Here is a 110,262-nt window from a genome sequence, read left to right as displayed (position 1 = left end):
AATAGTAAGCAGTCTTTATGCTGTTAATTCGTACTTATGTTGAAAAATGTCAAATAATAATTCCGCCATGAATTTCGGTGCGTCTCGCTTTAGCGCACGCTGTATGCTTAAAGTATCGTTAATTTTAAAAATGTAACCCAGCGATTGCATTAAGAACTAATTTGTCTTTCAATTGCTGTCCAACCTGTATTTTTTAGTCAAGTTTTGGAATAGTTACTGATTAGAATAGGTGCCTCTTCAAAGATTTCTCCTGCCATTTTCTGGGCAGCTTTGCTACTTTTCTCATTGTATAACCACGATTTGTGCCGCTAAATATGCACATTTTCGAACAAACTCTATATGCATTGTGTAATATGATGTTATAGGACTGTCATCTGAAGAATTCTGAGAAGGTTAGTGAAAAAATTAATATCTTTTGGTGGTTTATACGTAATCGCTATGTTTGGCTTGAATCAATGCTGTTGTAATGTTTGCTATTGTGGTATGCTAATATAACGCTATATTGTGTTTTCGCTGTAAAACACTTAGAAAATCTGAAATATTGTCTGGATTCACAAGATCTGTGTCTTTCAATTGCTGTACGCTGTGTATTTTTAAGAAATGTTTTATGATGAGTAATTAGGTAATACACGTTGCTCTCTGTAGTTATTCTAGTCGCTTTGGTGAGAGTTGTGATGGTGGCTGCAATGGTAAACTATGATTTATACCTGAAATATGCACATTTTTCTAACAAAACATATGCTATACAATAAATATGTTATCAGACTGTCATCTGATGAAGTTGTTTCTTGGTTAGTGGCTATTTATATCTTTATTTTGTCGAATTTGTGATAGCTACTGATGGAGTAAAAAACTGGTGGAGTAAAAAAAGTGGTGTCTTTTGCTAACGTGGTTAGCTAATAGATTTACATATTGTGTCTTCCCTGTAAAACATAAATCAGAAATGATGGCTGGATTCACAAGATGTGTATCTTTCATCTGGTGTCTTGGACTTGTGATTTAATGATATTTAGATGCTAGTATTTACTTGTGACGCTATACTAGGCTATGCTAGTAGCTTTTCTACTGATGGGGGTGCTCCCGGATCCGGGTTTGGGAGGTGTTAGAGGTTAAGGTCTTGTACCTGTTACTCACAACTGACCTAACCTTACTCAACACTGACCTAACCTTACTCTACACTGACCTAACCTTACTCTACACTGAGCTGACTGTAACTGGGTTGGCAATGGCCAGATGATGGAGTTGTTTCACCTTGTCCATATCCCTAGCATTAAGCTTGTATCTGGTCAAACACATTTTTCAAAAAGTTTACTAAGGGTTGGCAACAGGCTGATTGGTCGGCTATTTGTAAAAATGGTGCCGGAGCAGAAGGCAGACATTTTATGTGCCCCCAACCGATTGTGTTTTGTGTTTGTTTATCTGCGTTGTTTGAAACTTATTTTTTAAACTATTTTTGTACATAATGTTGCCACTACCGTGTCTTATGACCGAAAATAACTGCTAGACATCAGGACCGCGATTACTCACCACTGACTAGCAGAATCCTTTTTCCCAGTGATCTGCATGAAGAGGAGGTGGAGAAAGAGAGGCAGGAGGGCGGGCTGCCTTCTGAGGAGTAGGAGGTGATCGAATAAACCCCCACTCCCATCAATTCTGCTAGCACACATGCAATCTTTGGACAATCAAATCAAATCAAATTGATTTATATAGCCCTTCGTACAGAAACCCAGCCTAAAACCCCAAACAGCAAGCAATGCAGGTGTAGAAGCACGGTGGCTAGGAAAAACTCCCTAGAAAGGCCAAAACCTAGGAAGAAACCTAGAGAGGAACCAGGCTATGAGGGGTGGCCAGTCCTCTTCTGGCTGTGCCGGTGGAGATTATAACAGAACATGGCCAAGATGTTCAAATGTTCATAGATGACCAGCATGGTCAAATAATAATAATCACAGTAGTTGTCGAGGGTGCAGCAAGTCAGCACCTCAGGAGTAAATGTCAGTTGGCTTTTCATAGCCGATCATTAAGAGTATCTCTACCGCTCCTGCGGTCTCTAGAGAGTTGACAATAAAATGGACGAGTTATTGGGAAGATTAAACTACCAACGGGGCATTTAAAACTGTAACATCTTATACTCACGGAGTCGTGGCTGAACGACGACTATATCAACATACAGCTGTCTGGTTACATGCTGTACTGGCAGGATAGAACAGCGGCGTCTGGTAAGACAAGGGGCGGCGGACTATGTATTTTTGTAAACAACAGCTGGTGCACGATATCTAAGGAAGTCTCGAGCCATTGCTCACCTGAGGTAGAGTATCAGTATCTCATGATAAGCTGCAGACCACACTATCTACCTAGAGAGTTGTCGTAGCATTGAATGGGCTGTATTCCGTCATAAGCATACAAAAAAACGCTCATCCAGAGGCAGCTCTCCTGGTAGCCGGGGACTTTAATGCAAGGAAACTTAAATCAGTTTTACCTAATTTCTATCAACATGTTAAATGTGCAACCAGAGGGAAAATAACTCTGGACCACCTATACTGCACACACAGAGATGCATACAAAGCCCTCCCTCACCCTCCATTTTGCAAATCTGACCATAATTCTATCCTCCTGATTCCTGCTTACAAGCAGGAAGCACCAGTGACTAGATCAATAAAAAAGTGGTCAGAAGATTGCAGATGCTAAGCTACAGGACTGTTTTGCTAGCACAGATTGGAATATGTTCCGGGTTTCCTCCAATGGCATTGAGGAGTACACCACATCAGTCATTGGCTTCATCAATAAGTGAATCGATGACGTCATCCCCACAGTGACCGTACATAAATACCCCAACCAGAAGCCATGGATTACAGGCAACCTCCGCACTGAGCTAAAGAGTAGAGCTGCCGCTTTCAAGGAGCGGGACTCTAACACGGAAGCTTATAAGAAACCCTGATATGCCCGACGACGAACCGCGTGTGTGTGTGTGTGTGTGTGTTTTATAATAATACCCCCCCTGTAAAGTACACAGCTAAGATAAGCTGCCAACTACACACATGATTTACATTACTGAGAGGACCTTGCCTTCAGACACACACACACACACACACACACCACAGGACGGGCTCGTGGTAATGGCTGGGGTGGAATTGGTGGAATGGTATCAAATGCCCTCCGACGAACCATCAAACAGACAAAGCATCAATACAGGACTAAGATCGAGTCGTACTACACCGGCTCTGACGCTTATCGGATGTGGCAGGGCCTGCAAATCATTACAGACAAAGGGAAGCACAGCCGAGAGCTGCCCAGTGACACGATCCTACCGGATGAGCTAAACTACTTCTATGCTCTAACCCTAACCCTAACCCAGAAGACTGTGTGATCAGGCTCTCCGCAGCCGATGTGACCTTTAGACAGGTCAACATTACGGATTACCAGGACGTGTACTGCGAGCAACTAGCAAGTGTCTTCACTGACATTTTCAACCTCCAACTGTCTGAGTCTGTAATACCAACATGTTTTAAACAGACCCCCATAGTGCCTGTGCCCAAGAACACTAAGGTAACCTGCCTAAATGACTACCAGCCCATGGCACTCACGACTGTAGCCATGAAGGGCTTTGAAAGGCTGGTCATGGCTCACATCAACACGATCATCCCAGAAACCCTAGACCCACTCCAATTTGCATACCGCCCAAACAGATCCACAGATGATGCCATCTCAATCGCACTCCACACTGCCCTTTCCCACCTGGACAAAAGGAACACCTATGTGAGAATGCTATTCATTGACTACAGCTCAGCGTTCAACACCATAGTGCCCTCAAAGCTCATCAATAAGCTAAGGACCCTGGAACTAAACACCTCCCTCTGCACCTGGATCCTGGACTTCTTGACGGGCCGCCCCCAGGTGGTAAGGGTAGGTAACAACACATCCGCCACACTGATCCTCAACACAGGGGCTCCTCAGGGGTGCGTGCTCAGCCCCCTCCTGTTCACTCATGACTGCACGGTCAGGCACGACTCCAACACCATCATTAAATTTGCCAGTGACACAATAGTGGAAGGCCTGATCACCGACAGCAACGAGACAGTTTATAGGAAGGAGGTCAGAGACCTGGCTGTGTGGTGCCAGAACAACAACCTCTCCCTCAACGTGATCAAGACAAAGGAGATGATTGTGGACTACAGGAAAAAGAGCACTGAGCACGTCCCCATTCTCATCGACAGGGCTGCAGTGGAGCAGGTTGAGACCTTCAAGTTCCTTGGTGTCCACATCACCAACAAACTATCATGGTCCAAACACACTCAGACAGTAGTGAAGAGGGCTCGACAAAACCTATTCCCCCTCAAGAGACTGAAAAGATTTGGCATGGGTCCTCAGATCCTCAAAAGGTTTGACAGCTGCACCATCAAGAGCATTCTGACTGGTTGCATCACCGCCTGGTATGGCAACTGCTCGGCCTCCGACCGCAAGCACTACAGAAGGTAGTCCGATATAGAGCATATCGGACTGTTAGCTGAAGAGGACCATCAGCCAATTTCTTGGGCTACAATACCTACAAAACCCTTTTACTGCCTACACAGAGCCCTGCCGATCCAACACGACTGGTCTGCCGATGTAACCGTCTGAGGGGGCTACAACAGACTCTTCCGTCGCAACGTCCCCCTAAGGCCCTTCTGCTAGCCCGCTAGCCCCGGCCTGCTAGCTGTCTGAATCGCCGTGTCTCCAGCCTGGCCAGCTACTCATTGGACCCTATGATTACTCGGCTATGCATGCCTCTCACTAATGTCAATATGCCTTGTCCATTGCTGTTCTGGTTAGTGATTATTGTCTTATTTCACTGTAGAGCCTCCATCCCTGCTCAATATACCGTAGCTAACCCTTTTGTTTCACCTCCCACACATGCGTGATCTCACCTGGTCTAAATGATGTCTCTAGAGGCAAAACACTCTCATCGTCACTGAATACCTAGGTTTACCTCCACTGTATTCACATTCTACCATTATCACTCAATACCTAGGTTTACCTCCACTGTATTCACATCCTACCATACCCTTGTCTATACATTTTGCCTTGAATCTATTCTTCCGCGCCCAGAAACCTGCTCCTTTTACTCTCTGTTCCGAATGCAGTACGACCATTTCTTATAGCATTTAGTCGTATCCTTATCCTCCTCTGTTCCTCTGGTGATGTAGAGGTGAATCCAGGTTCTGCAGTGCCTAGTGCCACTCCTATTCCCCAGGCGCTCTCTTTTGATGACTTCTGTAACCGTTATAGCCTTGGTTTCATGCATGTTAACATTAGAGCCTCCTCCCGAAGTTTGTTTTATTCACTGCTTTCAGCACACTCTGCCAACCCGGATGTCCTAGCCAAGTCTGAATCCTGGCTTAGGAAGTCCACCAAAAATCCAGAAATGTCCATCCATAACTATAACATTCTCCGACACGATGGAACTGCCAAAGGGGACGGAGTTGCAATCTACTGCAGAGATAGCCTGCAGAGTTCTGTCCTACTATCCAGGTCTGTACCCAAACAATTTGAGCTTCTACTTTTAAAAATCCACCTTTCCAGAAACAAGTCTCTTACCGTTGCCGCTTGTTATAGACCTCCCTCAGCCCCCAGCTGTGCCCTGGACACCATATGTGAACTGATTGTCCCCCATCTATCTTCAGAGCTCGTGCTACTAGGTGACCTAAACTGGGACATGCTTAACACCCCGGCCATCCTACAATCTAAGCTAGATACATCTCCTCCCTGGAACAAGACAGGGCAGTCATTTGTTTCCATTGCTCTCCCCATCCAGCATCCCTTAGTTGTTAGTCATCCTGGATATTTTCAACTTAGAAATATTCACTGGAGCCTCTCTAATCTCTTTCTAAAGTGAAGCCATACAGAATGACTCGTTTGTTAACCATCCATCCAACTATCAGACAAATCTTCAAATGGGTTTATTGACAACATACGTGAAGGAATGAATCAACCCTACTGTTTTACTAATGGTAACAGTTTTTTGGTATGGAATATTGAATAACCTGTAAAACACATGAATCTAAACAGGATGTGGAATACTGAATAACCTGTAAAACACATGAATCTAAACAGGATGTGGAATACTGAATAACCTGTAAAACACATGAATCTAAACAGGATGTGGAATACTGAATAACCTGTAAAACAGATGAATCTAACAGGATGTGGAATACTGAATAACCTGTAAAACACATGAATCTAAACAGGATGTGGAATACTGAATAACCTGTAAAACAGATGAATCTAAACAGGATGTGGAATACTGAATAACCTGTAAAACAGATGAATCTAACAGGATGTGGAATACTGAATAACCTGTAAAACAGATTAATCTAACAGGATGTGGAATACTGAATAACCTGTAAAACAGATGAATCTAACAGGATGTGGTATGAATCTAACAGGATGTGGTATGAATCTAACAGGATGTGGAATGAATCTAACAGGATGTGGTATGAATCTAACAGGATGTGGTATGGAATACTGAACAAACTATATGGTGGTCTCTTCCCTCTGACATTTTTTTCAAAGAAAACAAAGTACATATATAATTTTATAAATGTTAATTTAGTAAAATGTTTTAAAATAAAAGGTAAAAAAAAAGCAGACATCTATATTGTCAAATACATGAATGACCACTTAATATTTGTTGATATCTTTGGCATAATCGTTCAGTAAAAAGGTGAGCATAGAATTACTTTTTACATGGTGAATATCTATATCTATGATACAAATCATTATTCTGAACAACTGCAGGGTTGCAGGTGATTGGATTTCTGGTGTCTGTTTAAATGTATTCCTGCTTTCTGATTGGTTGTGGAATGTACATGACCAAGTCTTTGCTGTGTGATTGGTTGGCCCAGTGGTACCTATCTGGTGATTGGCTGCGGGGCATAGAGGAAAATGGCGCTGAATGTTGATAGGATGTCTCTGGACTCTGTGGTGGCCAGCTGTCCTGCGGTCCGGACCAGAGCTACGTGGTCCCCTTGCCTCAGAGACAGGATCAGGCTGAACGAGACAGAGCCTCCACAGGGACAACTGTCCTGGGCCACTGTCCCTGCTCCAGACGCGGAGCTCATCAGCCTATGGACACTACGGTTGGAGACAGACAAAACAGCCTCCAGTCCCTGCCGAGCCATCAGAACTCCTGAGATCAGGTAACGCCCTTCCATCGGTATCGTGAAGATACCTGGAGAGAGGGAGGGAAAATATTATATTTGTGTGTGTCTGTGTGTGTGTTTTGAAAACCACCCCTAGGTAACCCTAGTAACATAACCCAAATCCAGGTCAACACTGAACCCTGCCTCACTTACAGTCGTGGCCAAAAGTTTTGAGAATGACACAAATATTAATTTTCAAAGTCTGCTGCCTCAGTTTGTATGATGGCAAAATGCATTTACTCCAGACTGTTATGAAGAGTGATCAGATGAATTGCAATTAATTGCAAAGTCCCTCTTTGCCATGAAAATTAACTGAATCCCCCAAAAACATTTCCACTGCATTTCAGCCCTGCCACAAAAGGACCAGCTGACATCATGTCAGTGATTCTCTCGTTAACACAGGTGTGATTGTTGACGAGGACAAGGCTGGAGATCACTCTGTCATGCTGATTGAGTTCGAATAACAGACTGGAAGCTTCAAAAGGAGGGTGATGCTTGGGATCATTGTTCTTCCTCTGTCAACCATGGTTACCTGAAAGGAAACACGTGTTGTCATCATTGCTTTGCATAAAACGGGCTTCACAGGCAACGATTGCACCTAAATCAACCATTTATCGGATCGTCAAGAACTTCAAGGAAAGCGGTTCAATTGTTGTGAAGAAGGCTTCAGGGCGCCCAAGAAAAGTCCAGTAAGCGCCAGGACCGTTTCCTAAAGTTGATTCAGCTGCGGGATCTGGACACCACCAGTACAGAGCTTGCTCAGGAATGGCAGCAGGCAGGTGTGAGTATCTGCACACACAGTGAGGCGAAGACTTTTGGAGGATGGCCTGGTGTCAAGAAGGGCAGCAAAGAAACCACTTCTCTCCAGGAAAACATCAGGGACAGACTGATATTCTGCAAAAGGTACAGGGATTGGACTGCTGAGGACTGGGGTAAAGTCATTTTCTCTGATGAATCCCCTTTCCGATTGTTTGGGGCATCCGGAAAAAAGCTTGTCCGGAGAAGACAAGGTGAGCGCTACCATCAGTCCTGTGTCATGCCAACAGTAAAGCATCCTGAGACCATTCATGTGTGGGTATGCTTCTCAGTCAAGGGAGTGGGCTCACTCACAATTTTGCTTAAGAACACAGCCATGAATAAAGAATGGTACCAATACATCCTCCGAGAGCAACTTCTCCCAACCATCCAGGAACAGTTTGGTGACGATATATATTTTGGGTCCATGGCCAGGAAACTCCCCAGACCTTAATCCCATTGAGAACTTGTGGTCAATCCTCAAGAGGCGGGTGGACAAACAAAAACCTACAAATTCTGACAAACTCCAAGCATTGATTATGCAAGAATGGGCTGCCATCAGTCAGGATGTGGCCCAGAAGTTCATTGACAGCATGCCAGGGCGGATTGCAGAGGTCTTGAAAAAGAAGGGTCAACTTTGCAAATATTGACTCTTTGCATCAACTTCATGTAATTGTCAATAAAAGCCTTTGACACTTATGAAATGCTTGTAATTATACTTCAGTATTACATAGTAACATCTGACAAAAATATCTAAAGACACTGAAGAAGCAGACTTTGTGAAAATGCATATTTGTGTCATTCTTTTGGCCACGACTGTATACCACTCCTGAGACCTGACACCACCCAACATACACACTGACAAATGTCTGTCTGTCTGTCTGTCTGTCTGTCTGTCTGTCTGTCTGTCTGTCTGTCTGTCTGTCTGTCTGTCTGTCTGTGTGTGTGTGTGTGTGTGTGTGTGTGTGTGTGTGTGTTTAGCTATTCCAGAAGTCCCTACAGGAATAGTAAACAACCAAAAATTTGACCAACTGGGAACATTGTGTTAGTCCCCACAAGTTCAAATACTATTTCTAGGGGGTTAAGGTTAGAATTAGGGTTAGAATAAGGAACTAGGGTTAGTGTTAGGGTTAGGAATTAGGTTTAGGGTAAGAGTATGGGTTAGGGTTAGGGTTAGGGGTTAGGGGTTAGGGTTAGGGGTAGGGGTTAGGGTTAGAGTATGGGTTAGGGGTAGGGTTAGGGGTTGGGGTTAGGGGTTAGGGTTAGGGTTAGAGTATGGGTTAGGGTTAGGGGTAGGGTTAGGGTTAGGGGTTAGGGTTAGGGTTAGAGTATGGGTTAGGGGTTAGGGTTAGGGGTTAGGGTTAGAGTATGGGTTAGGGTTAGGGAAAATAGGATTTTGAATGGGACTGTACCCACAAGGTTAGCTGTACAATACTGTGTGTGGGTGTCTCTGTGTGGCTCTGTGTGTGTGGGTGTCTCTGTGTGTCTCTGTGTGTGTGTGTGTGTGTGTGTGTGTGTTTTACCTGTGTGAGAGTTGTAGTGTCCTCCATCGTTGACCAGCACCTTGTTGAAGACGATGATTCCAAACTCCCCAGAGAACTGAGCGGTCAGGCCAGCAGAGAAGGAGAAGGGGTCTGCCAGGAAACTACTGTCTGAAGACACTGCCACACAAAGACAGACAGGTTAGAGGACAGACAGGTTAGAGGACAGACAGGTTAGAGGACAGACAGGTTAGAGGACAGACAGGTTAGAGGACAGACAGGTTAGAGGACAGACAGGTTAGAGGACAGACAGGTTAGAGGACAGACAGGTTAGAGGACAGACAGGTTAGAGGACAGACAGGTTAGAGGACAGACAGATGTTATTAAATCAAAGTGCTTATGGGGAGTTAAATGTACACCTAATGCAATTAGTGAAACATTGCTGTTCTGCGTACTTGTGTAGCAAAAATACACAAACGTGTACAGCACTTCAATTTGACGCAGAGGGTCTAATGGTGCCGGACGGAATGGTGGCCATTTTATAGGCTCCTGACCTTTCAGTACTTTTTTCAGATGATCATAATGTTTCCGCCATTGTTTCCTGTGACCGAAAAGAGCTTCTGTACATCAGAGCAGCTATCACTAACCTCCATTTGGACGAGGACTTCTACTTCAATGAGTCGTAAGCGAAAAGACATATTGAACATCGCGGACCAGGCCCAACTCCCTGACACTCGAAGGAGGAGGAATTGGCGCTCTAGAGGCCGGCATGCGGGATACTTGACGAGACTACGCCGGAGAGTGGATAAATCTCTGTTCTATTGGCGAACATGCAATCACTGGAGAATAAACTGGATGACCTCTGTTCAAGATGATCAACGTGATCTGAGGAACTGCAGTGCATTCTGAAAGTATTCAGACCCCTTGACTTTTTCCTCACTTTGTTATCACAGCATTATTCTGAAATGGATGAAATCGTTTTTTCCCCGTCGTCAAGCTACACACAATACCCCATAATGACAAAGCAAAAAACAGGTTTTTAGAAATGTTTGAAAATGTATTAAAAATAAAACACTGAAATATTACATTTACATAAGGATTCAGACCCTTTGTCCTGTTGGAAGGTGAACCTTTGACTCAGTCTGAGGTCCTGAGTGCTCCGGTGCAGGTTTTCATCAAAGATCTCTATGTACTTTGCTCTGTTCATCTTTCCCTCGATCCAGACTAGTCTCCCAGTCCCTGACGCTGAAAAACATCCTCACAACATGATGCTTCACTGTAGGGATGGTGCCAGGTTTCCTCTAAACTTGACACTTGACATTCAGGCCAAATAGTTAAATCTTGGTTTCATCAGACCAGAGAATCTTGTTTCTCATGGTCTGACAGTCCTTTAGGGTGTCAGACTTTCGGCAAACGCCAAGCGGGCTGTAATGTGCCTTTTACTGAGGAGTGGCTTCCGTCTGGCCACTCTACCATAAAGGCCTGATTGGTGGAGTGCTACAGAGATGGTTGTCCTTCTGGAAGGTTCTCCCATCTCCTCAGAGGAACCCTGGACCTCTGTCAGATTGACCATTGGGTTCTTGGTCACCTCCCTGACCAAGGCCCTTCTCCCTCGATTGCTCAGTTTGGCCGGGCGGCCTGCTCTAGGAACAGTCTTGATGGTTCCAAACTTCTTCCATTTAAGAATGATGAGGCCACTTGGGGACCTTCAATGCTGCAGATATTTTTGTTACCCCTCACCCAGATCTGTGCCTTGACACAATCTTGAATCGGAGCTCTACGGACAATTCCTTCGACCTCATGGCTTGGTTTTTGCTCTGACATGCACTGTCAACTATTTAAACAGGTGTGTGCCTTTCTAAATCATGTCCAATCAATTTAATTTACAACAGGTGAACTCCAATCAAGTTGTAGAAACATCTCAAGGGTGATCAATGGAAACAGGATGCACCTGAGCTAAATTTCAAGAATTTCGCTACACCCGCAAAAACCTCTGCTAAACACGTTTATGTGACCAATAAAATTAAATTTGATTCGAGTCTTATAGCATAGGATCTGAATAATTATGTAAATAAGGTATTTCTGTTTTATTTATTTTTCAAAAAAACTGTTTTCGCTTTGTAATTATGGGGGTATTGTGTCATCATTGGGTATTGAGTCATTATGGGGTATTGTGTCATTGTGGGGTATTGTGTCATTATGGGGTATTGTGTCATTATGGGGTAGTGTGTCATTATGGGGTAGTGTGTCATTATGGGGTATTGAGTCATTATGGGGTAGTGTGTCATTATGGGGTATTGAGTCATTATGGGGTATTGTGTCATTATGGGGTATTGAGTCATTATTACATTTACATTTACGTCATTTAGCAGACGCTCTTATCCAGAGCGACTTACAAATTATGGGGTAGTGTGTCATTATGGGGTATTGTGTCATTATGGGGTAGTGTGTCATTATGGGGTATTGAGTCATTATGGGGTATTGTGTCATTATGGGGTATTGTGTCATTATGGGGTATTGAGTCATTATGGGGTATTGAGCCATTGTGGGGTAGTGTGTCATTATGGGGTAGTGTGTCATTATGGGGTATTGAGTCATTATGGGGTAGTGTGTCATTATGGGTATTGTGTCATTATGGGGTATTGAGTCATTATGGGGTATTGAGTCATTATGGGGTAGTGTTTCATTATGGGGTATTGAGTCATTATGGGGTATTGTGTCATTGTGGGGTATTGTGTCATTATGGGGTAGTGTGTCATTATGGGGTATTGAGTCATTGTGGGGTATTGTGTCATTATGTGGTATTGTGTCATTATGGGGTATTGTGTCATTATGGGGTATTGAGTCATTGTGGGGTATTGAGTCATTGTGGGGTAGTGAGTCATTATGGGGTATTGAGTCATTATGGGGTATTGAGTCATTGTGGGGTATTGAGTCATTATGGGGTAGTGTGTCATTATGGGGTATTGAGTCATTATGGGGTATTGAGTCATTATGGGGTAGTGTGTCATTATGGGGTATTGAGTCATTATGGGGTATTGTGTCATTATGGGGTATTGAGTCATTATGGGGTATTGAGTCAGTATGGGGTAGTGAGTCATTATGGGGTAGTGAGTCATTATGGGGTAGTATGTCATTATGGGGTATTGAGTCATTATGGGGTAGTGTGTCATTATGGGGTAGTGTGTCATTATGGGGTATTGAGTCATTATGGGGTAGTGTGTCATTATGGGGTATTGAGTCATTGTGGGGTATTGAGTCATTATGGGGTATTGAGTCATTATGGGGTATTGAGTCATTATGGGGTAGTGTGTCATTATGGGGTAGTGTGTCATTATGGGGTAGTGTGTCATTATGGGGTATTGAGTCATTATGGGTAGTGTGTCATTATGGGGTATTGAGTCATTGTGGGGTATTGAGTCATTGTGGGGTATTGTGTCATTATGGGGTATTGAGTCATTATGGGGTATTGAGTCATTATGGGGTATTGTGTCATTGTGGGGTATTGTGTCATTATGGGGTATTGAGTCATTATGGGTAGTGTGTCATTATGGGGTATTGTGTCATTATGGGGTATTGAGTCATTATGGGTAGTGTGTCATTATGGGGTAGTGTGTCATTATGGGTAGTGTGTTATTATGGGGTATTGTGTTATTATGGGGTATTGAGTCATTATGGGGTAGTGTGTCATTATGGGGTAGTGTGTCATTATGGGGTATTGAGTCATTATGGGGTAGTGTGTCATTATGAGGTAGTGTGTTATTATTGGGTAGTGTGTTATTATGGGGTATTGAGTCATTATGGGGTATTGAGTCATTATGGGGTAGTGTGTTATTATGGGGTATTGAGTCATTATGGGGTATTGAGTCATTATGGGGTAGTGTGTTATTATGGGGTAGTGAGTCATTATGGGGTATTGTGTCATTATGGGGTATTGAGTCATTATGGGTAGTGTGTTATTATGGGGTATTGAGTCATTATGGGGTAGTGTGTCATTATGAGGTATTGAGTCATTATGGGGTATTGTGTCATTATGGGGTATTGAGTCATTATGGGGTATTGAGTCATTATGGGGTAGTGTGTCATTATGGGGTATTGAGTCATTATGGGGTAGTGTGTTATTATTGGGTAGTGTGTTATTATGGGGTATTGAGTCATTATGGGGTATTGAGTCATTATGGGGTAGTGTGTTATTATGGGGTATTGAGTCATTATGGGGTAGTGAGTCATTATGGGGTATTGTGTCATTATGGGGTATTGTGTCATTATGGGGTATTGAGTCATTATGGGGTATTGAGTCATTATGGGGTAGTGTGTTATTATGGGGTAGTGTGTTATTATGGGGTAGTGAGTCATTATGGGGTATTGAGTCATTATGGGGTAGTGTGTTATTATGGGGTATTGAGTCATTATGGGGTATTGAGTCATTATGGGGTATTGAGTCATTATGGGGTATTGAGTCATTATGGGGTATTGAGTCATTATGGGTAGTGTGTTATTATGGGATATTGAGTCATTATGGGGTATTGAGTCATTATGGGGTATTGAGTCATTATGGGGTATTGAGTCATTATGGGGTAGTGTGTTATTATTGGGTAGTGTGTTATTATGGGGTATTGAGTCATTATGGGGTATTGAGTCATTATGGGGTATTGAGTCATTATGGGGTAGTGTGTCATTATGGGGTAGTGAGTCATTATGGGGTAGTGTGTCATTATGGGGTAGTGTGTCATTGTGGGGTAGTGTGTCACTATGGGGTAGTGAGTCATTATGGGGTAGTGAGTCATTATGGGGTAGTGTGTCATTATGGGGTAGTGTGTCATTGTGGGGTAGTGTGTCACTATGGGGTAGTGAGTCATTATGGGGTAGTGTGTCATTATGGGGTAGTGTGTCATTATGGGGTAGTGTGTCATTATGGGGTAGTGTGTGTAGATAATTTAATTAATTTTAGATTAAGGCTGTAACGTAACAACATCTAAAAAGGGGTCTGAATATGTTCTGCATGAACGGTACTTACAGTCCATGCAATTTCTGTGACTTGTTAAGCAAAGTTTTACTCCTGAACTTATTTAGGCTTGAATACTTACTGACTGAAGACATTTCAGCTTTTCAGTTCTTATTCATTTGTAAACATTTCAAAAAACATCATTCCACTTTGATACTATGAGGTGTTGTGGCCAGTGACAAAAAAAAAATATTAATTTTTGGCAAAAAATACGAGGCTGTGAATATTTTCTGAAGGCACTGTATCTCAATGAACTCGTACCCCCCGACTCATTACTGGTACCCTGTGTATATAGGTACCCCTACCCCCCGACTCATTACTGGTACCCTGTGTATATAGGTACCCCTACCCCCCGACTCATTACTGGTACCCTGTGTATATAGGTACCCCTACCCCCCGACTCATTACTGGTACCCTGTGTATATAGGTACCCCTACCCCCCGACTCATTACTGGTACCCTGTGTATATAGGTACCCCTACCCCCCGACTCATTACTGGTACCCTGTGTATATAGGTACCCCTACCCCCCGACTCATTACTGGTACCCTGCGTATATAGTTACCCCTACCCCCCGACTCATTACTGGTACCCTGTGTATATAGGTACCCCTACCCACCGACTCATTACTGGTACCCTGTGTATATAGGTACCCCTACCCCCCGACTCATTACTGGTACCCTGTGTATATAGGTATCATCACACACCGACTCATTACTGGTACCCTGTGTATATAGGTACCCCTACCCCCCGACTCATTACTGGAACCCTGTGTATATAGGTACCCCTACCCCCCGACTCATTACTGGTACCCTGTGTATATAATTACCCCTACCCCCCGACTCATTACTGGTACCCTGTGTATATAGGTACCCCTACCCCCCGACTCATTACTGGTACCCTGTGTATATAGTTACCCCTACCCACCGACTCAATACTGGTACCCTGTGTATATAGGTACCCCTACCCCCCGACTCATTACTGGTACCCTGTGTATATAGGTACCCCTACCCCCCGACTCATTACTGGTACCCTGTGTATATAGGTACCCCTACCCACCGACTCATTACTGGTACCCTGTGTATATAGTTACCCCTACCCCCCGACTCATTACTGGTACCCTGTGTATATAGTTACCCCTACCCCCCGACTCATTACTGGTACCCTGTGTATATAGGTACCCCTACCCACCGACTCATTACTGGTACCCTGTGTATATAGGTACCCCTACCCCCCGACTCATTACTGGTACCCTGTGTATATAGGTACCCCTACCCCCCGACTCATTACTGGTACCCTGTGTATATAGTTACCCCTACCCCCCGACTCATTACTGGTACCCTGTGTATATAGGTATCATCACCCCCCGACTCATTACTGGTACCCTGTGTATATAGGTACCCCTACCCCCCGACTCATTACTGGTACCCTGTGTATATAGGTACCCCTACCCCCCGACTCATTACTGGTACCCTGTGTATATAGGTATCATCACCCCCCGACTCATTACTGGTACCCTGTGTATATAGGTACCCCTACCCCCCGACTCATTACTGGTACCCTGTGTATATAGGTATCATCACCCCCAGACTCATTACTGGTACCCTGTGTATATAGGTATCATCACCCCCCGACTCATTACTGGTACCCTGTGTATATAGGTACCCCTACCCCCCGACTCATTACTGGTACCCTGTGTATATAGGTACCCCTACCCCCCGACTCATTACTGGTACCCTGTGTATATAGGTACCCCTACCCACCGACTCATTACTGGTACCCTGTGTATATAGGTACCCCTACCCCCCGACTCATTACTGGTACCCTGTGTATATAGGTACCCCTACCCCCCGACTCATTACTGGTACCCTGTGTATATAGGTACCCCTACCCACCGACTCATTACTGGTACCCTGTGTATATAGGTACCCCTACCCCCCGACTCATTACTGGTACCCTGTGTATATAGGTACCCCTACCCCCCGACTCATTACTGGTACCCTGTGTATATAGGTACCCCTACCCACCGACTCATTACTGGTACCCTGTGTATATAGGTACCCCTACCCCCCGACTCATTACTGGTACCCTGTGTATATAGGTACCCCTACCCCCCGACTCATTACTGGTACCCTGTGTATATAGGTACCCCTACCCCCCGACTCATTACTGGTACCCTGTGTATATAGGTACCCCTACCCACCGACTCATTACTGGTACCCTGTGTATATAGTTATCATCACACACCGACTCATTACTGGTACCCTGTGTATATAGTTATCATCACACACCGACTCATTACTGGTACCCTGTGTATATAGTTACCCCTACCCCCCGACTCATTACTGGTACCCTGTGTATATAGGTACCCCTACCCCCCGACTCATTACTGGTACCCTGTGTATATAGGTACCCCTACCCCCCGACTCATTACTGGTACCCTGTGTATATAGGTACCCCTACCCACCGACTCATTACTGGTACCCTGTGTATATAGGTACCCCTACCCACCGACTCATTACTGGTACCCTGTGTATATAGTTACCCCTACCCACCGACTCATTACTGGTACCCTGTGTATATAGTTACCCCTACCCACCGACTCATTACTGTTACCCTGTGTATATAGGTACCCCTACCCACCGACTCATTACTGGTACCCTGTGTATATAGTTACCCCTACCCACCGACTCATTACTGGTACCCTGTGTATATAGTTATCATCACACACCGACTCATTACTGGTACCCTGTGTATATAGGTACCCTTACCCCCCGACTCATTACTGGTACCCTGTGTATATAGTTATCATCACACACCGACTCATTACTGGTACCCTGTGTATATAGGTACCCCTACACACCGACTCATTACTGGTACCCTGTGTATATAGTTACCCCTACCCCCCGACTCATTACTGGTACCCTGTGTATATAGGTACCCCTACCCCCCGACTCATTACTGGTACCCTGTGTATATAGGTACCCCTACCCCCCGACTCATTACTGGTACCCTGTGTATATAGTTATCATCACACACCGACTCATTACTGGTACCCTGTGTATATAGTTATCATCACACACCGACTCATTACTGGTACCCTGTGTATATAGGTACCCCTACACCCCGACTCATTACTGGTACCCTGTGTATATAGGTACCCCTACCCCCCGACTCATTACTGGTACCCTGTGTATATAGTTATCATCACACACCGACTCATTACTGGTACCCTGTGTATATAGTTATCATCACACACCGACTCATTACTGGTACCCTGTGTATATAGTTACCCCTACCCCCCGACTCATTACTGGTACCCTGTGTATATAGTTACCCCTACCCACCGACTCATTACTGGTACCCTGTGTATATAGGTACCCCTACCCCCCGACTCATTACTGGTACCCTGTGTATATAGTTACCCCTACCCCCCGACTCATTACTGGTACCCTGTGTATATAGTTATCATCACACACCGACTCATTACTGGTACCCTGTGTATATAGGTACCCCTACCCCCCGACTCATTACTGGTACCCTGTGTATATAGGTACCCCTACCCCCCGACTCATTACTGGTACCCTGTGTATATAGGTACCCCTACCCACCGACTCATTACTGGTACCCTGTGTATATAGGTACCCCTACCCCCCGACTCATTACTGGTACCCTGTGTATATAGGTACCCCTACCCACCGACTCATTACTGGTACCCTGTGTATATAGTTACCCCTACCCCCCGACTCATTACTGGTACCCTGTGTATATAGGTACCCCTACCCACCGACTCATTACTGGTACCCTGTGTATATAGGTACCCCTACCCCCCGACTCATTACTGGTACCCTGTGTATATAGGTACCCCTACCCCCCGACTCATTACTGGTACCCTGTGTATATAGGTACCCCTACCCCCCGACTCATTACTGGTACCCTGTGTATATAGTTACCCCTACCCCCCAACTCATTACTGGTACCCTGTGTATATAGGTACCCCTACCCCCCGACTCATTACTGGTACCCTGTGTATATAGGTACCCCTACCCCCCGACTCATTACTGGTACCCTGTGTATATAGTTACCCCTACCCCCCGACTCATTACTGGTACCCTGTGTATATAGGTACCCCTACCCCCCGACTCATTACTGGTACCCTGTGTATATAGGTACCCCTACCCCCCGACTCATTACTGGTACCCTGTGTATATAGGTACCCCTACCCACCGACTCATTACTGGTACCCTGTGTATATAGGTACCCCTACCCCCCGACTCATTACTGGTACCCTGTGTATATAGGTACCCCTACCCACCGACTCATTACTGGTACCCTGTGTATATAGGTACCCCTACCCCCCGACTCATTACTGGTACCCTGTGTATATAGGTACCCCTACCCCCCGACTCATTACTGGTACCCCTACCCACCGACTCATTACTGGTACCCTGTGTATATAGTTATCATCACACACCGACTCATTACTGGTACCCTGTGTATATAGGTACCCCTACCCACCGACTCATTACTGGTACCCTGTGTATATAGGTACCCCTACCCACCGACTCATTACTGGTACCCTGTGTATATAGGTACCCCTACCCCCCGACTCATTACTGGTACCCTGTGTATATAGGTACCCCTACCCCCCGACTCATTACTGGTACCCTGTGTATATAGGTACCCCTACCCACCGACTCATTACTGGTACCCTGTGTATATAGTTACCCCTAAACCCCGACTCATTACTGGTACCCTGTGTATATAGGTACCCCTACCCACCGACTCATTACTGGTACCCTGTGTATATAGGTACCCCTACCCACCGACTCATTACTGGTACCCTGTGTATATAGGTACCCCTACCCCCCGACTCATTACTGGTACCCTGTGTATATAGTTATCATCACACACCGACTCATTACTGGTACCCTGTGTATATAGGTACCCCTACTAACCGACTCATTACTGGTACCCTGTGTATATAGTTATCATCACACACCGACTCATTACTGGTACCCTGTGTATATAGTTATCATCACACACCGACTCATTACTGGTACCCTGTGTATATAGTTATCATCACACACCGACTCATTACTGGTACCCTGTGTATATAGTTATCATCACACACCGACTCATTACTGGTACCCTGTGTATATAGGTACCCCTACCCCCCGACTCATTACTGGTACCCTGTGTATATAGGTACCCCTACACACCGACTCATTACTGGTACCCTGTGTATATAGCTACCCCTACCGCCCGACTCATTACTGGTACCCTGTGTATATAGTTACCCCTACCCCCCGACTCATTACTGGTACCCTGTGTATATAGGTACCCCTACCCACCGACTCATTACTGGTACCCTGTTTATATAGTTACCCCTACCCACCGACTCATTACTGGTACCCTGTGTATATAGGTACCCCTACCCACCGACTCATTACTGGTACCCTGTGTATATAGTTACCCCTACCCCCCGACTCATTACTGGTACCCTGTGTATATAGGTACCCCTACCCACCGACTCATTACTGGTACCCTGTGTATATAGTTATCATCACACACCGACTCATTACTGGTACCCTGTGTATATAGTTATCATCACACACCGACTCATTACTGGTACCCTGTGTATATAGTTACCATCACACACCGACTCATTACTGGTACCCTGTGTATATAGTTATCATCACACACCGACTCATTACTGGTACCCTGTGTATATAGGTACCCCTACCCACCGACTCATTACTGGTACCCTGTGTATATAGGTACCCCTACCCCCCGACTCATTACTGGTACCCTGTGTATATAGTTACCCCTACCCACCGACTCATTACTGGTACCCTGTGTATATAGGTACCCCTACCCCCCGACTCATTACTGGTACCCTGTGTATATAGTTACCCCTACCCACCGACTCATTACTGGTACCCTGTGTATATAGGTACCCCTACCCCCCGACTCATTACTGGTACCCTGTGTATATAGTTACCCCTACCCACCGACTCATTACTGGTACCCTGTGTATATAGGTACCCCTACCCCCCGACTCATTACTGGTACCCTGTGTATATAGTTATCATCACACACCGACTCATTACTGGTACCCTGTGTATATAGTTATCATCACACACCGACTCATTACTGGTACCCTGTGTATATAGTTATCATCACACACCGACTCATTACTGGTACCCTGTGTATATAGTTACCCCTACCCCCCGACTCATTACTGGTACCCTGTGTATATAGGTACCCCTACCCACCGACTCATTACTGGTACCCTGTGTATATAGGTACCCCTACCCACCGACTCATTACTGGTACCCTGTGTATATAGGTACCCCTACCCCCCGACTCATTACTGGTACCCTGTGTATATAGGTACCCCTACCCACCGACTCATTACTGGTACCCTGTGTATATAGGTACCCCTACCCACCGACTCATTACTGGTACCCTGTGTATATAGGTACCCCTACCCACCGACTCATTACTGGTACCCTGTGTATATAGGTACCCCTACCCACCGACTCATTACTGGTACCCTGTGTATATAGGTACCCCTACCCACCGACTCATTACTGGTACCCTGTGTATATAGGTACCCCTACCCCCCGACTCATTACTGGTACCCTGTGTATATAGTTACCCCTACCCCCCGACTCATTACTGGTACCCTGTGTATATAGTTATCATCACACACCGACTCATTACTGGTACCCTGTGTATATAGTTATCATCACACACCGACTCATTACTGGTACCCTGTGTATATAGTTATCATCACACACCGACTCATTACTGGTACCCTGTGTATATAGTTATCATCACACACCGACTCATTACTGGTACCCTGTGTATATAGTTATCATCACACACCGACTCATTACTGGTACCCTGTGTATATAGTTATCATCACACACCGACTCATTACTGGTACCCTGTGTATATAGTTATCATCACACAACGACTCATTACTGGTACCCTGTGTATATAGTTATCATCACACACCGACTCATTACTGGTACCCTGTGTATATAGTTATCATCACACAACGACTCATTACTGGTACCCTGTGTATATAGTTATCATCACACACCGACTCATTACTGGTACCCTGTGTATATAGTTACCATCACACACCGACTCATTACTGGTACCCTGTGTATATAGTTATCATCACACACCGACTCATTACTGGTACCCTGTGTATATAGTTATCATCACACACCGACTCATTACTGGTACCCTGTGTATATAGTTATCATCACACACCGACTCATTACTGGTACCCTGTGTATATAGTTATCATCACACACCGACTCATTACTGGTACCCTGTGTATATAGGTACCCCTACCCCCCGACTCATTACTGGTACCCTGTGTATATAGGTACCCCTACACACCGACTCATTACTGGTACCCTGTGTATATAGCTACCCCTACCGCCCGACTCATTACTGGTACCCTGTGTATATAGTTACCCCTACCCCCCGACTCATTACTGGTACCCTGCGTATATAGGTACCCCTACCCACCGACTCATTACTGGTACCCTGTGTATATAGTTACCCCTACCCACCGACTCATTACTGGTACCCTGTGTATATAGGTACCCCTACCCACCGAATCATTACTGGTACCCTGTGTATATAGTTACCCCTACCCCCCGACTCATTACTGGTACCCTGTGTATATAGGTACCCCTACCCACCGACTCATTACTGGTACCCTGTGTATATAGTTATCATCACACACCGACTCATTACTGGTACCCTGTGTATATAGTTATCATCACACACCGACTCATTACTGGTACCCTGTGTATATAGTTACCATCACACACCGACTCATTACTGGTACCCTGTGTATATAGTTATCATCACACACCGACTCATTACTGGTACCCTGTGTATATAGGTACCCCTACCCACCGACTCATTACTGGTACCCTGTGTATATAGGTACCCCTACCCCCCGACTCATTACTGGTACCCTGTGTATATAGTTACCCCTACCCACCGACTCATTACTGGTACCCTGTGTATATAGGTACCCCTACCCCCCGACTCATTACTGGTACCCTGTGTATATAGTTACCCCTACCCACCGACTCATTACTGGTACCCTGTGTATATAGGTACCCCTACCCCCCGACTCATTACTGGTACCCTGTGTATATAGTTACCCCTACCCACCGACTCATTACTGGTACCCTGTGTATATAGGTACCCCTACCCCCCGACTCATTACTGGTACCCTGTGTATATAGTTATCATCACACACCGACTCATTACTGGTACCCTGTGTATATAGTTATCATCACACACCGACTCATTACTGGTACCCTGTGTATATAGTTATCATCACACACCGACTCATTACTGGTACCCTGTGTATATAGTTACCCCTACCCCCTGACTCATTACTGGTACCCTGTGTATATAGGTACCCCTACCCACCGACTCATTACTGGTACCCTGTGTATATAGGTACCCCTACCCACCGACTCATTACTGTTACCCTGTGTATATAGGTACCCCTACCCCCCGACTCATTACTGGTACCCTGTGTATATAGGTACCCCTACCCACCGACTCATTACTGGTACCCTGTGTATATAGGTACCCCTACCCACCGACTCATTACTGGTACCCTGTGTATATAGGTACCCCTACCCACCGACTCATTACTGGTACCCTGTGTATATAGGTACCCCTACCCACCGACTCATTACTGGTACCCTGTGTATATAGGTACCCCTACCCACCGACTCATTACTGGTACCCTGTGTATATAGGTACCCCTACCCCCCGACTCATTACTGGTACCCTGTGTATATAGTTATCATCACACACCGACTCATTACTGGTACCCTGTGTATATAGTTATCATCACACACCGACTCATTACTGGTACCCTGTGTATATAGTTATCATCACACACCGACTCATTACTGGTACCCTGTGTATATAGTTATCATCACACACCGACTCATTACTGGTACCCTGTGTATATAGTTATCATCACACACCGACTCATTACTGGTACCCTGTGTATATAGTTATCATCACACACCGACTCATTACTGGTACCCTGTGTATATAGGTACCCCTACCCACCGACTCATTACTGGTACCCTGTGTATATAGGTACCCCTACCCACCGACTCATTACTGGTACCCTGTGTATATAGTTACCCCTACCCACCGACTCATTACTGGTACCCTGTGTATATAGGTACCCCTACCCCCCGACTCATTACTGGTACCCTGTGTATATAGTTACCCCTACCCACCGACTCATTACTGGTACCCTGTGTATATAGTTATCATCACACACCGACTCATTACTGGTACCCTGTGTATATAGGTACCCCTACCCCCCGACTCATTACTGGTACCCTGTGTATATAGTTATCATCACCCCCCGACTCATTACTGGTACCCTGTGTATATAGTTATCATCACACACCGACTCATTACTGGTACCCTGTGTATATAGTTATCATCACACACCGACTCATTACTGGTACCCTGTGTATATAGTTATCATCACACACCGACTCATTACTGGTACCCTGTGTATATAGTTATCATCACACACCGACTCATTACTGGTACCCTGTGTATATAGTTATCATCACACATTGTGTATTTATTCCTTGTTATTATTCAGCTACTTATGTTATGAATGTTCCATTAATCTACTATTTCTAATGTTTTTCTCTCTCAGGAAGCATTTCACTGTTACACCTGTTGTTTACTCTCTCTGCTTTGTCAGGAAGCATTTCACTGTTACACCTGTTGTTTACTCTCTCTCTGCTTTGTCAGGAAGCATTTCACTGTTACACCTGTTGTTTACTCTCTCTCTGCATTGTCAGGAAGCATTTCACTGTTACACCTGTTTACTCTCTCTCTGCATTGTTGGGAAGCATTTCACTGTTACACCTGTTTACTCTCTCTCTGCATTGTTGGGAAGCATTTCACTGTTACACCTGTTTACTCTCTCTCTGCATTGTCAGGAAGCATTTCACTGTGACACCTGTTGTTTACTCTCTCTCTGCATTGTCAGGAAGCATTTCACTGTGACACCTGTTGTTTAATCTCTCTCTGCATTGTCAGGAAGCATTTCACTGTTACACCTGTTGTTTAATCTCTCTCTGCTTTGTCAGGAAGCATTTCACTGTTACACCTGTTGTTTAATCTCTCTCTGCTTTGTCAGGAAGCATTTCACTGTTACACCTGTTTACTCTCTCTCTGCATTGTCAGGAAGCATTTCACTGTTACACCTGTTGTTTACTCTCACTCTGCATTGTTGGGAAGCATTTCACTGTTACACCTGTTTACTCTCTCTCTGCATTGTTGGGAAGCATTTCACTGTTACACCTGTTTACTCTCTCTCTGCATTGTTGGGAAGCATTTCACTGTTACACCTGTTTACTCTCTCTCTGCATTGTTGGGAAGCATTTCACTGTTACACCTGTTTACTCTCTCTCTGCATTGTTGGGAAGGGTCCGTCAGGAAGCATTTCACTGTTACACCTGTTTACTCTCTCTCTGCATTGTTGGGAAGCATTTCACTGTTACACCTGTTTACACTCTCTCTGCATTGTTGGGAAGCATTTCACTGTTACACCTGTTTACTCTCTCTCTGCATTGTCGGGAAGCATTTCACTGTGACACCTGTTGTTTACTCTCTCTCTGCATTGTCAGGAAGCATTTCACTGTGACACCTGTTGTTTAATCTCTCTCTGCATTGTCAGGAAGCATTTCACTGTTACACCTGTTGTTTAATCTCTCTCTGCTTTGTCAGGAAGCATTTCACTGTTACACCTGTTTACTCTCTCTCTGCATTGTTGGGAAGCATTTCACTGTTACACCTGTTTACTCTCTCTCTGCATTGTTGGGAAGCATTTCACTGTTACACCTGTTTACTCTCTCTCTGCATTGTTGGGAAGCATTTCACTGTTACACCTGTTTACTCTCTCTCTGCATTGTTGGGAAGCATTTCACTGTTACACCTGTTTACACTCTCTCTGCATTGTTGGGAAGCATTTCACTGTTACACCTGTTTACTCTCTCTCTGCATTGTCAGGAAGCATTTCACTGTGACACCTGTTGTTTACTCTCTCTCTGCATTGTCAGGAAGCATTTCACTGTGACACCTGTTGTTTAATCTCTCTCTGCATTGTCAGGAAGCATTTCACTGTTACACCTGTTGTTTAATCTCTCTCTGCTTTGTCAGGAAGCATTTCACTGTTACACCTGTTGTTTAATCTCTCTCTGCTTTGTCAGGAAGCATTTCACTGTTACACCTGTTTACTCTCTCTCTGCATTGTCAGGAAGCATTTCACTGTTACACCTGTTGTTTACTCTCACTCTGCATTGTTGGGAAGCATTTCACTGTTACACCTGTTTACTCTCTCTCTGCATTGTTGGGAAGCATTTCACTGTTACACCTGTTTACTCTCTCTCTGCATTGTTGGGAAGCATTTCACTGTTACACCTGTTTACTCTCTCTCTGCATTGTTGGGAAGGGTCCGTCAGGAAGCATTTCACTGTTACACCTGTTTACTCTCTCTCTGCATTGTTGGGAAGCATTTCACTGTTACACCTGTTTACACTCTCTCTGCATTGTTGGGAAGCATTTCACTGTTACACCTGTTTACTCTCTCTCTGCATTGTCGGGAAGCATTTCACTGTGACACCTGTTGTTTACTCTCTCTCTGCATTGTCAGGAAGCATTTCACTGTGACACCTGTTGTTTAATCTCTCTCTGCATTGTCAGGAAGCATTTCACTGTTACACCTGTTGTTTAATCTCTCTCTGCTTTGTCAGGAAGCATTTCACTGTTACACCTGTTGTTTACTCTCACTCTGCATTGTCAGGAAGCATTTCACTGTTACACCTGTTGTTTACTCTCACTCTGCATTGTCAGGAAGCATTTCACTGTTACACCTGTTGTTTAATCTCTCTCTGCTTTGTCAGGAAGCATTTCACTGTTACACCTGTTGTTTACTCTCACTCTGCATTGTCAGGAAGCATTTCACTGTTACACCTGTTTTTTACACTCTCTCTGCATTGTTGGGAAGCATTTCACTGTTACACCTGTTGTTTACTCTCACTCTGCTTTGTCAGGAAGCATTTCACTGTTACACCTGTTGTTTACTCTCACTCTGCATTGTCAGGAAGCATTTCACTGTTACACCTGTTGTTTACTCTCACTCTGCATTGTTGGGAAGCATTTCACTGTTACACCTGTTTACTCTCTCTCTGCATTGTTGGGAAGCATTTCACTGTTACACCTGTTTACTCTCTCTCTGCATTGTTGGGAAGCATTTCACTGTTACACCTGTTTACTCTCTCTCTGCATTGTTGGGAAGCATTTCACTGTTACACCTGTTTACTCTCTCTCTGCATTGTTGGGAAGCATTTCACTGTTACACCTGTTTACTCTCTCTCTGCATTGTTGGGAAGGGTCCTTCAGGAAGCATTTCACTGTTACACCTGTTTACTCTCTCTCTGCATTGTTGGGAAGCATTTCACTGTTACACCTGTTTACTCTCTCTCTGCATTGTTGGGAAGCATTTCACTGTTACACCTGTTTACTCTCTCTCTGCATTGTTGGGAAGCATTTCACTGTTACACCTGTTTACACTCTCTCTGCATTGTTGGGAAGCATTTCACTGTTACACCTGTTTACTCTCTCTCTGCATTGTCAGGAAGCATTTCACTGTGACACCTGTTGTTTACTCTCTCTCTGCATTGTCAGGAAGCATTTCACTGTTACACCTGTTTACTCTCTCTCTGCATTGTCAGGAAGCATTTCACTGTTACACCTGTTTACTCTCTCTCTGCATTGTTGGGAAGCATTTCACTGTTACACCTGTTTACTCTATCTCTGCATTGTTGGGAAGCATTTCACTGTTACACCTGTTTACTCTCTCTCTGCATTGTTGGGAAGGGTCCGTCAGGAAGCATTTCACTGTTACACCTGTTTACTCTCTCTCTGCATTGTTGGGAAGCATTTCACTGTTACACCTGTTGTTTACTCTCACTCTGCTTTGTCAGGAAGCATTTCACTGTTACACCTGTTGTTTACTCTCACTCTGCATTGTCAGGAAGCATTTCACTGTTACACCTGTTGTTTACTCTCACTCTGCATTGTTGGGAAGCATTTCACTGTTACACCTGTTTACTCTCTCTCTGCATTGTTGGGAAGCATTTCACTGTTACACCTGTTTACTCTCTCTCTGCATTGTTGGGAAGCATTTCACTGTTACACCTGTTTACTCTCTCTCTGCATTGTTGGGAAGCATTTCACTGTTACACCTGTTTACTCTCTCTCTGCATTGTTGGGAAGCATTTCACTGTTACACCTGTTTACTCTCTCTCTGCATTGTTGGGAAGCATTTCACTGTTACACCTGTTTACTCTCTCTCTGCATTGTTGGGAAGCATTTCACTGTTAGACCTGTTTACTCTCTCTCTGCATTGTTGGGAAGCATTTCACTGTTACACCTGTTTTTTACACTCTCTCTGCATTGTCAGGAAGCATTTCACTGTTACACCTGTTGTTTACTCTCTCTCTGCATTGTTGGGAAGCATTTCACTGTTACACCTGTTTACTCTCTCTCTGCATTGTTGGGAAGCATTTCACTGTTACACCTGTTTACTCTCTCTCTGCATTGTCAGGAAGCATTTCACTGTTACACCTGTTTACTCTCTCTCTGCATTGTTGGGAAGCATTTCACTGTTACACCTGTTTACTCTCTCTCTGCATTGTTGGGAAGTATTTCACTGTTACACCTGTTTACTCTCTCTCTGCATTGTTGGGAAGCATTTCACTGTTACACCTGTTTACTCTCTCTCTGCATTGTTGGGAAGCATTTCACTGTTACACCTGTTTACTCTCTCTCTGCATTGTTGGGAAGCATTTCACTGTTACACCTGTTTACTCTCTCTCTGCATTGTTGGGAAGCATTTCACTGTTACACCTGTTTACTCTCTCTCTGCATTGTTGGGAAGCATTTCACTGTTACACCTGTTTTTTACACTCTCTCTGCATTGTCAGGAAGCATTTCACTGTTACACCTGTTGTTTACACTCTCTCTGCATTGTTGGGAAGCATTTCACTGTTACACCTGTTTACTCTCTCTCTGCATTGTCAGGAAGCATTTCACTGTTACACCTGTTTACTCTCTCTCTGCATTGTCAGGAAGCATTTCACTGTGACACCTGTTGTTTAATCTCTCTCTGCATTGTCAGGAAGCATTTCACTGTTACACCTGTTGTTTAATCTCTCTCTGCTTTGTCAGGAAGCATTTCACTGTTACACCTGTTTACTCTCTCTCTGCATTGTCAGGAAGCATTTCACTGTTACACCTGTTGTTTACTCTCACTCTGCATTGTTGGGAAGCATTTCACTGTTACACCTGTTTACTCTCTCTCTGCATTGTTGGGAAGCATTTCACTGTTACACCTGTTTACTCTCTCTCTGCATTGTTGGGAAGTATTTCACTGTTACACCTGTTTACTCTCTCTCTGCATTGTTGGGAAGGGTCCTTCAGGAAGCATTTCACTGTTACACCTGTTTACTCTCTCTCTGCATTGTTGGGAAGCATTTCACTGTTACACCTGTTTACTCTCTCTCTGCATTGTTGGGAAGGGTCCGTCAGGAAGCATTTCACTGTTACACCTGTTTACTCTCTCTCTGCATTGTTGGGAAGCATTTCACTGTTACACCTGTTTACACTCTCTCTGCATTGTTGGGAAGCATTTCACTGTTACACCTGTTTACTCTCTCTCTGCATTGTCAGGAAGCATTTCACTGTGACACCTGTTGTTTACTCTCTCTCTGCATTGTCAGGAAGCATTTCACTGTTACACCTGTTTACTCTCTCTCTGCATTGTCAGGAAGCATTTCACTGTTACACCTGTTGTTTAATCTCTCTCTGCTTTGTCAGGAAGCATTTCACTGTTACACCTGTTTACTCTCTCTCTGCATTGTCAGGAAGCATTTCACTGTTACACCTGTTGTTTACTCTCACTCTGCATTGTTGGGAAGCATTTCACTGTTACACCTGTTTACTCTCTCTCTGCATTGTCAGGAAGCATTTCACTGTTACACCTGTTTACTCTCTCTCTGCATTGTTGGGAAGCATTTCACTGTTACACCTGTTTACTCTCTCTCTGCATTGTTGGGAAGCATTTCACTGTTACACCTGTTTACTCTCTCTCTGCATTTTTGGGAAGGGTCCGTCAGGAAGCATTTCACTGTTACACCTGTTTACTCTCTCTCTGCATTGTTGGGAAGCATTTCACTGTTACACCTGTTGTTTACTCTCACTCTGCTTTGTCAGGAAGCATTTCACTGTTACACCTGTTGTTTACTCTCACTCTGCATTGTCAGGAAGCATTTCACTGTTACACCTGTTGTTTACTCTCTCTCTGCATTGTCAGGAAGCATTTCACTGTTACACCTGTTGTTTACTCTCACTCTGCATTGTCAGGAAGCATTTCACTGTTACACCTGTTGTTTACTCTCACTCTGCTTTGTCAGGAAGTATTTCACTGTTACACCTGTTGTTTACTCTCACTCTGCATTGTTGGGAAGCATTTCACTGTTACACCTGTTTACTCTCTCTCTGCATTGTTGGGAAGCATTTCACTGTTACACCTGTTTACTCTCTCTCTGCATTGTTGGGAAGCATTTCACTGTTACACCTGTTTACTCTCTCTCTGCATTGTTGGGAAGCATTTCACTGTTACACCTGTTTACTCTCTCTGCATTGTTGGGAAGCATTTCACTGTTACACCTGTTTACTCTCTCTCTGCATTGTTGGGAAGCATTTCACTGTTACACCTGTTTACTCTCTCTCTGCATTGTTGGGAAGCATTTCACTGTTACACCTGTTTACTCTCTCTCTGCATTGTTGGGAAGCATTTCACTGTTACACCTGTTTACTCTCTCTCTGCATTGTTGGGAAGCATTTCACTGTTACACCTGTTGTTTACTCTCTCTCTGCATTGTTGGGAAGCATTTCACTGTTACACCTGTTTACTCTCTCTCTGCATTGTTGGGAAGCATTTCACTGTTACACCTGTTTACTCTCTCTCTGCATTGTTGGGAAGTATTTCACTGTTACACCTGTTTACTCTCTCTCTGCATTGTTTGGAAGCATTTCACTGTTACACCTGTTTACTCTCTCTCTGCATTGTTGGGAAGTATTTCACTGTTACACCTGTTTACTCTCTCTCTGCATTGTTGGGAAGTATTTCACTGTTACACCTGTTTACTCTCTCTCTGCATTGTTTGGAAGGGTCCTTCAGGAAGCATTTCACTGTTACACCTGTTTACTCTCTCTCTGCATTGTTGGGAAGCATTTCACTGTTACACCTGTTTACTCTCTCTCTGCATTGTTGGGAAGGGTCCGTCAGGAAGCATTTCACTGTTACACCTGTTTACTCTCTCTCTGCATTGTTGGGAAGCATTTCACTGTTACACCTGTTTACACTCTCTCTGCATTGTTGGGAAGCATTTCACTGTTACACCTGTTTACTCTCTCTCTGCATTGTCAGGAAGCATTTCACTGTGACACCTGTTGTTTACTCTCTCTCTGCATTGTCAGGAAGCATTTCACTGTTACACCTGTTTACTCTCTCTCTGCATTGTCAGGAAGCATTTCACTGTTACACCTGTTGTTTAATCTCTCTCTGCTTTGTCAGGAAGCATTTCACTGTTACACCTGTTTACTCTCTCTCTGCATTGTCAGGAAGCATTTCACTGTTACACCTGTTGTTTACTCTCACTCTGCATTGTTGGGAAGCATTTCACTGTTACACCTGTTTACTCTCTCTCTGCATTGTCAGGAAGCATTTCACTGTTACACCTGTTTACTCTCTCTCTGCATTGTTGGGAAGCATTTCACTGTTACACCTGTTTACTCTCTCTCTGCATTGTCAGGAAGCATTTCACTGTTACACCTGTTTACTCTCTCTCTGCATTGTCAGGAAGCATTTCACTGTTACACCTGTTTACTCTCTCTCTGCATTGTTGGGAAGCATTTCACTGTTACACCTGTTTACTCTCTCTCTGCATTGTTGGGAAGCATTTCACTGTTACACCTGTTTACTCTCTCTCTGCATTGTTGGGAAGGGTCCGTCAGGAAGCATTTCACTGTTACACCTGTTTACTCTCTCTCTGCATTGTTGGGAAGCATTTCACTGTTACACCTGTTGTTTACTCTCACTCTGCTTTGTCAGGAAGCATTTCACTGTTACACCTGTTGTTTACTCTCACTCTGCATTGTCAGGAAGCATTTCACTGTTACACCTGTTGTTTACTCTCACTCTGCATTGTTGGGAAGCATTTCACTGTTACACCTGTTTACTCTCTCTCTGCATTGTTGGGAAGCATTTCACTGTTACACCTGTTTACTCTCTCTCTGCATTGTTGGGAAGCATTTCACTGTTACACCTGTTTACTCTCTCTCTGCATTGTTGGGAAGCATTTCACTGTTACACCTGTTTACTCTCTCTCTGCATTGTTGGGAAGCATTTCACTGTTACACCTGTTGTTTACTCTCACTCTGCTTTGTCAGGAAGCATTTCACTGTTACACCTGTTGTTTACTCTTACTCTGCATTGTCAGGAAGCATTTCACTGTTACACCTGTTGTTTACTCTCACTCTGCATTGTTGGGAAGCATTTCACTGTTACACCTGTTTACTCTCTCTCTGCATTGTTGGGAAGCATTTCACTGTTACACCTGTTTACTCTCTCTCTGCATTGTTGGGAAGCATTTCACTGTTACACCTGTTTACTCTCTCTCTGCATTGTTGGGAAGCATTTCACTGTTACACCTGTTTACTCTCTCTCTGCATTGTTGGGAAGCATTTCACTGTTACACCTGTTTACTCTCTCTCTGCATTGTTGGGAAGCATTTCACTGTTACACCTGTTTTTTACACTCTCTCTGCATTGTCAGGAAGCATTTCACTGTTACACCTGTTGTTTACTCTCTCTCTGCATTGTTGGGAAGCATTTCACTGTTACACCTGTTTACTCTCTCTCTGCATTGTTGGGAAGCATTTCACTGTTACACCTGTTTACTCTCTCTCTGCATTGTTGGGAAGTATTTCACTGTTACACCTGTTTACTCTCTCTCTGCATTGTTGGGAAGCATTTCACTGTTACACCTGTTTACTCTCTCTCTGCATTGTTGGGAAGTATTTCACTGTTACACCTGTTTACTCTCTCTCTGCATTGTTGGGAAGTATTTCACTGTTACACCTGTTTACTCTCTCTCTGCATTGTTGGGAAGCATTTCACTGTTACACCTGTTTACTCTCTCTCTGCATTGTTGGGAAGCATTTCACTGTTACACCTGTTTACTCTCTCTCTGCATTGTTGGGAAGCATTTCACTGTTACACCTGTTTACTCTCTCTCTGCATTGTTGGGAAGCATTTCACTGTTACACCTGTTTACTCTCTCTCTGCATTGTTGGGAAGGGTCCGTCAGGAAGCATTTCACTGTTACACCTGTTTACTCTCTCTCTGCATTGTTGGGAAGCATTTCACTGTTACACCTGTTTACTCTCTCTCTGCATTGTTGGGAAGCATTTCACTGTTACACCTGTTTACTCTCTCTCTGCATTGTTGGGAAGCATTTCACTGTTACACCTGTTTACACTCTCTCTGCATTGTTGGGAAGCATTTCACTGTTACACCTGTTTACTCTCTCTCTGCATTGTCAGGAAGCATTTCACTGTGACACCTGTTGTTTACTCTCTCTCTGCATTGTCAGGAAGCATTTCACTGTTACACCTGTTTACTCTCTCTCTGCATTGTCAGGAAGCATTTCACTGTTACACCTGTTGTTTAATCTCTCTCTGCTTTGTCAGGAAGCATTTCACTGTTACACCTGTTTACTCTCTCTCTGCATTGTCAGGAAGCATTTCACTGTTACACCTGTTGTTTACTCTCACTCTGCATTGTTGGGAAGCATTTCACTGTTACACCTGTTTACTCTCTCTCTGCATTGTCAGGAAGCATTTCACTGTTACACCTGTTTACTCTCTCTCTGCATTGTTGGGAAGCATTTCACTGTTACACCTGTTTACTCTCTCTCTGCATTGTTGGGAAGCATTTCACTGTTACACCTGTTTACTCTCTCTCTGCATTGTTGGGAAGGGTCCGTCAGGAAGCATTTCACTGTTACACCTGTTTACTCTCTCTCTGCATTGTTGGGAAGCATTTCACTGTTACACCTGTTGTTTACTCTCACTCTGCTTTGTCAGGAAGCATTTCACTGTTACACCTGTTGTTTACTCTCACTCTGCATTGTCAGGAAGCATTTCACTGTTACACCTGTTGTTTACTCTCACTCTGCATTGTTGGGAAGCATTTCACTGTTACACCTGTTTACTCTCTCTCTGCATTGTTGGGAAGCATTTCACTGTTACACCTGTTTACTCTCTCTCTGCATTGTTGGGAAGCATTTCACTGTTACACCTGTTTACTCTCTCTCTGCATTGTTGGGAAGCATTTCACTGTTACACCTGTTTACTCTCTCTCTGCATTGTTGGGAAGCATTTCACTGTTACACCTGTTTACTCTCTCTCTGCATTGTTGGGAAGCATTTCACTGTTACACCTGTTTACTCTCTCTCTGCATTGTTGGGAAGCATTTCACTGTTACACCTGTTTACTCTCTCTCTGCATTGTTGGGAAGCATTTCACTGTTACACCTGTTTACTCTCTCTCTGCATTGTTGGGAAGCATTTCACTGTTACACCTGTTTTTTACACTCTCTCTGCATTGTCGGGAAGCATTTCACTGTTACACCTGTTGTTTACTCTCTCTCTGCATTGTTGGGAAGCATTTCACTGTTACACCTGTTTACTCTCTCTCTGCATTGTTGGGAAGCATTTCACTGTTACACCTGTTTACTCTCTCTCTGCATTGTCAGGAAGCATTTCACTGTTACACCTGTTTACTCTCTCTCTGCATTGTTGGGAAGCATTTCACTGTTACACCTGTTTACTCTCTCTCTGCATTGTTGGGAAGTATTTCACTGTTACACCTGTTTACTCTCTCTCTGCATTGTTGGGAAGCATTTCACTGTTACACCTGTTTACTCTCTCTCTGCATTGTTGGGAAGCATTTCACTGTTACACCTGTTTACTCTCTCTCTGCATTGTTGGGAAGCATTTCACTGTTACACCTGTTTTTTACACTCTCTCTGCATTGTCAGGAAGCATTTCACTGTTACACCTGTTGTTTACTCTCTCTCTGCATTGTTGGGAAGCATTTCACTGTTACACCTGTTTACTCTCTCTCTGCATTGTTGGGAAGCATTTCACTGTTACACCTGTTTACTCTCTCTCTGCATTGTTGGGAAGCATTTCACTGTTACACCTGTTTACTCTCTCTCTGCATTGTTGGGAAGCATTTCACTGTTACACCTGTTTACTCTCTCTCTGCATTGTTGGGAAGCATTTCACTGTTACACCTGTTTTTTACACTCTCTCTGCATTGTCAGGAAGCATTTCACTGTTACACCTGTTGTTTACTCTCTCTCTGCATTGTTGGGAAGCATTTCACTGTTACACCTGTTTACTCTCTCTCTGCATTGTTGGGAAATATTTCACTGTTACACCTGTTTACTCTCTCTCTGCATTGTCAGGAAGCATTTCACTGTGACACCTGTTGTTTAATCTCTCTCTGCATTGTCAGGAAGCATTTCACTGTTACACCTGTTGTTTAATCTCTCTCTGCTTTGTCAGGAAGCATTTCACTGTTACACCTGTTGTTTAATCTCTCTCTGCTTTGTCAGGAAGCATTTCACTTTTACACCTGTTTACTCTCTCTCTGCATTGTCAGGAAGCATTTCACTGTTACACCTGTTGTTTACTCTCTCTCTGCATTGTTGGGAAGCATTTCACTGTTACACCTGTTTACTCTCTCTCTGCATTGTTGGGAAGCATTTCACTGTTACACCTGTTTACTCTCTCTCTGCATTGTTGGGAAGGGTCCGTCAGGAAGCATTTCACTGTTACACCTGTTTACTCTCTCTCTGCATTGTTGGGAAGCATTTCACTGTTACACCTGTTGTTTACTCTCACTCTGCTTTGTCAGGAAGCATTTCACTGTTACACCTGTTGTTTACTCTCACTCTGCATTGTCAGGAAGCATTTCACTGTTACACCTGTTGTTTACTCTCACTCTGCATTGTTGGGAAGCATTTCACTGTTACACCTGTTTACTCTCTCTCTGCATTGTTGGGAAGCATTTCACTGTTACACCTGTTTACTCTCTCTCTGCATTGTTGGGAAGCATTTCACTGTTACACCTGTTTACTCTCTCTCTGCATTGTTGGGAAGCATTTCACTGTTACACCTGTTTACTCTCTCTCTGCATTGTTGGGAAGCATTTCACTGTTACACCTGTTTACTCTCTCTCTGCATTGTTGGGAAGGGTCCTTCAGGAAGCATTTCACTGTTACACCTGTTTACTCTCTCTCTGCATTGTTGGGAAGCATTTCACTGTTACACCTGTTTACTCTCTCTCTGCATTGTTGGGAAGGGTCCGTCAGGAAGCATTTCACTGTTACACCTGTTTACTCTCTCTCTGCATTGTTGGGAAGCATTTCACTGTTACACCTGTTTACACTCTCTCTGCATTGTTGGGAAGCATTTCACTGTTACACCTGTTTACTCTCTCTCTGCATTGTCAGGAAGCATTTCACTGTGACACCTGTTGTTTACTCTCTCTCTGCATTGTCAGGAAGCATTTCACTGTTACACCTGTTTACTCTCTCTCTGCATTGTTGGGAAGCATTTCACTGTTACACCTGTTTACTCTCTCTCTGCATTGTTGGGAAGCATTTCACTGTTACACCTGTTTACTCTCTCTCTGCATTGTTGGGAAGCATTTCACTGTTACACCTGTTTTTTACACTCTCTCTGCATTGTCAGGAAGCATTTCACTGTTACACCTGTTGTTTACTCTCTCTCTGCATTGTTGGGAAGCATTTCACTGTTACACCTGTTTACTCTCTCTCTGCTTTGTCAGGAAGCATTTCACTGTTACACCTGTTGTTTACTCTCACTCTGCATTGTTGGGAAGCATTTCACTGTTACACCTGTTTACTCTCTCTCTGCATTGTTGGGAAGCATTTCACTGTTACACCTGTTTACTCTCTCTCTGCATTGTTGGGAAGCATTTCACTGTTACACCTGTTTACTCTCTCTCTGCATTGTCAGGAAGCATTTCACTGTTACACCTGTTTACTCTCTCTCTGCATTGTTGGGAAGCATTTCACTGTTACACCTGTTGTTTACTCTCTCTCTGCATTGTTGGGAAGCATTTCACTGTTACACCTGTTTACTCTCTCTCTGCATTGTTGGGAAGCATTTCACTGTTACACCTGTTTACTCTCTCTCTGCATTGTTGGGAAGCATTTCACTGTTACACCTGTTTACTCTCTCTCTGCATTGTTGGGAAGCATTTCACTGTTACACCTGTTTACTCTCTCTCTGCATTGTTGGGAAGCATTTCACTGTTACACCTGTTTTATTACACCCCCTTTTTGCATTGTCAGGAAGCATTTCACTGTTACACCTGTTGTTTACTCTCTCTCTGCATTGTTGGGAAGCATTTCACTGTTACACCTGTTTACTCTCTCTCTGCTTTGTCAGGAAGCATTTCACTGTTACACCTGTTGTTTACTCTCACTCTGCATTGTTGGGAAGCATTTCACTGTTACACCTGTTTACTCTCTCTCTGCATTGTTGGGAAGCATTTCACTGTTACACCTGTTTACTCTCTCTCTGCATTGTTGGGAAGCATTTCACTGTTACACCTGTTTACTCTCTCTCTGCATTGTTGGGAAGCATTTCACTGTTACACCTGTTTACTCTCTCTCTGCATTGTTGGGAAGCATTTCACTGTTACACCTGTTTACTCTCTCTCTGCATTGTTGGGAAGCATTTCACTGTTACACCTGTTTTTTACACTCTCTCTGCATTGTCAGGAAGCATTTCACTGTTACACCTGTTGTTTACTCTCTCTCTGCATTGTTGGGAAGCATTTCACTGTTACACCTGTTTACTCTCTCTCTGCTTTGTCAGGAAGCATTTCACTGTTACACCTGTTGTTTACTCTCACTCTGCATTGTTGGGAAGCATTTCACTGTTACACCTGTTTACTCTCTCTCTGCATTGTTGGGAAGCATTTCACTGTTACACCTGTTTACTCTCTCTCTGCATTGTTGGGAAGCATTTCACTGTTACACCTGTTTACTCTCTCTCTGCATTGTCAGGAAGCATTTCACTGTTACACCTGTTTACTCTCTCTCTGCATTGTTGGGAAGCATTTCACTGTTACACCTGTTGTTTACTCTCTCTCTGCATTGTCAGGAAGCATTTCACTGTTACACCTGTTTACTCTCTGCATTGTTGGGAAGGGTCCGTCAGGAAGCATTTCACTGATAGTCTACATTGTTGTTCTAGTATGGGTGTAGGTGTAGTTGTGTTACCTGGTGTGACTAGTGGGGTCTGTGACGCTGGGTTCCAGGGGACCTTGGCAGCTACTGGGATCGTCTCATGTTTGTTGAAGTAGACTGGCTTCACGGGAGGGTTGTATCCTGGTGGGTTAGAAAATATAATCTCTCATAGTATTTAAAACATTCACAGAGTTATAATCTCTCATAGTATTTAAAACATTCACAGAGTTATAATCTCTCATAGTATTTAAAACATTCACAGAGTTATAATCTCTCATAGTATTTAAAACATTCACAGAGTTATAATCTCTCATAGTATTTAAAACATTCACAGGGTTATAATCTCTCATAGTATTTAAACACTTGGGCAACATTTTGGTGGTAACTCCGTCCACATCCCCACCGCTACTGACCTGGTGCTCCAGCGAATCCTTTAACAGGTGTTGAGGATGAGTCATCTGATCCTCTCCTGACTGTTACCCTCCTCATGTAGCCTGGTGGACCAGCCTCTCCCACCTCCAGGACCCGATGCGGCTGACCGGAAGGGTTGGACGGGGGACTGGGCTGGTGGGGACTGGAGGGCTGGCGGGGTACCATCGTTAAGAAGGGTTGGTTAGGGTTGGATGGTTGGTTAGGATGGGGTACGAGGATGACAGTGGGCTGGCCTGGCTGGTTAGGCTTATGAGGCACCAGGTACAGAGTTGGTTGGTTAGGTTGGCGGTGGGTGTTGGGCTGTAGAGGGTTGGTAGGCTGGCGTGGACTGGCTGGCTGTCTGGGGTTGTAGGGTTGCCTGGGGGTCTGGGGGGGCAAGTCAGGGGGGGTCCTGTGGGGAATGTGGATCTGGTTAACTCTGGTTCTGGTCTGGTCTGGGACAGAACCAGGTCTCACAGCATCTGAGAGAGAGAAACAGGGAGAGAGAGAGAAACAGGGAGAGAGAGAGAAACAGGGAGAGAGAGAAACAGGGAGGCAGAGAGAGAAACAGGGAGGCAGAGAGAGAAACAGGGAGGCAGAGAGAGAAACAGGGAGGCAGAGAGAGAAACAGGGAGAGAGAGAAACAGGGAGAGAGATACAGGGAGAGAGAGAGAGAAACAGGGAGAGAGATACAGGGAGAGAGAAACAGGGAGAGAGAGAAACAGGGAGAGAGATACAGGGAGAGAGAGAGAGAAACAGGGAGAGAGATACAGGGAGAGAGAAACAGGGAGAGAGAGAAACAGGGAGAGAGATACAGTGAGAGAGAAACAGGGAGAGAGAGAAACAGGGAGAGAGATACAGGGAGAGAGAGAAACAGGGAGAGAGATACAGGGAGAGAGATACAGGGAGAGAGATACAGGGAGAGAGAGAGATACAGGGAGAGAGAGAAACAGGGAGAGAGATACAGGGAGAGAGAGAGAAACAGGGAGAGAGAGAGAAACAGGGAGAGAGAGAGAGAAACAGGGAGAGAGATACAGGGAGAGAGAGAGAGAAACAGGGAGAGAGATACAGGGAGAGAGAGAGAGAAACAGGGAGAGAGAAACAGGGAGAGAGAGAGAAACAGGGAGAGAGATAAACAGGGAGAGAGATACAGGGAGAGAGAGAAACAGGGAGAGAGAGAGAGACAGGGAGAGAGAGAGAGAAACAGGGAGAGAGATACAGGGAGAGAGAGAGATAGAAACAGAGAGAGAGAAACAGGGAGAGAGAGAGAAACAGGGAGAGAGAGAGAAACAGGGAGAGAGAAACAGGGAGAGAGATACAGGGAGAGAGAGAGAGAAACAGGGAGAGAGAAACAGGGAGAGAGAAACAGGGAGAGAGATACAGGGAGAGAGATACAGGGAGAGAGAGAAAAACAGGGAGAGAGAGAGAGAAACAGGGAGAGAGAAACAGGGAAAGAGAAACAGGGAGAGAGATACAGGGAGAGAGATACAGGGAGAGAGAGAGAAACAGGGAGAGAGATACAGGGAGAGAGATACAGGGAGAGAGAAACAGGGAGAGAGATACAGGGAGAGAGAAACAGGGGGAGAGATACAGGGAGAGAGAAACAGGGGGAGAGATACAGGGAGAGAGATACAGGGAGAGAGAAACAGGGAGAGAGAGAGAAACAGGGAGAGAGATACAGGGAGAGAGAGAGAAACAGGGGGGTAGAGAGAGAAACAGGGAGAGAGATACAGGGAGAGAGACAGAAACATGGAGAGAGATACAGGGAGAGAGATACAGGGAGAGAGATACAGGGAGAGAGACAGAAACATGGAGAGAGATACAGGGAGAGAGAAACAGGGAGAGAGATACAGGGAGAGAGATACAGGGAGAGAGACAGAAACATGGAGAGAGATACAGGGAGAGAGAAACAGGGAGAGAGATACAGGGAGAGAGATACAGGGAGAGAGACAGAAACATGGAGAGAGATACAGGGAGAGAGATACAGGGAGAGAGATACAGGGAGAGAGACAGAAACATGGAGAGAGATACAGGGAGAGAGAAACAGGGAGAGAGATACAGGGGGGTAGAGAGAGAAACAGGGAGAGAGATACAGGGAGAGAGACAGAAACATGGAGAGAGATACAGGGAGAGAGAAACAGGGAGAGAGATACAGGGAGAGAGACAGAAACATGGAGAGAGATACAGGGAGAGAGAAACAGGGAGAGAGATACAGGGAGAGAGATACAGGGAGAGAGACAGAAACATGGAGAGAGATACAGGGAGAGAGAAACAGGGAGAGAGATACAGGGAGAGAGATACAGGGAGAGAGACAGAAACATGGAGAGAGAGAAAAATGAGAGCAGAGAGAAACAGGAAGAAAGAGAGATACAAGGAGAGAGTAGAGAGGGAGAGACAGGGTGAGAGAAACAGAGTGAGAGACACAGTGAGAGAGAAACGGAGTGAGAGAGAGACAAGGAGAGAAACAGGGAGAGAGAGAGAAACAGCGGGGTGGAGAGAGAAACAGGGAGAGAGAAACAGGGAGAGAGAGAGGCAAGGAAAAAGAAACAGGTAGAGAGAGAGGCAAGGAGAGAGAAACAGGGAGAGAAAGAGAGAAACAATGAGAAAGAGTTACAGAGATATCATTTTTTAGTTGGTCTATATATGAAACCATAATGATGCATCATATCTCATAATTAATACCAGAACTTTGGAACACGTGATGGAAAAACAGGGTAACTATAACAACACGCCTAAGTTGAACAACCTGCTCATAAACACCCACACTGTTTCTCCCTGGGGAATCAGCTGATAGGCATTCTGATGATGTAATTACAGTGAGGTCATCCTCACCTTAACCTCACAGAGAGACAGGCAGGGTCCTCCTCACCTTAACCTCACAGAGAGACAGGCAGGGTCCTCCTCACCTTAACCTCACAGAGAGACAGGCAGGATCCTCCTCACCTTAACCTCACAGAGAGACAGACAGGATCCTCCTCACCTTAACCTCACAGAGAGACAGGATCCTCCTCACCTTAACCTCACAGAGAGACAGGATCCTCCTCACCTTAACCTCACAGAGAGACAGGCAGGATCCTCCTCACCTTAACCTCACAGAGAGACAGGCAGGATCCTCCTCACCTTAACCTCACAGAGAGACAGGCAGGGTCCTCCTCACCTTAACCTCACAGAGAGACAGGCAGGATCCTCCTCACCTTAACCTCACAGAGAGACAGGCAGGATCCTCCTCACCTTAACCTCACAGAGAGACAGGCAGGATCCTCCTCACCTTAACCTCACAGAGAGACAGGCAGGATCCTCCTCACCTTAACCTCACAGAGAGTCAGGCAGGGTCCTCCTCACCTTAACCTCACAGAGAGACAGGCAGGATCCTCCTCACCTTAACCTCACAGAGACACAGGCAGGATCCTCCTCACCTTAACCTCACAGAGAGACAGGTAGGATCCTCCTCACCTTAACCTCACAGAGAGACAGACAAGGTCCTCCTCACCTTAACCTCACAGAGAGACAGGCAGGATCCTCCTCACCTTAACCTCACAGAGAGACAGGATCCTCCTCGCCTTAACCTCACAGAGAGACAGGCAGGATCCTCCTCACCTTAACCTCACAGAGAGACAGGCAGGATCCTCCTCACCTTAACCTCACAGAGAGACAGGATCCTCCTCACCTTAACCTTTCAGAGAGACAGACAGGGTCCTCCTCACCTTAACCTCACAGAGAGACAGGATCCTCCTCACCTTAACCTCAGAGAGACAGGCAGGATCCTCCTCACCTTAACCTCACAGAGAGACAGGCAGGATCCTCCTCACCTTAACCTCACAGAGAGACAGGCAGGGTCCTCCTCACCTTAACCTCACAGAGAGACAGGCAGGATCCTCCTCACCTTAACCTCACAGAGAGACAGGCAGGATCCTCCTCACCTTAACCTCACAGAGAGACAGGCAGGATCCTCCTCACCTTAACCTCAGAGAGAGACAGGCAGGATCCTCCTCACCTTAACCTCACAGAGAGTCAGGCAGGGTCCTCCTCACCTTAACCTCACAGAGAGACAGGCAGGATCCTCCTCACCTTAACCTCACAGAGAGACAGGCAGGATCCTCCTCACCTTAACCTCACAGAGAGACAGGTAGGATCCTCCTCACCTTAACCTCACAGAGAGACAGACAAGGTCCTCCTCACCTTAACCTCACAGAGAGACAGGCAGGATCCTCCTCACCTTAACCTCACAGAGAGACAGGATCCTCCTCGCCTTAACCTCACAGAGAGACAGGCAGGATCCTCCTCACCTTAACCTCACAGAGAGACAGGCAGGATCCTCCTCACCTTAACCTCACAGAGAGACAGGATCCTCCTCACCTTAACCTTTCAGAGAGACAGACAGGGTCCTCCTCACCTTAACCTCACAGAGAGACAGGCAGGATCCTCCTCACCTTAACCTCATAGAGAGACAGGCAGGATCCTCCTCACCTTAACCTCACAGAGAGACAGCCAGGATCCTCCTCACCTTAACCTCACAGAGAGACAGGCAGGATCCTCCTCACCTTAACCTCACAGAGAGACAGGCAGGATCCTCCTCACCTTCACCTCACAGAGAGACAGCCAGGATCCTCCTCACCTTAACCTAACAGAGAGACAGGCAGGATCCTCCTCACCTTAACCTCACAGAGAGACAGCCAGGATCCTCCTCACCTTAACCTCACAGAGAGACAGGCAGGGTCCTCCTCACCTTAACCTCACAGAGAGACAGGCAGGATCCTCCTCACCTTAACCTAACAGAGAGACAGGCAGGACCCTCCTCACCTTAACCTCACTGAGAGACAGGCAGGATCCTCCTCACCTTAACCTCACAGAGAGACAGACAGGGTCCTCCTCACCTTAACCTCACAGAGAGACAGACAGGATCCTCCTCACCTTAACCTCACAGAGAGACAGGCAGGATCCTCCTCACCTTAACCTAACAGAGAGACAGGCAGGACCCTCCTCACCTTAACCTCACAGAGAGACAGGCAGGATCCTCCTCACCTTAACCTCACAGAGAGACAGACAGGGTCCTCCTCACCTTAACCTCACAGAGAGACAGACAGGATCCTCCTCACCTTAACCTCACAGAGAGACAGGCAGGATCCTCCTCACCTTAACCTCACAGAGAGACAGGCAGGATCCTCCTCACCTTAACCTCACAGAGAGACAGGCAGGATCCTCCTCACCATAACCTCACATAGAGACAGGCAGGATCCTCCTCACCTTAACCTCAGAGAGAGACAGGCAGGATCCTCCTCACCTTAACCTCACAGAGAGTCAGGCAGGGTCCTCCTCACCTTAACCTCACAGAGAGACAGGCAGGATCCTCCTCACCTTAACCTCACAGAGAGACAGGCAGGATCCTCCTCACCTTAACCTCACAGAGAGACAGGCAGGATCCTCCTCACCTTAACCTCACAGAGAGAAAGACAAGGTCCTCCTCACCTTAACCTCACAGAGAGACAGGCAGGATCCTCCTCACCTTAACCTCACAGAGAGACAGGATCCTCCTCGCCTTAACCTCACAGAGAGACAGGCAGGATCCTCCTCACCTTAAACTCACAGAGAGACAGGCAGGATCCTCCTCACCTTAACCTCACAGAGAGACAGGATCCTCCTCACCTTAACCTCACAGAGAGACAGACAGGGTCCTCCTCACCTTAACCTCACAGAGAGACAGGCAGGATCCTCCTCACCTTAACCTCATAGAGAGACAGGCAGGATCCTCCTCACCTTAACCTCACAGAGAGACAGCCAGGATCCTCCTCACCTTAACCTCACAGAGAGACAGGCAGGATCCTCCTCACCTTAACTTCACAGAGAGACAGGCAGGATCCTCCTCACCTTAACCTCACAGAGAGACAGGCAGGATCCTCCTCACCTTAACCTCACAGAGAGACAGCCAGGATCCTCCTCACCTTAACCTAACAGAGAGACAGGAAGGATCCTCCTCACCTTAACCTCACAGAGAGACAGCCAGGATCCTCCTCACCTTAACCTCACAGAGAGACAGGCAGGGTCCTCCTCACCTTGACCTCACAGAGAGACAGGATCCTCCTCGCCTTAACCTCACAGAGAGACAGGCAGGATCCTCTTCACCTTAACCTCACAGAGAGACAGGCAGGATCCTCCTCACCTTAACCTCACAGAGAGACAGGATCCTCCTCACCTTAACCTCACAGAGAGACAGACAGGGTCCTCCTCACCTTAACCTCACAGAGACACAGACAGGATCCTCCTCACCTTAACCTCACAGAGAGACAGGCAGGATCCTCCTCACCTTAACCTCACAGAGAGACAGGATCCTCCTCACCTTAACCTCACAGAGAGACAGGATCCTCCTCACCTTAACCTCACAGAGAGACAGGCAGGGTCCTCCTCACCTTAACCTCACAGAGAGACAGGCAGGATCCTCCTCACCTTAACCTCAGAGAGACAGGCAGGATCCTCCTCACCTTAACCTCACAGAGAGACAGGCAGGGTCCTCCTCACCTTAACCTCACAGAGAGACAGGCAGGATCCTCCTCACCTTAACCTCACAGAGAGACAGACAGGGTCCTCCTCACCTTAACCTCACAGAGAGACAGGCAGGATCCTCCTCACCTTAACCTCACAGAGAGACAGGCAGGGTTCTCCTCACCTTAACCTCACAGAGAGACAGGCAGGATCCTCCTCACCTTAACCTCACAGAGAGACAGGCAGGATCCTCCTCACCTTAACCTCACAGAGAGACAGGCAGGATCCTCCTCACCTTAACCTCACAGAGAGACAGGCAGGATCCTCCTCACATTAACCTCACAGAGAGACAGACAGGATCCTCATCACCTTAACCTCACAGAGAGACAGACAGGATCCTCATCACCTTAACCTCACAGAGAGACAGGCAGGATCCTCCTCACCTTAACCTCACAGAGAGACAGGCAGGGTCCTCCTCACCTTAACCTCACAGAGAGACAGGCAGGATCCTCCTCACCTTAACCTCACAGAGAGACAGACAGGGTCCTCCTCACCTTAACCTCACAGAGAGACAGACAGGGTCCTCCTCACCTTAACCTCACAGAGAGACAGGCAGGATCCTCCTCACCTTAACCTCACAGAGAGACAGGCAGGATCCTCCTCACTTTAACCTCACAGAGAGACAGACAGGATCCTCCTCACCTTAACCTCACAGAGAGACAGGCAGGATCCTCCTCACCTTAACCTCACAGAGAGACAGGCAGGATCCTCCTCACCTTAACCTCACAGAGAGACAGGCAGGGTCCTCCTTAACCTCACCGAGAGACAGGCAGGGTCCTCCTCACCTTAACCTCACAGAGAGACAGACAGGATCCTCCTCACCTTAACCTCACAGAGAGACAGGCAGGATCCTCCTCACCTTAACCTCACAGAGAGACAGGCAGGATCCTCCTCACCTTAACCTCACAGAGAGACAGGCAGGATCCTCCTCACCATAACCTCACAGAGAGACAGGCAGGATCCTCCTCACCTTAACCTCAGAGAGAGACAGGCAGGATCCTCCTCACCTTAACCTCACAGAGAGTCAGGCAGGGTCCTCCTCACCTTAACCTCACAGAGAGACAGGCAGGATCCTCCTCACCTTAACCTCACAGAGAGACAGGCAGGATCCTCCTCACCTTAACCTCACAGAGAGACAGGCAGGATCCTCCTCACCTTAACCTCACAGAGAGAAAGACAAGGTCCTCCTCACCTTAACCTCACAGAGAGACAGGCAGGATCCTCCTCACCTTAACCTCACAGAGAGACAGGATCCTCCTCGCCTTAACCTCACAGAGAGACAGGCAGGATCCTCCTCACCTTAACCTCACAGAGAGACAGGATCCTCCTCACCTTAACCTCACAGAGAGACAGACAGGGTCCTCCTCACCTTAACCTCACAGAGAGACAGGCAGGATCCTCCTCACCTTAACCTCATAGAGAGACAGGCAGGATCCTCCTCACCTTAACCTCACAGAGAGACAGCCAGGATCCTCCTCACCTTAACCTCACAGAGAGACAGGCAGGATCCTCCTCACCTTAACTTCACAGAGAGACAGGCAGGATCCTCCTCACCTTAACCTCACAGAGAGACAGGCAGGATCCTCCTCACCTTAACCTCACAGAGAGACAGCCAGGATCCTCCTCACCTTAACCTAACAGAGAGACAGGAAGGATCCTCCTCACCTTAACCTCACAGAGAGACAGCCAGGATCCTCCTCACCTTAACCTCACAGAGAGACAGGCAGGGTCCTCCTCACCTTGACCTCACAGAGAGACAGGATCCTCCTCGCCTTAACCTCACAGAGAGACAGGCAGGATCCTCTTCACCTTAACCTCACAGAGAGACAGGCAGGATCCTCCTCACCTTAACCTCACAGAGAGACAGGATCCTCCTCACCTTAACCTCACAGAGAGACAGACAGGGTCCTCCTCACCTTAACCTCACAGAGACACAGACAGGATCCTCCTCACCTTAACCTCAGAGAGACAGGCAGGATCCTCCTCACCTTAACCTCACAGAGAGACAGGCAGGGTCCTCCTCACCTTAACCTCACAGAGAGACAGGCAGGATCCTCCTCACCTTAACCTCACAGAGAGACAGACAGGGTCCTCCTCACCTTAACCTCACAGAGAGACAGGCAGGATCCTCCTCACCTTAACCTCACAGAGAGACAGGCAGGGTCCTCCTCACCTTAACCTCACAGAGAGACAGGCAGGATCCTCCTCACCTTAACCTCACAGAGAGACAGGCAGGATCCTCCTCACCTTAACCTCACAGAGAGACAGGCAGGATCCTCCTCACCTTAACCTCACAGAGAGACAGGCAGGATCCTCCTCACCTTAACCTCACAGAGAGACAGGCAGGGTCCTCCTTAACCTCACAGAGAGACAGACAGGATCCTCATCACCTTAACCTCACAGAGAGACAGGCAGGATCCTCCTCACCTTAACCTCACAGAGAGACAGGCAGGGTCCTCCTCACCTTAACCTCACAGAGAGACAGGCAGGATCCTCCTCACCTTAACCTCACAGAGAGACAGACAGGGTCCTCCTCACCTTAACCTCACAGAGAGACAGACAGGGTCCTCCTCACCTTAACCTCACAGAGAGACAGGCAGGATCCTCCTCACCTTAACCTCACAGAGAGACAGGCAGGATCCTCTTCACCTTAACCTCACAGAGAGACAGACAGGATCCTCCTCACCTTAACCTTACAGAGAGACAGGCAGGATCCTCCTCACCTTAACCTCACAGAGAGACAGGCAGGATCCTCCTCACCTTAACCTCACAGAGAGACAGGCAGGGTCCTCCTTAACCTCACAGAGTGACAGGCAGGGTTCTCCTCACCTTAACCTCACAGAGAGACAGGCAGGATCCTCCTCACCTTAACCTCACAGAGAGACAGGCAGGATCCTCTTCACCTTAACCTCACAGAGAGACAGGCAGGATCCTCCTCACCTTAACCTCACAGAGAGACAGGCAGGGTCCTCCTCACCTTAACCCCACAGAGAGACAGGCAGGATCCTCCTCACCTTAAACTCACAGAGAGACAGGCAGGGTCCTCCTCACCTTAACCTCACAGTCCCTAGGACAGAGGATGGTAGTCATGGTCACCACAGTCCCTAGGACAGAGGATGGTAGTCATGGTCACCACAGTCCCTAGGACAGAGGATGGTAGTCATGATCACCACAGTCCCTAGGACAGAGGATGGTAGTCATGATCACCACAGTCCTTAGGACAGAGGATGTTAGTCATGATCACCACAGTCCCTAGGACAGAGGATGGTAGTCATGACCACCACAGTCCCTAGGACAGAGGATGGTAGTCATGGTCACCACAGTCCCTAGGACAGAGGATGGTAGTCATGGTCACCACAGTCCCTAGGACAGAGGATGGTAGTCATGGTCACCACAGTCCCTAGGACAGAGGATGGTAGTCATGGTCACCACAGTCCCTAGGACAGATGATGTTAGTCATGATCACCACAGTCCCTAGGACATAGGATGGTAGTCATGGTCACCACAGTCCCTAGGACAGAGGATGGTAGTCATGGTCACCACAGTCCCTAGGACAGAGGATGTTAGTCATGGTCACCACAGTCCCTAGGACAGAAGATGTTAGTCATGACCACCACAGTCCCTAGGACAGAGGATGGTAGTCATGGTCACCACAGTCCCTAGGACAGAAGATGTTAGTCATGACCACCACAGTCCCTAGGACAGAGGATGGTAGTCATGGTCACCACAGTCCCTAGGACGTGCAGAGAGAGAGTAAACAACAGGTGTAACAGTGAAATGTCAGTCACGACCACCACAGACAGATGCTTTCTGGGACACAGGTCTCCAGTTATCAGCAGAACAACAGAAGCTCAAGCCACTAAACCAGCATAGTGTTTCTGTACTACAGCTCTACATCACATCATCTGTTAAAGAGACTCTGCTGTAGGGTGGGGTACACACACACACACACACACACACACACACACACACACACACACACACACACACACACACACACACACACACACACACACACACACACACACACACACACACACACACACACACACACACACACACACACACACACACTAACGTTAGGAGACCAATATTGCGCAGTCGGTCAGAGCCAAGGCTGAGGGAGGTCAGTGCTCTGGAGACTTCCAGATGGTTATGTGTGTTCCAGACCTCTGACTCAGAACAAGGCCCTGTGTACACATCACACATCTGACTATTAACCAAGGCCCTGTGTACACATCACACATCTGACTATTAACCAAGGCCCTGTGTACACATCACACATCTGTCTATTAACCAAGGCCCTGTGTACACATCACACATCTGATTATTAACCAAGGCCCTGTGTACACATCACACATCTGACTATTAATCAAGGCCCTGTGTACACATCACACATCTGTCTATTAACCAAGGCCCTGTGTACACATCACACATCTGACTATTAACCAAGGCCCTGTGTACACATCACACATCTGATTATTAACCAAGGCCCTGTGTACACATCACACATCTGACTATTAACCAAGGCCCTGTGTACACACCACACATCTGACTATTAACCAAGGCCCTGTGTACACATCACACATCTGGTTATTAACCAAGGCCCTGTGTACACATCACACATCTGGTTATTAACCAAGGCCCTGTGTACACATCACACATCTGATTATTAACCAAGGCCCTGTGTACACATCACACATCTGACTATTAACCAAGGCCCTGTGTACACATCACACATCTGACTCAGAACAAGGCCCTGTGTACACATCACACATCTGGTTATTAACCAAGGCCCTGTGTACACATCACACATCTGGTTATTAACCAAGGCCCTGTGTACACATCTGATTATTAACCAAGGCCCTGTGTACACATCTGATTATTAACCAAGGCCCTGTGTACACATCTGATTATTAACCAAGGCCCTGTGTACACATCTGATTATTAACCAAGGCCCTGTGTACACATCTGATTATTAACCAAGGCCCTGTGTACACATCTGACTATTAACCAAGGCCCTGTGTACACATCACACATCTGATTATTAACCAAGGCCCTGTGTACACATCTGATTATTAACCAAGGCCCTGTGTACACATCTGACTATTAACCAAGGCCCTGTGTACACATCACACATCTGGTTATTAACCAAGACCCTGTGTACACATCACACATCTGGTTATTAACCAAGGCCCTGTGTACACATCACACATCTGACTATTAACCAAGGCCCTGTGTACACATCACACATCTGATTATTAACCAAGGCCCTGTGTACACATCACACATCTGGTTATTAACCAAGGCCCTGTGTACACATCACGCATCTGACTATTAACCAAGGCCCTGTGTACACATCACACATCTGACTATTAATCAAGGCCCTGTGTACACATCACACATCTGACTATTAACCAAGGCCCTGTGTACACATCACACATCTGGTTATTAACCAAGGCCCTGTGTACACATCACACATCTGGTTATTAACCAAGACCCTGTGTACACATCACACATCTGGTTATTAACCAAGGCCCTGTGTACACATCACACATCTGACTATTCTCCAAGGCCCTGTGTACACATCACACATCTGACTATTCTCCAAGGCCACGGGTACACATCACACATCTAACTATTCTGGGTAAACTATTCTGGGTGTCTGGGTAAACTATTCTGGGTGTCTGGGTAAACTATTCTGTGTGTCTGGGTAAACTATTCTGGGTGTCTGGGTAAACTATTCTGGGTGTCTGGGTAAACTATTCTGGGTGTCTGGGTAAACTATTCTGGGTGTCTGGGTAAACTATTCTGGGTGTCTGGGTAAACTATTCTGGGTGTCTGGGTAAACTATTCTGGGTGTCTGGGTAAACTATTCTGGGTGTCTGGGTAAACTATTCTGTGTGTCTGGGTAAACTATTCTGTGTTTCTGGGTAAACTATTCTGGGTGTCTGGGTAAACTATTCTGGGTGTCTAGGTAAACATTTTGCTACCATGCAAATATGTAAGTAATTCCACTGTACCGTTTACACATTCTGTATCCTTTGCATGTGACAAATACACTTTGATTTTATTTTAAATAGTGTGTTGACCAGAGACGGTAATGTGAAGAACAACATGACCTGCACCAAAGTCAGATTAGGATATAGACCAAGTACTAGATAGTGTATTTTAACATGGAGTTGTTCCTTATTGTAGGCTACTACTTTCACCACTTCTAGTCTTGAAGTCTTTGGTTGTTTACTCACTCTGTTTAGCACATGGCCTCACATGTGAATCCTTAAAGAGATGGGTGGGGCTAAGGATTAAGAGGGTGTGGATGATGCTGAATGGGTGTAGACAAAGAGCTCTCCAGTAGGTACCAAAAGCTTCAAGGACCATTTTCTCAAAAGTGCGGTTAACACTAACCCTAACTACACCCAGCTAACACTAACACTAACCCTTACTACACCCAGCTAACACTAACCCTAACCCTTACTACACCCAGCTAACACTAACCCTTACTACACCCAGCTAACACTAACCCTTACTACACCCAGCTAACACTAACCCTTACTACACCCAGCTAACACTAACCCTTACTACACCCAGCTAACACTAACCCTTACTACACCCAGCTAACACTAACCCTTACTACACCCAGCTAACACTAACCCTTACTACACCCAGCTAACACTAACCCTAACTACACCCAGCTAACACTAACCCTTACTACACCCAGCTAATACTAACCCTTAATACACCCAGCTAACCCTAACCCTTACTACACCCAGCTAACACTAACCCTTACTACACCCAGCTAACACTAACCCTTACTACACCCAGCTAACACTAACCCTTACTACACCCAGCTAACACTAACCCTAACCCTTACTACACCCAGCTAACACTAACACTAACCCTTACTACACCCAGCTAACACTAACCCTTACTACACCCAGCTAACACTAACCCTTACTACACCCAGCTAACACTAACCCTAACTACACCCAGCTAACACTAACCCTTACTACACCCAGCTAACACTAACCCTTACTACACCCAGCTAACACTAACCCTTACTACATCCAGCTAACACTAACACTAACCCTTACTACACCCAGCTAACACTAACCCTTACTACACCCAGCTAACACTAACCCTTACTACACCCAGCTAACACTAACCCTAACCCTTACTACACCCAGCTAACACTAACCCTTACTACACCCAGCTAACACTAACCCTTACTACACCCAGCTAACACTAACCCTTACTACACCCAGCTAACACTAACACTAACCCTTACTACACCCAGCTAACACTAACCCTTACTACACCCAGCTAACACTAACCCTTACTACACCCAGCTAACACTAACCCTTACTACACCCAGCTAACACTAACCCTTACTACACCCAGCTAACACTAACCCTTACTACACCCAGCTAACACTAACCCTTACTACACCCAGCTAACACTAACCCTTACTACACCCAGCTAACACTAACACTAACCCTTACTACACCCAGCTAACACTAACCCTTACTACACCCAGCTAACACTAACACTAACCCTTACTACACCCAGCTAACACTAACACTAACCCTTACTACACCCAGCTAATACTAACCCTTACTACACCCAGCTAACACTAACCCTTACTACACCCAGCTAATACTAACCCTTACTACACCCAGCTAACACTAACCCTAACCCTTACTACACCCAGCTAACACTAACCCTTACTACACCCAGCTAACACTAACCCTTACTACACCCAGCTAACACTAACCCTTACTACACCCAGCTAACACTAACCCTTACTACACCCAGCTAACACTAACCCTTACTACACCCAGCTAACACTAACCCTTACTACACCCAGCTAACACTAACCCTTACTACACCCAGCTAACACTAACCCTTACTACACCCAGCTAACACTAACCCTTACTACACCCAGCTAACACTAACCCTAACTACACCCAGCTAACACTAACCCTTACTACACCCAGCTAACACTAACCCTTACTACACCCAGCTAACACTAACCCTTACTACACCCAGCTAACACTAACCCTAACCCTAACTACACCCAGCTAACACTAACCCTAACTACACCCAGGTAACACTAACACTAACCCTTACTACACCCAGCTAACACTAACACTAACTACACCCAGCTAACACTAACCCTAACTACACCCAGCTAACACTAACCCTTACTACACCCAGCTAACACTAACACTAACCCTTACTACACCCAGCTAACACTAACACTAACCCTTACTACACCCAGCTAACACTAACACTAACCCTAACTACACCCAGCTAACACTAACCCTTACTACACCCAGCTAACACTAACCCTTACTACACCCAGCTAACACTAACACTAACCCTTACTACACCCAGCTAACACTAACCCTACTACACCCAGCTAACACTAACCCTAACCCTTACTACACCCAGCTAACACTAACCCTTACTACACCCAGCTAACACTAACCCTTACTACACCCAGCTAACACTAACCCTTACTACACCCAGCTAACACTAACCCTTACTACACCCAGCTAACACTAACCCTTACTACACCCAGCTAACACTAACCCTTACTACACCCAGCTAACACTAACCCTTACTACACCCAGCTAACACTAACCCTAACCCTAACTACACCCAGCTAACACTAACACTAACCCTTACTACACCCAGCTAACACTAACCCTTACTACACCCAGCTAACACTAACCCTTACTACACCCAGCTAACACTAACCCTTACTACACCCAGCTAACACTAACCCTTACTACACCCAGCTAACACTAACCCTAACCCTTACTACACCCAGCTAACACTAACCCTTACTACACCCAGCTAACACTAACACTAACCCTTACTACACCCAGCTAACACTAACCCTTACTACACCCAGCTAACACTAACCCTTACTACACCCAGCTAACACTAACCCTAATCCTTACTACACCCAGCTAACACTAACACTAACCCTTACTACACCCAGCTAACACTAACCCTAACCCTTACTACACCCAGCTAACACTAACACTAACCCTTACTACACCCAGCTAACACTAACCCTAACCCTTACTACACCCAGCTAACACTAACCCTTACTACACCCAGCTAACCCTAACCCTTACTACACCCAGCTAACCCTTACTACACCCAGCTAACACTAACCCTAACCCTTACTACACCCAGCTAACCCTAACCCTTACTACACCCAGCTAACCCTAACCCTTACTACACCCAGCTAACACTAACCCTAACTACACCAAGCTAACACTAACCCTAACCCTTACTACACCCAGCTAACCCTAACACTAACCCTTACTACACCCAGCTAACCCTAACACTAACCCTTACTACACCCAGCTAACCCTAACACTAACCCTTACTACACCCAGCTAACACTAACCCTAACCCTTACTACACCCAGCAAACACTAACCCTTACTACACCCAGCTAACACTAACACTAACCCTTACTACACCCAGCTAACACTAACCCTTACTACACCCAGCTAACACTAACCCTAACCCTTACTACACCCAGCTAACACTAACACTAACCCTTACTACACCCAGCTAACACTAACCCTAACCCTTACTACACCCAGCTAACACTAACACTAACCCTTACTACACCCAGCTAACACTAACACTAACCCTTACTACACCCAGCTAACCCTAACCCTAACCCTTACTACACCCAGCTAACACTAACCCTAACCCTTACTACACCCAGCTAACCCTAACCCTTACTACACCCAGCTAACACTAACCCTAACCCTTACTACACCCAGCTAACCCTAACCCTTACTACACCCAGCTAACACTAACCCTAACTACACCAAGCTAACACTAACCCTAACCCTTACTACACCCAGCTAACCCTAACACTAACCCTTACTACACCCAGCTAACCCTAACACTAACCCTTACTACACCCAGCTAACCCTAACACTAACCCTTACTACACCCAGCTAACACTAACCCTAACCCTTACTACACCCAGCAAACACTAACCCTTACTACACCCAGCTAACACTAACACTAACCCTTACTACACCCAGCTAACACTAACCCTTACTACACCCAGCTAACACTAACCCTAACCCTTACTACACCCAGCTAACACTAACACTAACCCTTACTACACCCAGCTAACACTAACCCTAACCCTTACTACACCCAGCTAACACTAACACTAACCCTTACTACACCCAGCTAACACTAACACTAACCCTTACTACACCCAGCTAACCCTAACCCTAACCCTTACTACACCCAGCTAACACTAACCCTAACCCTTACTACACCCAGCTAACCCTAACCCTTACTACACCCAGCTAACACTAACCCTAACCCTTACTACACCCAGCTAACACTAACACTAACCCTTACTACACCCAGCTAACACTAACCCTAACCCTTACTACACCCAGCTAACACTAACACTAACCCTTACTACACCCAGCTAACACTAACACTAACCCTTACTACACCCAGCTAACCCTAACCCTAACCCTTACTACACCCAGCTAACACTAACCCTAACCCTTACTACACCCAGCTAACACTAACACTAACCCTTACTACACCCAGCTAACACTAACCCTAACCCTTACTACACCCAGCTAACACTAACCCTTACTACACCCAGCTAACACTAACACTAACCCTTACTACACCCAGCTAACACTAACACTAACCCTTACTACACCCAGCTAACACTAACCCTTACTACACCCAGCTAACACTAACCCTTACTACACCCAGCTAACACTAACCCTAATCCTTACTACACCCAGCTAACACTAACACTAACCCTTACTACACCCAGCTAACACTAACCCTAACCCTTACTACACCCAGCTAACACTAACACTAACCCTTACTACACCCAGCTAACACTAACCCTAACCCTTACTACACCCAGCTAACACTAACCCTTACTACACCCAGCTAACCCTAACCCTTACTACACCCAGCTAACACTAACCCTAACTACACCCAGCTAACACTAACCCTAACCCTTACTACACCCAGCTAACCCTAACACTAACCCTTACTACACCCAGCTAACCCTAACACTAACCCTTACTACACCCAGCTAACCCTAACACTAACCCTTACTACACCCAGCTAACACTAACCCTAACCCTTACTACACCCAGCAAACACTAACCCTTACTACACCCAGCTAACCCTAACACTAACCCTTACTACACCCAGCTAACACTAACCCTTACTACACCCAGCTAACACTAACCCTAACCCTTACTACACCCAGCTAACACTAACACTAACCCTTACTACACCCAGCTAACACTAACCCTAACCCTTACTACACCCAGCTAACACTAAAACTAACCCTTACTACACCCAGCTAACACTAACACTAACCCTTACTACACCCAGCTAACCCTAACCCTAACCCTTACTACACCCAGCTAACACTAACCCTTACTACACCCAGCTAACACTAACCCTAACCCTTACTACACCCAGCTAACCCTAACCCTTACTACACCCAGCTAACACTAACCCTAACCCTTACTACACCCAGCTAACACTAACACTAACCCTTACTACACCCAGCTAACACTAACCCTAACCCTTACTACACCCAGCTAACACTAACACTAACCCTTACTACACCCAGCTAACACTAACACTAACCCTTACTACACCCAGCTAACCCTAACCCTAACCCTTACTACACCCAGCTAACACTAACCCTTACTACACCCAGCTAACACTAACCCTAACCCTTACTACACCCAGCTAACACTAACACTAACCCTTACTACACCCAGCTAACACTAACCCTTACTACACCCAGCTAACACTAACCCTTACTACACCCAGCTAACACTAACCCTAACTACACCCAGCTAACACTAACCCTTACTACACCCAGCTAACACTAACCCTTACTACACCCAGCTAACACTAACCCTTACTACATCCAGCTAACACTAACACTAACCCTTACTACACCCAGCTAACACTAACACTAACCCTTACTACACCCAGCTAACACTAACCCTTACTACACCCAGCTAACACTAACCCTAAACCTTACTACACCCAGCTAACACTAACCCTTACTACACCCAGCTAACACTAACCCTTACTACACCCAGCTAACACTAACCCTTACTACACCCAGCTAACACTAACACTAACCCTTACTACACCCAGCTAACACTAACCCTTACTACACCCAGCTAACACTAACCCTTACTACACCCAGCTAACACTAACCCTTACTACACCCAGCTAACACTAACCCTTACTACACCCAGCTAACACTAACCCTTACTACACCCAGCTAACACTAACCCTTACTACACCCAGCTAACACTAACCCTTACTACACCCAGCTAACACTAACCCTTACTACACCCAGCTAACACTAACACTAACCCTTACTACACCCAGCTAACACTAACCCTTACTACACCCAGCTAACACTAACACTAACCCTTACTACACCCAGCTAACACTAACACTAACCCTTACTACACCCAGCTAATACTAACCCTTACTACACCCAGCTAACACTAACCCTTACTACACCCAGCTAATACTAACCCTTACTACACCCAGCTAACACTAACCCTAACCCTTACTACACCCAGCTAACACTAACACTTACTACACCCAGCTAACACTAACCCTTACTACACCCAGCTAACACTAACCCTTACTACACCCAGCTAACACTAACCCTTACTACACCCAGCTAACACTAACCCTTACTACACCCAGCTAACACTAACCCTTACAACACCCAGCTAACACTAACCCTTACTACACCCAGCTAACACTAACCCTTACTACACCCAGCTAACACTAACCCTTACTACACCCAGCTAACACTAACCCTAACTACACCCAGCTAACACTAACCCTTACTACACCCAGCTAACACTAACCCTTACTACACCCAGCTAACACTAACCCTTACTACACCCAGCTAACACTAACCCTAACCCTAACTACACCCAGCTAACACTAACCCTAACTACACCCAGGTAACACTAACACTAACCCTTACTACACCCAGCTAACACTAACACTAACTACACCCAGCTAACACTAACCCTAACTACACCCAGCTAACACTAACCCTTACTACACCCAGCTAACACTAACACTAACCCTTACTACACCCAGCTAACACTAACACTAACCCTTACTACACCCAGCTAACACTAACACTAACCCTAACTACACCCAGCTAACACTAACCCTTACTACACCCAGCTAACACTAACCCTTACTACACCCAGCTAACACTAACACTAACCCTTACTACACCCAGCTAACACCAACCCTACTACACCCAGCTAACACTAACCCTAACCCTTACTACACCCAGCTAACACTAACCCTTACTACACCCAGCTAACACTAACCCTTACTACACCCAGCTAACACTAACCCTTACTACACCCAGCTAACACTAACCCTTACTACACCCAGCTAACACTAACCCTTACTACACCCAGCTAACACTAACACTTACTACACCCAGCTAACACTAACCCTTACTACACCCAGCTAACACTAACCCTAACCCTAACTACACCCAGCTAACACTAACCCTAACCCTAACTACACCCAGCTAACACTAACACTAACCCTTACTACACCCAGCTAACACTAACCCTTACTACACCCAGCTAACACTAACCCTTACTACACCCAGCTAACACTAACCCTTACTACACCCAGCTAACACTAACCCTTACTACACCCAGCTAACACTAACCCTAACCCTTACTACACCCAGCTAACACTAACCCTTACTACACCCAGCTAACACTAACACTAACCCTTACTACACCCAGCTAACACTAACCCTTACTACACCCAGCTAACACTAACCCTTACTACACCCAGCTAACACTAACCCTAATCCTTACTACACCCAGCTAACACTAACACTAACCCTTACTACACCCAGCTAACACTAACCCTAACCCTTACTACACCCAGCTAACACTAACACTAACCCTTACTACACCCAGCTAACACTAACCCTAACCCTTACTACACCCAGCTAACACTAACCCTTACTACACCCAGCTAACCCTAACCCTTACTACACCCAGCTAACCCTTACTACACCCAGCTAACACTAACCCTAACCCTTACTACACCCAGCTAACCCTAACCCTTACTACACCCAGCTAACCCTAACCCTTACTACACCCAGCTAACACTAACCCTAACTACACCAAGCTAACACTAACCCTAACCCTTACTACACCCAGCTAACCCTAACACTAACCCTTACTACACCCAGCTAACCCTAACACTAACCCTTACTACACCCAGCTAACCCTAACACTAACCCTTACTACACCCAGCTAACACTAACCCTAACCCTTACTACACCCAGCAAACACTAACCCTTACTACACCCAGCTAACCATAACACTAACCCTTACTACACCCAGCTAACACTAACCCTTACTACACCCAGCTAACACTAACCCTAACCCTTACTACACCCAGCTAACACTAACACTAACCCTTACTACACCCAGCTAACACTAACCCTAACCCTTACTACACCCAGCTAACACTAACACTAACCCTTACTACACCCAGCTAACACTAACACTAACCCTTACTACACCCAGCTAACCCTAACCCTAACCCTTACTACACCCAGCTAACACTAACCCTTACTACACCCAGCTAACACTAACCCTAACCCTTACTACACCCAGCTAACCCTAACCCTTACTACACCCAGCTAACACTAACCCTAACCCTTACTACACCCAGCTAACACTAACACTAACCCTTACTACACCCAGCTAACACTAACCCTAACCCTTACTACACCCAGCTAACACTAACACTAACCCTTACTACACCCAGCTAACACTAACACTAACCCTTACTACACCCAGCTAACCCTAACCCTAACCCTTACTACACCCAGCTAACACTAACCCTAACCCTTACTACACCCAGCTAACACTAACACTAACCCTTACTACACCCAGCTAACACTAACCCTAACCCTTACTACACCCAGCTAACACTAACCCTTACGACACCCAGCTAACACTAACACTAACCCTTACTACACCCAGCTAACACTAACACTAACCCTTACTACACCCAGCTAACACTAACCCTTACTACACCCAGCTAACACTAACCCTTACTACACCCAGCTAACACTAACCCTAATCCTTACTACACCCAGCTAACACTAACACTAACCCTTACTACACCCAGCTAACACTAACCCTAACCCTTACTACACCCAGCTAACACTAACACTAACCCTTACTACACCCAGCTAACACTAACCCTAACCCTTACTACACCCAGCTAACACTAACCCTTACTACACCCAGCTAACCCTAACCCTAACCCTTACTACACCCAGCTAACACTAACCCTAACTACACCCAGCTAACACTAACCCTAACCCTTACTACACCCAGCTAACCCTAACACTAACCCTTACTACACCCAGCTAACCCTAACACTAACCCTTACTACACCCAGCTAACCCTAACACTAACCCTTACTACACCCAGCTAACACTAACCCTAACCCTTACTACACCCAGCAAACACTAACCCTTACTACACCCAGCTAACCCTAACACTAACCCTTACTACACCCAGCTAACACTAACCCTTACTACACCCAGCTAACACTAACCCTAACCCTTACTACACCCAGCTAACACTAACACTAACCCTTACTACACCCAGCTAACACTAACCCTAACCCTTACTACACCCAGCTAACACTAACACTAACCCTTACTACACCCAGCTAACACTAACACTAACCCTTACTACACCCAGCTAACCCTAACCCTAACCCTTACTACACCCAGCTAACACTAACCCTTACTACACCCAGCTAACACTAACCCTAACCCTTACTACACCCAGCTAACCCTAACCCTTACTACACCCAGCTAACACTAACCCTAACCCTTACTACACCCAGCTAACACTAACACTTACTACACCCAGCTAACACTAACCCTAACCCTTACTACACCCAGCTAACACTAACACTAACCCTTACTACACCCAGCTAACACTAACACTAACCCTTACTACACCCAGCTAACCCTAACCCTAACCCTTACTACACCCAGCTAACACTAACCCTTACTACACCCAGCTAACACTAACACTAACCCTTACTACACCCAGCTAACACTAACCCTAACCCTTACTACACCCAGCTAACACTAACCCTTACTACACCCAGCTAACACTAACACTAACCCTTACTACACCCAGCTAACCCTAACCCTAACCCTTACTACACCCAGCTAACACTAACCCTTACTACACCCAGCTAACACTAACCCTTACTACACCCAGCTAACACTAACCCTTACTACACCCAGCTAACACTAACCCTTACTACACCCAGCTAACACTAACCCTAACCCTTACTACACCCAGCTAACACTAACACTAACCCTTACTACACCCAGCTAACACTAACACTAACCCTAACTACACCCAGCTAACACTAACACTAACCCTAACTACACCCAGCTAACACTAACCCTTACTACACCCAGCTAACACTAACCCTTACTACACCCAGCTAACACTAACCCTTACTACACCCAGCTAACACTAACCCTAACCCTTACTACACCCAGCTAACACTAACCCTTACTACACCCAGCTAACACTAACCCTAACCCTTACTACACCCAGCTAACACTAACACTAACCCTTACTACACCCAGCTAACACTAACCCTTACTACACCCAGCTAACACTAACCCTTACTACACCCAGCTAACACTAACCCTTACTACACACAGCTAACCCTAACCCTTACTACACCCAGCTAACACTAACCCTTACTACACCCAGCTAACACTAACCCTAACCCTTACTACACCCAGCTAACACTAACACTAACCCTTACTACACCCAGCTAACACTAACCCTAACCCTTACTACACCCAGCTAACACTAACACTAACCCTTACTACACCCAGCTAACACTAACCCTAACCCTTACTACACCCAGCTAACACTAACCCTTACTACACCCAGCTAACCCTAACCCTAACCCTTACTACACCCAGCTAACACTAACCCTAACTACACCCAGCTAACACTAACCCTAACCCTTACTACACCCAGCTAACCCTAACACTAACCCTTACTACACCCAGCTAACCCTAACACTAACCCTTACTACACCCAGCTAACCCTAACACTAACCCTTACTACACCCAGCTAACACTAACCCTAACCCTTACTACACCCAGCTAACACTAACCCTTACTACACCCAGCTGACCCTAACACTAACCCGTACTACACCCAGCTAACACTAACCCTTACTACACCCAGCTAACACTAACCCTAACCCTTACTACACCCAGCTAACACTAACACTAACCCTTACTACACCCAGCTAACACTAACCCTAACTACACCCAGCTAACACTAACCCTAACCCTTACTACACCCAGCTAACACTAACACTAACCCTTACTACACCCAGCTAACACTAACACTAACCCTAACTACACCCAGCTAACACTAACACTAACCCTAACTACACCCAGCTAACACTAACCCTTACTACACCCAGCTAACACTAACCCTTACTACACCCAGCTAACACTAACCCTTACTACACCCAGCTAACACTAACCCTTACTACACCCAGCTAACACTAACCCTTACTACACCCAGCTAACACTAACCCTTACTACACCCAGCTAACACTAACCCTAACCCTTACTACACCCAGCTAACACTAACCCTTACTACACCCAGCTAACCCTAACACTAACCCTTACTACACCCAGCTAACACTAACCCTTACTACACCCAGCTAACACTAACCCTTACTACACCCAGCTAACCCTAACCCTAACCCTTACTACACCCAGCTAACACTAACCCTTACTACACCCAGCTAACACTAACCCTAACCCTTACTACACCCAGCTAACCCTAACCCTTACTACACCCAGCTAACACTAACCCTAACCCTTACTACACCCAGCTAACACTAACACTAACCCTTACTACACCCAGCTAACACTAACCCTAACCCTTACTACACCCAGCTAACACTAACACTAACCCTTACTACACCCAGCTAACACTAACATTAACCCTTACTACACCCAGCTAACCCTAACCCTAACCCTTACTACACCCAGCTAACACTAACCCTTACTACACCCAGCTAACACTAACACTAACCCTTACTACACCCAGCTAACACTAACCCTAACCCTTACTACACCCAGCTAACACTAACCCTTACTACACCCAGCTAACACTAACACTAACCCTTACTACACCCAGCTAACCCTAACCCTAACCCTTACTACACCCAGCTAACACTAACCCTTACTACACCCAGCTAACACTAACCCTTACTACACCCAGCTAACACTAACCCTTACTACACCCAGCTAACACTAACCCTTACTACACCCAGCTAACACTAACCCTAACCCTTACTACACCCAGCTAACACTAACACTAACCCTTACTACACCCAGCTAACACTAACACTAACCCTAACTACACCCAGCTAACACTAACACTAACCCTAACTACACCCAGCTAACACTAACCCTTACTACACCCAGCTAACCCTAACACTAACCCTTACTACACCCAATTAACCCTAACACTAACCCTTACTACACCCAGCTAACACTAACACTAACCCTTACTACACCCAGCTAACACTAACCCTTACTACACCCAGCTAACACTAACACTAACCCTTACTACACCCAGCTAACACTAACACTAACCCTTACTACACCCAGCTAACACTAACACTAACCCTTACTACACCCAGCTAACACTAACCCTTACTACACCCAGCTAACACTAACCCTTACTACACCCAGCTAACACTAACCCTAACCCTTACTACACCCAGCTAACACTAACACTAACCCTTACTACACCCAGCTAACACTAACCCTTACTACACCCAGCTAACACTAACCCTAACCCTTACTACACCCAGCTAACACTAACACTAACCCTTACTACACCCAGCTAACCCTAACCCTAACCCTTACTACACCCAGCTAACACTAACACTAACCCTAACTACACCCAGCTAACACTAACCCTAACCCTTACTACACCCAGCTAACACTAACCCTTACTACACCCAACTAACACTAACACTAACCCTTACTACACCCAACTAACACTAACACTAACCCTTACTACACCCAACTAACACTAACCCTAACCCTTACTACACCCAGCTAACACTAACCCTTACTACACCCAGCTAACCCTAACACTAACCCTTACTACACCCAGCTAACACTAACCCTAACCCTTACTACACCCAGCTAACACTAACCCTAACTACACCCAGCTAACACTAACCCTAACCCTTACTACACCCAGCTAACCCTAACACTAACCCTTACTACACCCAGCTAACACTAACACTAACCCTTACTACACCCAGCTAACACTAACCCTAACCCTTACTACACCCAGCTAACACTAACCCTTACTACACCCAGCTAACCCTAACCCTAACCCTTACTACACCCAGCTAACACTAACCCTAACTACACCCAGCTAACCCTAACCCTAACTACACCCAGCTAACACTAACCCTAACTACACCCAGCTAACACTAACCCTAACTACACCCAGCTAACACTAACCCTTACTACACCCAGCTAACCCTAACCCTAACCCTTACTACACCCAGCTAACACTAACCCTAACTACACCCAGCTAACACTAACCCTAACTACACCCAGCTACCACTAACCCTTACTACACCCAGCTAACACTAACCCTAACCCTTACTACACCCAGCTAACACTAACCCTTACTACACCCAGCTAACACTAACCCTAACCCTTACTACACCCAGCTAACACTAACACTAACCCTTACTACACCCAGCTAACACTAACCCTAACTACACCCAGCTAACACTAACCCTTACTACACCCAGCTAACACTAACCCTTACTACACCCAGCTAACACTAACACTAACCCTTACTACACCCAGCTAACACTAACCCTTACTACACCCAGCTAACACTAACCCTTACTACACCCAGCTAACACTAACCCTTACTACACCCAGCTAACACTAACACTAACCCTTAATACACCCAGCTAACACTAACCCTTACTACACCCAGCTAACACTAACACTAACCCTTACTACACCCAGCTAACACTAACCCTAACCCTTACTACACCCAGCTAACACTAACCCTTACTACACCCAGCTAACACTAACCCTAACCCTTACTACACCCAGCTAACACTAACACTAACCCTTACTACACCCAGCTAACACTAACCCTTACTACACCCAGCTAACACTAACCCTTACTACACCCAGCTAACACTAACACTAACCCTTACTACACCCAGCTAACACTAACCCTTACTACACCCAGCTAACACTAACCCTTACTACACACATGCTTAGTTTGTAAATAATGTCTGAGTGTTGGAGTGTGAACCTGGCTATACGTACATTAAAATAACAAGAAAATGGTGCCGTCTGCTTTGCTTAATTTAAGGAATTTGAAATGATTTATACTTTTACTTTTGATACTTAAGTATTCTTAAAACCAAATAGTTTTCGATTTTTACTCAAGTAGTATTTTACTGGGTGACTTTCCCTTTTACTTGAGTCATTTTCTATGAAGGTATCTTTACTTTTACTCAAGTATGACAGTTGGGTACTTTTCCCACCACTGAGTGTGGTAGTAAGGTCTCAGTTTGACTGAAAGGAAATTCACTTTCTACAGATACACTGTGGAGACATTCCAGGTCCAGGCCTCTGTCATGACATCACAGCTGAGTAGAGAGCATCTGGATTGGGGTGTGGAGCCATGAGTCTCCCCTAGTTCCCTGAACTCTCTCTCTGCTTCCCTCACCACCCAGCCTCCTCCTCTCCCTGCACTCTCTCTCTCTCTGCTCCCCTCACCACCTCAGCCTCCTCCTCTCCCTGCACACTCTCTCTCTCTGCTCCCCTCGCCACCCCAGCCTCCTCCTCTCCCTGCACTCTCTCTCTGCTCCCCTCACCACCCCAGCCTCCTCCTCTCCCTGCACTCTCTCTCTCTGCACCCCTCACCATCCCAGCCTCCTCCTCTCCCTGCACTCTCTCTCTCTGCTCCCCTCACCACCCCAGCCTCCTCCTCTCCCTGCACTCTCTCTCTCTGCTCCCCTCACCACCCAGCCTCCTCCTCTCCCTGCACTCTCTCTCTCTCTGCTCCCCTCACCACCCCAGCCTCCTCCTCTCCCTGCACACTCTCTCTCTGCTCCCCTCACCACCCCAGCCTCCTCCTCTCCCTGCACTCTCTCTCTGCTCCCCTCACCACCCCAGCCTCCTCCTCTCCCTGCACTCTCTCTCTGCTCCCCTCACCACCCCAGCCTCCTCCTCTCCCTGCTCTCTCTCTCTGCTCCCCTCACCACCCCAGCCTCCTCCTCTCCCTGCACTCTCTCTCTCTGCTCCCCTCACCACCCCAGCCTCCCCCTCTCCCTGCACACTCTCTCTCTCTGCTCCCCTCACCACCCCAGCCTCCTCCTCTCACTGCACTCTCTCTCTCTCTGCTCCCCTCACCACCCCAGCCTCCTCCTCTCCCTGCACACTCTCTCTCTCTGCTCCCCTCACCACCCCAGCCTCCTCCTCTCCCTGCACACTCTCTCTCTCTGCTCCCCTCACCACCCCAGCCTCCTCCTCTCACTGCACTCTCTCTCTCTCTGCTCCCCTCACCACCCCAGCCTCCTCCTCTCCCTGCACACTCTCTCTCTCTGCTCCCCTCACCACCTCAGCCTCCTCCTCTCCCTGCTCTCTCTCTCTGCTCCCCTCACCACCCCAGCCTCCTCCTCTCACTGCACTCTCTCTCTCTCTGCTCCCCTCACCACCCCAGCCTCCTCCTCTCCCTGCACTCTCTCTCTGCTCCCCTCACCACCCCAGCCTCCTCCTCTCCCTGCACTCTCTCTCTCTCTGCTCCCCTCACCACCCCAGCCTCCTCCTCTCCCTGCACTCTCTCTCTGCTCCCCTCACCACCCCAGCCTCCTCCTCTCCCTGCACTCTCTCTCTGCTCCCCTCACCACCCCAGCCTCCTCCTCTCCCTGCACTCTCTCTCTCTGCTCCCCTCACCACCCCAGCCTCCTCCTCTCACTGCACTCTCTCTCTCTCTGCTCCCCACACCACCCCAGCCTCCTCCTCTCCCTGCACTCTCTCTCTGCTCCCCTCACCACCCCAGCCTCCTCCTCTCCCTGCACTCTCTCTCTGCTCCCCTCACCACCCCAGCCTCCTCCTCTCCCTGCACTCTCTCTCTGCTCCCCTCACCACCCCAGCCTCCTCCTCTCCCTGCACTCTCTCTCTGCTCCCCTCACCACCTCAGCCTCCTCCTCTCCCTGCACACTCTCTCTCTCTGCTCCCCTCACCACCCCAGCCTCCTCCTCTCCCTGCACTCTCTCTCTGCTCCCCTCACCACCCCAGCCTCCTCCTCTCCCTGCACTCTCTCTCTGCTCCCCTCACCACCCCAGCCTCCTCCTCTCCCTGCACTCTCTCTCTCTGCTCCCCTCACCACCCCAGCCTCCTCCTCTCCCTGCACTCTCTCTCTCTCTGCTCCCCTCACCACCCCAGCCTCCTCCTCTCCCTGCACTCTCTCTCTGCTCCCCTCACCACCCCAGCCTCCTCCTCTCCCTGCACACTCTCTCTCTGCTCCCCTCACCACCCCAGCCTCCGCCTCTCCCTGCACACTCTCTCTCTGCTCCCCTCACCACCCCAGCCTCCGCCTCTCCCTGCACACTCTCTCTCTGCTCCCCTCACCACCCCAGCCTCCGCCTCTCCCTGCACACTCTCTCTCTCTGCTCCCATCACCACCCCAGCCTCCTCCTCTCCCTGCACACTCTCTCTCTCTGCTCCCCTCACCACCCCAGCCTCCTCCTCTCCCTGCACTCTGTCTGTTCAGGGTGAGGTGAGAAGAGAGGCAGTGTTCAGGGAACTAGGGGAGACTCATGGCTCCACACCCCAATCCAGATGCTCTATACTCAGCTGTGATGTCATGACAGAGGCCTGGAGCTGGAATGTCTCCACAGTTTTGACTACTATAGAGAGAGATCCTCTCTATGAGGCCCAGCAGGACAGGGGGACAGGAGGAGACCCTCTCTATAAGGCCCAGCAGGACACACAGACAGGGGGACAGGAGGAGACCCTCTCCATGAGGCCCAGCATGACACACAGACAGGGGGACAGGAGGAGACCCTCTCTATGAGGCCCAGCAGGACACACAGACAGGGGGACAGGAGGAGACCCTCTCTATGAGGCCCAGCAGGACACACAGACAGGGGGACAGGAGGAGACCCTCTCTATAAGGCCCAGCAGGACACACAGACAGGGGGACAGGAGGAGACCCTCTCCATGAGGCCCAGCAGGACAGGGGGACAGGAGGAGATCCTCTCTATAAGGCCCAGCAGGACACACAGACAGGGGGACAGGAGGAGACCCTCTCTATAAGGCCCAGCAGGACAGGGGGACAGGAGGAGACCCTCTCTATAAGGCCCAGCAGGACACACAAACAGGGGGACAGGAGGAGACCCTCTCTATGAGGCCCAGGAGGACACACAGACAGGGGGACAGGAGGAGACCTTCTCTATGAGGCCCAGCAGGACACAGAGACAGGGGGACAGGAGGAGACCCTCTCTATGAGGCTCAGCAGAACAGGGGGACAGGAGGAGACCATCTCTATGAGGCCCAGCAAGACACACAGACAGGGGGACAGGAGGAGACCCTCTCTATGAGGCCCAGCAGGACACACAGACAGGGGGACAGGAGGAGACCCTCTCCATGAGGCCCAGCAGGACACACAGACAGGGGGACAGGAGGAGACCCTCTCTATGAGGCCCAGCAGGACACACAGACAGGGGGACAGGAGGAGACCCTCTCCATGAGGCCCAGCAGGACACAGACAGGGGGACAGGAGGAGACCCTCTCTATGAGGCCCAGCAGGACACACAGACAGGGGGACAGGAGGAGACCCTCTCTATGAGGCCCAGCAGGACACACAGACAGGGGGACAGGAGGAGACCCTCTCTATGAGGCCCAGCAGGACACACAGACAGGGGGACAGGAGGAGACCCTCTCCATGAGGCCCAGCAGGACACAGACAGGGGGACAGGAGGAGACCCTCTCTATGAGGCCCAGCAGGACACACAGACAGGGGGACAGGAGGAGACCCTCTCTATGAGGCCCAGCAGGACACACAGACAGGGGGACAGGAGGAGACCCTCTCTATGAGGCCAGGCAGGACACACAGACAGGGGGACAGGAGGAGACCCTCTCCATGAGGCCCAGCAGGACAGGGGGACAGGAGGAGATCCTCTCTATAAGGCCCAGCAGGACACACAGACAGGGGGACAGGAGGAGACCCTCTCTATAAGGCCCAGCAGGACAGGGGGACAGGAGGAGACCCTCTCTATAAGGCCCAGCAGGACACACAAACAGGGGGACAGGAGGAGACCCTCTCTATGAGGCCCAGCAGGACACACAGACAGGGAACAGGAGGAGACCCTCTCTATGAGGCCCAGGAGGACACACAGACAGGGGGACAGGAGGAGACCTTCTCTATGAGGCCCAGCAGGACACAGAGACAGGGGGACAGGAGGAGACCCTCTCTATGAGGCTCAGCAGAACAGGGGGACAGGAGGAGACCATCTCTATGAGGCCCAGCAAGACACACAGACAGGGGGACAGGAGGAGACCCTCTCTATGAGGCCCAGCAGGACACACAGACAGGGGGACAGGAGGAGACCCTCTCCATGAGGCCCAGCAGGACACACAGACAGGGGGACAGGAGGAGACCCTCTCTATGAGGCCCAGCAGGACACACAGACAGGGGGACAGGAGGAGACCCTCTCCATGAGGCCCAGCAGGACACAGACAGGGGGACAGGAGGAGACCCTCTCTATGAGGCCCAGCAGGACACACAGACAGGGGGACAGGAGGAGACCCTCTCTATGAGGCCCAGCAGGACACACAGACAGGGGGACAGGAGGAGACCCTCTCTATGAGGCCCAGCAGGACACACAGACAGGGGGACAGGAGGAGACCCTCTCCATGAGGCCCAGCAGGACACAGACAGGGGGACAGGAGGAGACCCTCTCTATGAGGCCCAGCAGGACACACAGACAGGGGGACAGGAGGAGACCCTCTCTATGAGGCCCAGCAGGACACACAGACAGGGGGACAGGAGGAGACCCTCTCTATGAGGCCCAGCAGGACACACAGACAGGGGGACAGGAGGAGACCCTCTCCATGAGGCCCAGCAGGACAGGGGGACAGGAGGAGATCCTCTCTATAAGGCCCAGCAGGACACACAGACAGGGGGACAGGAGGAGACCCTCTCTATAAGGCCCAGCAGGACAGGGGGACAGGAGGAGACCCTCTCTATAAGGCCCAGCAGGACACACAAACAGGGGGACAGGAGGAGACCCTCTCTATGAGGCCCAGCAGGACACACAGACAGGGAACAGGAGGAGACCCTCTCTATGAGGCCCAGGAGGACACACAGACAGGGGGACAGGAGGAGACCTTCTCTATGAGGCCCAGCAGGACACAGAGACAGGGGGACAGGAGGAGACCCTCTCTATGAGGCTCAGCAGAACAGGGGGACAGGAGGAGACCATCTCTATGAGGCCCAGCAAGACACACAGACAGGGGGACAGGAGGAGACCCTCTCTATGAGGCCCAGCAGGACACACAGACAGGGGGACAGGAGGAGACCCTCTCCATGAGGCCCAGCAGGACACACAGACAGGGGGACAGGAGGAGACCCTCTCTATGAGGCCCAGCAGGACACACAGACAGGGGGACAGGAGGAGACCCTCTCCATGAGGCCCAGCAGGACACAGACAGGGGGACAGGAGGAGACCCTCTCTATGAGGCCCAGCAGGACACACAGACAGGGGGACAGGAGGAGACCCTCTCTATGAGGCCCAGCAGGACACACAGACAGGGGGACAGGAGGAGACCCTCTCTATGAGGCCCAGCAGGACACACAGACAGGGGGACAGGAGGAGACCCTCTCCATGAGGCCCAGCAGGACACAGACAGGGGGACAGGAGGAGACCCTCTCTATGAGGCCCAGCAGGACACACAGACAGGGGGACAGGAGGAGACCCTCTCTATGAGGCCCAGCAGGACACAGACAGGGGGACAGGAGGAGACCCTCTCTATGAGGCCCAGCAGGACACACAGACAGGGGGACAGGAGGAGACCCTCTCCATGAGGCCCAGCAGGACACACAGACAGGGGGACAGGAGGAGACCCTCTCTATGAGGCCCAGCAGGACACACAGACAGGGGGACAGGAGGAGACCCTCTCTATGAGGCCCAGCAGGACACACAGACAGGGGGACAGGAGGAGACCCTCTCTATGAGGCCCAGCAGGACACAGACAGGGGGACAGGAGGAGACCCTCTCTATGAGGCCCAGCAGGACACACAGACAGGGGGACAGGAGGAGACCCTCTCCATGAGGCCCAGCAGGACACACAGACAGGGGGACAGGAGGAGACCCTCTCCATGAGGCCCAGCAGGACACACAGACAGGGGGACAGGAGGAGACCCTCTCATATTCATATTAACCTTTAAAAACCTCTTCATCAGTTAAAGCAGACTAACATTCCTTCCCCGTGGCTGAACAACCCTATGGCCTATTCCTTACATTTCTCCATTTCCTCACATCTAAACCAATCAGATTGAACCTCTCCATGTCCAAGCGCTCCATACAGGGGATTACTTCCAGGAAACAGCTTCTTCAGAGAGGAAACACGGCGCTGGCTGCATATTCGTTTTCCAGTTATCCATGTCTCTAGTATGACTTTATCTCCGTAGCCCATATTGACACAGCTGTCTGCAGGTCACAGGCTTTAGGAGGAGCTGGGAGTGGAACCCTAACCCTAACCCTAAAACAGACTCTGTGTCTTTAGGAGGAGCTGAGAACAATGACCCTAAAACAGACTCTGTGTCTTTAGGAGGAGCTGAGAACAATGACCCTAAAACAGACTCTGTGTCTTTAGGAGGAGCTGAGAACAATGACCCTAAAACAGACTCTGTGGCTTTCAAACTGAGCTCATTTTTCCATCTATCCCTGTTAATTATCTGGACGGTCTAGGACCCAACATCCCAATGAATTAATGAATCCCTCCATCCATCCAAACAAGCAATACATGGTCACAGGGCCCAAGCTTCCTGCCATCCATGACCTCTATACCAGGTGGTGTCAGAGGAAGGCATTAAAAATTGTCAAAGACTCCAGCCACCCTAGTCATAGACTGTTCTGTATATAACCTCCACATTGACTCTGTACCGGTACCCCCTGTATATAGCCTCCACATTGACTCTGTACCGGTACCCCCTGTATATAGCCTCCACATTGACTCTGTACCGGTACCCCCTGTATATAGCCTCCACATTGACTCTGTACCGGTACCCCCTGTATATAGCCTCCACATTGACTCTGTACTGGTACCCCCTGTATATAGCCTCCACATTGACTCTGTACCGGTACCCCCTGTATATAGCCTCCACATTGACTCTGTACCGGTACCCCCTGTATATAACCTCCACATTGACTCTGTACCGGTACACCCTGTATATAGTCTCCACATTGACTCTGTACCATAACACCCTGTATATAGCCTCCACATTGACTCTGTACCATAACACCCTGTATATAGCCTCCACATTGACTCTGTACCGGTACCCCCTGTATATAGCCTCCACATTGACTCTGTACTGTAACCCCCTGTATATAGCCTCCACATTGACTCAGTACCGTAACACCCTGTATATAGCCTCCACATTGACTCTGTACCGTAACACCCTGTATATAGCCTCCACATTGACTCTGTACCGGTACACCCTGTATATAGCCTCCACATTGACTCTGTACCGTAACACCCTGTATATAGCCTCCACATTGACTCTGTACCGTAACACCCTGTATATAGCCTCCACATTGACTCTGTACCGGTACCCCCTGTATATAGCCTCCACATTGACTCTGTACCGGTACCTCCCTGTATATAGCCTCCATATTGACTCTGTACCATAACACCCTGTATATAGCCTCCACATTGACTCTGTACTGGTACCCCCTGTATATAGCCTCCACATTGACTCTGTACCATAACACCCTGTATATAGCCTCCACATTGACTCTGTACTGGTACCCCCTGTATATAACCTCCACATTGACTCTGTACCGGTACACCCTGTATATAGTCTCCACATTGACTCTGTAAAATAACACCCTGTATATAGCCTCCACATTGACTCTGTACCTTAACACCCTGTATATAGCCTCCACATTGACTCTGTACCGGTACACCCTGTATATAGCCTCCACATTGACTCTGTACCGTAACACCCTGTATATAGCCTCCACATTGACTCTGTACCGTAACACCCTGTATATAGCCTCCACATTGACTCTGTACCGGTACCCCCTGTATATAGCCTCCACATTGACTCTGTACCGTAACACCCTGTATATAGCCTCCACATTGACTCTGTACCGGTACCCCCTGTATATAGCCTCCACATTGACTCTGTACCGGTACCCCTTGTATATAGCCTCCACATTGACTCTGTACCGGTACCCCCTGTATATAGCCTCCACATTGACTCTGTACCGGTACCCCCTGTATATAGCCTCCACATTGACTCTGTACTGGTACCCCCTGTATATAGCCTCCACATTGACTCTGTACCGGTACCCCCTGTATATAGCCTCCACATTGACTCGGTACCAGTGCCCCCTGTATATAGCCTCCACATTGACTCTGTACCGGTACCCCCTGTATATAGTCTCCACATTGACTCTGTACTGGTACCCCCTGTATATAGCCTCCACATTGACTCTGTACCGGTACCAAATGTATATAGTCTCCACATTGACTCTGTACCGGTACCCCCTGTATATAGCCTACACATTGACTCTGTACCGGTACCCCTGTATATAGCCTCCACATTGACTCTGTACTGGTACCCCCTGTATATAGCCCCCACATTGACTCTGTACCGGTGCCCCCTGTATATAACCTCCACATTGACTCTGTACCAGTACCCCCTGTATATAGCCTCCACATTGACTCTGTACCGTAACACCCTGTATATAGCCTCCACACTGACTTAGTACCGGTACCCCCTGTATATAGCCTCCACATTGACTCTGTACCGTAACACCCTGTATATAGCCTCCACATTGACTCTGTACCGGTACCTCCTGTATATAGCCTCCACATTGACTCTGTACCGGTACCCCCTGTATATAGCCTCCACATTGACTCTGTACCGTAACACCCTGTATATAGCCTCCACATTGACTCTGTACCGGTACCCCCTGTATATAGCCTCCACATTGACTCTGTATCGTAACACCCTGTATATAGCCTCCACATTGACTCTGTACCGGTACCCCCTGCATATAGCCTCCACATTGACTCTGTACCGGTACCCCCTGTATATAGCCTCCACATTGACTCTGTACCGGTACCCCCTGTATATAGCCTCCACATTGACTCTGTACCGGTACCCCCTGTATATAGCCTCCACATTGACTCTGTACCGGTACCCCCTGTATATAGCCTCCACATTGACTCTGTACCGGTACCCCCTGTATATAGCCTCCACATTGACTCTGTACCGGTACCCCCTGTATATAGCCTCCACATTGACTCTGTACCGGTACCCCCTGTATATAACCTCCACATTGACTCTGTACCGTAACACCCTGTATATAGCCTCCACATTGACTCTGTACCGGTACCCCCTGTATATAACCTCCACATTGACTCGGTACTGGTACCCCCTGTATATAGCCTCCACATTGACTCTCTACCGGTACCCCCTGTATATAGCCTCCACATTGACTCTGTACCGTAACACCCTGTATATAGCCTCCACATTGACTCTGTACCGTAACACCCTGTATATAGCCTCCACATAGGCTACCTGCCTCCCCTACACTCTAACTACTAGACTACCTGCCACCTCTACACTCTAACCACTAGGCTACCTGCCTTCCCCCTCTAACCACTAGGCTACCTGCCTCCCCCCTCTAACCACTAGGCTACCTGCCTCCCCCCTCTAACCACTAGGCTACCTGCCTCCAACCTCTAACCACTAGGCTGCCTGCCTCCCCCCTCTAACCACTAGGCTACCTGCCTCCCCTACACTCTAACCAATAGGCTACCTGCCGCCTCTACACTCTAACCACTAGGCTACCTGCCTCCCCCCTCTAACCACTAGGCTACCTGCCTCCCCCTCTAACCACTAGGCTACCTGCCTCCCCCTCTAACCACTAGGATACCTGCCTCCCTCCCTCTAACCACTAGGCTACCTGCCTCCCCTACACTCTAACCAATAGGCTACCTGCCTCCCCTACACTCTAACCAATAGGCTACCTGCCTCCCCCTCTAACCACTAGGCTACCTGCCTCCCCCTCTAACCACTAGGCTACTTGCCTCCCCCTCTAACTACTAGGCTACTTGCCTCCCCCTCTAACTACTAGGCTACTTGCCTCCCCCTCTAACCACTCAGTAATCTCCTCTATGAAGACTGGGGGTCAGCCTGATGAACCAAACTACTCATTAGTCTCCTCCATGAAGACTGGAGGTCAGCCTGATGAACCAAACTACTCAGTAATCTCCTCCATGAAGACTGGGGATCAGCCTGATGAACCAAACTACTCAGTAATCTCCTCCATGAAGACTGGGGATCAGCCTGATGAACCAAACTACTCAGTAATCTCCTCCATGAAGACTGGAGGTCAGCCTGCTGAACCAAACTACTCAGTAATCTCCTCCATGAAGACTGGGGGTCAGCCTGATGAACCAAACTACTCAGTAATCTCCTCCATGAAGACTGGGGGTCAGCCTGATGAACCAAACTACTCAGTAATCTCCTCCATGAAGACTGGAGTTCAGCCTGATGAACCAAACTACTCAGTAATCTCCTCCATGAAGACTGGGGATCAGCCTGATGAACCAAACTACTCAGTAATCTCCTCCATGAAGACTGGGGGTCAGCCTGATGAACCAAACTACTCAGTAATCTCCTCCATATAGACTGGGGGTCAGCCTGATGAACCAAACTACTCAGTAATCTCCATGAAGACTGGGGATCAGCCTGATGAACCAAACTACTCAGTAATCTCCTCCATGAAGACTGGAGGTCAGCCTGATGAACCAAACTACTCAGTAATCTCCTCCATGAAGACTGGGGGTCAGCCTGATGAACCAAACTACTCAGTAATCTCCTCCATGAAGACTGGGGGTCAGCCTGATGAACCAAACTACTCAGTAATCTCCTCCATGAAGACTGGGGGTCAGCCTGATGAACCAAACTACTCAGTAATCTCCTCCATGTAGCCTGGGGGTCAGCCTGATGAACCAAACTACTCAGTAATCTCCTCCATATAGACTGGGGGTCAGCCTGATGAACCAAACTACTCAGTAATCTCCTCCATGAAGACTGGGGGTCAGCCTGATGAACCAAACTACTCAGTAATCTCCTCCATGAAGACTGGGGGTCAGCCTTATGAACCAAACTACTCAGTAATCTCCTCCATGAAGACTGGGGGTCAGCCTGAGGAACCAAACTACTCAGTAATCTCCTCCATTAAGACTGGGGTTCAGCCTGATGAACCAAACTACTCAGTAATCTCCTCCATGAAGACTGGGGGTCAGCCTGATGAACCAAACTACTCAGTAATCTCCTCCATGAAGACTGGGGATCAGCCTGATGAACCAAACTACTCAGTAATCTCCTCCATGAAGACTGGGGTTCAGCCTGATGAACCAAACTACTCAGTAATCTCCTCTATGAAGACTGGGGGTCAGCCTGATGAACCAAACTACTCAGTAATCTCCATGAAGACTGGGGGTCAGCCTGATGAACCAAACTACTCAGTAATCTCCTCCATGAAGACTGGGGGTCAGCCTGATGAACCAAACTACTCAGTAATCTCCTCCATGAAGACTGGGGATCAGCCTGATGAACCAAACTACTCAGTAATCTCCTCCATGAAGACTGGGGGTCAGCCTGATGAACCAAACTACTCAGTAATCTCCTCCATATAGACTGGGGGTCAGCCTGATGAACCAAACTACTCAGTAATCTCCATGAAGACTGGGGGTCAGCCTGATGAACCAAACTACTCAGTAATCTCCTCCATGAAGACTGGAGGTCAGCCTGATGAACCAAACTACTCAGTAATCTCCATGAAGACTGGGGGTCAGCCTGATGAACCAAACTACTCAGTAATCTCCTCCATGAAGACTGGGGGTCAGCCTGATGAACCAAACTACTCAGTAATCTCCTCCATGAAGACTGGAGGTCAGCCTGGTGAACCAAACTACTCAGTAATCTCCTCCATGAAGACTGGGGGTCAGCCTGATGAACCAAACTACTCAGTAATCTCCTCCATGAAGACTGGAGGTCAGCCTGATGAACCAAACTACTCAGTAATCTCCTCCATGAAGACTGGGGGTCAGCCTGATGAACCAAACTACTCAGTAATCTCCTCCATGAAGACTGGGGGTCAGCCTGATGAACCAAACTACTCAGTAATCTCCTCCATGAAGACTGGGGGTCAGCCTGATGAACCAAACTACTCAGTAATCTCCTCCATGAAGACTGGGGATCAGCCTGATGAACCAAACTACTCAGTAATCTCCTCCATGAAGACTGGGGTTCAGCCTGATGAACCAAACTACTCAGTAATCTCCTCTATGAAGACTGGGGGTCAGCCTGATGAACCAAACTACTCAGTAATCTCCATGAAGACTGGGGGTCAGCCTGATGAACCAAACTACTCAGTAATCTCCTCCATGAAGACTGGGGGTCAGCCTGATGAACCAAACTACTCAGTAATCTCCTCCATGAAGACTGGGGGTCAGCCTGATGAACCAAACTACTCAGTAATCTCCTCCATGAAGACTGGGGGTCAGCCTGATGAACCAAACTACTCAGTAATCTCCTCCATGAAGACTGGGGTTCAGCCTTATGAACCAAACTACTCAGTAATCTCCTCCATGAAGACTGGAGGTCAGCCTGATGAACCAAACTACTCAGTAATCTCCTCCATGAAGACTGGGGGTCAGCCTGATGAACCAAACTACTCAGTAATCTCCTCCATGAAGACTGGGGTTCAGCCTTATGAACCAAACTACTAAGTAATCTCCTCCATGAAGACTGGAGGTCAGCCTGATGAACCAGACTACTCAGTAATCTCCTCCATGAAGACTGGGGATCAGCCTGATGAACCAAACTACTCAGTAATCTCCTCCATATAGCCTAACTCTGACACACTCACATTTAAAATACAAAAAATAAAACAATGCTATGTGATTACTGATCAGTTAATTTGTACATTTATAATTAGTAGGTTTTGTTATCTGTTTTAACAAAGCTTTATATTTTTGTACTTACAGTTGAAGTGTGAAGTTTACATACACTTAGGTTGGAGTGATTAAAACTCGTTTTTCAACCACTCCACAAATGTCTTGTTAACAAACTATAGTTTTGGCAAGTAATTTTTCCAACAATTGTTTACAGACATATTATTTCATTTATAAATCCCTGTATCACAATTCCAGTGGGTCAGAAGTTTACATACACTAAGTTGACTGTGCCTTTAAACAGCTTGAACAATTACAGAAAATTATGTCATGGCTTTAGAAGCTTCTGATAGGCTAATTGACATCATTTGAGTCAATTGGAGGTGTACCTGTGGATGTATTTCAAGGCCTACCTTCAAACTCAGTGCCTCGTTGCTTGACATCATAGAAAAAATCTAAAGAAATCAGCCAAGACCTCAGAAAAAAAATTGTAGACCTCCACAAGTCTGGTTCATCCTTGGGAGCAATTTCCAAACGCCTGAAGGTACCACGTTCATCTGTACAAACAATAGTACGCAAGTATAGACACCATGGGACCACGCAGCCGTCATACCGCTCAGGAAGGAGACACGTTCTGTCTCCTAGAGATGAATGTACTTTGGTGCCAAAAGTGCAAATCAATCCCAGAATAACAGCAAAGAACCTTGTGAAGATTCTGGAGGAAACGGGTACAAAAGTATCTATATCCACAGTATAACGAGTCCTATATCGACATAACCTGAAAGGCCGCTCAGCAAGGAAGAAACCACTGCTCCAAAACCGTCATAAAAAAGCCAGACTATGGTTTGCAACTGCACATGGGGACAAAGATCGTACTTTTTGGAGAAATGTCTTCTGGTCTGATGAAACAAAAATAGAACTGTTTGGCCAGAACGACCATCGTTATGTTTGGAGGAAAAAGGGGGAGGCTTGCAAGACAAAGAACACCATCCCAACCGTGAAGCATGGGGGTGGCAGCATCATGTTGTGGGAGTGCTTTGCTGCAGGAGGGACTGGTGCACTTCACAAAATAGATGGCATCATGAGGAGGAAAATCATGTGGATGTATTGAAGCAACATCTCAAGACATCAGTCAGGAAGTTAAAGCTTGGTAGCAAATGGGTCTTCCAAATGGACAATGACCCCAAGCATACTTCCAAAGTTGTGGCAAAATGGCTTAAGGACAACAAAGTCAAGGTATTGGAGTGGCCATCACAAAGCCCTGACCTCAATCCCACAGAAAATTTGTGGGCAGAACTGAAAAAGCGTGTGCGAGCAAGGAGGCCTACAAACCTGACTCAGTTACACCAGCTCTGTCAGGAGGAATGGGCCAAAATTCACCCAACTTATTGTGGGAAGCTTGTGTAAGGCTACCCAAAACGTTTGACCCAAGTTTAAAGGCTACCAAATACTAATTGAGTGTGTGTAAATTTCTGACCCACTGGGAATGTGATGAAGAAATAAAAGCTGAAATAAATCATTCTCTCTACTATTATTCTGACATTTCACATTCTTAAAATAAAGTGGTGATCCTAACTGATCTAAGACAGGGAATTTTTACTTGGATTAAATGTCAGGTATTGTGAAACTGAGTTTAAATGTATTTGGCTAAGGTATGTAAACTTCCGACTTCAACTGTATGTATTGTATATAGTTTACTGTGGTGTGGTTTTTATACAAGCCCCTGAGCTTCCAACCACACCTGCACACCGTTTATACGTTTTATCTGTAGTGTTGTTGATCACTTGTTTTCGTTGGTACAAATAAATTAAACTACACAGTAACAAATCCCTCCATTCATCCATCCATCGTCTCCAGTATACTACTGACCTGTCTCTCTGGCGTTGGTGTCAGTGCTCCTGGTCTGTAGTGTCTTTAGGGAGGTCTCTAGGGTGGTGATGTCAGCAGCCTGTCTTTCCAGCATGGTGTTGACCCGGCTGACGTGGTGCCACAGCCCAGCGACGTGCTTCTCCAACCCCTCCTTCACCCCCCGCACCCTGGCCGACACCCCGTCCAGCTGAACACACACTTTCTCCAGGCGCTGGACACGCCCCTCCACCCCAGACACACCAGAGCAACGCTGAAGCTCTGTCTGCACCTAAAAAGAAGAAGAGCAATCTTAATATTTGTGGATGTCAATGAAATTACAACAAGATATCAACACAGATAACAGTGTAAACCACTAACTAATAACTGACTACTAGATAACTAACTGTCTAGTGAGATAACAGACTACTAGATAACTAACTGTCTAGTGACATAACAGACTACTAGATAACTAACTGTCTAGTGACATAACAGACTACTAGATAACTAACTGTCTAGTGACACAACAGACTACTAGATAACTAACTGTCTAGTGACATAACAGACTACTAGATAACTAACTGTCTAGTGAGATAACAGACTACTAGATAACTAACTGTCTAGTGAGATAACAGACTACTAGATAACTAACTGTCTAGTGACATAACAGACTACTAGATAACTAACTGTCTAGTGAGATAACGGACTACTAGATAACTAACTGTCTAGTGACATAACAGACTACTAGATAACTAACTGTCTAGTGACATAACAGACTACTAGATAACTAACTGTCTAGTGACACAACAGACTACTAGATAACTAACTGGTTAGCGAGATAACGGACTACTAGATAACTAACTGGTTCCTAAGATAACAGACTACTAGATAGCGACCTGGTTAGTGAGATAACAGACTACTAGATAACTAACTGGTTAGTGAGATAACAGACTACTAGATAACTAACTGGTTAGTGAGATAACGGACTTCCTGATAACTACCTGGTTAGTGAGATAATGGACTACTAGATAACTGGTTCCTAAGATAACAGACTACTAGATAACTACCTGGTTAGTGAGGTTGTCCAGTTTGGTTCTCAACTCCTCCACCTGGCTGCTTCCCTCCACCTCTCCTCTGGGGACCATTACACCCTCAGATGCACTCTGGATCCTGCCTGGACCGATGGTAGTGGCACCAAACCCTTCCCCTGGCCGGGCCCCTGCTTTGACCCCTGACCCAACCTGGCAGCAGGTGTTGTAGGTGGTGTTAATCCTGGTGAGGTCCTGGGTGTACCTGCTCAGAGAGTCCCCCAGCCCTGTCACTGCCCCCCCCAGACCCCCCACATTGTCCTGCAGGATTACCATCCCCCTCTGGAGGTCCTCCACCGTCTTAAAGCTCCGCTTCTGCCCTGCCATTTGCCTGTCTATAATCTCCTCCAGCTCTCTCAGTTTGTCAGAGTTGGCCGTCACATCTGTTTGGAGAATATCCAGATCGTTACAACAGAGCTTCAGGTCCTTCACCACACTGTCCAGAAGAACAGGGTGGGAGGAAGCTCCAGGGTTGGTGTTGGGAAACCCTCCGGTGTTAGGTCCTCCACCACAGCCGGTAGCACAGAGCTCAGCCACAGCGGTCACCTTGTCATCCAGACCCTGCAGAAGAAACTTGTTGTTGTTCAACTCAGCCTGCAGAAGAGAACAAAACAGAATCTGTTACCATGGACACATTATACAAACACACTGCCATGTGCAGTGCAGCGCTCCTCAAGTGTACAATGGCTGGAGATGGTACCTGGGATCTGAGACCAGCAGCCCTCCGGTTGCCAGATCATCTCCCACTTTCTATCACCAGGTCTGGGATTAAAACCAGCAACCCTCTGGTTGCCAGACCATCTCCCACTTTCTATCACCAGGTCTGGGATTAAAACCAGCAGCCCTCCGGTTGCCAGATCATCTCCCACTTTCTATCACCAGGTCTGGGATTAAAACCAGCAACCCTCTGGTTGCCAGACCATCTCCCACTTTCTATCACCAGATCTGGGATTAAAACCAGCAGCCCTCCGGTTGCCAGATCATCTCCCACTTTCTATCACCAGGTCTGGGATTAAAACCAGCAGCCCTCCGGTTGCCAGATCATTTCCCACTTTCTATCACCAGGTCTGGGATTAAAACCAGCAGCCCTCCGGTTGCCAGATCATCTCCCACTTTCTATCACCAGGTCTGGGATTAAAACCAGCAACCCTCTGGTTGCTAGTTAATCTCCCACTTTCTATCACCAGGTCTGAGATTAAAACCAACAACGTTCCGAAAACTGGTCTTCCTCTACCCTAGTTGTCTACCTACAGTACCTGAAGGTCCACGCTCCCTCCTCCTCCAACAGGATATGACTCGTTGTTCATCTCGACCAGCATGGTGGTAAACTGGTCTTCCAGTACGTTTACTCGTTCCTCCAGCAGCTGTCGTAGCTCCGTCCCCTGCTCAGCTACTGCCCGGGTCAGCTTCTCCTCCACGTAGAAACAGTGGACCTCCGCGTTCTGCTCTGTCACATTCAGACGCGCCTCTAACTCCTCCAGCCGAGACCCCACCTCTCCCTCTAGTCCTAACCCCTCCACCTCTAACCCCTTTCCCTCTAGCTCCCCCCGTGGAGAGGACAGGTACTGCAGCTCATTGTCCATGCGGGCATTCAGGACGCGATGGGCTTCCGCCACACGCTCCAGCTCCCTCCACAGGTCAGAGAGGTTACCACGCTGGACAGCTGGTAGGATACCTGGAGGCTGGTTATCCTGTCTAGCCAGGTCGGTCTGTCTGGCAGGGGCAGTTTGTCTAAGGCTGGGTTTGGGATCAGTCTGTCTAACATTAGGTTTGGGGTCAGTCTGTCTGAGTGTCCGGCCGGGCTGGTCGGAAGCAGTGATGTCCAGTCTCAACTCCCTGATCTCTTCCTTTAGCTGCTCCTTCTTGTCCACCATCTCAGTCAGACTGAGCAGTCCTCTCTCCCGCTCCTCCTCACACCTCCTCTCCATCAACTGGATCCTTCCATCACAGGATTTCTGCAGCTTCTCCACCTCCTTCCCTATCCTCTCCTCTATCGTTCTCTCCATGCTGTCCTCCATGTTCTTCCTCAGGAAGCCCAGCTGCCTGTCCATGTATTTCTCTAGTAGCTCCTCCAGGTCAGCAGGGGCTCCACCCCCAACAGGGTCTTGCTGTGTCTGAGAGGCATCAAGCAGCAGGCGGATATGACCGCTGTGTGAGGTCACGGTACCTCTCAGCTCCTCCAGAGCCTCCTCTTTACTCTTCAGAGAGGTGTTGACATCATCCAACCTGGCCAGGACCTTTTCCAGCCCCCTGTCCCCCTGGACTGGCCCCCTGGTGGCCTGGTGCCCGTCGATCACTGACCCCTGGTGGTTGTCTGATGGTACTGCGGCCTGCTCTATATCGGGGGCGTGGACACTGTCGGGGGTCACAGCGCGGAGGTTGTTGAGCAGGGTGACCAGCATCTTGGAGGTGTCCTCCTGCAGGTCAGATCTCAGAGTGGAGCTCAGCCCAGTCATCGCATCCTGCAGCGCCCCCACTGTTTGGGAGAGGCGCTGCACCTCCCCCTCCAGGAGACGCACCCTGTCTCTGTCTGCTCCTCCATGCCTCCCCTCGTACACCCCCGTCTCCCTCCTCTCTGGCCCTGAGACAGAGGACACAGTTAAGTCAATACAACACATTAACACACTTCATATATGAATCCATCTCTAAGAAGAGGATTGAGAAAGCAGCAACATGTCATGTTGTCAAGTATCTTACTCTGTGGGTGTCTGGTCTGTCCAGGGATGGATCTGGTCTGGGGGTAGTGTGGTGCCTCCCCAGAGTTTTGGGTCTGGTGTGGCTGTGACCCTGCTGGCACCGTCTGTCCTCTAGGGTACTGGTTCTGGTGAGGCTGTGACCCTGCTGGCACTGTCTGTCTGTTTGGGTACTGGGTTTGGGGTGGCTGTGACCCTGCTGGTACTGTCTGTCTGTTAGGGTACTGGTTCTGGTGAGGCTGTGACCCTGCTGGTACTGTCTGTCTGTTAGGAGCAGCCTTCAGCTCAGAGCAGTCTGGTCCCTGGTAACTAGGGCAACACCTCCACTCCAGGTCTGTCACCGTTTTATAGGCGATCTTATAGGCCGGCCGGAACCGCGTCCGATACCTGGGAGAGAAGGCAAGACAAACCTGTAAGTGCATACACACACACGCACATAAACACAGGCACGCACAAACACACAAAGACAAACACATGTCTTCAAAAGTTTCTACTTACGTCTATGACATTAATTCTCTTTGATAATAGAATCTTTGTTGAGAATATTACAAACTGATGCTAACCTTAACTTCTTGCAACTATAGGGGGTGCTGTTTCTCATTAGCATAATTTTCTCTACAGATTAAACTGCCTAGTACTCAATTCTTGCTCGTACAATATGCATATTATTGTTATTATTGGATAGAAAACACTCTCTAGTTTCTATAGCCGTTTGAATTATGTCTCTGAGTGAAACAGAACTCATTCTACAGCACTTTTCCTCCCAGTGTGTGAGATTTAGACATCTTGGCCTCTGGTTCCAGATCAGTTTTAAAAGTCTCTGTTAATCCTACGAGATACAAACACTGCCCACGCCTTCCTCTAGATGTCAGTAAGTGGTGACAATTTGAATGGAGTCGATTGCGCAATCATGGGCTCTATAAATGACCAAATACCGGAAGTAGCGTTCCTTTGGACTCTGCGCTCAACGCAAGAAGGATATCTGACTGGCCTTTTTCCAAGCCTTGGTTTAGCCAGTAATATAGCGTCGGTCATCTTTTTACTCGTTATAGGTGTTAGAAACATCATAAGGTAGTTAATTTAAACCGTTTTATAGCAATTTATATCCGTTTAGTGCGATTTTGAGGCATTGCTTTGTAATAGACTTTGAAGCTCCGGGCACGTTTCGGGGTCCCGGTCGTACGTTAGTGGGCATTTCGACGGACAAGTGGACATCTTTCGACCAAAAGAAGATTAGACCCAAGAAAGGATTCATTGTCCAAGATTCTGATGGGAGAACAGCTCATAGTAAGAACAATTTATGATGATAAATCGTGTTTCTGTCGAAAAATGTTAAACGCTTATGACGCCATTTTGTTTGCTATAGCTTCGCTTGGCGCAACCTGTATTGAAAAGTAAGGATAATTTAAAAATTGTAATTCCACGATTGTATTAAGAATTAAATTGTCTATCAATAGCTGTCCACCCTGTATTTTTTAGTCAAGTTTATGAGTATTTATGTATAAGACTAGATCACTGTCTAATATGGTGCACGACATTTTCTGACCAGCTGAGCTACTTTTGTCATTGTCTAACCATGATTTTGGTGGCTAAATATGCACATTTTCGAACAAACTCTATATGTATGTTGTAATATGATGTTACAGGAGTGTCATCTGAAGAATTCTGAGAAGGTTAGTGAAAAAATTAATATATTTTGGCAATGATAACGATATCGCTCTCTTTGGCTTGAATCAGTGCTCGGGTAACGTTTGCATATGTGGTATGCTAATATAACGATTTATTGTGTTTTCGCCGTAAAACACTTAGAAAATCTGAAATGTTGTCTGAATTCACAAGATCTGTGTCTTTCCATTGCTATGTGCTGTGTATTTTTAAGAAATGTTTTATGATGAGTAAATTGGTAATACAAGTTGCTCTCTGTAGTAATTCTAGGAGCTTTGGTGAGATTTGTGATGGTGGCTGCAATGGCAAACTATGATTTATACCTGAAATATGCACATTTTTCTAACAAAACCTATCCTATACCATAAATATGTTATCAGACTGTCATCTGATGAGGTTTTTTCTTGGTTAGTGGCTATCAATATCTTAGTTTAGCCGAATTGGTGATAGCTACTGGTGTTGAGAGAAAATGGTGGACAAAGAAAAATTGTGATTTTTGCTAACGTGTTTAGCTAATAGATTTACATATTGTGTCTTCCCTGTAAAACATTTTAAAAATCTGAAATGGCGGCTTTATTCACAGGATCTGTATCTTTCATTAGGTGTCTTGGACTTGTGATTTAATGATATTTAGATGCTACTATTTAATTGTGACGCTATGCTAGTGATGCTAATCAGTGTGGGGGGGGGTGCTCCCGGACCCGGGGTAGAGGCTCGTGAAAGGTTAAAAGGATAGACATAAGATGCAGTCGTTATGGTAATGTAGGTGTAGGATGAAACAGGGTCTGTGCCACCAGTAAGTACAGATAGTAGCTTGACTGGTCTAAGACATCTCAGTGCAAGAGGCGTTAGGGTTAAGCTGCATCCGGCCATGATTGGGAGTCCCATAGGGCGGCGCACAATTGGCCCAGCGTTGTCTGGGTTCGGCCGGGGTAGGACGTCATTGTAAATAAGAAATTGTTCTTAACTTCTTTGATATAGGGGGCAGCATTTTCACTTTTGGATGAATTGCGTGCCCATAGTGAACTGCCACCTACTCTGTTCCAGATGCTAATATATGCATATTATTATTACTATTGGATAGAAAACACTCTGACGTTTCTAAAACTGTTTGAATGATGTCTGTGAATATAACAGAACTCATATGGCAGGGAAAAACCTGAGAAAAAATCCAAACAGGAAGTGAGAATTCTGAGACTGGTCGATGTTAAAGTCATTGCCTATTCAAGTCATTGCCTATTCAATTCCCTGTAATATATGGATCTGTTTGCACTTCCTACGCCTTCCACTAGATGTCAACAGTCTGTAGAACGCTGAATGAAGCCTCTAGTGTGATGTGGGGCCGGATGGGAGGTGTTTCAGTCATTGGTCTGGCAGATTGGCAGTTCCTGGCGCTTTCCTCATGATATCCTCTTGCGTTCCATTACTTATACAGACAAGAAGAAATGCTCCGGTTGGAACGTTATTGGATATATATGATAACAACATCCTGAAGATTGATTCTCCACTAAGTTTGACCAGTTTATTCGACCTGGAATATAACTTTTTGAAGTTTTCGTCCGACGTTTGCTTGCATCTGCGCGAGCGTTTGGACACGTGTACTACACATGCTAGCTAAAGTAGCTAATTGGACATAAGTAATGGACATTATCGAACAAAACAACGATTTATTGTGGCACTAGGAATCCTGGCAGTGCATTCTGATGAACATAATCAAAGGTAAGGGAATATTTATGATGTCATTTCGTATTTCTGTTGACTCCAACATGGCGGAGAAATGTTGTTAAATCTGAGCGCCGTCTCAGATTATTGCATGGTGTGCTTTTTACGTAAAGTTTTTAAAAAATCTGACAAAGCGGTTGCATTAGGAACAAGTGTATCTTTAATTATGTGTAAAACATCTATCTTTCATCATAGTTTATGATGAGTATTTCTGTTATTTGACGTGGCTCTCTGCAATTTCTCAGGAAATTTTGGAGGCATTTCTAAACCTGGCGCCAATGTAAACCGAGATTTGTGGATATAAATATGCACATTATCAAACAAAACATAAATGTATTGTGTAACATGATGTCCTATGAGTGTCATCTGATGAAGATCATCAAAGGTCAGTGATTAATTTTATCTGTATTTCTGCTTTTTGTGACTACTATCTTTTGCTGGGAAAATGGCTGTGTTTTTCTGTGGCTATGTACTGAGCTAACATAATTGTTTGGTGTGATTTCCCCGTAAATCCTTTTTGAAATCGGACATGTTGGTTGGATTCACAACATGTGTAGCTTTAATTTGGTGTCTTTCATGTGTGATTTCATGAAAGATTGATTTTTATACACCATCATTAAGTTTGCTGATGACACAACTGTGGTAGGCCTGATCACTGACAACGATGAGATGGCCTATAGTGAGGAGGACAGAGAACTGGCAGTGTGGTACCAGGACAACAACCTCTCCCTCAATGTGAGACAAAGGAGTTGATCGTGGACTACAGGAAAAGGCGTGCTGAACACGCCCCCATTACCATCGACGGGGCTGTAGTGGAGCGGGTCGAGAGTTTCAAGTTCCTTGGTGTCCACATCACCAACAAACTATCATGGTTCAAACATACCAAGACAGTCGTGAAGAGGGCACGACAAAACCTTTTCCTCCTCAGGAGACTGAAAAGATTTGGCATGGGCCCCCAGATCCTCAAAAGGTTCTACAGCTGCACCATTGAGAGCATCCTGACCAGTTGCATCACCGCCTGGTATGGCAACTGCTCGGCATCTGACCGTAAGGCGCTACAGAGGGTAGTGCGAATGGCCCAGTACGTCACTGGGGTCAAGCTTCCTGCCATCCAGGACCTATATAATAAGCGGTGTCAGAGGAAAGCCCATAAAATTGTCAGAGACTCCGGTCACTCAAGTTAACTCTGCTACCGCACGGCAAGCGGTACCGGAGCACCAAGTCTAGAACCAAAAGGCTCCTCAACAGCTTCTACCCCCATTAGACTGCTGAACAATTCATAAATATCGCCACCAGACAATTTACATTGACACCCCCCCCCCCTTGTACACTGCTACTACTTACTGTTTGTTAGCTATGCATAGTCACTTTGCCCCCACCTACATGTACAGATTACCTCAACTAGCCGGTACTCCTGCACATTGACTCTGTACCGTAACACCCTGTATATAGCCTTGTTATTCTTATTGTGTTACTTTTTATTAATACTTTTTATTTTAGTCTACTTGGTAAATCTTTTCTTCTTCTTGAACTGCCCTGTTGCTTAAGGGCTTGTAAGTAAGCATTTCACGGTAAAATCTAACACTTATATTACGTACACGTATTCGGCGCATGTGGAATATAAAGTTTGATTTGATTCATTTGATTTGAAATAAAGGTTGAATAAAAACAGTAGTATAAATCTCCGCAGCCGGACTCTGGAAAGAAACGCTGCTCAACCGGTGTTGCTCATTTGCCGACAGAAACTTTTAACCGGTTCTCTCCATTAAGCAACGAGTCAGAGGCTGAGCAGGTCTCTCCTCCATCCATTACAGGGAGCCGCTGAAGCCTTCCACCATTAGCTCTGACAAATGGAAAACCCTAGTAATTGGCGACTCCATTACCCGCAGTATTAGACTTTAAATAATCATCCAGCGATCCTACACTGTTTACCAGGGGGCAGGGGTACCGACATTAAGGCTAATCTGAAGATCCTACACTGTTTACCAGTGGGCAGGGCTACCGACGTTAAGGCTAATCTGAAGATCCTACACTGTTTACCAGTGGGCAGGGCTACCGACGTTAAGGCTAATCTGAAGATCCTACACTGTTTACCAGTGGGCAGGGCTAATTAAGGCTAATCTGAAGATCATACACTGTTTACCAGGGGGCAGGGCTACCGACGTTAAGGCTAATCTGAAGATCCTACACTGTTTACCAGGGGGCAGGGCTACCGACGTTAAGGCTAATCTGAAGATCCTACACTGTTTACCAGGGGGCAGGGCTACCGACGTTAAGGCTAATCTGAAGATCATACACTGTTTACCAGGGGGCAGGGCTACCGTCGTTAAGGCTAATCTGAAGATCCTACACTGTTTACCAGGGGGCAGGGCTAATTAAGGCTAATCTGAAGATCCTACACTGTTTACCAGGGGGCAGGGCTAATTAAGGCTAATCTGAAGATCCTACACTGTTTACCAGGGGGCAGGGATACCGGCGTTAAGGCTAATCTGAAGATCCTACACTGTTTACCAGGGGGGCAGGGCTACCGACGTTAAGGCTAATCTGAAGATGCTGCTGGCTAAGGATAAAAATGGTGAGTGTAGAGAGTATAGAGATATTGTTATCCACGTCAGCACCAACGATGTTAGGATGAAACAGTCAGAGGTCACCAAGCGCAACATAGCTTCAGAGTGTAAATCAGCTAGAAAAATGTGTTGGAATCGAGTAATTGTCTCTGGCCCCCTCCTAGTTAGGGGGAGTGATGAGCTCTACAGCACACAACTAAGTCGCTGGTTGAAAACTGTTTTCTGCCCCTCCCAAAAGATAGAATTTGTAGATAATTGGCCCTCTTTCTGGGACTCACCCACAAACAGGACCAAGCCTGGCCTGGTGAGGAGTGACGGACTTCATCCTAGCTGGAGGGGTGCTCTCATCTTATCTATCAACATAGACAAGGCTCTAACTCCTCTAGCTCCACAATGAGATCAGATGCAAGCCGGACAGCAGGCTGTTAGCTAGCAAAAGTCAGTGTAGTCAGCTCAACTATCCCCATTGAGAATGTGTCTGTGCCTAGATGTAGGATGGGCAAAACTAAACATGGCGGTGTTCGCCTTAGCAATCTCACTGGAATAAAGACCTCCTCCATTCCTGCCATTATTGAAAGAGATCGTGATACCTCACATCTCAAAATAGGGCTACTTAATGTTAGATCCTTCACGTCCAAAGCAGTCATAATCAATGAACTAATCACTGATCATAATCTTGATGTGATTGACCTGACTGAAACATGACTCAAGCCTGATTAATTTACTGGCATTCAATATCGAGGTAGCAGTAGCGAAGAGCCCTCACTGCTGCTCGATCATCCTATTTTTCCAACCTAATTGAGGAGAGCAACAACATTCCAAAATGTATTTTTGATACTGTCTCAAAGCTAACTAAAAAGCAGCATCCCCAAACAGAGGATGGCTTTCACTTCAGCAGTGATAAATTCATGATCATTTGAAAGCAAATTACGGACCCCTCTTTGAATCTGCGTATTTCTCCAAAACTCAGTGGTCCTGAGTCTGCACAGAACTGACAGGACCTTGGATCAATGGAGACACACACATTTTTTAATCCTGTATCTCTACGACACTGTTAGGTTCTAATTCTCAGAGTAAATAACTCAATGGACACTATGAAAGCTTAACCAAGTTTAATTCTTCCCAGAGGATCAATAGTCACGGCCTCTCAACATTCAAACTGCATACTGGACCCTATTCCAACTAAACTACTGAAAGAGCTACTTCCTGTGCTTGGCCCTCCTATGTTGAACAATAAATGATTCCCTATCCGGATGTGTAGCACACTCACTAAAAGTGGCAGTAATAAAGCATCTCTTGAAAAAGCCAAACCTTGACCTGGAAAATGTACAAAACTATTGGCCTATATCGAATCTCTCATCTCTTGGTGATGTCATTCGGAAACACAACCTTCACTGCTATGCAGACGACACACAGCTGTACATTTCAATGTAACATGGTGAGGCCCCAGAATTTCCTACCTTGGAAGCCTTTGTTTCGGACATAAGGAAGTGGATGGCGGAAAATGTTCTACTTTTAAACTCGGACAGAACAGAGATGCTTGTTCTAGGTCCCAAGAAACAAAGAGATCGTCTATTGGATTTGACAATTAATCTTGATGGTTGTACAGTCGTCTCAAATAAAACTGTGAACCTCGGCGTTACTCTGGACCCTGATCTCTCTTTTGACGAACATATCAAGACTGTTTCAAGGACAGCTTTTTTTCATCTACGTAACATTGCAAATAATCTGGAACTTTTTGTCCAAAAATTATGTCAGAAAAGCGAATCAATGCTTTTGTCACTTCTGGATTAGACTACTGCAATGCTCTACGCTCCGGCTACCCAGATAAAGCACTAAATACACTTCAGTTAGTGCTTAACACGGCTGCTAGAATCTTGACTAGAACCAAAAAAAATTGATCATATTACTCCAGTGCTAGCCTTTGGCTTCCTGTTAAGGCTTGGGCTGATTTCAAGGTTTTACTGCTAACCTACAAATCATTACATGGGCTTGCTCCTATCTCTCCGATTTGGTCCTGCCATACAGGACCAACTCTACTCTCCTGTAGAAACTATGCTCTACAAAAAAAATATATACTTCACTCTACTGTAGAAACTCTTTAATGCCAAAGGACTAGTCAGACCTTCCCCCCTCTAAGGGGCCAACTGTTTACTTGCAGAGGACAACAGAGACAAAGTGGCTACTCTTAGCAAAGAGGTACCGAATCTACACAAGCGATTGGGGAATCCACGCCAATCTACTTCCCTTTTTCTTCTACTCCAGTAGCCTCTCTGGACTGATGGGAGTGCTGTGTCGTCTCTCCACAGCCGACTGGCTGGTGCACTGCAGGGATCCCTCCCTGAAAGGGTCTCCCCCTTCCCTGAAATATGGAGTTAGTAGGATGCTTCTGGATCACTTAGTGGATGTTCCTGTTTTCGACCCTGCCAACCAGCCATGGAGGTACTTCATTCGTCGTCGAAGTCAAAAGCAGCGGCAGTGGTAATAGGGGCCTCCTTAGTGAAGCCCGGACCCGGAATACAGACTTCAAACAGCATCACTGCCCTGGAAACAGAGCTTCCAGCAACTTCATCCCTTCTTCCACTTCGTGATCAGATCCGGAGGTACCAGTGCCTTCGTCCCTGTTCTGTCTCCCTCTCCGGTGGCTTCTACGGTGAATGATGCTCCGGAGGTACCTGTGCGTTCATTCTGTCTCCCTCTCCGGTGGCTGCTACGGTGAATGATGCTCCGGAGGTACCTGTGCGTTCATTCTGTCTCCCTCTCCGGTGGCTGCTACGGTGAATGATGTTCCGGAGGTACCTGCGCCTTCGTTATGTCTCCCTCTCCGGTGATTTCTACGGTCAATGAGGCTCCGGAGGTACCTGTGCCTTCGTCCCCTGTTCTGTCTCCCTCTCCGGTGGCTTCTACGGTGAATGAGGATTCATTGGTTTTGGGAGGCTTCAACCGGGTGCCAAAGGGTTGCAGCTGTGCGAGATGGCGCCTCTCGCCTGTCCTCGACGGGTCATCCTGATTCATACGAGGTGTAGGAATGGGCGTATTTCCTCTCCCATCTCGCCGGCTGTTGTTTTAGGCAGCTCTAAGGTACCAAATGTCTCGGTTACTGGAGAAGAAAATATGATCTACTCGAGGGCACAAGAACAGGATATTACTAGCCCCACCGTTCTACGTCAATACACAGAGGTTGAGGCTGTTGCAGTCCATGTGAGAATTAACTCCATTAGGAATGGTAGCTCGGAATGGCTGAAACAGAACTGATTAGGTCTCTGCTGCACACAAAAAAACGTTCCACAATTTCTGTCTCTGTGCCCTCGCTGGGTCGATGTAGTGTACATTTTAGCAGGCTACTAGAGCTTCACAACTGGCTAAGTGACTACTGCAGCTCCATTGGTGTACATTTTAGCAGGCTACTAGAGCTTCACAACTGGCTAAGTGACTACTGCAGCTCCATTGGTGTACATTTTAGCAGGCTACTAGAGCTTCACAACTGGCTAAGTGACTACTGCAGCTCCATTGGTGTACATTTTAGCAGGCTACTAGAGCTTCACAACTGGCTAAGTGACTACTGCAGCTCCATTGGTGTACATTTTAGCAGGCTACTAGAGCTTCACAACTGGCTAAGTGACTACTGCAGCTCCATTGGTGTACATTTTAGCAGGCTACTAGAGCTTCACAACTGGCTAAGTGACTACTGCAGCTCCATTGGTGTACATTTTAGCAGGCTACTAGAGCTTCACAACTGGCTAAGTGACTACTGCAGCTCCATTGGTGTACATTTTAGCAGGCTACTAGAGCTTCACAACTGGCTAAGTGACTACTGCAGCTCCATTGGTGTACATTTTAGCAGGCTACTAGAGCTTCACAACTGGCTAAGTGACTACTGCAGCTCCATTGGTGTACATTTTAGCAGGCTACTAGAGCTTCACAACTGGCTAAGTGACTACTGCAGCTCCATTGGTGTACATTTTAGCAGGCTACTAGAGCTTCACAACTGGCTAAGTGACTACTGCAGCTCCATTGGTGTACATTTTAGCAGGCTACTAGAGCTTCACAACTGGCTAAGTGACTACTGCAGCTCCATTGGTGTACATTTTAGCAGGCTACTAGAGCTTCACAACTGGCTAAGTGACTACTGCAGCTCCATTGGTGTACATTTTAGCAGGCTACTAGAGCTTCACAACTGGCTAAGTGACTACTGCAGCTCCATTGGTGTACATTTTAGCAGGCTACTAGAGCTTCACAACTGGCTAAGTGACTACTGCAGCTCCATTGGTGTACATTTTAGCAGGCTACTAGAGCTTCACAACTGGCTAAGTGACTACTGCAGCTCCATTGGTGTACATTTTAGCAGGCTACTAGAGCTTCACAACTGGCTAAGTGACTACTGCAGCTCCATTGGTGTACATTTTGTCGACAACTTTTACACCTAATGAAGGAGAGAATGCTCTATAAGGAGGATGGAATCCACCCTAATCATCTAGGTGCCTGGATCCTATCCAAACACTACATGGCAGCTCTGAGGCAATGACTGATCAAATCAAGCTCCTCAAAAGGTATTTACTCCCATTAAATCACAGCGATATGCAAATAGTAATTCTGTGCCTGTTAATTTAATTTCCATTGATATCTCTGTTAGCTCCTGGAAAGAATCCACCTATTAATAGTTGAATATCAAGCTATCGTTTTGCTACATGTGCTCATAAGCATAGGGGCTTTGGAAATAGAACTCGTGTGCACATTGACTGGAATTCTACTATTAGAGCTGCAACTCTGAATCCAATCAGGAAGCCCATTGTGGCTAGCTAATTCAGTTCTAATAGTGGATAGCAACAGTTAAAGAGAGAGCAACAGATAAAGAGAGAGCAACAGATATAGAGAGCAACAGATATAGAGAGCAACAGATATAGAGAGCAACAGATACAGAGAGCAACAGATACAGAGAGAGCAACAGATAGAGAGAGAGCAACAGAAACAGAGAGAGCAACAGAAACAGAGAGAGCAACAGAAACAGAGAGAGCAACAGATAAAGAGAGAGCAACAGATAAAGAGAGAGCAACAGATAGAGAGAGAGAGCAACAGATAGAGAGAGAGCAACAGATAGAGAGAGAGCAACAGATAGAGAGAGAGCAACAGATAGAGAGAGAGCAACAGATAGAGAGCAACAGATAAAGAGAGAGCAACAGATAGAGAGAGAGCAACAGATAGAGAGCAACAGATAGAGAGAGAGCAACAGATAGAGAGAGAGCAACAGATAGAGAGAGAGCAACAGATAGAGAGAGAGCAACAGATAGAGAGAGAGCAACAGATAGAGAGAGAGCAACAGATAGAGAGAGAGCAACAGATAGAGAGAGATCAACAGATAGAGAGAGAGCAACAGATAGAGAGAGAGCAACAGATAGAGAGAGAGCAACAGATAGAGAGAGAGCAACAGATAGAGAGAGAGCAACAGATAAAGAGAGAGCAACAGATAAAGAGAGAGCAACAGATAAAGAGAGAGCAACAGATAGAGAGAGCAACAGATAAAGAGAGAGCAACAGATAGAGAGAGAGCAACAGATAGAGAGAGAGCAACAGATAGAGAGAGAGCAACAGATAGAGAGAGAGCAACAGATAGAGAGAGAGCAACAGATAGAGAGAGAGCAACAGATAAAGAGAGAGCAACAGATAAAGAGAGAGCAACAGATAAAGAGAGAGCAACAGATAAAGAGAGAGCAACAGATACAGAGAGAGCAACAGATACAGAGAGAGCAACAGATAAAGAGAGAGCAACAGATATAGAGAGAGCAACAGATAAAGAGAGAGCAACAGATAAAGAGAGAGCAACAGATACAGAGAGAGCAACAGATAAAGAGAGAGCAACAGATACAGAGAGAGCAACAGATACAGAGAGAGCAACAGATACAGAGAGAGCAACAGATACAGAGCAACAGATACAGAGCAACAGATACAGAGAGAGCAACAGATACAGAGAGAGCAACAGATAAAGAGAGCAACAGATAGATGGATAGCAACAGATACAGAGCGAGCAACAGATACAGAGAGAGCAACAGATACAGAGAGAGCAACAGATAAAGAGAGAGCAACAGATAAAGAGAGAGCAACAGATAAAGAGAGAGCAACAGATAAAGAGAGAGCAACAGATAGAGAGAGAGCAACAGATAGAGAGAGAGCAACAGATAAAGAGAGAGCAACAGATAAAGAGAGAGCAACAGATAAAGAGAGAGCAACAGATAAAGAGAGAGCAACAGATAAAGAGAGAGCAACAGATAAAGAGAGAGCAACAGATAAAGAGAGAGCAACAGATAAAGAGAGAGCAACAGATAAAGAGAGAGCAACAGATAAAGAGAGAGCAACAGATAAAGAGAGAGCAACAGATAAAGAGAGAGCAACATATAAAGAGAGAGCAACAGATACAGAGAGAGCAACAGATACAGAGAGAGCAACAGATAGATGGATAGCAACAGATACAGAGAGAGCAACAGATACAGAGAGAGCAACAGATAGAGAGAGAGCAACAGATAAAGAGAGAGCAACAGATAGAGAGAGCAACAGATACAGAGATAGCAACAGATAGAGAGAGAGCAACAGATAAAGAGAGAGCAACAGATAGAGAGAGCAACAGATACAGAGATAGCAACAGATAGAGAGAGAGCAACAGATAAAGAGAGAGCAACAGATAGAGAGAGCAACAGATACAGAGATAGCAACAGATAAAGAGAGAGCAACAGATAAAGAGAGAGCAACAGATAGAGAGAGAGCAACAGATACAGAGAGAGCAACAGATAAAGAGAGAGCAACAGATAAAGAGAGAGCAACAGATAAAGAGAGAGCAACAGATAGATGGATAGCAACAGATACAGAGAGAGCAACAGATAGATGGATAGCAACAGATAAAGAGAGAGCAACAGATAGAGAGAGCAACAGATACAGAGATAGCAACAGATAGAGAGAGAGCAACAGATACAGAGATAGCAACAGATAGAGAGAGAGCAACAGATACAGAGAGAGCAACAGATACAGAGATAGCAACAGATACAGAGATAGCAACAGATAGAGAGAGAGCAACAGATACAGAGATAGCAACAGATAGAGAGAGAGCAACAGATACAGAGAGAGCAACAGATACAGAGAGAGCAGCAGATACAGAGATAGCAACAGATAGAGAGAGAGCAACAGATACAGAGATAGCAACAGATAGAGAGAGAGCAACAGATACAGAGAGAGCAACAGATACAGAGAGAGCAACAGATACAGAGAGAGCAACAGATACAGAGAGAGCAACAGATACAGAGAGAGCAACAGATAAAGAGAGCAACAGATAGATGGATAGCAACAGATAAATAGATAGACTCAACAAGTAAAGTCCAGGAGTGAAACAGAGCTGTCTAACCATAACCCAATGCCAGGCCTCCTCCCTATTGCTCTCACGGAAACTTGGGTTCAGGTTTCTCTGACCTGCCTCCCAGGAGATTCTGGGATTTCCAAATCATTTTCCGTCACGCAGAGAAAGGAGTTAGGGTTAGAAAAAGAAAGCAAACTTTTATAGTTTACCAGTCCCTCTCTCCCTCCCTCTGTCTCTCTCTCTAATAGTGTACCAGTCCCTTTCTCTCTCCCTCCCTCTGTCTTTATCTCTAATAGTGTACCAGTCCCTTTCTCTCTCCTTCTCTCTCTCTCCCTCTGTCTCTCTCTCTAATAGTGTACCAGTCCCCTTCTCTCTCCTTCTCTCTCCCTCCCTCTGTCTTTATCTCTAAGAGTGTACCAGTCCCCTTCTCTCTCCTTCTCTCTCCCTCCCTCTGTCTCTCTCTCTAATAGTGTACCAGTCCATTTCTCTCTCGTTCTCTCTCCCTCCCTCTGTCTCTCTCCCTCCCTCGTTCTCTCTCCCTCTCTCTGTCTCTCTCCCTCCCTCTGTCTCTCTCCCTCCCTCTGTCTCTCTCCCTCCCTCTGTCTCTCTCCCTCCCTCGTTCTCTCTCCCTCTCTCGTTCTCTCTCCCTCCCTCGTTCTCTCTCCCTCTCTCTGTCTCTCTCCCTCCCTCGTTCTCTCTCCCTCCCTCGTTCTCTCTCCCTCCCTCCGTCTCTCTCCCTCCCTCCGTCTCTCTCTCTAATAGTTTACCAGTCCCTTTGTGTCTCTCTCTCTCCCTCCCCCCGTCTCTCTCCCTCCCCCCGTCTCTCTCCCTCCCTCCCTCTGTCTCTCTCCTTCCCCCCGTCTCTCTCCCTCCCTCCCTCTGTCTCTCTCCCTCCCTCCGTCTTTCTCTCTAATAGTTTACCAGTCCCTTTGTGTCTTTCTCTTTCTCTCTCCGTCTCTCTCTCTCCCTCCCTCTGTCTCTCTCCTTCCCCCCGTCTCTCTCCCTCCCTCCCTCTGTCTCTCTCCCTCCCTCCGTCTTTCTCTCTAATAGTTTACCAGTCCCTTTGTGTCTTTCTCTTTCTCTCTCCGTCTCTCTCTCTCCCTCCCTCTGTCTCTCTCCTTCCCCCCGTCTCTCTCCCTCCCTCCCTCCGTCTCTCTCCCTCCCTCCGTCTTTCTCTCTAATAGTTTACCAGTCCCTTTGTGTCTTTCTCTTTCTCTCTCCCTCCCTCTTCGTGTCTCTCTCTCTCTCCCTCCCTCCCTTTCCATGTCTCCCTCCCTCCCTCTTCGTGTCTCTCTCTCTCTCCCTCCCTCCCTTTCCATGTCTCCCTCCCTCCCTCTTCGTGTCTCTCTCTCCGTGTCTCTCTCTCCCTCCCTCCTTCGTGTCTCTCTCCCTCCCTCTCCGTGTCTCTCTCTCCCTCCCTCCCTCTTCGTGTCTCTCTCTCCCTCCCTCTTCGTGTCTCTCTCTCCCTCCCTCTTCGTGTCTCTCTCTCCGTATCTCCCTCCCTCCATCTTCGTGTCTCTCTCTCCGTGTCTCCCTCTCCGTGTCTCCCTCTCCGTGTCTCCCTCTCTCATTTTATTCCATGAAGGCATGACCGTTTGAGAACAGATTTCACAAGACAGAGGTGTTCTCAAGGGGGTAAAACGTCAAATCGCATAATTTAACTTCACTCCAACTATGCGTCTAAAGTGTTGCAAAACAGTGCTGTCACAAGTTACAATAAAAACCATGACGTCACTGTGAACATGTCACAGTGTTATGGCAAAACCAAGGTACTTATTGTTGGAGCCAAAGCAGAGAGAGAGAGAATCTGGTCGAACATTTTAATTCACGGGCAATAAAGATGAAACACCAGGAAAAAAACCTAGGTGTTATTTTAGATTCTGAAGTACATTTCGAATCACACATTAGGAATGTGACCCTATAATAGCTTTTCAACATCTGAGGAACATTTCCAAGGTGCGGCCATTTCTCTCTCAGGATGATACAGAGAGACTCATCCATGCTTTTATTACAAGCAGTCTTGACTACTGTAATGCTCTCTTATCTGGTCTACCTCAGAAAGCTATTGGTCAACTGTAAAACATACAGTATGATGCAGGGTACTGACCAAGACCAGACAGAGAGACACATTACACCGGTTTTAAGGTCTCTGTACTGTAAAACATACAGAATACTGCAGGGTACTGACCCAGACCAGACAGAGAACACATTACACCGGTTTTAAGGTCTCTGTACTGTAAAACATACAGAATACTACAGGGTACTGACCAAGACCAGACAGAGAACACATTACACCGGTTTTAAGGTCTCTGTACTGTAAAACATACAGAATACTGCAGGGTACTGACCCAGACCAGACAGAGAACACATTACACCGGTTTTAAGGTCTCTGTACTGTAAAACATACAGAATACTGCAGGGTACTGACCCAGACCAGACGGAGAGACACATTACACCGGTTTTAAGGTCTCTGAACTGTAAAACATACAGAATACTGCAGGGTACTGACCCAGACCAGACAGAGAGACACATTACACCGGTTTTAAGGTCTCTGTACTGTAAAACATACAGAATGCTGCAGGGTACTGACCCAGACCAGACAGAGAACACATTACACCGGTTTTAAGGTCTCTGTACTGTAAAACATACAGAATGCTGCAGGGTACTGACCCAGACCAGACAGAGAGACACATTACACCGGTTTTAAGGTCTCTGTACTGTAAAACATGCTGCAGGGTACTGACCAAGACCAGACAGAGAACACATTACACCGGTTTTAAGGTCTCTGTACTGTAAAATATACAGAATACTACAGGGTACTGACCCAGACCAGACAGAGAACACATTACACCGGTTTTAAGGTCTCTGTACTGTAAAACATACAGAATACTGCAGGGTACTGACCCAGACCAGACAGAGAACACATTACACCGGTTTTAAGGTCTCTGTACTGGCTGCCTGTGAGTTTTAGAATTCATTTGAACATTCTTGTATTGGTTTTTAAATCAATCCACAATTGTGCACCCCAGGCTTTTAAGTTATGTACCCAGTAGGTCCTGAGGGGGGCCGAAACTGTGGACATGTTTAAAAGAGATCTTAAAACATATTTTTAGCTTTTCTTTTCCTCAGGGTGCTTTTTAATCGTTCTGTTTGTGTCATTATTTAGTTTTTTTATCTTTTGTTGTGTAGTAAATATTTCTGCTTTTATTTGAAATTGTTTTTTTCCTGTAAAGCACATTGCGTTGCATTTCATTACTGAAATATAATGTATAAATAAAGCATGATTTGATTTGATGATAACTCTAATTGAGTGGAACCCCATCAGTGGAACCTGGGCTTTCCAGCTATGGTAAATCTAACTGAGTGGAACCCCATCAGTGGAACCTGGGCTGTCCAGCTATGGTAAATCTAATTGAATGGAACCTGGGCTGTTCAGCTATGGTAAATCTAATTGAGTGGAACCCCATCAGTGGAACCTGGGCTGTCCAGCTATGGTAAATCTAATTGAGTGGAACCCCATCAGTGGAACCTGGGCTGTCCAGCTATGGTAAATCTAATTGAGTGGAACCCCATCAATGGAACCTGGGCGGTCCAGCTATGGTAAATCTAATTGAGTGGAACCCCATCAGTGGAACCCCATCAGTGGAACCTGGGCGGTCCAGCTATGGTAAATCTAATTGAGTGGAACCCCATCAGTGGAACCCCATCAGTGGAACCTGGGCGGTCCAGCTATGGTAAATCTAATTGAGTGGAACCCCATCAGTGGAACCCCATCAGTGGAACCTGAGCTGTCCAGCTATGGTAAACCTAATTGAGTGGAACCCCATCAGTGGAACCCCATCAGTGGAACCTGGGCTGTCCAGCTATGGTAAACCTAATTGAGTGGAACCCCATCAGTGGAACCTGGGCGGTCCAGCTATGGTAAATCTAATTGAGTGGAACTCCATCAGTGGAACCCCATCAGTGGAACCTGGGCGGTCCAGCTATGGTAAATCTAACTGAGTGGAACCCCATCAGTGGAACCTGGGCTGCCCAGCTATGGTAAATCTAATTGAGTGGAACCCCATCAGTGGAACCTGGGCGGTCCAGCTATGGTAAATCTAATTGAGTGGAACCAGAGCTGTCCAGCTATGGTAAATCTAATTGAGTGGAACCCCATCAGTGGAACCTGGGCGGTCCAGCTATGGTAAATCTAATTGAGTGGAACCCCATCAGTGGAACCCCATCAGTGGAACCTGTGCGGTCCAGCTATGGTAAATCTAACTGAGTGGAACCCCATCAGTGGAACCCCATCAGTGGAACCTGGGCTGTCCAGCTATGGTAAATCTAATTGAGTGAAACTCCATCAGTGGAACCTGGGCTGCCCAGCTATGGTAAATCTAATTGAGTGGAACCCCATCAGTGGAACCCCATCAGTGGAACCTGGGCTGCCCAGCTATGGTAAATCTAACTGAGTGGAACCCCAGCAGTGGAACCTGGGCGGTCCAGCTATGGTAAATCTAATTGAGTGAAACCCCATCAGTGGAACCCCATCAGTGGAACCCCATCAGTGGAACCCCATCAGTGAACCCCCATCAGTGGAACCTGAGCTGTCCAGCTATGGTAAATCTAATTGAGTGAAACCCCATCAGTGGAACCTGGGCTGTCCAGCTATGGTAAATCTAATTGAGTGGAACCCCATCAGTGGAACCTGGGCGGTCCAGCTATGGTAAATCTAATTGAGTGAAACCCCATCAATGGAACCCCATCAGTGGAACCCCATCAGTGGAACCCCATCAGTGGAACCTGGGCGGTCCAGCTATGGTACATCTAATTGAGTGGAACCCCATCAGTGGAACCTGGGCGGTCCAGCTATGGTAAATCTAATTGAGTGGAACCCCATCAGTGGAACCTGGGCGGTCCAGCTATGGTAAATCTCATTGAGTGAAACCCAATCAGTGAAACCCCATCAGTGGAACCCCATCAGTGGAACCCCATCAGTGGAACCCCCTCAGTGGAACCCCATCGGTGGAACCTGAGCTGTCCAGCTATGGTAAATCTAATTGAGTGAAACCCCATCCGTGGAACCCCATCAGTGGAACCTGAGCTGTCCAGCTATGGTAAATCTAATTGAGTGAAACCCCATCAGTGGAACCTGGGCTGTCCAGCTATGGTAAATCTAATTGAGTGAAACCCCATCAATGGAACCCCATCAGTGGAACCTGGGCCGTCCAGCTATGGTAAATCTAATTGAGTGAAACCCCATCAGTGGAACCTGGGCTGTCCAGCTATGGTAAATCTAATTGAGTGAAACCCCATCAGTGGAACCTGGGCTGTCCAGCTATGGTAAATCTAATTGAGTGGAACCCCATCAGTGGAACCTGGGCTGTCCAGCTATGGTAAATCTAATTGAGTGAAACCCCATCAGTGGAACCTGGGCTGTCCAGCTATGGTAAATCTAATTGAATGGAACCTGGGCTGTTCAGCTATGGTAAATCTAATTGAGTGGAACCTGGGCTGTCCAGCTAAGGTAAATCTAATTGAGTGAAACCCCATCAGTAGAACCTGGGCGGTCCAGCTATGAAATATTTCCAGTGAAGCTCTAATGATGACAACAACAACTTCCATTTGATGCTGTCAGAGCCAGTGTTGTCATTCATTCTGTGGTTGATGTTGTCAGAGCCAGTGTTGTCATTCATTCTGTGGTTGATGTTGTCAGAGCCAGTGTTGTCATTCATTCTGTGGTTGATGTTGTCAGAGCCAGTGTTGTCATTCATTCGGTGGTTGATGTTGTCAGAGCCAGTGTTGTCATTCATTCTGTGGTTGATGTTGTCAGAGCCAGTGTTGTCATTCATTCGGTGGTTGATGTTGTCAGAGCCAGTGTTGTCATTCATTCTGTGGTTGATGTTGTCAGAGCCAGTGTTGTCATTCATTCTGTGGTTGATGTTGTCAGAGCCAGTGTTGTCATTCATTCTGTGGTTGATGTTGTCAGAGCCAGTGTTGTCATTCATTCGGTGGTTGATGTTGTCAGAGCCAGTGTTGTCATTCATTCGGTGGTTGATGTTGTCAGAGCCAGTGTTGTCATTCATTCTGTGGTTGATGTTGTCAGAGCCAGTGTTGTCATTCATTCTGTGGTTGATGTTGTCAGAGCCAGTGTTGTCATTCATTCTGTGGTTGATGTTGTCAGAGCCAGTGTTGTCATTCATTCTGTGGTTGATGTTGTCAGAGCCAGTGTTGTCATTCATTCGGTGGTTGATGTTGTCAGAGCCAGTGTTGTCATTCATTCTGTGGTTGATGTTGTCAGAGCCAGTGTTGTCATTCATTCTGTGGTTGATGTTGTCAGAGCCAGTGTTGTCATTCATTCTGTGGTTGATGTTGTCAGAGCCAGTGTTGTCATTCATTCGGTGGTTGATGTTGTCAGAGCCAGTGTTGTCATTCATTCTGTGGTTGATGTTGTCAGAGCCAGTGTTGTCATTCATTCTGTGGTTGATGTTGTCAGAGCCAGTGTTGTCATTCATTCTGTGGTTGATGTTGTCAGAGCCAGTGTTGTCATTCATTCGGTGGTTGATGTTGTCAGAGCCAGTGTTGTCATTCATTCTGTGGTTGATGTTGTCAGAGCCAGTGTTGTCATTCATTCTGTGGTTGATGTTGTCAGAGCCAGTGTTGTCATTCATTCTGTGGTTGATGTTGTCAGAGCCAGTGTTGTCATTCATTCGGTGGTTGATGTTGTCAGAGCCAGTGTTGTCATTCATTCTGTGGTTGATGTTGTCAGAGCCAGTGTTGTCATTCATTCTGTGGTTGATGTTGTCAGAGCCAGTGTTGTCATTCATTCGGTGGTTGATGTTGTCAGAGCCAGTGTTGTCATTCATTCGGTGGTTGATGTTGTCAGAGCCAGTGTTGTCATTCATTCTGTGGTTGATGTTGTCAGAGCCAGTGTTGTCATTCATTCTGTGGTTGATGTTGTCAGAGCCAGTGTTGTCATTCATTCTGTGGTTGATGTTGTCAGAGCCAGTGTTGTCATTCATTCTGTGGTTGATGTTGTCAGAGCCAGTGTTGTCATTCATTCTGTGGTTGATGTTGTCAGAGCCAGTGTTGTCATTCATTCTGTGGTTGATGTTGTCAGAGCCAGTGTTGTCATTCATTCGGTGGTTGATGTTGTCAGAGCCAGTGTTGTCATTCATTCTGTGGTTGATGTTGTCAGAGCCAGTGTTGTCATTCATTCTGTGGTTGATGTTGTCAGAGCCAGTGTTGTCATTCATTCTGTGGTTGATGTTGTCAGAGCCAGTGTTGTCATTCATTCTGTGGTTGATGTTGTCAGAGCCAGTGTTGTCATTCATTCTGTGGTTGATGTTGTCAGAGCCAGTGTTGTCATTCATTCTGTGGTTGATGTTGTCAGAGCCAGTGTTGTCATTCATTCGGTGGTTGATGTTGTCAGAGCCAGTGTTGTCATTCATTCTGTGGTTGATGTTGTCAGAGCCAGTGTTGTCATTCATTCTGTGGTTGATGTTGTCAGAGCCAGTGTTGTCATTCATTCGGTGGTTGATGTTGTCAGAGCCAGTGTTGTCATTCATTCTGTGGTTGATGTTGTCAGAGCCAGTGTTGTCATTCATTCGGTGGTTGATGTTGTCAGAGCCAGTGTTGTCATTCATTCTGTGGTTGATGTTGTCAGAGCCAGTGTTGTCATTCATTCTGTGGTTGATGTTGTCAGAGCCAGTGTTGTCATTCATTCTGTGGTTGATGTTGTCAGAGCCAGTGTTGTCATTCATTCTGTGGTTGATGTTGTCAGAGCCAGTGTTGTCATTCATTCGGTGGTTGATCAGTCATCCCGTCAGTCTCATTACTGGAATAAATGAGCTAATCAGAGTGGATGAATCATTGCTGTTCACTGGCTAACTCATAAATCCAAACGGCTGTTTCCTCCCTTCTGTCCTCCCCTTTCCTAACCCTTCTCACCCCTCCAGTGGACCTGAGGTGACTGAGTAGTAAGGAGCAACTCCATCTAGTTTCCATCACATTGCTGTAACATCCCCAGCCCTCTCAGATGAGAAAATAAGAGAAGGGAGGGAATAATATTATATTATATCCCTCTCTCTCTCCGTCCTTCACCCATCCCTCTCCCTCTCTGTCCTCTACCCATCCCTCTCTCGCTCTGCCCTCCACCCACCCTCTCTGTCCTCTACCCATCCCTCTCTCCCACCCCTCTTTCTCTCTGCCCTCCACCCACCCTCTCTGTCCTCTACCCATCCCTCTCTCGCTCTGCCCTCCATCTCTTTCTCCCTGTCCTCCACCCATCCCTACCTGTCATTCCTCTCTCTGTGTCCTCCACCCATCTCTCTCTCCCAAACCTCTCTGTCATCCCTCTCTCTGTCCTCCACCCACCCATTCCCTTCTCCCATCCCTCTCTCTCTCCCCATCCTCCACCCACCCACTCTGTCCTCCACCTATCCCTCTCTGTCCTCCACCTATCCCTCTCTGTCCTCCACCCATCCCTCTCTCTGTCCTCCACCCACCCACTCTGTCCTCCACCTATCCCTCTCTGTCCTCCACCCATCCCTCTCTCGCTCTGCCCTCCACCCACCCACTCTGTCCTCCACCCATCCCTCTCTCGCTCTGCCCTCCACCCACCCACTCTGTCCTCCACCCATCCCTCTCTCCCACCCCTCTTTCTCTCTGTCCTCCACCCATCCCTCTCTCCCATACCTCTCTGTCATCCCTCTCTCTGTCCTCCACCCATCCCTCTCTCCAGGGAAACTTACATCACTTGTTGCTCACAGTCTGGGTCATGGTTTGGGCACGGTGCCACCTCAGGCTCCACAAAGCTCTCCACATTCCCCTGGACGGTACAGCTCACGTTCTTATGGACCACATATGCACACCAGTTCCTAGAGGGGGAGGAGAGAGAGAGATGTGTAAGCAACACATGGTAACCAATCATCAGGCAACAATTCCAACCCTTCCAGGCTTGAGAAATAAGATACAAATAGTCTCTTGTCTGATAGAAACAGTTGGGAAAGAAGATACAAATAGTCTCTTGTCTGATAGAAACAGTTGAGAAAGAAGAGAGAGAAATAAAAGTCAGCATCTGTGTGGATCGTTTAGCTGTAGCTGACTGGGGAAGATAACCAACCTATCACGTTACAGGGTGACTGGGGAAGATAACCAACCTATCACGTTACAGGGTGACTGGGGCAGATAACCAGCCTATCACGTTACAGGGTGACTGGGGCAGATAACCAACCTATCACGTTACAGGGTGACTGGGGCAGATAACCAGCCTATCACGTTACAGGGTGACTGGTTTACACCTCCAAATAGTATATCTACTCTTTGACATGTGATTTTATCCTTATAGATTAGAGCAGATGGTTGATATGTAGAGTGGAGACAGACAGGCTGCATCAGAACACAGATTATAAGGCTGCAGCAAACAGACAAGATACTCAGTGGTCCATTATTCTCCAGAACAGAACTCACAAACAACTCAGTGCAACAATTTAGTGATAAATAACTGCAGTAAAATAATTCTAAATGTAAACGTATATTGAATTCATTCAATGTAATCACATTTAATCTCTCCATTTCCTGCACTAATTAAAGAGAAAAATTCATGCAAAAATAAAATAACGATCGCAGTGACACAGAACACAACTCGTTTGAGGCAAATGGAAATCAATAAAACAGATTAACAATAGATACAAATAATAATTGACCTATTCCTCTGTGACTGTCGGTGTCTCGCGCCCTGGTACGCAGCTCCTTGGAAAAGGTTGTAGTTCGGCGGATTTTGTCCGTTGGTGACAGAAAAGTTGAAGAACAGAGAGAACAATGTCCATGTCACCCCCAAAGCAGCTGCTCCCCACTTCATCGTAGACAACAGATTAAATTAACTACTACGGAACATGGACAAGAAAAGTTAAGATATGTATTTTTTAAAAGTTGGTATCCTATGTGCGGCCGCCCGGTAACTGAGCAGAACGGGACAAAATGTTGAAGATCTCTTTGCGGGTCGCTGTTGACTCCACTGGAATGACGTCGCTGTTAGACTAGGGTTCACTCCTTTTCCCTCCCATCCTCCCTTCCTTCCTTCGACCCCCGTCCCCCCCTCTCCACCCCCGGAGAAACAAACACGCCCCGAATTGTCCGCAGCTTGTACTGTGTACACACACACACATACACGCTGTAACAGCGCGTAATGTGCCCTGCAGGCAGACTGTTACAACGTTTATAGCATCTAACTTCTTGCTCTGGTCTGTTCCCAATCATGTTTGTTCCATGTTGTGTTGCTGCCTTGCTATGTTGTTGTCTTAGGTGTCTCTTTGTGTAGTGGTGTCTCTCTTGTCGTGATGTGTGTTTGCCTTTTGGTACATTTACATTTATTTACATTTAAGTCATTTAGCAGACGCTCTTATCCAGAGCGACTTACAAATTGGTGCATTCACCTTATGACATCCAGTGGAACAACCACTTTACAATAGTGTATCTAACTCTTTTAAGGGGGGGGGGGGGGGGGGGCAGAAGGATTGCTTTATCCTATCCTAGGTATTCCTTGAAGAGGTGGGGTTTCAGGTGTCTCCGGAAGGTGGTGATTGGCCATCATTGTAAATAAGAATTTGTTCTTAACTGACTTGGCTAGTTAAATAAAAGGTTAAATGAAGGTTAAATATATTAAAACACATCTGCTATGGTTCTGTCACATTGAAGAACAATTACGTGCCTGATTTTGTTGTGGGAGACCTTAGAGAAAACATGTTATATCTTATATTTATTTAACTTAATAAATACGATTTAGTCATATCCCCTCTAATTTTAGTCATAGACTATTAGTCAACTTGATAAGAGTGAGTCAAATACATTTCCTGGGATGTCCTTTTCACCATGCATTCCCTATGCTGCTGAATAGTGACTCAAACATCAGATATATGAGTACTGTAGACTGCTGTCATGATGTTGAATTAGCCAATGAATGGCCAGGAATATTTAAGGCCAGGTTACTATATTTCCTGTTGTGTTATTAGGTACTGTCATCGTCTTTTACTGTGGATGGAGGCAAATTGTTACAGTCTTGTACCACTTAACCTCTACGTGATCGGTGTCCCCCCCCCCCGCAGGATGGTTGAGCTAACGTAGGCTAATGTGATTAGCATGAGGTTGTAGGTAACAAAACAAAATCCCAGTACATAGACATATCTGATATGGTCAGAAAGCTTAAATTCTTGTTAATCTAACTGCACTGTCCAATTTACAGTAGCTATTACAGTGAAAGAATACCATGCTATTGTTTGAGGAGAGTGTACAATTATGAACTTGAAAATGTATTAATAAACCAATTAGGCACATTTGGGCAGTCTTTATACAACATTTTGAACAGATATGCGATGGTTCAATGAATCAGTCTAAAACGTTGCACGTGCACTGCTGACATCTAGTGGACAACATCTAAATTGGGCCTGGGCTGGAATAATACATTATGGCCTTTCGGTTGCATTAAAAAAATTATAGTAAAAAAATAAATAATTAAACACGTTTTTTTTATTTGTTTAGTCTTTTTCCAGATCTAATGTGTAAATATTAGTATAATATAATATAATAATATATATAATATAGTATAATATATTCTTCTACATTAATTTCACATTTTCACAAACTTCAAAGTGTTTCCTTTCAAATGGTATCAAGAATATGCTTATCCTTGCTTCAGGTCCTGAGCTACAGGCAGTTAGATTTGGGTATGTCATTGTAAGAGAAAATAGACATTTTAGGCGAAAATTGAAAAAAAGGGTTCGATCCTTAAGAGGTTTTACCATTATTGCAGCCCTGGCGGCAGCACACACACGGGCAGGCAGGCAGGCAGACAGACAGGCAGGCAGGCAGGCAGGCAGACAGTGGTGGGAAAAGTAACCAATTGTCATACTTGAGTAAAAGTAAAGATACATTAATAGAAAATGACTCAAGTAAAAGTAAAAGTCACTCAGTAAAATACTACTTGAGTAAAAATCTAAAAGTATTTTGTTTTAAATATACTTAACTATCAAAAGTACATGCAATTGCTAAAATATACTTAAGTATCAAAAGTAAAAGTGTAAATCATTTAAAATTCTTTATATTTAGCGAACCAGATGGCACTATTTTTTACATTTGTATTTATTTATGGATAGCCAGGAGCAAACTCCAACTCTCAGACATAATTTACAAATGAAGCGTTTGTGTTTAGTGAGTCCGCCAGATCAGAGGCAGTAGGGATGACCAGGGATGTGCTCTTCATAACTGTGTGAATTGGACCATTTTCCTGTCCTGCTAACCATTCAAAATGTAAAGACTACTTTTGGATGTCAGGGAGTACATTATTTCACTTCCTATCATCACTTCCTGTTAAACGCGGAACGAGGGAGAGCTCGGTTTGTTGTTTTGGAAACTTTTGAAAGTTTATTGAAATAGTTTGGTTACTAGCCTTTTGAGTTTGGATCCCGTGACGTGGTTGGCATCAGTTGCTGGGACCGCTACTATCTGTCCAGTGATCCTGCTGACCAAAGTCGGGTCTGAGGAGCTGTTTGGCATAGTAGCTTGCCTATCTGCTAGCCAGGGTTGCCCAGGCTTGTGGCTGTCTAGATCCCTGCTGTTTGGCGTAGTAGCTAGCCTAGCTGCTAGCCAGCGTTGCCCAGGCTTGTGGCTGTCTAGATCCCTGCTGTTTGTTGTTGTTGTTTTCAATCTTCCCTCTTAGGACTCGGATCCCGCTAGCGGGATCAAAATCGACAACATCCGGTGAAGCTGGAGCGCGCCAAATTCAAATGACAAAATTGTCATATTAAACATTCATGAACATACAAGTAAGTGTCTTACATCTTTAAAAAGCTTAACTTCTTGTTATTCCAACTGTGTTGTCAGATTTCAAAAAGGCTTTACGGCGAAAGCATACCATGCAATTATCTGAGGACAGCCCCCGACATCAAAAATCACATAAATCACTTACCTTTGAAGATCTTCCTCTGTTTGCAATCCC

At 46.6% G+C, this 110,262-nt stretch overlaps 1 protein-coding gene across 1 annotated transcript; it reads right to left on the bottom strand.

Annotated features, from left to right (window-relative positions):
- Positions 1 to 5,918: 5,918 nt before the first annotated feature.
- On the bottom strand, positions 5,919 to 107,323 carry emilin2a (elastin microfibril interfacer 2a). The gene is made up of 10 exons (XM_055882461.1): positions 106,976 to 107,323; positions 106,022 to 106,147; positions 83,999 to 84,381; positions 82,558 to 83,882; positions 81,281 to 81,895; positions 80,238 to 80,505; positions 38,391 to 38,870; positions 38,011 to 38,118; positions 9,494 to 9,631; positions 5,919 to 7,204 (listed from the first exon to the last, which is right to left on the bottom strand). The coding sequence occupies exons 1-10, from the start codon at positions 107,128 to 107,130 to the stop codon at positions 6,885 to 6,887; spliced, it is 3,918 nt and encodes a 1,305-aa protein (XP_055738436.1). The 5' UTR covers positions 107,131 to 107,323; the 3' UTR covers positions 5,919 to 6,884.
- Positions 107,324 to 110,262: the final 2,939 nt, after the last annotated feature.

Source organism: Salvelinus fontinalis, chromosome 26 (assembly GCF_029448725.1).
Source record: "Salvelinus fontinalis isolate EN_2023a chromosome 26, ASM2944872v1, whole genome shotgun sequence".
NCBI lineage: Eukaryota > Metazoa > Chordata > Actinopteri > Salmoniformes > Salmonidae > Salvelinus > Salvelinus fontinalis.
This window is presented reverse-complemented; position numbering and strand designations above follow the sequence as displayed.

What these genes read in the sequence shown, in the direction of transcription:
- emilin2a (XM_055882461.1), bottom strand. Translation starts at nt 107,130, where the DNA reads ATGAAGTGGGGAGCAGCTGCTTTGGGGGTGACATGGACATTGTTCTCT. An exon ending in GACTGTGAGCAACAAGTGAT is followed by an intron (nt 84,382 to 106,021) that starts GTAAGTTTCCCT and finishes CTTCTCTCCCAG; the next exon opens with GTATCGGACGCGGTTCCGGC. An exon ending in TGGACAACCTCACTAACCAG is followed by an intron (nt 80,506 to 81,280) that starts GTAGTTATCTAG and finishes TCTTCTTTTTAG; the next exon opens with GTGCAGACAGAGCTTCAGCG.